The sequence below is a fragment of the Calonectris borealis genome, chromosome 1 (genome assembly GCF_964195595.1).
Source record: "Calonectris borealis chromosome 1, bCalBor7.hap1.2, whole genome shotgun sequence".
In the NCBI taxonomy this organism is placed as follows: Eukaryota; Metazoa; Chordata; class Aves; order Procellariiformes; family Procellariidae; genus Calonectris; species Calonectris borealis.
In genome coordinates, this window is record NC_134312.1 from 192,344,367 (window position 1) to 192,488,545 (window position 144,179).

The 144,179-nt window shown below is 39.5% G+C and overlaps 1 protein-coding gene across 6 annotated transcripts; it reads right to left on the reverse strand.

The window, feature by feature from the left end:
• Nucleotides 1–5,787: 5,787 nt before the first annotated feature.
• Nucleotides 5,788–76,208, reverse strand: UFM1 (ubiquitin fold modifier 1). Of its 6 annotated transcripts, XM_075139742.1 has the most exons (7): nt 76,124–76,208; nt 75,983–76,039; nt 75,522–75,579; nt 70,694–70,733; nt 70,233–70,265; nt 54,301–54,400; nt 47,246–51,455 (listed from the first exon to the last, which is right to left on the reverse strand). In XM_075139742.1, coding segments are annotated over exons 1-6 (255 nt in total). In that variant the 5' UTR covers nt 76,126–76,208; the 3' UTR covers nt 47,246–51,455; nt 54,301–54,335. The 6 variants fall into 6 exon arrangements, with proteins under 6 accessions (XP_074995844.1, XP_074995840.1, XP_074995839.1 ...); XM_075139743.1 differs by lacking the exons at nt 47,246–51,455; nt 54,301–54,400 and adding an exon at nt 5,788–7,679; XM_075139739.1 differs by lacking the exons at nt 47,246–51,455; nt 54,301–54,400 and adding an exon at nt 31,081–31,194.
• Nucleotides 76,209–144,179: the final 67,971 nt, after the last annotated feature.

Genomic DNA, 144,179 nt, shown 5'->3' on the forward strand with positions numbered 1-144,179 from the left:
ATATGCTCCTTTGGTCTTTTGAAAGTCCCTGATTCTTGCTGATAATTTGTCAAGGTCAGCATAGGCAAAGATGCCTTTTTATTTTTACTGAGAGATTAATATTTCCTGTCCCTGAGAAAAGAATTAAAGTTAGGGATTTTTGTTTTTCCAAGACAAACTATATTTAGCTTTAATCCATCCTCTTGGGGGAAAATGCAAAATGTTTTTTTTTTTTTTGTAAGCCCATGAAAATTCTACTTGTCACTAGTTTTGTCAGCAGTGAGAATTTACTCAGCTGTGGTTAGAAAGATAAATGAAACCAATTTCTTCCTTAGTACATAACATACACGAATTAAAGATCAGCCTGTGGTAATGGATATTAAGCAAACAATATGCATAATTATAATTGCGTTGTAATGATTAGTAAAAGAAAATGCACTCATAATGAAGTACTTATCATTTAAAAATGACTGAATTTAACAAGAATTTTAATTCCACTACTGGCAATCGAAATTGAGAAGACTGATATCTGTCAGAACTGGCTGATATATTCACCATCATTGCAGAAAGGAAGTCAAATGACATATTGCGAGGCTGTGGCAAACAAGTGCATAATTAGGAAAGATAGATGTCTCAAACATTGTTTTTATGTATTTGTGTCTTATAAAGATTAATATGTGATTGATTATTTGCTGTTTAAAATTAAAATGAACACAAAACAATGACAGTTCAGATTTCTGCATTGTCAACTTAGGAGTGGGTCTAATTACTACTGAAGTTAAGTGGTGAAGACATTTACTGAGTGAACTGAGAGATGAATGTATGCCTTTTAAGGAATGGTTTGAGCTGTTGTACATCTCTCCTAAGATACCAAGCTTAGCACAGACAGTAATTTCCATAACAATTTCTCTTTCAGAGAAAAATGTGAATCCTTCTTGTCCTTTTTTATTTAAGAGAAAATGACCAGCACTATGAATGAGCATATATAATCCACATTAAAAATGAATGAAAATGTTAATTTTCCAAAGAAAAAGATAATAAAAATTCTTAAGCGGTGTGTTATGACTTTGAAAATCACTGATACATTTCAAGTAAAAATCTATGAAAATCAATTTCTCTTTGAACTGAATAGAAAGTGTGGGGGTTTTTAAATAAAAATGGAATTGTTAGAGATCACAAATCCTTATCTAAATATATATGTGGTTGTACGAGCTTGTAAAAGAAATATGTTTTGAATGCTATCTGAAAGAGCTTTCCTGTGTTCTTCCCTAGAACCGTATATTTTCAGGCAAAATTATTGGTTTTGTAGATTAAGGAAAACAAAACAAAAGTGTCCGTGACAGGGAGATAGAGACAACAGCATATGCCGTCTTTTTGGTTCTGACTCACAGCATCACAAGGAGGCAGACTCTGCAAACATTTTAAAATGGAGTGAGCCTATAGCAAAACTTTACCAACCCCTCTGTATAACAAGACTCTCAATCTCAGAAAAAGCAGGGAGACCTGAACGCAAGACTGATTTCCCACCTTGTAAAAATCCCTGTTTATAGAAATGGGATTGTTAATATCTATCAAGACACAGTTCACAGAGACAACTTTAGTCTGTCTGTCTCAGGGGGAGGATTGTAAAAGAGTTGGGAGTTAATATGTGACAGAGGATAAACTAGTTTTAAATTACATTCAGTACTGGTTTAAAACATATAAGAAGTCCTATAATTATTTACTTTGCTCTTAAATGGTGACCATAGTAAATGATCCCACTGAACATCTGCTAGAACAGGAGTAAGCATCTCTATACCAAACTAAAATAAAACTGATCACTGGTTCCTCTTCACTTTCTTCCAGCCTAAAAGTATATCACAGTCTAACCAGTCATCACATCTTGCACTGTGCTCTTCTGCATCTCCTTTTCATGTCTCTTTTTACTGTTTTCAATTTTTTTACGCTGCAAGCCATCTTCTGCAAGGGCAGTCGTGCTTGAACCTTGGGGAGAAGAGGGACATGTCCCTCTGCTATGTGCCATCTCTGCTGAGAAGCATGTTGACCTCTATATCTATGGCACTAAAAGACAAAAATGCCCTTTTAAGTTTGTTTTCTGTGCTTCCCCTCAGGAGTCTGAGTTGGGTTTTTTGCCTTTCCTGGAAAACAAAGAAGTTTGGGTGCCTGATGGGGGCCTTCTTCCTCCCTAGTGCCCTGACTAGAGCACAAGTATGCACTCACATGAGATATTGGGTCTCACATCATCCCTCATTATGGGTCAAATCCCACAATTCACTTTGTCTTTGACAGAGCGCAGTGTACTCTGTTAACTGTTTGTCATCTGAAGGCTGGACAAGGTCAGGGTACTTGAAGCTGGGGAAGCCCCTTCTTCATGGTGGGGAGCAGACCAGCCAACTTTGTGAAATAAAATATTGTTTAAGAGTTCAAATAAAACAGGAGAGAAAAATGAAGTTTGAAATTAACTGCAAGTAAACATTTATTCTTACCAGCTCTAATAAGACCAGCTGTAATAATACTGAGTGATACTCAGGTCCTGTCTGGCCCACACAGACTGGATTTGATTCTCTCACTCCAGGTCCACAAAAATATATGTTAACCACTAATACAGAAAATGTTTATGAATTATCTCAGCAGAGATGAAAACGAGCATAGCTCTATTGCAGCAGGGCTGTGCTGGGTCATATTAGTTACAGTCCTAGCTGACAATAGCATATCATATGCAATACAGTATTCAAATTCAATTAGATACATTGGATTTGACCTTAAAGTAATTAAATAATTTACATATTTGAAGGAGAGAAAAAAAAACAAAGAGAAAAATATAGGTCTCTACTTATTATTGGTTTCTAACTCTATTAATTACTGAGGCTAAAGTGCTTAAGAAAAATGCATGTTGGAAATCTTTCCCAAACTGGATTACACTTAATTCAAGTAAACACAGTGATCGTCAAAGGCACTGCAATTACAGTGGGCGAAACACATTCAAAACTACACTGTATTGTAATATCAATGTCTAATTGAGTACGATTCTAAGTATTGCTTGTTGCCTATGGTTCTACTAAGGCCCTCTAAGTGCTTAAGCGTGACGAACGTTAATCCTATCGTTATTCGGCAAAACAATTGCATTTGCAGTAATATAGATGCTAACGGAGAGGGGCTGTTCTCTGAAGTCTGAATGGTCCCACAGAACCAGTCTTGAAATGTATTCAAAAGAATCATGCGAAACCTGAAAGCTGGGCATGACCTCACTGAGACCACTTGTAAATTCACCAGGATGAACTGGGATTTCATAGTCTGGCCTTTTGTGTCTGAATATTCCCTATTCCCATTTCCCTCTATCAGGGAAAGATAAGGAAAGTACTAGGATGAATTAGATCAGTGGTCTGCCTCTGTAACATACACATTTCAACAATCCTCAGCCCTCCAGAAAAAGGAAATGTTTGTTACAGCAAACCTTCTTTTTCATCGCTTAGAGCATCTGTTGTGAAAACCACTTGTCATTATACAGAAATTAACAGAGCATTTGGAATGAAACAATTCATTCTTTCTCTTGACATTCTCCTTCTGACGTTCACAGCAATATGACTTTTGGCTACTACTAAAAATATTCTCTTTTTTTATGCCTTCGATGTAAATAATAATCCACATGTCATTTCTGCATTTAATATTTTAAGAACTTGGTTTCAGAAACTTGTATCTTGGAATGTATTTAATTTGAGGACTAGTCTAGACCGGTCTGAAGGAAACTTTGATTTTTCATGTGAACAGAAGTTTCAAGTCTTTTAAACAACATGACCATTTCATGTGCACAGTCACTACCAGAGCAGGCCAACAGAGTGCGCTCATGTACTGTGAAAGCTAAAGCTGTGTATCGTTAAAAGATGTTCTTTGTAGCTGAAGTTGTTCGTCCTCCTTAAAAATAATTGACTGTAAAAGCTCCATTCCCTGTCAAGTTTTACAATGACATATAATATCTTCAGAAGAAACAAGCATCATCTTACATAATTAAGAGGAAGAGAGGGAATTCTAGATGAGAACAGTAGGAGTAAAACATTCATATAGAAAGTCAGGATTTAACAGCAATAGCACAGGGGTCCACCAAGTTTTTTCTGTGTTAGTGAAAGTTTTGAACTATGCCCTGGTGAGTAACTCCACAGCCAGCTTGTGCATAGCACTATATTTGTAGGGAAGCGATCTGGCATGAGGCTGGAGGGACTGTAGGGGTCTTAGGGAACGGCAGAGCTGAAAGGGGATCTCCTGCTGGGGGACACTTGCAAAAAGTTCTGCTGGATAAATGTTGTGATGTTCAGATACGCAGAAGTTGTTGTAGCATTGATCATTTTTTGCCAATAAAAACTGTATATGTGTAAAAGTGGGATGGATCCCCAAAGACCACAGCCAATATTCAGCATTGGAGATAGCACAAGAACTGGGTGCAAATGTATAGCCTTCCTTGTAATCAATCTTCTTCTGACAAAGTTGGAGCCATTTCACATCATTAAAAAATCCCATTCTGTTTATAGAAACACTTCAAAATCCTGACAATGAAATCTGTCTTTAAATAAAAATCATAAAGATCTTGCTCAATATAGGCAGGAATACGGCATGTTTTGATGTGATGCATCATACACCTGGATCCACGAGGCCTGAATATTTTATACAGGAAAATGCAGACACAGGTATTTGAAAGCCAATGTTACACAGCAGGGAAGAGGGACCCTGCAGTAGTAAAGGTCACAGAATTTGGACTTTCTTTGCTACCTCAGTTGTCTAGTGTGAAATTATAACTGAGACCAACAAACAGGATACCATTGGATGGCAAATTAATTCACATTTTCAAAGTTTGGTGCCTTAGCCCACAGCAAATGCAAGGGGCTTAGATGAATCTGAAGTGCATGAAAGAGCTCAGAGAGCTGATTTTGTGAAGTGCTGTTGCACAGTTACTCCCTCAGGGAAGTAATTTATTCTGAGCCTCAAAGCCCAAACTCTAAAATAAGAGTATTACTGTTGTTCTGAAGGTTGTCAATGGATAAAGTTCATTACTGATTAAAATTAGCAGTCATGATATTACTGTCATTAATATTGTAATGATACCTACTTAGTTACCTAGATGAACGCTATCTACTTCATAGTACCACAGCAGTACTGTTTAAGAAAACCACATTTGAGAGGAATTGGGTACCTAGATCTGAAAAGGTAATCCCAAAATCTCCGCAGCTGGCAGCTGCTCAGTTCTGCCTAAAACATAGACAGACCCGTTCTGTTTCACCTGAAAAATCCCCAAAGACCTAAATCTAAGTGTTCCTGCAAAAGCATTCTGCATACCAAGCTCCTGCCAATGCTCTCTTGCAATGTGACTGCACTGTGCTACCTCCGTACAGGTGAGGTCTTTCTCTCTCTGGCAAAATGCTTGCAGCATTCTGGGACCCCTCTCGTGCACATACCATGTAAGGCTCAAACTTGAGGATTAGCCTGCTTTGCCTTTCTCTTCTTTTCCACAGTCACAATCTTTCTTCCCTGCTCTAGGCTTTAGGTCACTTTACTGCATTTCAATTTGGTAAAACTGAGCAATTTATAAGAACTGAAAATGATACTCAAGAGTTTAGAAATGTATTTTAGTGCAAGGACTAGAGATCTTGCAAGATCTTACTACCTGATATGGTTAATTTTGGAATCCATCAGCATTAAAAACAAATTCCTGCTATTAATATTACTATTCTGCATCAATTATAATCAAATATCTTTAGACATTCCTTGCTATAAATCAGAGAAGATGTCTGGTGCAGTATTAGCATAAATATCTTTGCAAAGAAAAAATTAAAGTCTGTTAAAAGTGGAAGATTTCGTCAAACTTTATTTGAGAATCCCCCATCGTTCCCATATTAGTATGATTATAAGAATGTAGTGGACGGGATACATTCCTCAGTTTGTGAGTCTTCAATTCTTTGTCAGCACAGCTTCCAATTCAGCTTACATTCTTAAAATGAACAGTGATTTTATATGTCTTGGTGTTTGCCTAGTTTTAGATGTCTTTGAAAAGCAGGCCACTTAGAAACTGCCTATTGCCTCCCTTTGGAAAAAACAGTTCAAAAAACGAAAAGACATTGCAAAAAGCTCATGACTTGCGAGGATGTAGACCTTTCACTATTATATTTCATTCAAGTCTCATTCTCAGTGATGAGGAAATTCTTTCATATTTTGAACTAAGGCTTAAAAACTATATGGGAGCTGATTTGCTAGAAGAATTAATGGTCTCCTGTACCTATGCACACATTTAGGGATGAAATGAAAATAAATAAACTCCATGAAGCACAATTTCCTGGGATCCACATCTTGAGGTTGCATTCCTGTGTGGCTTCCCTAACAACAGGATCTCAGCATATGCCACGTTCATGCAGTCTGATGTTTAATTTCCCCAGTTGTCTTTTTTCTTCTTTATGACTTCTGCGTTTAAGCTTGTGTAGACTTAACAAATGGGAAAAAACTGTGTAACAGTAACATTCAGTTAGTCATAAGCTTTTGATACATGGAAGCATCTTTAGTTCTATAACCAGACAGGGACTGAGTTGGCATGTTAGCATTGTTGTCACTGCTGGACAAAAAACAATAGCTGGAACAGTTTCTGCTGCAACAGGTTATGTCTCAAGGATCAATTTGTAATGCAGGCTGCAAACCTGCCTGATTTATGAAGCAGCTGCTATGTTCAGAAGCAGATCCTGTCAGACGCGTACTGTGAAAAAAAGAGCAGATTATGCCCTTTAGACCAACAATCAAGTACGAAACTCTCCAGTTTCTCACCAGAAATGACGATGATGTGAGGGAAGGAGAGGCCATTTGCTTTCATTGGTCTCACAAATGACAGCTCATATTTAGACATCTGGGACAATTGTTTCCAAAATTAAGACACTCAAAATAGCACTTGTTTGCCTAAAATCAGCTCTTTCTTCAATATTTCGTTCAATACTGGCGGTATTTCTGATATTCTTAGTTCAGATGGTGAGAAAATTCAGTTCTCAACAAAATGTTCCAAAGTTATTACTGCCAAAAAAAAGTTTAGAATTCATTTTCAGGCAAATTTAAAGAAAAATATGGCATGAAGCTGAAAATGAATACAAGAAATTGTAGCTACAAGGGATGGGTTCTGCAAAGACACAGGATACAGAAAAATGCAAGAGGGACTTATTTTCCCACTGAAGGTCAAATAAAACTGAACTGAACTAAGAGAAAATAGGTCTGCAGAGAGCTTGGCAAACATGCAGGAAGTATCTTTGTGCCTGTAAGATCATGCAAAATATATCAAAGGACAACAATTACTCCCTGAGAGAGATGGGCAGTCTGAATTGGTAGTAATTATTGATTAAGAATCTCAGTCTTACTAATCAGTAATTAGTAAGGCTTTGGAAATCATAAAATGTACAGTATCTTCTTTTATCTAATTGTACTAAAAATGATTAGATCCAATTCTCTGAGCACTGCAGAAGTTCTCATCTGCACAAGTTGTACAGGCAGGTTCTACTTAAAATGAGATAAACTGAAAAGCTTTTTAATTTCAATTTCCTTTTGCAAAGGCTGGTTGCCAAAAAGCTCTTCTCACTATTGCTCAGTCATTGGTGGGCAATTTGTTCCAGGCTCTTCTATCTTCTGTGGAAGGAATCTTCATGCCAGCTGTTTCCGTAGCCAGTTTTAAATCTTCCCCATTTCTGTGGGGAAAAAAAAAAAAAAGAAAAAAAAAAGATAGCAAGAAATGCTTTCTTTCAGTCCAAAGGCCCATATAATTCTCTGAGGCACAGAAGATCCCACATGTTCAGGATGGGCAAACATGTTAGAAGATGCATGACAGTCTCTCCCAATGTAGTAGTCATATCTTCCCTGTGACTGAATTATGCACTTGTGGGTCTGCATAAACAGAAGAGAGACAGAGTGGAGAGATAACCTCTTATTTCACACTTTTTCAATATCTAGGACTCAGAATGCATAAATACCATAAGGTACTGTTGCTGTCCTCATTAGTATCTCTGCCTGCAAAGTTAAGTATTTGAGGAGGTGGCTACTAGCCAGTCTTGCCAGAATTCTGGACCAAACTTTCTGTCCATATTGGAGATCTAGCGGGGTTACTGAGACATGTCTTTATTTGTGATGATGAATACAGAAATGTACGTTACCAGTTTCATGGGATACTGAAAAATTGCCCCCACCAGATATGGATCGCTTCTTCACCACCAGCCCTTGAAAAGAATCAACATTAGGGTCTTGGCTAGACACTACCCTGTCCTCCCAGTCTCAGTCATACGGCACTGCTGTACCAGCCGTTGGGGTAGACCTTGTCTCCCACACTTGGCTGGTAAGTGCCTTTGAATGCTCACAAAAAGTACAAAACCAACCGAGACCTATGAGCCCCGCTCCCCGTCAGTATGGCCAGCAGGTCTCTCTGATGACAGTGAGCAAAAATAGCCTGGCCAACAGCGCAGCAGCAATTTTAACTGCATAAAAATATTTTAGCAGAAGTTCATAAAAATATATAGAATGCATCCCAGTCACACTCAGGAAATTGAACTAAAGGAGCAGAAAAATAATCAACAACTACTGTGAGATAGCACAGCCTGCAGCCCCCCTGGATCCTGACTCCCCCTGCCCCTGTCTGAGAAATGCTGCTTCACCCTGCGGCTCCACTGGCCACGACGGCTGGTTCAGCCCAGAGCAAGAGCCAAGCGAGGTTCCTAGCACAGCTTAAATCACCTTCCCAAATGCAGTGTGGATAAGCCTGCAGTGGTGTCAGGGCCCTGAGGGCACCACCAGCCATCCCCAGGGCTGCCCCCACCCTGCCCATGGCCCAGCACCCCACGTCAGCCCCCCGGGGCCATCAGCCCTTGCCACGGCGATGCCACACCAGGGCCAGTCTCCAGCTCCCCACAGCCCTGCCCTGCCCAGTCATGGGCCCCAATGGGCCAGGCCCACCTGCAAGCCCAGGTCCCAGCCCGGCCTCATCCCCAGGGAGGTGCCCGATGCCTGGGGCTGCCCCCAGTGCCCCCCAGCCTGCCCTGCTCCTGGCTGGGGCAGTGGGACAGGCCCTGGCTGCCAGGCCCTGCCCTGCCGCCTCCCATGGGGAACCGCCAGCCCTTGCTGTGCCTTGCAACCAGGCTGGACCCTCCTTGCCCGGCAGAGTCTGCTCAGGCTGCCCCGTGAGTCCTGGCCTCCCGAAACACCCGCACACCCTGGGATGGCACAGAACAGGGCAGGCGACATAAATCTTATGCTTTGTGCTATAAAAGTGCCACTTGGGTGAGCTGCAGCACACCTCTCATATTGTATGAGATGTTCTGAGCAAAATGCATGCACATAAGTAGCCATAGCTTCGGGACACAGGAGCGCCAGCTGGGACCCAGAGGAGACCCAAAGCCAAGTCCTTTGTAGAGCAGGCATGGCCATTCTATTCCAGAAGGGGCACAGCCATCCCTGGCTCTTATGCCCAGTAATCCTTTATTAAAGTGGATTAATTAATTTTTCCTCATGGATGCAGCCATAAAGTCTGGGGTCCTACTCCTTCCCTTAGCTTTGGATGTTGCATTCAGCAGGTGGGCAGACCAGGGCCCTCCTCTCCTAACGCTGTGTGAGCAGTCAGCAAGGACACACCGAGATCCTTGTCAGGGGCCACCATAAGTATTTGGCAGGAGGAGGTAAAACGCCAGCTGCTCCTCTCCAGGGCCTGCAGAAACCTCCCTCCCTGCAGCAAAAGGGAGCATGCGAGATGGAGATATGTGGCCCAAGCTGCACTTCACCAGACAAGGACAAAAAGCACAATTCAGATTTAAATACTCCTTAGGAACTCTGCTCTGCATTTGGTAGACAGGCACAATTCTTCAGCTGGTTGGTAACAAGGTATGCCTGAGCAATGCATAAGCAGTGGTCCAAAATAGCTGTGTTGCTTTGCTCTGCCATTATCCAATTCTGCAGCCCAGGCCTGATATCTATTTTCTACCCTCCCAGGTGCTGATAGTTTCTGAACTCTGAACCGGTATTTGCTGGGGCAGAGCGAATGCCTGTGGTTTTGTGTTCAGGCTCAATGCCCAGCACAAATCTCTAATCACATTAAATCCTGCTACTCTCTCTGCAGAGAAACTCAGACACTAGCAACACATTCAATGGCCCTCCTTTTATTCAGCAGCATTGCTATGCCCGCAATCTCATCAATAACAACATTAAAGCCCATTTATATGCACAGCTGGACACTCTGAAAAACTGATTGGGTCTAATAGTCAACAGATGAGCACTCCAATCATTTAACACTATTAGATATTAGAGCCCATTGTTTTTTTTAATCCATAAAACAACCTTTCCTGTGATCAAACCTCATCTCTTTACAGAATATACATTTTACACTAATACTGTTCCTTGGGAGAAAAAAAGAGAGCCTTTTTTTTTTTTTACTTATGTAGGCAGAGTCCCATTTCCTGAGACTGAATCGTTGCTGACACAGAGGACAGCCGAAGTATAGGTGGTCAAGACCAATGTTGGTTTATGTTGTAAAGCATTTAGAATAACATCATACAAGACCAGAGAAACCAATTAACTTATGGGAAGAACATGTTCCTAGGTGCACGGTACAACAGGTGATCATTTTGGTGATGAAGAACAAAAAAAATGGAGTGATGTAAGTTTACTTTAAAAGTAGAGAAATGGGAAAAAGCAATTATATGAAAAAGCCAATAAGGAACAAACCAACCAACCAACCAACCAGTGATGTTAAAAAACAAGTAAAATTGCACTTTGTGCAGCACTGTCTTTGTGTCATTCTGGCATCCAAAGGTCCCAGTCAGAATCAGACTCTGCCATCCTGCAGAAGGATACGCCTTTTGGGAGACTTAAATTCAATGTGTTTTGAGGAATTAGAATATACCAATCTGCTGAAAACCATACTTACATAGCAGTCTGCTTAGACTGTGTTCACTGCAGATCAAAATCTCTGACAACATTCAAGTGTAACTAACAGTAATCATAACGAAGGACCAGGACAGGTTGCACTGGAGTGTTATCAGACAGTCAAATGACTCAGAAAGAAATTTCTGAAATGTTTTGGAAACCTTAGAGTTTTCACTGTAACGATTGTATTCACTAGCAAGAATACAGAAATATTTTATATAATGAACTGACAGTTGCATTTCTTTGGCCATAAAAAAATCCTTTAGAGATAGACAGACAGACAGATACACAAAGAGGTAGATAATGTTGAGTGATGCAAGTGTGAACTGTAGTCAGCAACTGGTGTTCAGATGTAATCTGTCAGCATCCAGAACATGAATACTGTAAAGATATTTCTTTGAAGAGTTTCTAAATGCTTCCAACCGCAGTTATATAAAATACACAGTAAAGAAAAAGTATGTTAAGAGACCTAGCAAATATCATGCTGAACGAGTCTGTTTAAAGATTCTTGATGGCATTAGGAAACAATACCTGTAGAAGGCAGCTGTTTGTCAGTATGCCAGCTTCATCACTGTGTAGTATCACAGGCTGTCGCTTACCTGCATGTAAACCATATAGCCCAACGTGCGGAACTGGAAATAATGATCTCAATTTCTTAATATTTTACAGCCACTTCAAACACATATAAATGACTATTCAAGCTGCAAGACAGAAGAGAAACAGGCCCAGATTCTGTTGTATAAATAAAATATCTAATGCGTCAGATTGACTTTTACATTTCTGTAACTTCACCATAGCTGGGGGGCTTTTTGTTACCTGTTAAAGTAGAAATTTGCTCCATATGTGTGATAGATGGTACATCTATAGGAAGGCAGAAAAGATGTATTTACTTTTAGTATCATCATAACAGCTTGGAATATTATCATTTGTTGTATACATTAGTTTAACAGAATATACTGACTGTATAAATACTAGATCGCATTTCATAGCTTTAGATGTTACAGATTTTTCAGCATCTTGTCAGAAATGGAGTCTAGCAAGTTAAACAGTATAATAAAAATTTAATCCATATGTGGAACTTCTATAAACTATGCTCCAATAGTTTTTATACATTAGAAGTACTTTGCTTCAGCTTTCTCGTCTTCCCCATATCATACTTCTTCTTTTTCTCATGCAGTTCCACAGAGTTATAATAAAGATTAAATTTATCATTTATTTTAAAGTCAGATTTGAGCTTTATATTCTAACATAATAAAAGAGAATTTTACAGTACTTAAGATTTAGTAATACTCTGTTATACTTTGATGGCTAAGCCCCTTCCCCCCAACCTGTCACAGACATAAATAATGAAACGTTCCCATGGTGATTTTCACTGGAATCATATGTAATGTCTAATTTCAATCAGAAGCTATTAAATATTTGCCAAGAGAAACTGGGTAACTGATTTTCTAAAGGTGCAATATTTTGTAAAGAAAATAGTATAAATCTACCATACTTTCTATTCAAGAGTATAATCGTATTGCTTTAAATTAAACAAGACATCATTTTATTAAAAAAAAACAAAATGTAAATATCTGTAATAAGGAAAAGAATCTGGAGGTCCAGGAGATCAGACACAACTTTGCATGTGATGTAATCACAAATAATATACATTTCCAAATATTTCATCATGCAGCACTTTGAATTTCTGTATAAGGTTTCACTTTGAAGCATTTCCCCTCCTCTAATGTAATTTTAAGTGAAATTTGCAAGAGTTTTGTCCCTAATTTGTATTAGGATGTGATTTTGAGCATTGGTGAAAACTGCGGCCTTACGATTCACCAGCATAAAAAAGCATAGTTTCCCTGAAATCAAGGTTAAATAACGTCAGCGGATGTTCTGAGCAGTTGTTTTCATTCTTAGCATTGACAAGGTACTGGGATTTCAGGCAGTGAAGGGGAAAACAAAGTGTCAAGTACGGGTAGCTGGGATAAACAGTAACTATGGGATAAATATTTGAAGTGCAGTCATGAGAAGGAGAGGAAGTATCTTCCTTGCACAGTGCTGCAACCAAGAGCAAAAAGAAAAATTCAGAAAATACAGTTTAAAAAAAAATATAGGAAAAATAACCTGTCAGATCTTGAAGGACATGGAAAACAGTCAATAGATATCTTTTCACCTCATGGTTTTAAAATTAATTTTGATAAATAATGAGATTAGAAAATGTACTCTAAGAAAATATTGAGGCTATAAGGCACATTTTTTGACTTAAGAGATTGTGTTCTTCCAGTGTCTGTGAATGATGTCCCATCTCCTTTGAAGTCAAGGGCAAACCACCTACTAAGGTCAAGAATTCACCCCATATTCTAGGATTTAAAACACTAATCTGCAGAATTGCTAGAAAACCTACTTCTGAAACCTTTTAATTTGATATAGAAAAAATCTATGATAACTAAATCCCTTTGTCTTTATGAAAACTGACTCTCCTAACTGAAATCCCACTGTTTTGTTTCAATGCCCTTACACACACATACACACACTTAAACACTTTTTCTTTCAAAAGCCTAGCAGATTGTATATGTATTCTTAGGTGATTCAGCCTATATGGGCCATACGTAAGACTTTTACCTTAAAACAGGCTTCAAATGAAATGTCACTGGCTTTATCAAATGCAAATAGATCCATATTCCATAAAGGTTGTCATGGTTCTCCACTTATTTGGAGGGAAAACTGCAACAAAAGCACTAGGTTTATGAGTAGTACTGGAGTAACACTGAGTGTGACAAAGCCCAGACCATCTCTTACAAAAATCCAGACTTTTTTGCTTTTGTGTCAGCAGTCTTGATGTCAGGCAGCCACCTGGTGAGGGGACGGTGCTTGTGTTGGGATGTCACAGCCTTAGCACTGCCTGACAGTGAGAGAAAGGTGAATGTGCGATCCCCAAGGTGTGGGTGACAGAAGACACACAGACACTCATCTCACACCTTTTTTTCTGGCATGCTGGGGAAGTTTCTGAGAATGGGCAGCTTTTCCCGGCATTATCCCAGAGTGTACGTGCTCTCACCTTCTCCCCAAAAGGATAAAGTCCCAAATATTGGCTTCCTTTTTCATAGACCCTACAGCACATTAAATTTTGCTGGTTTTCCTCAAAGTACAGAACAAGTTAGGGTAGTTTTATTTGCTGGGGTCCTCGCATCCAAACAAAACAGAACATGTATAAGAACGGAGCAGCAGAGAACACACTGAATATTTTTTTTCATGGAAACCAGGGGTCTGTGAAGGACATACTTATGTATTGCTTTGATTTGTCCTGATTATGACAGCCTGCAGGAAGAAAGTGCCAAGATACAAACAATTCTGCCTATACAGGACAGAAAGACAGTGTAATACTTTTGCTTCCAAGATGAAAAGGGTGCGTCAGACCTGGCAGTTACCATGAGATAGTGGCAGGTAAGGCCTTGCCTTTCTGTAATTTATCTGGCCGTGATCCTTTAGCTGACGAAGCACTGATCAGATTACTACCCATGCCTCCAATCTGGCACTCAAGGAATGCAGCTGCAAAATCTGAGAAGAGCTCATTCCCAGCAAATACCACCCAGATAGGCCAAAACCGATTATGGCTGACAGATATTAATGCACTTTAGCATGAAAGAAGTTTTACTGGTGTACGATTATGTAATGCATAATATATGCCCAAACATATGTCCATGGACCAGTCCTGATGTATTTCAGTTTGGGCAAAAACCTGTATTTGTTTGAATTAAATAATAAAAGGGTTTTTAAACCTTTATGAAAATCACAGAGAATGCCAAACAGATGGAACTGAAAGTCCTTCTTTGTTCACAGCACATTCAGGATAAATTCTATCAATTTTGCAAAATTCACAGAGTCTTTTACTGTTATCTGAGATGATACAGCTGACCCAAGTATCTCATACATTTTCTGTGCTGTGGCATAAGAAATGTGCGTAACATACTTTCCATGAGCCCTGGTTTAAGGAAGCAAATTGCTTGACCATCAATACAAGGTATCAATCTATTAGTAAAAAAATACTACTACTAAAATGTTAAAAAAAATTGAGGATGTTAAGATGAAGGCAATTTCAACCTAATATTAGGAAATCCCTCCCAGTAAATTCCCCTGAATTTAGTAAGAGCAACAGAAAACATCTGATTGCTAGCAGTTCACCTAACTTGTAAGGGAATTAAAATTTGTAACTAGGATCTTACATGCCGCTATGTAAAAACACATATTCTACAGCAGTGTTATTCTTACTAATACAGGTAAGATTTTAAAAAAAAAAAAAAAAAAAAAAAAAAAAAGAATGTCTATGCATATGATTCTATTATGGAAAGATCTAGGTACTCATCAGTTTTCGTTGTCAGGTACCATATTCAATGATTTTTCTATGATGTGCTGTACTGCAGAATGCTAATGGCCGTTGTCATTGTCCAGTTGCTGGATATGGTGTTAAGGATGTCCAGGAGATTAAAAAATTTATCTGTGACAGACAACTGAAGTGTCACAGGGTGGTCCTGCACATTAAGCTAAGTGGAATAAAGTGTCTCTCATTTTTGTTTCCATTTATCCCTCAGACTGCATAAAATACCTAGTGGAGGAATTGCCAAGTAAGAAATCATGATGTGATCATGAAATAGATTTTTAAAAGAAGTATTTTAATTATGATTTAAACTATTGCAGTCCAAGGCTAGAGGGAAACACTGCTGTATGACGTTACTATTGCCACATTGTGGTATGCTGTTGGTTGAATACAGATTTGATTTGCTAATATCTTATTGTATATGTTGCTATTAGTGCAAATGTAACAACTAGCCTACTTTTGGGGAGAGAAAGTTTAGTCTTATGGTCATGAGTGTGCTATGCTACTCTGCTGCAAGGCCAAAAAGCAGCCCTGTTAGTTGTACAGGCAAAGCTAAAAATAAGGACTTTGGGTGCAACTAACACCTGAATTACGGTATCAGAGAGCTTTTGAGGTGACCCTTGCAGCTATGCTGTGTTGCTGCAGGAACACAGGCAAACACAATTTGGCATGGCTGGCAGATAAAAGCATGCAAAATAGGCAGAAGGGGAACAATACCTCTTATCTCAGCCTTGTAGGAAATAGCGGGGGTCCTGTATTTTTCTAAAGGTGTTTTCTTGGCTGCAGGACAGTAGGGAAAAAAATAGATATGCATAAAAAGTATTTATTAATTCAGATTTATGTAGTATTCCCTCACCAGAAGAACTTTATAAATATGAATTATTTAAAACTTGATGGCCTAATGAAAAGTGAGGGAATTCTCTGTGGTCTCCATAGGAGCATTACCAGACTCGCCAGGGAATGGGCACTCCATTGTCCTGTGCTGGTTTTGGCTGGATAGAGTTAATTTTCTTCATAGTAGCTTGTATTGGGGCTATGTTTTGGATTTGTGATTAAAACAGTGTTGATAACACAGGGATATTTTAGTTACTGCTGAGCAGTGCTTACACAGAGTCAAGGCCTTTTCTGCTCCTCACCCCACCCCACCAGCAAGCAGGCTGGGGATGCACAAGAAGCTGGGAGGGGACACAGCTGGGACAGCTGACCCCAACTGACCAAAGGGATATTCCATACCATGTGACGTCATGCTCAGCACATAAAGCTGGGGGAAGAAGAAGGAAGGGGGGGACGTTTGGAGTGATGGCGTTTGTCTTCCCAAGTGACCATTACGGGTGATGGAGCCCTGCTTTCCTGGAAATGGCTGAACACCTGCCTGCCGATGGGAAGTAGTGAATGAATTCCTTGTTTTGCTTTGCTTGTGTGCGCGGCTTTTGCTTTACCTGTTAAACTGTCTTTATCTCAACCCATGAGTTTTCTCACTTTTACCCTTCCGATTCTCTCCCCCATCCCACTGGGGGGGAGTGAGCGAGCGGCTGTGTGGGGCTTAGTTGCTGGATGGGGTTAAACCACGACAACTCCAGAAACAACGGCAATGGTTTACAGAGGGGTACATTGGGGTGGTGAGTATCACTTGCAATAGTAGTGGGTAAGTGCTTACCTACAGCTAATTTGATCAATGAGAGTCTTACTGGGCCAAGGCCCAAAAAGGAACATAACGCCAGTCCCCTCTCAGGGCATGCAAACATGAGACAACAAAGCTTCACATCATCTTGGGGAAGGCCGTGTGTGAGGCACCGGTGCCTTCCTCGACAGGGATGCCATGTGGACATCTCCCCAGAGGGCAGGGAGACTTCAGTCACAGTACACTGCTCTCCTATTTATCAGCAGAAAAATGCAATTCTTCCTCCTCTTTTCTCTGGCATGTTTGAAATCACTCTACTCTTCTAGTTCAGAGCTGATCTCCTAACATTTTCTGTCCTCTGTCTTTTAATGGGGAAACTTTAGCCAGTTTTTCAAATATTTTTGCCCCTATTAATGCTTATGTCCCCTGAATGACAGCAAATGAGAACCTTAGTCCTGTAATGCCACGGTACAAAGCTAAACAGATCTCTTTGTGTCTTGGAGAGGGTTATTATGTTCACTAGAGAGGCTTTTGTGTTTGAAACAACAGTGACTGCAGTTTGGAAATTGGTTTTCCACCCCAAGGATAATTTAGGAAGTGCTAGTGCAGTCATTGAAACCCTGGTCTGTATTACAGGAATACTCTTAAATATCACCCTTTTCACAAGGTTCAAAAGTGCATTTCAGCTGACTTGTAATGAGCCTTTGCCGCTTGTCCTAAGCCGTGTTTTATATTCCTACAGTAATTTTAACAGTACGAAGGTACAGAGCAGCAGAAACTTGGCTGTCTCCTGAACTATATTCCTGTGATCTGACAGATCTTTCAATCTATTGATTTCACAAGCCACAAGGACTATTTCAGTGAGAGTACATGTTTTCATTTTACCTCCTATCTAAAGTCTCTACAGATCTTCCCAAATATAAATGTGACAACCTAAGTGGGTGGAGCCAAAAAGATTCTGTAAAATCCATTTTTCATTTTAAAAGTATATATAGCATATTAAAAGATAGTATATTACTACAAGAGGGCAATAGGTCCTTTCCTTTAACGACAAGATTTTAAACTGAAGAGAGAAAGTAACAATGCTGCTCTTGAGGTGTAACACAAGAAGCATATTTAGATTTCAAGCTAGATCCTCTGCTAATATAAAGCAGAGTGATTTCCGTGAAGGCAGTGGAGTTCTGCAGATTTATGCCTGCTAAGGGTCTGTCTGAGAGCGGCAAGTGACTGAAGAGACAGCCATCTCTCAGTAAAAAGAAAATGTGAGGATCAAAAAGCATCTTATATGTATTCAAGAGGGATTGCTCAAAAGTAAAAGGGCAATAATAAACACCCAGTACTGTAAACAGGGAAGAATGATGCAATCCAAAGAGAGGAAGAAGAAAAAAATTACAGTCAATCAGAAGTTGCAGAGAAAAGATGATAAGGGCAGCAAAATGTCAAGCTGGGCTGAAGCCAGCTGAACGATACAACAAGAATTATAATGTAACCCGCTTATAAAGCAAGGAAAAATTACAATAGTGAGAATAAACTCACTAATTGAAGCCTGTTGTGTGAGGCTTAAATACCTCATGTTCAATTTTGAGACCCACTTTGTCCTCAGACGAAGTTGCTTTGAACAACTCTTTTGTCAGGGCCAATTTTTACTGCAGTTGATTGACATTTGTAGTTAGTCTGAAGTACTGCACTTGATAAAAATGGTTTTCCATAGGAATAATTTTTTCTTCTTTCTGTAATGTTCTACTTCTGTAGAGTTTTTCAATTTAAGACCATTGAGAAAATACTCCATGGAAGTTAATAGTTTTCTGTTTTTTTCCCAGTGAGGACTCTGAAGCTTTTTACATTTTATTTTACACTTAACCCAATAGGTACCTATACCTATAAAATCCAAGGAAAGACAGAAAGAAAAAAAAAAGAGTTTTTAAATGAAACAAGAAATGAGAAAAGAAACATTTTTTCCGGAATCAACCCTTAGCATGGAGTACAGAGCTCAAGACAAGAAGGTATTGGTACCATTTTGTGTATTGTAGAACTTACTACTTGCTAGTTTTGCTTAAATCATTAGCAATAATCATTGGCAGAAAAAGTGAATTACTCAGATGAGCTCGCAGTCTGATGTGTAGGTAAATGCCAGATACTGGACTGGACCTAAAATGTCTCAGCTTAAATAGCATACATGTCAACATAGAAGCCTTGAGCCAAAGTGACATAATTTCTCTCACCTTTGAAGAATAAAGCTATAAAGTCCTAATGTCAGGCCTTTGCTGACATCATACCAAATGCAAGACTTGTCAAAATTAATAATTGTGTCTATCACCATTTTTCCAAGGGTAAGAGGGTTTACAGTGCAGCCTGTGTATCACAGACCAGACATGGTTTGGGCGGGCTTAGATACAGTGACTCCTGTTGTGGTCCTCTTCTTTGCCCCACGGTTACGAAGGGACTAATTTTCTTATTCCAGCTCACTGTCTTTGTATTTATCACACTTCATATTTTGAAAAGTGGAGTGAAAATCCTCCTTGATTCCTGCTTTCCCCTCTTTGAAAGACTGATTACAAACTCAGCTCTCCAAGGGTTCTCCTTGTCATCGCTCTCGCAGTTTCTGTCTTCCCCCTTGGCTCTGATTCTTTGACATACTCAGAAGTCAGCCTGTTATTTTTATATGTTGCTGTATACCGGACTGAAACCTCCGTGCCATGACCGTTACCAATCCATTTCACTGGCTTTGCTATTTTTATCTTCTAGGCCAGTTGCTCTTCTTTTGGGTTTTGTTTAATATTGTGAACACTACGGGAGTATGTATAAAGGGCATGGATGGTAGATACACTTAAATACAGCACAAGAAATTGTAGCCTGTGTAAACATTGCAGTTCTGACCTGGGCTCTCAGCCTCAGAGCTTTCATGTATATATATATATGCTTTTAATTAGTCCTTGAAAATGAGAAGACTGACTGAGAGGGATTTGTTGTAGTCCTGATCCTCAGAGAACACAGACAGAATCTGCTGTTCCTATGGAACTGGCCTGAACACAAAAGTATTTTATTAGATCTTTGTCTTATAAACCAGCATTGGTGTCAGATCCTACATTTTAATCCAATATTAGATTGTGAATTACAATGACTAATGAATTTTATTTTTGCAAGTTTTGAGTGAAATCTGAATATTCCAAGTTTTATTGTGTTTCTTTTTGAATGCAAGAAAAGATGTTTTTTTTCTAAGAGTTTTCTAAAAGAGTTTTCTAAAAGATCTATCTCATACTTCCTCATTCAGTTGGTGCAAGGAAAAACATAGTTATGTATATGTAACTTGAGCTGGTGCATAGCATATACATGGAATATGCTGGATAATTTAAGTGCACTCTTTTCAAAGTTAGATAAAATATGGTTAGCTGGAGAGTTTCTTTGTAATACTGCACCTATTATCTGTCCTGACACACCATATTTATTTCAGTTTGTTAAATCAACCTATTTCATCATGTCTGGATTCCTTCCACTGCATGTGCACTCTGACGAGGGACCTGGGAAATCCTGTGTCTTTCAGATAGCAATCTTTCGGGGAAGCTAACTTTGCAATCCATGGAAAAATATACCTTTTTAGGGGAGTTATAAGCTGCAGATTTTCATGCCATTGGTTTAAACCCACAGAATATTTTTTTTTCTTGTTTATGCCTTCTTTTTATTTTATATAACTCTACTGAACTAGTGAAGTAACATGACCATCAAACTCGAGCCAAGCAGCACAGAATAAAACTTGCAAAATCTGTATTTGGATGAGGCTAGTTAAAAAAGCCTTTAAAGTTTCATGCAAAGCTGGAACCAGCCCTGGGAAAACCCGGGCAGATGGTACTTACTTACTGAAACCATCTCTGCAGCCATATACTAGAGCTGGCTGGGAAACTTGAAATGCAAAGCCGTTGAAAATAAAATTCATCCCAGGGATGTATCCATCACAGTGAAAGATAACTATTCTGCACGAGATTGGTCAAGTGGGACACTGTGATGGGAAGTTAGAGACTCAGCGTAAAATCCCCCTACCTGAATTTGGAGTAAAGGTTTAATCTTTTCACTTCCATATTCCATATGAATAACCAACCCTAGAGGTTGCCAACCGCCGTTAGGGAGGTCCCAGTGCTTCTGCCTCCTCCTACTTTCCTCTAACCCCTGCCAGAGTCTCCTCCTTCGTCCCATGCTGCTCTCCCACATGGAGCTCCCTGCACTCTCCGGTAAGCCTGCCGCCATGCCTTGCTCAAGCCATGGCACTGCCTCGCGCTGCTGTTCTCACATCCCAAGCTCTGCTTCCTCTCAGTGCTGCCTCCTCACCTTCCTCTATCTCTGCCACTTTTGCACCTCCCTGGGCTACAGTGTGGGCCACCAGTGCTGCCTTCTCACAGGAACCCTGGCTTTGGCTGGGGGTAGAACTAAGGACCCTGGCAAAGCTGGGGAAGCTGAGCTTTGCTCCTTATCTCCCCTTCATCACTTGTGTGAGTCCTTAGCAGCGTGTGATCCACAGGTTGGCAAACAGTGTTCTAATCAGCAGCACATCAAAAGTATCTTTCTCTTTCTCTCTCTGAAGCGAAAACAAATGCCGAAGCTGTTTATGTCAGGAGGAAGATGAGGGGAATGGACTCCACTCAAGTTTCAGGTTTAATTCCATTGACAGTGAAATGCAGAACTGACACATCTAACTCCAGGCAGTCAGTGGCATCAATCTCTGCAGAACCAAAGCCTCCACATTTTCAACAGGTTTTTCCATGAACTTTCTGCTATGTAATATTTAAAGGGGTATCTGGACAGGTATTCACTTTTGCTAAACCAAAGCACAGTGCTGCCGTTAATAACACACACACACACAGAGAAGGCAAAAATAAGAGGTTATTCTGAGTCTGCAAACTGAGAAAGTTCAGGATTTTTTTCGTGCTTCCAACTTGATAGCTGGATGGTTCCTAGTCTTAATTGAGCTATTCAGACAAGGATTGGTGAAATTAAGGAACTGAAGACTTTAAATATGGAAAAAAAATCTCACATGATATAAATGGATACTGTCTGGTGATATCCAGAATGTTACAACAGTTTACATTTAATCTAGGTAGATCTTTCCCTGGAATAATAACAATTAGATGGTGTGTCAGTAGCAACACTCACAAAGCTCAAGGAGGGAAGGTGAAACAATATGAGAATCATTTGTTTGTCTCTCCTCTGATGTTAATTCTCTTAACTAACATTACCAAGTTACATACACTTGGTAAAGGGAGAACTACAAAAAGAAAACAAAGCAGCATTGAGATGTATAACTGCCTCTTGCCCTGGTCATTTTAAAGATTTTCATTGCGTAAGTCAGAACTACTCCATCAGTATAAGAAGAATACATAATAATATTTAAAACTATCTAACATAAATGGATAACTCTATAAGACCTTATCAAGTTTGCTTTTGCTCAGTATTTAACAGTATCTCAGTCATCAGAAGTTTGGCCTGCTGATCCATGGGTCACACAAAACAAATCTGCATTTTAAAAAAAAATCCCTATTTTTAATACTGCATACTAAGAGGAAGAAAACAATTACATTGCATTTGGGAATAGGAAGTAGTCATTTTTTTCTTTCTAGTCAAAAATTGACATTGAGCAGGAAAGAAAGAGCACTTCATAAAAGAGTCTGTAAGTAAAGAGAACTACACTTTTTAAACCAAATCTGATATTGTGGGAAAGACTTGATTTTTGAGAGTCTTTTAGCATTCCTTCCTATTATTCCTTAAAGGTTGTACTGGAGACAAATTCCTGCACAGCTTAGTATATGTATAATATAATTCCTGCAGGGAAAGTGTCTGAACCTCATCTCACCTTTACTCTAGCTGAAGAGTTGGCTTATCACTCTTCCTGTGCAATGCTCTGCTGGTCTTAGGAAGAAATGAAATGCTGTTGGCATGAAGATTTATAAGAAAATTCAGTAATCACTGTGGATAATCACGCTGTTCATGCAGCCTTGAGCATTTGAAGTCTCTTGCTCTCTCTTGCTCACCAATATTTTATTTTCTCGTTCAGTATTATTCATAGAATAGAATTATTCATCATTATTTTCTAACCTTCAGACTTAAGTTTTTTGTTACTCTGTAGCACAGCACATTATTCTCTGTGGATTTTATGTTCTTGCCCCAGTCTCACCATACTATTCTGTTTTACTTATTAAATGTAACTCTTCCATTATTATATTTATAAGTCATCTTGGGCAACTATGGCTATTTTTGTGTGTTTGTTATTTTCCATCTCATGCATGTTTAATTACCGTAACAGCAAGGGTATCTTTTAAATATTTTTAGCAGACACATAGCACACTTGGCTTAAATTGGACAGTTGTTTATAAATCATTATGGGAATGGCGCCTTGAGAAACATTCTCCTCATAGCACATTTATTTGTTTTTGTTTTTGGTTTAGAGTAAAAGGGAACTTTTTAAATTGGGCCATGTTTGCCCATCTTTGCACAGAGATGAATTTCACTGAATTGAAGGAGAGCCCGTGGCAGGTCTGGGCCCCACCGATGCTCTTGGAAAAGATCTGAATTGGAACACAGATTGTGCATGGGTCTGCGCATCTCTCTCCCCATCAATAAGCCAAGGTATGCCTTTTAGCAGCAACTGTGAAATCCTCACCCAGACAAACCAGGCACTGAAAAGTGAATGGAGCTCAAAGGTCTCTCTTGCCTTCTCCCTCAGCCACAATAGGGTTTTATTTTATTATTTTTCCTACTCTGAAATAGAAGTGGCTTTGTTTCCCTTAACCACAGTGGACCACCATGCACCACCATGGACCATCATGGACATGTATTGGTCAGAGCCACTCCATAACAACATTGTAGGCACAATCAGTGAATCCAGTTTTGCTACCAGTGTGGAGTAGCAGCTGTCTGAAATGAGCATTTCACAGCCTGACCCTCTCTTACTGGGCACTTACGTGCATTGTCTGCTTGTAATAAGATGCTATTATTCTCACTATAATTCTGCACTACATTTCAGTTTGTGTTCTGCAAAACAGACCAACTATTTTTGTTCAAACCTAGTTCTAACCATTGTGACTCAAAATGAAGTCTTGTTTAAAAGAACAATGGTTGAGCTGTAGCCACAGATCACCGGTCGTACCTTTTTAAAAAGTCAGAGAAAAAGCTTAAAAAATTCAACCTCAGATTGAGTTGTTAATCATGAATACAGGAGGTTGTTTTAGAAAGAAGAGGTTTGCTAATGCAAACAGCATGAAAGACCAGCATGAATGCCATGTGAACAGCAGCAAACTCAAATTAATTGAATGTAATATTCTGGGTTGATGCAGTTATTTATAGACTTCAGATCCATTTAAATTCAATGAGAAATGCAGATTTAGAGAGGCAGAGAATTCCAAAGTTGTCATTTACGACTGAGATTAAATGATGGAGAAATTATATGTGCGTGATAAAGCTACATGTGGGCCTAATTTGTGTCAATATGGATGCACATCAGTAATTGTTTGCATGCAGCCAGGAAAATATAAGCTGTTATGGCAGAGCTAAGTATTGCTATTATGAAAATGAATGAGGAGCTGGACAATACACTGAAATAGAATTCTGAAAAACAAAGTGGAAAATTCACCATTTTTGAAAGCTTTAAAAATATATACATTAGGATTTTTTCTTCTATTAATTTTATTAATTTCGATGTTTGGCAACCAGTTATTAAAGCTTGCTATACAGACCCATCATTCCAATTCAATCTCATCAGCTAGTAATGACCAGATCTTACCTTTTCCTTTCGGTTGATACAAATTTCTTTAGGTTAACACAGAGAGCAAAGCATAGTGTAAAATGCAAGACTTGCTTAATATGCCCATGAAGGCTGGGAAACACTGTTTTTGCTAAATGTGTTTTACCTTAAAATTTGTTATGCAAACATGCCAAAGACATATTCCTTGTCTAGGGACTGGAATTAAGACAGACCACATCTGTCCTATTTTAACAAACACATTCCCTTCTACCCCCCAATCCCTTTTCTTTTTTATTGCTAAAACTGCATATCTAAATTGAGCCTACATATCCTGTAATTTAGGAAGGAATCTTGCTTTGTTATCACTAAATGCAGATTCTGCAACTGAAGTTGAGGTCTTGCTTCTGCAGAATATTTAAGTATCTGGTTAGCAATGAAATGTCATTAAATTGCACTGAAGCCAGTACAAGAGGACTTGGGACAAGCCAGTAAGTGGGGTTGAATATTCACTAGTATGCCTTTAAATTTGCTTCTAAGTCTATGATGATATAGAGAAGTAGCATTTTCTTTAGTGCCTTGCAGTGAGCTCAATTTTAAGATTGAGAGCTAATTTTAAAAATAAATTCTCCACGATCTCTTAGTTAAATTCTACTCTTTTCGCACTGGAGCAGGAAGCAGTATTTTATTTAGGCACGCTTTACTTGTATGCTGTGTAAGATAAATGAGGATGACCAGGGAGAGATACAGTCTAAGACTGTGACCTCAGGACATTACATGGGAGGACACAGCAGGCTGGCTGTTGACGGGAAGGTTCTTCTGGGAAATCTTAGCCAAAGTAATTGTTACATTAAAAAATAAAAAATAAAAATTGGGGGTTTAGGCTTATGAAGATTCACAGACTTCAAGTAAAAAACCCAACCATAGACTTCGTGTTCCTCTTAGCCTTTCCAAACATGGGTCTTTAGTATATTCACACTTTGTGTGATGAGGAGCTATGGACACTTCCCAAAGCCCATAACATCCCCAACAACACTGCCAGAGGGAAGGCCCGAGGTCCTCAGATATCTCTTATTTAGCAGTTTGGTATAAATCCCTATTGACTAAGAATTTTAGTATATCTGGTCTGTATTAACAACAAAGATGTAAATGATCCCCAAACCAGGTTGTAAAAATCTCTATTTCACCTGCTTCTGCTAATGATCCACATCTCTTCCCTATCAAGCTGAAGAAACATCTTTCAGCAAAACCCTCCGTTAGCACAAGGATACACAGACTTTTGGGCACATAGTCAAGGAAGGCTCCCATACCTGGGAGCTTATCTTTTCTTCCTATTGTGTTAAGTTTTAAAAAGATATTGCAGCTCCTGCTAAACCTTGCCTTAGGCAAATATCAGTAAAGCCCCTCTGGAAAGACAGGTGAGAACAAGGAAAGGGAAGGGAGTGACAGTACTTTGGAGTGACAGTGCTTCACAAGGGTGGTTGTAGAGGTTCCAGATGTTCAGTTCTGACACATGTACCCGATGCCTTTGCTTTTGCACATTTTTTTCTGAACATATTATTATCTTATTCAAAAGAGGATACACCATACCTTCTAAGTAGAAACTACAAGTACATTTTGTCTGTGCTTTTCTTCTCTCTGTCTTGCCTGCAGCACAGCCTGCGTGGCACAGCCAGCAGTGTCCTGCAGAACCCCAATGTGCAGGAATATCTCTTCTAACTCCTGATTCTTCTGCACAGCCCTAGGAAATCTCAGTGGTTGTGATATTTAGAACAGTAATGGAGTTCTAATTTCTTAAGATTAATCAAGGAGTGCAATTTGGGGAACTATGAAGTCATTTTTTTTAAGCACCCTGTTTCCCTGACTTCTAGTAACCTGTAGTCCAAAACACTGAGGGGAGGATGATGTTTTGATGAACTGAGCTGAGTGTTTTTCCTAAAACTGCTGGATGGAGTGCAAGTGCCTGAAATTCCAAGGTGGGGATTAAAGCAGCCTCTTTGAAAAGTGGTAGGGGAGGTTTCAGCCCTGAGTTTTCATCTTCCTGAAGCCATTAGGGTTGTAAATATGTAATTTACGGCAGGAGCTGACTGAAGAGTGTAAGAACATTGAGCACCTTGAAGATAGATGACTGTGCACATAAACAATGCCTGGGCTCTGGCGCAGCGCAGAGCAGCACTGCATACACTTCCAAAAATAATGAAGAAATCACTTGTTTATTCAGGAAACCTATACCCCATAGAAGCCAAGCAGACATGGCTTGTAAACTGCAGGGAGAGTATCTCCATGGCACTTCTTAAAAAAACACCTCTATAATTTTCTGTTTATAGAACAGTAAATTCTGATGAGATTTAAAATGAAAGACTTTTTTCCTACCTACTTGTAGATTGGGCTGTGCCAATCTGTAGAAGTACAGTTGGAGATCAATTATCTGTTAAAGAACATTTGAGGCCAATGATGCCCAAAGATCCATACTGACCTTCACTGCATATAGAAATATACCCACTAAAGAACTTCTTATTCCAAGGATTGCAATTTTTTTTTTTGCAGTATACATGAGCAGTTATTTGTAAGAAACACTGAATTCCACATCAGCTGCCACACTCTGTAGTCAAAAGATTTTACAATAATTAAGTAGCACATTTGTAGTATGTGAGTTGAGCAAACCAAGCAGGCACCCCAAGGAGAAAACAGCATCTCAAACCAATAATTTAACTACCTGACCATCTTTTCTTCGAAGATGATTGCTGGGTGAAAATCAAAATCTTCTGCAGTACCTCATAGTTGGCATCCAAACTCAAAATTTCCAATTGTTTTGTAGCCCACAGCCAAATACTGATCTCTTTGATCATTGTAGAGTAATAATTGAGTAGAACAGCATCTGGTCCAAAGAATTTTAGTGGACTTTAGATCTTACCCTAAAATTGTGTGAAAGTTACTGAATCTAAATGAAAACAAATGGTAAGGCTCTGACACCACGCTAAGGAATGATTACACCAGGGAAGTATTTGTGGTTTTGGTTTTTTTTTCTCTTTAAACACTGCAGTGTTCTGGGAGATTTCAGAGTTCGCTGGAGTAATGTTTCTTTTTCTCCATCAGCTGCATTTGTAATTCTGTTGTTTCTCTGAGCCAAAACAGGCAGCCAAGCTTGCTCTTGTTACTATTATTGTAACAACAATACAAAAGTTAGGGCATTTTTCAAAATGAAGCCCATTGGAAATAATCCATTTTTGCAAGCAGAGAATGATAAGAACAGGATCAGGCTGGGTGCAACCATGTAGTCGATTCACAGTCCTTAGAAAGCTCCCAGAATATGCAGCAGTTGTCAATTAACTTCTTTCTTAGAAGTCAGTCAGTCTTCTTTTAGCGTATGGTTAATAAACAGAGTGGCCTGATTAAAAAACTTTAAACTAACAACTAGAACCCCTGGTATACCCACCATCTCCAGTAAACAGATTAATGTGACCCAAAGTCCCTTTGCTGATACCTTTCTATGTATTGAAGACAGTGCTGTGTTCAGAAAAATGCACAGTATTTCTTCTTGATTCAGAACACAATTTTATGAAAACTGAATTTAAATTTCTAAGTACATGCCTACAGACGCAGGCATCTGTCAAGTTTTTCAAAAACATCCAGATACTTATGCACATCTTTTGAATATCTTGCCCCAAGTTTTTTTTTGTGATCCAATTTTTTGGTTTTGGTTTTTTTTTTTTTTTTTTTTTTTTTTTTAGGATCCTACCCACTCTGACACTCCTCAGGGAACCAAAGATGCTAAGTCTAAAGCAGACATGTCAGGATTAAAGGTGAAGTGAAAGGACCATCATGCACAATATTATAGTCACAGAACAACTGAGTATGGGTTGTTTAAAAGAAATACAAGTTCTGAGATGGTCTTTTTGAATCTTCAGCTGATGCAAGTTACAATTTATTAATATGGAGTGGGTTAGTGAATTTTCTGTTCTAGAGGACAGGGATTTTTGAGAAATCAACATTTGAAAACACTTCTTTTCCAAGGAAGAAAAAATTCTTTTTAAATGTCCAGAGTAATTTTTTTTTCAAACCTCAAAAACACTCTTAACCTTTCAAAGTTCTCTCTCTCTCTCTCCTCATTCCCACTTCTTCTTTCCAGAAAAAAAGGAAGAAAAACTTGAAGTAGCTCAGAATTTAATACCAGCATCTTTAGGGTTACAATTCTATATAGCATATTAGAAACAGCTATTGAGAAAAAGGGCAAGTTATGGTTACTGCGTTGAGTTAGGTTTTCCTGATACCTTCACTGACTTGTGGACTGTGAAAATAATGCTAGCTTCAGCTGACAGAATAATGGGAACTCTTTAAACAGGGAAGCAGGCAGATAATGAGAAGAGTGACTGTCGAAGACCTGTGTGCACCTTCAACAAGTCCCTCGAGGAATATGGGAATTAAATACTTTGTTATAAAGCATTTTGGTTTTCATTTAATTGACATACTATCTATTGCTCTGATTCAACACTGCACTTGGCTACTTTCTTTGTGTTTTCACTGAGATCAATAAAACAACAAATGTGCTTGAAGTTCATGAATCTCAGCAATGCTGAATTGCCTTCTGTTCTACAAGGAGCCCACCACAACTCAGAATTCAGTGCCTGCACGATGAAGCCTGAGTCTGAGTCTGATGAATTATGAGTCTGAGACCTAGACATTTGTGAAGCAAGAAGACAGACAGCTGAATATCTTCAAAGTCAAGGAACAAACCATGCAACCAAATGAGTGGATCGTACATTGGGGGATGGGGCTAGTAGAGCTAATAGAAGACTCTGTGAAATGCCAGTATATGGAAATGCCTAAGAGCTCTTGGTGTGAATAACCAAAAAATGGGAACATGTGCTCCTTACAGAGAAGTCATATTTTGAAGATCAATCACCAACATTTTTCAGTTTGGCTATTTAAAGATGTATAAAACAGTTATAGTGGCATATTATACCTGATAAATTACTTCTCATTTCATTTGGCTTCCATGAGGCATCTGTCAAACCTCTCAGGCATCTGAGAAAATCTGGGAATTATCTCACTAAGTGTGCTCGAATAAGCCTCTTTATAATGCAAAGGAATAAACTATCTTTAAGCTCAGATTGTGTAACTTTCAGAATTTATCTATGCAATGTCAGGAAAAAGATGCCACCCCTCTCCCTGTCAGAGAAAATTATTATTTTTTAATAAAATCTATCCACTTATTTCATATAAATGCATTCAGCTTAATGTTAGAAACACCAGAAGTACAACAACAGATCAGTCCAGAATTCTGTCTCAGGTCAGGTATCCAAACCTACTTCTGAGAAAAAGTCCCCTTAAATGTTAGTAAATCAGATATGGTTTTGTGCTGGACTAAAAAAGGATGAATCATATAGGAATGACAAAGGCCATATTACATTGCTTTTCCAGAAGTCATTAAAAGTACCACATTGCTTTGGTTTTTTCCCAAGGAAATAGTGTATGTGCAGTCATGCTATGTAACTGTCTACTGGTCTCCAACCAATAATTCCCGAAATTGTTGGCTAATTTCAGCCAAATTTGAGCACTATGAAGGGTGGTATGGGGCATAGAGTTCACATGTTTCATGAGATAAACAGAGGAGTAGAAGACAAAGACTTTGCTTGCTGAAGAAAGCCTGCAAGTGTCAGATCAGCTACGTTATTAGACATCAGATACCTCAGGAAAGAGACCTTGCGACTCACACAGTGCCAGGAGTAGGTTTGCTTGGAATTTGTGTTTAATTGGGTATTGTCTATTACAACCCAGGTCACAAAAACTCAGGAAACCAAGCTTCAGTCTCCCTGCCCAGAGGACTTTTTTTTCCCCTCTGTATCTGTCCTCCTTTGAAGATGCACACTTTCTTACACATTTTAGAAGCCCAGGCCTTTGTAACTAAGGTTTTCTAAATATACAATTATAATGGAAAATCTGTGTTTGCAAGGTTCAAAACTGGTCTCACCTCATTGGTTTTTTTGCAAACAGATTATATTCCTTTGGCAGATAATTGTATACCAACAGATTTAAGACTGAAGACCTGTACTTGATTTAGTTATCTCTGTATAAAGCTGTGCAATGAGTTGTTAACAGTGGCAAATGGCTTATTAGTTACTTCATGCAGGTGAGTGAGAGGTTATTACTTGCCCAGATGTTTGTGCACATTTCCTTAAAATTTTCATCAAAAAAATATAAAAGAATAACTGCTGTAGCTCTTATGCAAAGATCTCTGTTCCAGAGCAAGGCTGCAGTGGGATTATGTGGCAGAAGGAATCTCTAGAGACACTGTGACTGACTCACACTAGCAGTGGCTGAAAAGACTGCATATTTCCCTCTGAATGCAAGAATTTAATTCAGATTAATAAGAAATGTAGATGCATTTTTTTGGGAGAATTTCTATGCAAGCAGAGATACTGTCTCAATACAGCTGTCAAAGTTTTAAATTTTATTATCTGTGCAGCATTTTACCGACAACAGAAATCCCCCCAAATCAGTTCTTTTCCTCTCTGTTACTTATTCCTGCCTCCAAAATGTCTTTTGAAGGTAATGCCCATTCTTCTCTCTCTGCCTTTAATGTTGCATCCTTATCTGGGAACATAAGCCTTTCTTCAGATATTTTAAATTGTTTGTCCTGAGAATAGAATCACCCCCAAACACACTGCCCAAACAAGTAGCTGTAACTTTAGTAGCAGTAACTTAAATAATTTTATTATTTCCAGTTCATTTTAGACATATTGAGGTCAGTTCTTATTGATCATGTGCTTTGCAGACATTCTTGCATTCAATAGGGATATGAACAAAGTTAAATTCATCATCATCCTGAAAATGTATTAAGTGATTCTGACATTTATGTGAGGAAAGTTGTCCCTTTTCTGCAGTAAAACCTTTAGGACCGATTTAAATATTATCATAAAGGAAAGTAGAAACCATAGAAATCATAGAATCATTTAGGTTGGAAAAGACCTTTAAGATCAACGAGTCCAACCATAAACCTAACACTGCCAAGTCCACCACTAAACCATGTCCCTAAACGCCACATCTACACCTCTTTTAAATAACTCCAGGGATGGTGACTCAACCACTTCCCTGGGCAGCCTGTTGCAGTGTTTGATAACCCTTTTGGTGAAGAAATTTTTCCTAATGTCCAATCTAAAGCTCCCCTGGCGCAACTTGAGGCCATTTCCTCTTGTCCTATCGCTAGTTACTTGGGAGAAGAGACCAACCCCCACCTCGCTACAACCTCCTTTCAGGTAGCTGTAAAGAGCACCTGATAAGGTCTCCCCTGAGAGTAATTTCAGTTCAATGTTCTTGCCTGGGTTTTTCAGCCACTCACTTCTTCCCCTACTAGTGAAACCAAATAGCTTTAAGCTTTAAAAGATGGGGACAACCGGAAAAAAACCCCAGATATCAGAACATGTCAGAGCAGAGGCCTTGGAATATAAGCCGCATTTAGACTTGTAGCAAAGTGCAGATGTGGAGAGGGGAGTCAATGTGGCTTCTAAGCCACTTCGACACCTTATTAAACCTCAGCTGTTAAATGTCTCAGGGTAATCTTTGACGCTCGATCCTGCTTCTTCCTAATACAGTTTAGCTGGTGGTAGAGTCCTATATAGGTCTATCTACACCAATTACTTGTTAATCAATTAAGCTTCACATTTGTCCCATCCAGACCTTTTTACTGTGAATCAGCCCCCTTCCAAATGCAGGAAGGATTTTGGCATTAGTAATTCTCTGCCCCCTTCTACCTGCCAGCAGATCTCCCATGCGGAAGCAGAGGGATAAAATATGGACAAATACATATCACACATTGCAAGAAAACAAAGAGAGATTAACTATGTACAAGTACATATCACACACATCTTTGTGTAAGAAAACAAATGCACAGGAGGAAAAAAAAATGTAAAGAGCCTGTAATGTTCTGGCAGAGCAGTGATTCACCACTGGGAAACTGTGCTACTTGCAGGAATCCTCACCCACTGGAAGCAAGAGGCAGACCAGCGTGGTGGGAAGCTCAGGAGGGCTTGGGGAGGGAAGCACAATGGGCAGGCACTGGCTCGCTGCTTGGATATGTCCCAAGCGCTGCACTAAGAAAAGTGGGAGGAAGGAAGGGGGAAAACCATCTCCCCTCCTGACCGGCTTAGGTGTGAACAGCCAGGCTACCAGCAATGCTGCAATGGACCTGCTTCCACTGCTGCTGTGATTGCTGCCTGGAGGCTGGAAATCAAACATTGCAATCGATTTTTAGGCCAGCTTGAGACCTTTGCCTGCAAGGATATGGCATTTTAAGGAAGGATGTGAAGTCTGACAGAAAGTCAGGCTACCTGGATTTATGTAACCTATAAATTATAGCAGTTTCCTTCATGCATGGCCTGGGATCTTGTCTCCAAAATGCCTCTCTTCCTCATCCAGTCTGTGTCTCCATGACATTTTGTAAGCCATATATGAGTATGAGACCTTTGAAAGTTTCTCGTGCAGCTGTCTCCTATAATGTCTAGTAATTCTTGTCCTCAGCTAAACAGATACCATAAATACTGCTTTAATCCTTTTACTCAGAAACGGTGAAAATACCACCTTTTACCCTACTTATGATTGGGAATAGAGACCTCATCCAAGATCTGCAAAGCTCTGCAGTTTCAGTTCACAGAAATTTATGACACAATTTCCTTTTATTTCAAACTGTATGGATATGTAGACAGGAATCTTAGAACATTCAAAATTTCAAAGTAAAACTCAGCTTCACGTATGTCCCTTTTAAACCCATTTAAAACCCCTGTTTAAATCTCCACCTTTTACTTTAAAAAGCAGGAGAGTAGTCTAAAAAAATAAACAAAGTTTTGACATAACAAAAACTTTATACATGTGCTTAACTATACAGAGAGCATTTAATCTCAATTTCAGTGGAATGCACCGTGGTGTGTAAAGATATACATAAATCTGCAGGCCTGGGGGTTGTTTAAATTTCAGCTTTGTAGGAAAACCGTAAAATAGGTAATTTCTATGAGTCACAAACTTTTTGAAGCTCTTTTCAGATGAAGGGAGTGGGTTTTGTGTGTGTATATGGGGGGGAGCTCTGTAAAGAACAGGTAGAATTATTATTACCAATATGCTTGTAGGAGGCAGGGTCAATTATCTTTGGGGTATACAGGGGTTTTATTTTCCTTACCCCTGCTAACACCACTTGCTGCAGTGTCTGGTCACGTAATGGCAGAGAAGTTGCATCGTTACAGAGCCGTCACATGCTTTTCATAGCTTGCAGACCTGGCAAACCAGTGTGGGTCATTGCAAGTAGTTTGTTCCTTGACCCAGAATCATATGGAAGTGCAGTTTTTCATATGATGTTCGTTTAAGAGAAATGCCCAAAAGCTATTTTTATCGGTTGAAGACAAATTTGATCTGAATGTGAACTGGAATGTTAACGCCAAGTACCTTTCAATTTTTGTGAGGATCTGGATTTGATGTCATTTGGGGCATTGACATGAGACAAATTTGTCAAAGGCTTGTAAGGCTCAACCCAGTTTAAGAATACCTAAAACTGTGCTATTAAAATTAAACATGGACTGTTTAGCAAGCTTGTCCTTTCTTTAATAAATGCAGGCCACTGACTTCTTAGGGGCAACCTCTCTCAGCATATATCAAGCAATAGCTTGCTTCAGGACTCCTTTTTTTACTCCTTCTCTGTACTTGGCCTGTTTTCAAGTGCCTGGACCTCTCCCTCTCAGGCTCCACTGTCAGATATCTCTGATTACTGCCAGAAACTTGTGGCTCACTTTATTTTAACAAGGTAATTTTATTTTGCAGTCACTGATGTTTTTCTTGACCTTTCCTTCTTTCCTTAGGATGGATTAACATGTTGCTCTACAAAAAAAAGAGTGAATGGAAGATGGATACAAGTAACTGTAAAGTGTGTAATGCGTCATATGATTTATTCAGCACGGTGCACATTCAAAATTAATTATACCTAACAAACAACTAAGGCTAAGGGGTTCATGTGTGGGACTGAAGCTAACAGATATAAAAGCAATGGTTTCTCAATGACCTGAAATTTTAGTACAATAACTTATTTGAGAGTAAGACCTAACCCCACCACAAGGAACAAAGTTGAATGCCATTAATTTGAAGAAATTATGCCTTTGGCTGCTTTTTCTGGAACGTTTTTGTCAGAGTGCCATTATATCACTATTTTCTTTCTGAAGTGGGCCTGCATTTATTTTTATCTGCTATTCATGTGGGGTTTATATGGAAAGATTCAATATGAACTGATTGACATCATTAAGCCCCTTTTGTATATAGGATACCAGTACATCCTGAATATTTGTGATTGAAAGTACTCACTATCCTGAACAAAATTCAGTTAATAATTTATGTGGGTGTACACAATGATTCCAATTAGCTACATTGGACTTTTCTAAATCCAGCCTACAAGTCATGAATGTAGTGTTTTACATGACATATAGGAAGGATGGGCCAAAAACATTACTACCGCAAGTGAAATAACACGTTTCTTCAGAGCTGCAAGCAGTTCTAACAGACTCGGTAAGATTTAAAGATGTATCTATCTCAGCAATGGTTAATTTGTGTGCTGTTTGCTAAAGACCACTGTAAAATAGTGAAGAGAAATACTTCTTAAAGTAGGCAGCCTAAACTGTTATACTGCTGGACTGAGAAAAGCCAGCTGTACCTACTTTGTAAACTATAGTGACTTAGACTACATGAGACCAACCAACAAGATTTAAGTTAATACAAAGATAGCATTCTTTGCTTACAGGCTGTGACAAGCACCCCTGGCTCCTAGATTCACAGTCCACTCTCCAGCTTGCGTAGGTTAGTGGAGCCAACGAAGTCAGCAGAGGTTGCTGAAGACCTGATGTTTTGTCTCCAGCCAACTTGACCTACAGCTGACAAGCCTGGGAAATTTTACCCACCTGCAACACTGTAAATTCATGGCATGAAATAGAGCACAATAAACCCAAAACAAATGGAGAGAGAAAAGTTGGGGGTGAATTTAAATATTTGAGCCCAGATAATACCTTATATATATCTTAAATATGTGTCTCAGCTGAACGCTAGATGCATCTGTGCTCTGCTTCGATGTTCCTATGAGGCTACAAGTCTGTTCAGAACTGCCCCATCTAAGCACCTCAGTCCTAGCTCACTTTCAAACCAAACCCTCCTTGTTTATTTAATGTCTTAATCCACCAGATGATTTCCAAAGACTCTTTACATGGAGAGACAGGATCAAGGTCTGGAGTGAAAATGGCAGCAGACTCTTTTTCTTTTAAAACTGATGGAAGACATAAAACTCATCATTTATATCACAGCCCTGACCCAAGCAGTGGGATACTTGAGATGAAATCATAATTTAATTCATAAATTCACAACTATCCTTTTGAACTTCAAAATAAATGAAAGGTAGCTTGAGTTGCACCCTAATGGCTTAGCACTCACCTGGGAGAGAAAAGCACCAGATTTTGTTTTTCTGATCACTTCATATATTACAAATTATAGCACAACCACATTATTAAAAAACAGAGAATAAGTGGTAAGTTCCATGCTCACAAGTTTGTACATGTGCTTGAACTAAGAGGAAAAACCAAAACCAACCAAACAAAAAAGCCTCAACCAGCAATGTTCTTGAACTTCCATTTACCAGAGGTTTAACCAAATGGGAAACAAACACCCTGTCCTGTGAGGACAGACTGTATTCCCCCAAAGAATTGCCCACTCATTTGGACAACACAGAGGAGATGATCCAGTCTGCATGAGTACTAAAGAGAGGGACCCCTTTTTCTCTCTTTGTCTCTTACTAAAACCGTGTCCTAAGATCATGTAAAATTCCTGCATGTCACCATATGAAAACAGAGGCTTCATACTAAGTAGAGTCTATTGTCTTAGCAGCTGAAACTGCAGAACAAAAAAACCCCAACCCCCACATCAAAAGGACAAGATTAGAATCACAAAGCCGAGTATTCAAAAGCAGGGAAGTGACAGAATGAAGACTGCCAGAATTTTCTTTTTAATGATTTTGTAAGTATATGACTGCATAGTATCGAAAGGTCACCAGCCTTCATTTCTTGCACAAGAGTGAATAGTTACTATAGTCAAATCAGTGAGTAGTTATGCTTATTTTCTTCTTATTTTTGTGTAGATAGCTCCATGTCCTAATACATTATGAAAACTTCAGAGCAGTAAGAGGTAATACTAACCTCAGTTTTATGGCTCTGGAACTAAGGTATGAAGACAATGAGATGCAATGTTTTCACTAATTTTGAATGATAATTTGGAAATAATTAGAAGCTCATTTTCAGAGCATATGAGCTTGTACGACACATTATATATGCGACATGATTTCATTTGCAGTTGCCATTGACTTACTCTATCTGAAATCAGACTCACAGAGTTAGTGTCTCACATTAGATATACAGAAAATTAGAAACATGCAGTTTGTAGTTTTCCATTAAAAGTTTAGGTGAAATGACTTGCCCAGAACTTCTCGTGCACATTATGGAAAAGCCAGGGATGATACCACATTTCAAGGGTAGCACCAGGAAGGCCTGGTTAATGCTGGGAGTAATTAAGCTAGAGGATGAATCCTTTGGAGATTTAACTACTAAAATCAGTTTCTCTTAATCAGGTATGAACTGTGATTTTCAAACACCCAGTTGGGCAAAAAAATAATCTTCATGAACGACATATATCAAAGTTTTCTGGTCACATTTTCATTTTATGCACATAATGTGTGAATTTATGTTAATTATACACAGAAAAAGCTGCATCCAACAGAAAAGATTGGCCAAAAATTTTCTTTTTTCTTAAGGAGGGAAACTCCTTTCCCATTACTTTTCTAATACTGAAAGTAACCTATAAAATAATGTGTTTTGTTACATAAAGTAGAAATGGCCTTTCTCTTTATTTTTTTTTTTTTTAATGACTGTGTTGCATTTACTAATTCCCATCTCAAGATAGGAAGCTGGAATCCTTCGTGACAAAGCACACGTGAGAGATACAGAAAGAAAATGCGCACTGAACTGGACACTTCTGGCCTCCTTATGTTGTTCCCATTTTATACTGTTGCAGCTGCACTTGATTTCAATATGGAGCTGTTCCATGCTGACATATATGCAAGTAAGAGGAGAACTGGGCTCCTTCTCCATGGTTTCATTCTGTGCTGCCAGAAAATAATGGATGTGAACATCAGAAGCACATTAACTGTAAAAGTCAGTTTACCGAGAAAATATTAAATAATTTAAAAATCAAGACTTCTTTTGTCACAACAAAACAGCTGCTAGTGTAGTCAGATCACTCACGCAGGCCTGATGGAGTGCATGTGCTATCTGGTAACGGTAAACGTATTATTAATGAATACAACTTGCCTGAGTACATAATAGCTGTCACCTTATATTTAATCTGTGTCATCGGTAGACAGAAACACACACTGCTTTTGAAACAGCTAATTCAGGTTAGCTATCACTATGGAAAACTGTAGTCAAGGCAAAAGAAAATCAATTTTACCTCCATGTTGATAAACGTAGTAAAGCTTAAACTCTTCCCTGTTATGCTCCCACAGCTCCTTGACCAGCCAGTGATGCAGAACTACCCAGTGTGCTAGTTTCATCTCCAGACTAATGGTAATTCAAAAGCACCTGCTACATATCTTGGTTTAGCTCAAAGAAATGATCTTTTGTCTTGGTCCTGAAAGAACATCAGGAAATCATGTATATGTTGACTGAATTCCTGACACATCACATTTTCTTCCAACGCGCTGAAGTTTCCCTAAAGGCATCTCATTCTAGTCCTGGTGGGAACGTGCCTTGTTAGCAACAAAGATCTTAGATGTTTACCGTGTAGATGACTATATCTGAGCTAGTCACTACAAAGTCCTTCTATAATTAAGGAAAATAAAAATGCGCTTCCATAAGTGTCAATTTTTTCCTCCACTGACAAAGGTAACCTAGGGAAAATAACTCAGATGTTATATGTTGTAGATGGCTGAAGTTAGAGAAGATGAATCCCACCCAAGTGATGAAATTGTAAACGCTCATTTGTATCTGACAAAAGCTTTTTTTTCCAATTACCTGAAAAACACAGGAAAGGATTTACTCTGTTAATAAGGTTATCAAAGATGAGAAAAAGACCATTAAAAGTCAGCTCTAGATTTAATGAGCGTACAACTTTCTCTTATTTTCCCTACACATATGTATGGAAAATAAAATGGGCAAATTAATTTATCATTTCAACCATGAACTTCGTTCCTAATACTAAAAGAGATAATAGCATTTTATTACGCTGATGACTCCCAGTTGTTACATAATCTTGCAGACGGTGTCTACCTGGACAGTATTATGACATAAATTCAATCTTGAAAGCAGTGACGTCCTCCTTCATTTTCTCAAAATATCTGAGACTTCTGGTCATTTGGGTTTGAAGGTACAGAATATTGCCAGAACTTTCTAAAACTAAGATTTCTGTTGGTATAGCCCTGAGCTCTGACTGCAGATACACTGGTCATCAAGCTTCTCATGTACCACCTTTCTTAGTACATTCTTCTGGTGCATTCGTATAACTAAAGGTGGATACCCACAATTTAAGCACAGTGTCTATATGGGAGCACCTACTGTAATCAATGGAGATCTAGGGCAGAATTTAATTACATAAGCATAGGCATCTGGCATCATTTGAGGTGCTACAAGGTATTTTATCAAGCTTTCAGCTGCAAAAGGGCTTCTATACTCTTAAACATCTAACTCATAAAGTCAACAGAGCTCAGAAAGTGACTAAACTCATCTTAAAGTGACCTATATTTAGTGAGCTGACATGCTCCCCAGGCTGCTACAGGCACAAATATTCGACAGGGAGCTAAGCCAGATCTGGGTAATGGGTAAGAGGAGGCTGAGGTACAATCTGCAGTGGTATGGCTCACCACTGGAGCCACTAACCGTAAAGCCAAATTCCAGGCTTTCACATTAGTAGTTTTTCATTGACATCTGAGTTAGGCATATGATGCACTTAGGGCTAAGTTAAACTACCAGTGGTGTAGATGTGTAATGTAACAGCTTGTGATTTGAGTCAGTAGACAGATGAATAAATCAAAACACCTGCTGTCTCTGGCAGCCAGATACTAGCTATGTGTACCATCACTGGATAAAACGGTGATTATGTTACCAAAGTTAAGATCTTAGAACAGCGGAAAGGTTAAAAGCTTTCAGATTCCTCTGAAAAAACCCTAGTCCTCTGCTTAGCAATGAAATGATAGAACTAATGGTAAGATGAAGCAGGATAAAGTAACAAAGAAATCATATCTTGTAACATAACTATGTTTGATAGATGAAAATAAATGTATGAAAAGAAAAGCCTTACTGAATTCTGTGGATTTTTGGACTAATAACTATTAAGATTTCAGGGTTTTTTTTTCTACTAGCTGCTGTTTTGTTGCATAATATAAATAAAATCAGCTTTTAAATTCCATTCTTCTTTTTGTGTTGGCACAGAACAAAAAATAGGTTGTAGGATGTGGTGTGGAAATGCTTTGGGGAATGAGGCAAAATGATGGAAAATGAAGTTAGTTTGGTAGCAATACCTATACTATGCAGTAAAATCATTCTCTGCTTAAGAGAGACCCAGCTGTTCCATGTCTAAGATCTGAACCTTATAGATTGGTGTCACCAAAAAAAAAAAATTAAGAAGAAATGGTGACTAGAATAACTCTATAGAACTTACTTATAATTCTTCCTGTCTCATCTAGAAATATAGTCATGACAGTAACCAAGATCATACTTATTATGGACATTATGGTCTATGGAACCATAAAGGGGTCTTTCCATCTCATTTCTGATATCCTGAGAAGTACAAGGAAACCTCTGTAAGCATGTATTCACCTTAGTACCCCCAAGCCCCAGAGTGGTCGGAGGAAACAGAAATGGATTTGGCACAAAAGCAAGGATACGCGTTCCTTTGTCTCATCTTAGCATTAGTATGAAAATGCTTCTCATCTGTGGGATTTAAGCCAAGCTTTGGAAAAGGTTGCCTCTGAGCCCAGCTGAGGAGTTCTATAGCCATAGCTCATTATGAGCCACAGAGCTTTTTCTTTTTCCCATGTGCACACTGCCTCCTCTTCTGTGGTTGGTACGCTTGTATGATACTTTTATCACACTTCAGAAATATCACTTCTGCTGTCATTATCTTATTTCTGATGTTTCTATTGAACTAAAAGTATAAAATAAGGAGTCCCAAATTATATAAACTAAAGCAGAAACCAAGTAATTCTGAATCACTAGAAGTGACTGCAGAAGAAAGTCTAAATAACATTTCCTTGAAATTAGGTCTATCAGTCTATGGAACAATCTCCCAGAATAAATGATTAAAGTTTCCTCTCTTGGAACGTTTAATACCAGGTTAGGTGAAACCTCAAAATCCTGTAAAACCAATCCAACATTTGCAGAAGAATGAAACTGGTAATTTGGCAAGTCTCCTCCTCTATACAAGTAAACACTGATCCTTGGTCTAACCCTTCAATGTTGAGTGCTTCTTTTATTACTTGGATTTTACTCTGGCCACTTATATATTGCTTTTGTTTTACTTATGGCTAGATATATCCTGATTTTTTTAAAGCAGACTGTGTTGATCATCATTCACTCTTTTCCTCCAATATCTAAAGCCTTCTGCAGTTCCCATTTGCAACTGCTTGAACTTCAGTCTTCATTCTGAACAGTAAGTGGTTTCATAATCAGACTCTGACTTTTCATTTTAAGGTTTACGATAATTAATTTTAAGGGGAACTTGACTCTCCTTATTTTTTCCTCTCAGGAGTAAATAATGCAAGAACAATTATTGGTAACATGACAGCAGCTCTGACAGCTTGTTCCAAAAGGTGTGCTTTATAGCTGAATATAAGATAGTGGTTATGTACACAATTCTTACCTACTGATCTCAAAGCACTTTAAAAAGAAAATATAATTTCCATACTATGTTTTAAAATACCCACTTATTTTTCCTCTTGCTTCTAACACATTTCTGCTTCTTTAAGCAAATGTTTGTCCAATTCTGACCTCCATATCTCCTCTGATTCATAGGTAAGGAACATTTTCTTTTCTGAGGGCACAGGTATGCCTCCCAGATATTTTTGGAAAGACTCATATTAACATACATCATTGTAAAACTGCTCCAAGGAGACCATTGCACAGGATGTAGCATTTCCCCTAGATGTCCCTAGAACATCACTTTCCCCATCCTCAGCACACTTGCATTGCAGTACCTAGACAGTTTGCAACACCTTACAGGTTTACCTTTAAATTTAATTCCCAGGATTTGATCCAGAGTTACCCCACATCCCCTGAAGACACAGGAAAACACCCCCAACCTCAGGCTCCTCCAACAGCAGATGCAACCCTCTGGAAAGCCTGCAGCTCTCTCAGTTGCTCCATCCCTCTGCCTGGTACCTGAGTAAAGGAAAGCAAGAAGAGATGATGGAGAAGGGGGAAGGCAGAGCAAGGAGGGCAGAATGGCCAGTGTGGGCTAGAGGGGCCATGGCATGCAGGATGGAAAAGGGTGGGAGCTGGAGCAGGACCAGTAGAGAAAGGAGGAAGAAGAGAAGATGATGACGGAGGAGCTATGAACAGCTGTGAATAATTTCACAGGACTAGCTAACCAGGTAAATAACTCCCCTCTTCATTTGTTCTTCAATAATTACAATATGAATTGTTCCCTTCAAGGATTTTTTTCTTATTCTTTTGGCCTCCTTCTGGGAGATTCAACTGATCTATCTTGTTTTTAATTTCTGTAGTAAAGCCTAGCAGTGACACTTCTATCATTTTAGTGATTTACTAATATTATATGTGAATATAAACCGCCTGGGTGTCAATTCTCCCTACAGCTGTTTTTCAATAACACAGAATTTCTCTTCTTTTTATCATATTCTTTCAATAATAGTGAAAAATGTTTCTCTTCCATTCACTCATCTCTCACCTCTCTCCCAATATATATAAATAAATAAATCACCCTTCAAAATATAAATAGAACCTCTCAACAAAGCAGAATCCAAGAAAACCGTAATATTTTGGATAGCTTTTAAGGCCTGTAAACCATCACTTCTCACACAGAAGTGTCTTCAAATAGCTGGCTTGCACTTTCCAAGTGTTTTACTAAAAATGTGAGCTGGTACAAGAGAAGAGGTTTTAGCAACTTGCAGTGCTTAATGTTATCTGTAAAGTATTTTGAACCATCTTCAGCCCTTTCCAACCTGTCTTTCTCTTGACAAGACATGTCGAGCCAAGGCACAAGTAGAGAGAACACTTAGCAGAAACACATGGACATAAAATGCAATATTTATAAGGACCTATAAAACCTAACACAGGACCTTGGATCAAAAATAACTTTCCTGTTTCAGGCCCTCAGACCATGGAGGGGAAAACATGTACCTTGTGGTGATGTACGGTGGAGACCAGTGCCTGTTTACACCGCAGTTTCTGCTCTCCCCATCTGGAGACCTCTTCCTCTGCTGTGGTGCCATTTAAAACATGAAACACCCATTGCCTATAGCACTGAAGACCATAGGGATACCTTCTTCGCTAATAGCTGAAATAGCGTATTTTTGGCTAAAATGATTGATGTCTTGAAGAGAGGTGCATGGGCACAGCTGGGAAGGTTTTGGCAGCAGGAGGCTGCAGGGGATGGCCATGAACAGCCCTGGGCCGATCACAGCCGCTTCTAGCCAGCTCCGAAACTGCTGTGAGCAGCTTGTCACACCCCAAAACTGCAGCTGTTGCAGGAGCACAGGGTGCCTCTGCGCAAACATGTTAAAGAAAGGGCATCAGCTGCTGGGAGGAGAAGAAATGGAGGGGACACATAAGGAGCACAGAGGAGATGTGGAAAGAGACATTGTTGGGGACATGGCTGAAGGTGTGCTCATGGAAAGAGGTGCTCCGTGCCAGAGGAGGTATGGGAGTCCACTTGCTCTGAGGGGACGGTGGTTGTGGCAACACATGCCAGGCAGGGACACCCCCGAGGGGCTGCAGCCCTTGGGCAACCCACGCAAAGGTGGTGAAATTCCCAAAGAGAATGCAGCATATGGAGGAACCCATGTCAAAGCAGAGGAAAACAAATAAGAAACAAGAAGTGGCAACAGGATACTGTTATGCACATGATCCCAACCTCCTGTGCTGCCTGTCACTTCATCAAAGGGATTGAGAGGGTCTGGGTGAAACCTGCTGCAAAAATAAGGGCAGTTGAGACTGGAAAGAGGAGGGAGAAAAAGACTTGCCAGTAATTCTTGCCAGCAACAAGAGGAGAACAGGTAAGGACAGTAAAGAATGTAAAGAAAGCAGGAAAAAAATAAGTGTCACAGAACAGTTGCATTAAACTCTTGATCTTCTGTTGAAACCCCTTGTTTCTTCTTTCTTTTCTGAGGCATCACAGCATCACAGAGTGGTATTGTCCGAAGAGCAGCAAGGACTAGAAAGGACTGAAGTTTTGACTCCAGCATAAATGAGTTCTTACCTGAACATCATATCAGCTTCCATGTATGTCACTATGCAGATAGATAAACTCCAAACATATAATACTAGATACTATAGTATCAGCATGGGTGTTTGGTATACTGGATAGAACAAAACCATAAATTTCATCTCTCCCTTTTGAGATGACTTGCATGGAGGGAAGAAATAGTAACCATGGATGGGAAGATATGATGATATCCCTATTCCCAAATACTTTATTAATTCTAGAAACAAATGTCATAACAAAAAGAAGAAGAGAAAAGAAAATGGGCACCACTGACATGAGTCATTTGGGGGACTAAAACCAAATAAGGTATTAAAATTTTAGGTAAATGTTTCAATATAGTACGTGTCTTGGATGTTACATTGAGGATTGTCCAGTTCAGGTACAGCAATGAAGACAAACAGTCTGTGGAGACACACACGTAGCCTAAAAGAATAAAAACTTCTATGAGTGACATAAACCCAAGACATTTCCCAAGACCTTGGACTGTTGCAGAGGGCAAGAAATTGGGGAGCGTACGGTTGGGAATTGCGGTTGTTGCTTTGAAGCTCTAGAGCTACTGAGAGAGAGAAAAGAAGAATTCTCTGAATCTGCCGTGACTTCTAACCTGCATTTCCCTCTAACCAGATTTGCATTCCTTTTTCTTTCCTGATTGAAGAAATACATCAGGTAGAAACACATCGGTGCTGCTCCTACAAATATCACAGTACAAAAAGAACGTAGGTATGTGGCTGATTTTAGTTTTGTGATTAACTAGACTTTCTTTCCAAAGAAAATTGAAGCAGGATATTAGAAGTATGATGTTATTCCTCTAGTTTATTGCCAAGCAGTCTGTGTGCAATATAAAACCCAATTGTGTGAGGAATCATATTTCATAGAATCATAGAATCATAGAATCATTAAGGTTGGAAAAGACCTCTAAGATCATCAAGTCCAACCGTCAACCCAACACCACCATGCCCACTAAACCATGTCCCTAAGCGCCTCATCTACACGTCTTTTAAATACTCCCAGGGATGGTGACTCAACCACTTCCCTGGGCAGCCTGTTCCAAGGCCTGACCACTCTTTCAGTAAAGAAATTTTTCCTAATGTCCAGTCTAAACCTCCCTTGGCGCAACTTGAGGCCATTTCCTCTTGTCCTATCACTTGTTACTTGGGAGAAGAGACCAACACCCACCTCACTACAACCTCCTTTCAGGTAGTTGTAGAGCGTGATAAGGTCTCCCCTCAGCCTCCTCTTCTCCAGGCTAAACAAACATAGTTCCCTCAGCCGCTCCTCGTAAGGCTTGTGCTCCAGGCCCTTCACCAGCTTCGTTGCCCTTCTCTGGACATGCTCCAGCATCTCAATGTCTTTCTTGTAGTGAGGGGCCCAAAACTGAACACAGTATTCGAGGTGCGGCCTCACCAGTGCCGAGTACAGGGGCACGATCACCTCCCTACTCCTGCTGGCCACGCTATTTCTGATACAGGCCAGGATGCCATTGGCCACCTTGGCCACCTGGGCACACTGCCGGCTCATGTTCAGCTGGCTGTCAACCAGCACCCCCAGGTCCTTTTCCTCTGGGCAGCTTTCCAGTCACTCTTCCCCAAGCCTGTAGCGTTGCATGGGGTTGTTGTGGCCAAAGTGCAGGACCCGGCACTTGGCCTTGTTGAACCTCATACAGTTGGCCTCGGCCCATCGATCCAGCCTGTCCAGATCCCTCTGCAGAGCCTTCCTACCCTCGAGCAGATCAACACTCCCTCCCAACTTGGTGTCGTCTGCAAACTTACTGAGGGAGCACTCGATCCCCTCATCCAGATCTTTGATATTTAACTACAACGATCAAGAAACATCCTCCATTTTAGAAGCAGTGCATCAAAACAGACTGCAGAAAGTGGGAGACTCTACTCCTTCTTGTGTGACTATTATGCAAGCACTAACTCGTAATGATTTCCCAGCTCCGGGCCATAACACGAAGAACACCAAAACCAAAACACAAGAATTATTCTTGATTTTCCCCCTAATCATACAATTAGGTCACAACAGGAAATACATAGTCTTGTGCATGATCAGCTCTATGTTCTAGAAATTACAGCCCTCATACTGGGTACGAGAGTAGAGTAGCTAGTTTGGGACTGGTCTGTTGGTGTTCTGGATCAAAATATCAGTGTGTGTGAGACTGTCTGTACTCTTTCTTTCCCAGAAACGTTGCATTTCTCGTTGTTGAACTTCATGAGGTTCCTGTCAGCCCACTTCTCCAGCCTGTTGAGGACTCTATGGATGGCAGCACGACCCTCTGACGTATCAGCCACTCCTCCCAGTTTGATGTTGTCTGCAACCTTGCTGAGAGTACGGTCTGTCCCATCATCCAGATCATTAATGAAGATGTTAAACATGACTGGACCCAGTATTGACCCCTGGGGTACAGCACTAGTCACTGGCCTCCAACTAGACTTCATGCCACCGATCACCACCCTCTGGGCATGGCCGTTCAGCCAGTTTTCAATCCAGCCCACTGTCTGCTCATCCAGCCCGTACTTCATCAGCTTCTCTATTAGGATCTTACAGGAGACAGTGTAGAAAGCCTTGCTGAAATCAGGGTAGACAATATCCACTGCTCTCTCCCCATCTACCAAGCCAGTCTCTTCACTGTGGAAGGTTATCAGGACTTCACAGACCCTAAAACTAAATGGAAGTTTTCTTTGCCCACTGTTACTGTTTTGGCACATTTGAAAAGCATCAGAGCCACTGAAAAACTAAAAAGAACTAAAAACAACACAAATCAAATGCTGGATCATTTTGAAAGAAAGATTTGTAAATATTTTAAACACTAATTAAAAAATATGACCAGCATAACAAATCTAGTTGGATCTGGATTCATAATTAATTATGGTACTTTCTGAACTGACTAGATATCCACCAGGAAATTAATTGAACTAATATTTACAATGAAACAATACACTGTATAACATTTGGAATTACTGTAGTGCTATATTAGAAATAGTAAAGATGCATTGATTTAAATCCCTTACTGTTAATAGCTTAAATTACAAATCTGCAGCCTGACCTAAGAATTATGTTGTCAATAGGATTCTATAGCAGTGTAAACTAATTTAAGTATGAAATTTTTTTCAAAAACTGAAAAAAAAAGGTAATATTTGACAGAAGTGTCAGCCTGCGGAGTAGACGTGATCCTGTGCAGATTTTGTCAGGGAGCAGCGAGGGCCAGCGGCTGCCTAAGGGATGGGGAGCCGGGAGCTGGGGAGGGCTCCCCGGGGGCCGCAGGGCAGGGCCTGGCAGCCAGGGCCCGTCCCACCGCCCCAGCCAGGAGCAGGGCAGGCCCCAGCCCTGAGCATCGGGCACCTCCCTGGGGATGGGCCAAGGCCAGGCCGGGATGTGGGCCTGTGGGTGGGCCCAGCTCAGCGGGGCCCATGGCCGGGCAAGGCTGTGGGGAGCTGGAGACCTGCGGCATCGCCAGGGCAGGGACTGATGGCCCCGGGGGGCTGACACGGGGTCCTGGGCCATGGGCAGGGTGGAAGGAGCCCCAGGAGGACCGGGCAGGGACAGGCAGGGCTGGCAGTGCCTCAGGACCCTGACAGATTTTGTGATGCACGCAATCCTAAATCACAAATGAAATTCCGTTTTGTGAAGGGATTGCTCATGGGAGTAAGGCATAAAAATTTATGGGGTAGGAACTGGACTTTAAAAGCAACAATCCAGAAATATTAGCTCCCTAAAGATTCCCTAGTCTTTAACATGCAAGGTACATACTTCCACGCGCGCCACAGGGACAGGACAACCCCTTCTTTGATGATGGACAACAGGGGACGTGCAGCATACAGAAACTTGGGACAAAGCTATACTGGCAAACACTGAGCCTCAAGCAAACTTTTATGAAACTTTAAGGACAAGAAGAACATTTTAAGGTTTCATCCTGAGGAGTTTCTTTTCAAAAAATATTTTTTGTCTGGAAGCTTGAAGCATCCTATCATCTCCACTGCATACACACAGGACATTTTATCTGCATTAAGTTAGTCAAAATATAATGTTTGAGGTGAATGTAGTAAAGTCAAAGTAGGGAATGCCAGAAGTAAGACTGCTTATGCAATCTCTGTTTCTGCTCGCACATGCATTATGAGATAGCTTTTACAGGAAGGGAAACCATTTCCCTCACATATGTCTGTTTCATTTACTGCATGGGTGAGAGATCCAGATTACTGAAAGTCATCTTCAAATTGGGATGGGAATTCAGACATAAACATACTCGCTCTGTCCCAGTTACAAGAAAGCATTTTATTAACAAGCCAAACATTTACAGCAGTTGCAGATAATGGGCAGGACTGAGTACAGATGTCAACAGGTTCCTTCTGAATCTTCAGCAATTATGTTGGTTTGAGCATTTATTCAGAAACATGGGAAAGCATCATCTTGCGTTCTTACTGCCACATTCCCAACTGCGGTGGACAGAGACCTCCAGCATCAGCATCCCTGCTTCTCTGTTTTTACAGACAGTCATATTCCATTTTCCACTTCATAAATGATCTGACTCTATCTTTAAATTACAGAGGTACTTTCTTGTCACTTCTTTCAGAGGTGTAGTGGATGGTATCCATTGCAGTTACGTCTTTCCAGCTGAATATTATGTTCCCTTAAACGCTGACTGGGAAACTGTAACCTGGAAGGAGGGGAAGCTTGCACCTTCCCAGGACACCTACTGCTTGGGTAGAGGGAGACGGTCTGGGGTGGGAGAGGCAAGAGCTGGCAGACTGCAGTGAGGAGGAGGAAGATGCCAGGTCAGCCCCAGAAGGGAATAAAAAGCCTCCCTGAAACCAGAGGGATGGAGCAGAGATTTTTGCAACTTAGAATATCATTGAGCTGGCTGGAAACAAGAACCTGCCTCACTATGATAGAGCAGACAAGCAAGACAATTTTGTACAAAGCCTTTTTTATTTTTCGTTAGTTTACTTAGTGTCTTTGTATTTTCAATATTTCAAAAATAAACTATTCTAGTTTATAAAAATAAATTATTCTAGCCTTTTGAGTTTAAAAGCTTTTCAGTCTTACTTGGGAAGCTCCCAGTACAAGAAGGTCCAGGCAGATCTATCCGAGAGCTCCAGCTACATTGGTTCCTGTCTCACATGGTTGTCCCATACCTTCTCATTCCACTAAAGATTAGAAGCCGCCTTCTAAATTCTAACCTACATGTATTCATGGCAACTTTTTATCCATTTGTTCTTGTACCAATACTGACTTTTAGCTTAAATAGCTCATTTCCTCCTTAGTGTTTGTTGCTTTCATACATTTATGAAAAGAAATTATATCCACTCTTAGCCTTCATTTTGCAAGAATGAATAAGCCCAGCTTTTAACATTTCTGTTCATAAAACAAACTAGCCATTTCCCTTACCAAGTTGTCTTTACATTCTTCCCATTAAGATTAATCTTCTACAATTGCCAAAACCTGCAGTTGTAGGGAGTGTTCTCAGGTAAGGTCTCCGCAGTGCCCTGTATTAATTCTAGATTATCAGATGCTACATGCTAGATGACATTTGTTTTCTCATATGACGGTCCATGATCCAGGTGTTTTGTGATGGACTGCTAAATTCATGTCTTAATTTAGTCAAAAAAGGTGGGATTCACATTCCCAAAGTGGAGATACTTGTACATGAACTACTCATTCAGGCCCACTCTGTTGACAATGGAGAAGAATCATTCCTATTCCTCACTCCTATTCCTCATCCTAAACCTTTGCCATCCTGGATGATGTCCCATCACAAACAGAGGACTTGCTTTTTCCTTGCTTTCTTTATTTTTGTCTGGATTCCACTATACATCTGGGACAGACTGATCTGTTTAGAGCAGTTCCTCAGAAGGGAAGGATAGCAGGGAGGTCTCATGGCCTGCATGAATGCATCACGTAACGTAACGTACGTGACAGAAGTTTGCCATCGCTTATCTTATGGATTATCACACAGCAGACATACAAGATGAGGCCTTGGTCAAACAATGATGCCACCCTGTTGCCCATGGATGCTGGCAGAGAGCTCCGTCCACAGTTTTAAGAAAACTCTTTTCCATGTTTAATGTTTCTGCCAGCAAGAGTCCGTAGCGAGCCCTGTGCTTTCAACAACTTCAGGAATTAATTTCTGTAAGCAGGAATTTATTCTGGATTTCTAGATAGAAATAAAATTTCCCAGGCAGCTGTAACTAATAACAACATACAGTATCAGAAAGTTTTGCTAGTCCTTACATACACATAGCATGTAATTCTTGCTATGTCTGTCTTGCTTAGAACTGTTATTTTACATAATGCCAAAATGTAAAATTTATGTTTTTAAGAGACAAATGAAAGAGTAGAGGTATACTGAGTTTGTAGCCATTTAAGGCATTTTCCTTCACAGAAAGCAACAGCATGAAGCATTCGTTTAAACTCTCACCTGCCCTCTGCTACATGAAGAACTGTACTCAGAAAGCAGGCTTAATAAATCAATAAAGTTTGATTAATTAAATTCTTCTGTCTTGCTTTTTCTTAGGAACATAGTGAATGAACTTTTATCCCCTTCTGGAGTCACAGATCTGTATAAATAAATCCTAATACTTCCAGAGGAATAAAGTAAGTTCTTCCTCAACTACTTTCCATCTTACAATAACATGCCATACCTTCCATACACATGAGTGCAGACACACCAGTTTTCGTCATTTGAAGCATTTCGTTCTGTGGGGTGATTTTATTGGGTTTTTTTTTCCCCTATCATGAGATTTAAAGAAAAAGGTCTTTCCACTTCATCAATTTCATGCTTTTTCTGATGGAAAAAAAAAAAAATCAGAACAAAAACTGCTCCCAAATCTTACCTTAAAAATGTAGGAAGTGCTCACTGAGGAATTAGAAACGGAATATTACTGTAGTCTTGTTGATTGATGTACATATTGCACTAGAAAGGCAATTTATATCGGCTTCATACATACACTGTTCTGTTTGGTTTCCAACCTGTATATAAATTACATCTATGCTTCCATTATTGCAGGCTCTCCTACTTGATATTATTACCTACTTTCTACAATTATATCTCCTGATATAACAAGTTCCTAGGGCTCCCACTACTGGCAATAGACATTTTGCCAAATAGACATTTGCAATAGACATTTTGCCAAAATAAGCTAGTTCTCGTTTCTAGAACAAAAGTGTCTGGCTGTAGCTCAGTTGAGTCCTTGAAGGGAAACATGCCAAGAAAGAACAGAGCAAATCTTCCAGTGTTATCACATCTTTGGAGTCAGAGAGCCCTTATATCACATTTACCCATTTTCTGGGGAAGTACATATTTTCTTAGGGGTGGGGGGAAGTTTTACAGTCCTTCCTCTGTGACGTGCAGCAGGGATCTGCATTGGGAATATCAGAGGTGAAAGGAACAGAGTTGGAAAAGAATCGGCTCTAATGACTCCTTCTCTCTCTTTCCTTATCCCACCTTACGCATGTTAGTTTATGCATGAGACAAGGGTGGGTATTCCAAGTGCGGCAGATGGAAAGCAACCATAACTAAAGAGAAGACTTGTTTATTAATTCACTTTCCTGTAAGCTGGATCAAAATGTTAAGCTAGCATTTCTTAGTGGCAGAACATTTAATTGCTAGGGAGTTTCCTGCAACAAATCAGTCACTCTCAGTTTGAGCTGGTCAGCCACAAAGCTAAAAGTTAACACTGTCTCAGGTTGCTCTCCACAATCCACTATTCAACAAACTACACAGCTTTGCAAAGTGTTTTGTTTAACAATAACGTAAGTGTGTTGCAAAGTGGCAAGATCCCACATTGTAAGAATCCAGCAATTTGTGCACCCCTGCAAGGCGCACACTGGATGAAATGCATGGGCTGTACCCTCCAACAATACAAATCCTATATTAGCTTCCACAGTTTTGAAGGGAAGGCAGATTTGCACTGTATTTGAAGTGGGATGGTGCCAATCTACTAGATTTTGCTCCTCTTATTCAAGATCAGTGGAACTTTACTCAGCAGTTAGTAGATGGAGATGCTAATTAGCAGGAGGAAAGGTAGTATATGGGGCTGGGGGCACAGAAGCAAGAATGTCAGGAGTTCATGCACACATGTTCAGAGATACCAGTATCCTATTTCAAGACATGCAGACACCTGGAAGATGAGCCCCCTTGTATTTTCACCACCTCCTTTTTCCTAGATCAGCTCACTTTACCCAGCCCATGTCCCATCTACAATCAGTCAAAAACATTCATCTGAGCCTCTCTCCATCCTTGGAAGAAGGCAGTTCTGTGCATCTCCCAAGAAAAGCACCTCAGCACTTGAGAAGAGCTTTTTTTATAGCCTCCATTAACAAAAAATCCTATGTTACTTAACTGAGTAAAGACTATTTTTTACCTGAACTAATTCTCCAACTAACATAATTTTTATAGTCTCTTACTGTAGTTAGGCTTATTTTGAAATGCCTGAAACATTTTCTCATGCTGTGTTTATTGTGTTTTCATCACTCTGCATGAGAGCTGGCCATACTGATTATCAGCTGCTGTAGTTAGCAAGGAAATAATGGTGTATGGTGGATTTATAGGATAATGGGATTAAAGTATGAACTATTCCAGAACAACAACAAAAAAAAAACAACCACAAAAAACCAAACAAACAAAAAAAAAGAAGATAACCAGACCAAAAAGTTAAAAACAAGGAATCAAAAGAAAACTATATAGGAAAAATAAGGCACAAAAGCAGTTTATGGTTTGCTGAAAGTCACTCAAAGTAGCTTTGGCTTGCCAGTTTATGGCTTGCTCAAAGTAGCTCACAAGCAGAATTCTCTAATTCTTGAATCACCCGAGCATTAGTGCTCTGGCCAAGAGAGACTACTATTCCTTTGTCTCCCTGTCAGCTATCTGCAGCACTCTTGGTCTATACCATATAAATGCCTGATCCAAAGCTCACCCAGCTCAACGGAAGAGTCTGTCCTTGGACTTTTATAAGCAGTAAACAGCTGTAGCTGAATATGTATCTATTTTTCAGAAAAATAAAGTACACTTCATTATGGATGTGAAAATAACCTGTGTTTAGAAGAATACACATTTCCCAAACCTCTGGTGTAAGATGAGCAGTGGGTAATCAATGACCTGAAACAATAGGATTCTCAAGAAAGCAAGCAGTAAACCATCCTGCAAGGGGATGGAAAGCTCACTTTGGGTTAAGCTGTTTGCCAGATGCACAAAGGGAAGCTTTCCTACCTCACTTTCCTAACTCACACACTGCCTTTCACTTCTGAATCTTTTGAGTAACACAAACTTGGTTCTACTGAAGTAATGTAAATAATATAAAAAACCAGCAAGCATTAAAGGAACAGGACAAAGCTAATTTCATGATGGGGTTGTCCAGATGGATATACTATGTTTCCAGAATACTGGAGCCTGTTTTCTGCATGCCAGATTTTTTTCTTTTTCTTTTTTGATGTGGAGGAGACTTTTCCAGCTATATACATTAACATTCCAGCACCTCCTCACACACCAAATTAGCCCTGGGCCTAGGAAGAGAAAAAAAATACAGTCAAGGCATCAGCTAGACTGGGGATCAAGAAAGCAAAACAGGCAGGAGGGTTGTTCAGCAATTCAGAACAAGCCAGCAACACAGACCACTTTAATTGTGCTACATGAAATAACAGAAATGAAGACTGTGGAAAGGTCTCAGGAAAAGAAGAAGGGAAAAATGGAATTCAAAGAGCTGGGATGGAACAAGGCTTGAGCTAATGATAGACAATCTGAATCAGATTAAAACGAAGGAAGAAGGAAATTATAAAAAGGTAGATGGGAAGAGAATTCTGGATAAAAAAAGAAGAATGAAGTGTGAAAATGGCAGACTTACCTAAAGTGAAAAAAGCACCTCAGCGAAGAAAGATTAACATCTTTAAATGTATGATGCAAGAAATTAATTGAATGGACAGAGCTATTTATAAGATTGCAAACTAATTTATTGCCTGAATACCTCTGACAGGAGTTTAATTAAAGCAGAATCTACAGGGTTTTTTTCAGCTTAGTTTCAAACAGCTTTTTAAGCTGCCTAACTTTATGACCATTAATACTGTGGGTAGCTAGGAAGCTAATAAAACCAATCTGCAGAGAACAGGAAGCATCATCTCCCACATCTGCGCTGTTCATTAGATGCGTTAAGGGCGTTTTCTGTGAAGGCTGTTTTCTGTAAAAGCCTCCCTGACTGGAATCCATCTTACCTGGCTTAGTAGTCCACTTAGCCTAAATTTATTGATTAGGCTTCTCCTATACTCTGTTGAAATAGGAGCCTGCGGACAGTCATTGGTCCCATCAGTTGTTCTGATGGGAAAAGAGGAAGAAGAAGCAGGCTTAATTTTCACAAACTAAAATGGAGTTTGGGAAAAACTTTCTAAATATAAGTGTAGTAAAACACTGGACTAGAAAACCTCCAGAGACTGCAGCATCTTGTTTACCAGTACTTTAAAAGAAGAACATGCTTGCAAAACACTTTCTAGTACAGTTAAAACTTATTTTTGCCTTATTCTTTAACTATTGCAGGACCAATAGTTAAACCAGATCAATTGTATTCAGCCTTTTTCAGTTTTAGATCCCTAACAGTTTTCCAGAACAGTTGTAGATCCCTTTAGAAATTCCACATGTCGATTGCATGTAATTCATGCAAGCCTGTTGACAACAAAAATAGTTGAAGAATTATTGTATTAAAAAAGTTACAATTCTTTGTACTTACAGTCTTCTGCATTAAATCAAACAGAATGGTGCTGACACTGTTTTTGGCAATCAAAATGAAGCAGAGTCAGTGCATTTCAGTTGCAGATCTTCCCTATCCACTTCTAACAATATTTCATTTTTCAATACTAAAAGTTCACATGAACTTAGATGGATGATCATACATACTGTTGATACCGTAACTACTTATTTGTCACCACAGAGTTGTTGTTCTTTCTTTTTATGGACAGAATTGATGTTTCAATCCACCATCATTGGATAGTGGAAGTAATTATTTGTCTTCATTTAGTTTTACACTGGAACATGAATTGCAGTACAATGCATAAGATTTAGTATGCAATGATATACCTTGCTCATATCAGGGAGGCATTACTAAAACTAATACTTGAGCACTAATAAGCAGGAATTTATTTTGCATTTAGCATCATCAAATGTCAAATCTTCAGACAAAAGCTGTCAAGGGTTTCATTAAAATAATTTCCACTAACTAGACAAAGCCTGAGTTAAAACACCTTTACAAACATCTTGATTTTGTAATTAACACTGGAAACTGTTACAGCCTTTCCTTGCCATTCTAATTTGAGGTCATCAAGTAATGCAAGCATATCACAGCAGCAATTTAATAAAGCTTTGTTTTCCAGGGGATCTCACTGTCCAAACTGAAAATAAAATTTGCATTTAAGGCACAATATGAAAAAATGAATGCATACTTTACTTTGACAGCTGCCACTTTCAGTATAAAGTGGTAAAGCTACAGGTTTTCTTCTCATTTTATTTCACAGAGCTAAAAATAACTGATAACTTCAACTATTTTTAGAGTAGGGCCCAAGACACTTTATGTAGAATCACAGAATAGAATCATTTAGGTTGGAAAAGACCTTTAAGATCATCGAGTCCAACTGTAAAACGTATTTGCTATGTTTCCTTAGCTGTGAGGGCTTCCCAGTGTAAACTGCATTACTTTAATAATTTAGAGAAAAGATAGTCTACACTACTTTGATGACAAAAGACATGTTGTCCCCTATGGAAGCATCACTGATATCAGACAGATGACCATTCTGAATGGTCAGAACTGAAAGAAGTAAAGAGTGTTTTTTTAGAGATGCCTGGAGACCAATCGCCTCTTCAGTTCATATTTGGAGGTGTTTGGAATCAGGGCAATGGAATAACCACAGAGCAGTGGTCACCCATGAAAGTTTAGAGAGAAGGTTGTAGCGAGGTGGGTCTTGGTCTCTTCTCCCAAGTAACAAGCGATAGGATGAGAGGGAATGGCCTCAAGTTGCGCCAGGGGAGGTTTAGATTGGGTATTAGGAAAATTTTCTTTACTGAAAGAGTGGTCAGGCCTTGGAACAGGCTGCCCAGGGAAGTGGTTGAGTCACCATCCCTGGAAGTATTTAAAAGACGTGTAGATGTGGCACTCAGGGACACAGGTTAGTGGGCATGGTGGTGTTGGGTTGGCGGTTGGACTCAATGATCTTAGAGGTCTTTTCCAACCTTAATGATTCTGTTCTAACTGCAACAAAGAAATGAGATGTCAAGTCTCATCAGTCCCCACAACACTCAAGTGCTCTCATTTTTAAGATCCTCTAGAGATTTTTTTTTAACCCCCCATAAACTTTTTCTGTGCCTGCAGATTTTTCTGGTATTATAAGTTCTTCTGGCATTTCAGTAGGACAGAAGAAATTTAAGTCACCAGCTAATTCACAAAAGCACATGGTTAAAATCGCTTTCCTCTGTCATTTGCAGATGTTTAAGTAAGGTGCATAAATCTTCAGCAATCTCTGACCGTAAAGGTTGAAAATCAATGGAAGATCTCCATCCTAAGTTTCTATGGCCACAAGATTACAAATAAAAATGAAATGGGTAAGCTTCAGACCAGCTTTTAAACAACAGATTCCTGGACCTGAGGCCACGTGGTACTGACTGTCCTGCAATCCCCCTCTGGAACTGGTCTGTCTTGGAGAGTTGGAGTTGTCCAAAACAGAGCCATGAAATAAGAATAATCAGTACCTGAGCTCACTCTGGCCCCTTTTACTTTATACTATGGACGTATTCACTGGGAGCATTATTTAGTCAAAAAGTGGGAAATAAATGAATCTGACATAAATAATTGGGCCATTTTGATTTCATTGTCACCCATAATGGATAACATTGACTACTGTACAGTTGGCAAGACGTGCTGTGCCGTTGTTCATGTACGAATAATCTGCTCTGCATGGGTGGTGCTTATTGACATTGAGTGCCTGTACGATCTTTCACTATTCATGCTGGGGGTAAAGACGCCTAGCTGCTGGTATTGTTAGCCAGTATTATTTGTATCCTACTCAAGAGCCCATAGCAATAGAACAGAACCCTGCCACAAGCTAATGGGTCTCTACTGCTAAATCACTACTGCTAACTGGAAACGTCAATGTAAAAATGAATTGAAAGATGTTAATTTTTCAAGCAACATGGATCCTCTGACAGCATTTTATTACAGCAATGCTATTTACATTCCCTCCCCCGCCCACGTGAGGAAAATGTGGTTTAGAAAGCTACTGCAATAAACATTAGCTGATTAGCTACATCCAACATTGTCTTTTTGTTTTCAATTTAAACATAAAAAATGTAATTTACAAAATGGCTGATATTAACATCATAATGAACACACATGCCTTTATATTTCATCTATCAAACTCCAAACTTCTCACGCAACTGTCACAGCATCACAGCTTCTACACAACAGTAGAGGATACTAAGATTTTGACTGTTCCCTCTGGTCAAACTTTTACTGCCACTCCAGCAGGAGGTCAAAGACTGTAATCCTTTATAGGTATTCTGAGAAAGTACAGGTGTGCAGAGAGCAAAAAGCGGTCAAGTAGGAAGAGCTGTGGCTCTGCCATGTCTCCACTATCTGGGCAGATACCTAAGGTAAAGAAAGATGTAGTTCCTTCTCTATCAAGAAAAAGTTGGGCAGAGGGATTAAGGAAAGAAATGGCCAGGGACTAGCTTAGGTTGGAAAGGACCTCTGGGATTTATCTGGTTCAAGCCCCATTCAGACCTGGGCCAGCCTCAGTTACATCAGTTCTCAGGGCCTTGTCCAATCATCTTTTGAGTATCACCGAAGATGGAGACTCCACAGCCTCTCTTAGCAACCAGTTCCAGTGTCCAAGCACTCTATGAATACTTCTTTCCTTATAATTAATCAGAAATTTCCATGCTGCAGTCTACGTCCGCTGCTTTCACTGTCCACTTCTAACTCAATTTTGTCTTCATCTTCTATACAACCACCCCTTAGATGTTTGAAAGATTCTCCCTTACCTTTCTCTGCTTCAGGCTGAATAAAGCCAGCTCCATCACTCCCTCCTCCTAGGTTACGTGCTTCAGTTCCCTCACTATCCTGATAGTCTTCTACTGGACTTGCTCCAGTTTGCCAATGCCCTTCTTTTGTACTGTAAGCCCTCCAAAACTCAGCTAACTGTGAAGACCTCACTCTGATGCTGCCGGTTTGGAGTCAGGGCATTCACCCTACCTCTTAGGAGTCTGGCTGCCTGGGCTCATCTATGATATTAAGATGAAGATCCAATTTTCTCCTTATCCTGAAGATCAACCTCTCTCTCATTTCTCAGGAGAATACTGAAAACAGTAGGCTACATGCTATCCTGACTTGAGGGCAGTCTGCACGGGTTACATAGGCAACTGTAAAGAAAGGTGTGTACCACCAGAGAGAAAATGAGCAAGCACAGATACATATCAGCATTTGGAGCTCTCTCTCTGGATTTGCCTTAGGCGGCCAGTGTTCTTCTCCCGCTAGTCATGACCTCTTCCTTGTTTTAACTGCTGCCTGTTGGATGTACAATACAGACACCGTTCCCAGAACAAGGGCTGGAATCCCTCTCTGTCTGGTTCTAGGCACTGGGTTGGCAACCCAGACATCATTCTGGATTCCCTCCTTATCATGCAAGAAGCCACATACAGCACAGAAAAAATTACTTTCATAAGGAATTCCCAAGTTTAGCAAAAAAACCCCACGAGTCAAATTTGAAGTATGAATCTGGTCCCATATGCAAAACCGTCTAATTGTTAGGACCAGTCCCTTCCCCTGCAACAGCAGTCCCCTTCCTTTCAGCAGCATTCTTCCTGTGATATGGTTCTCTGTCATGCGTATTAGAGCAGCAGGCCACATTTTCTAGATTTTATTTTAATGCTTTCTAAAGAATTACTAATTAAAGTGTTGGTAACTTACTAGCAGGCAACATCCAAAGGTGTCTCAATAGCCTCCACAGAGGGGAACCTCACTTTTCTGGAAGTCACTAACCTGAACAGGTCAGTACAATGCTGACGGCTTCTACTGAAATTGTAGCAGCTGTAAGAATATGTGCTTAACATAACTATGCGACAGTAATAGTAACCTAAACAGTCAGGTAAAAGCAATGGATTTGGGGCAAGAAATTACCACACTTACGTGACAAAGCTTTGAAACAGCTCTTTTGCCTAGTTCTACACAATAAAAATGTCAAGAAATAGAAAACTAAATTAGCAGCAGACACATCTGAGTGGCTACAAGAACCATTTAAGCCACTCTTGAACAGCAGCCTGCTGATGGTTATTTGCTTAGTTTGCACAGTTAGTACTGTAAGATTGCAGAATTCTCGCTATTCATTCCCCAAGACAGACAGAGAACAACCTCACTGCTTTTTTGGCTTGTAATAATTGGCTAATAGTCGATGATATTTTGAAACAGCCTTTAAAAATTATTCTGTGCCAGGACATAAAATCAAGTCTACATTATCAGAAGATATGACAACCGCTTAATGACTACACCTTTGATCTCGTTTTGGCAAGTGAGCAGGAAATGGTACTGCACTTCTATTTACCATACTGCAAAGGTTTCTTTTGCAGACAAACAGAGGCAAATTATTGGGAAAAATACCAACAACTCTGTATGCAATTAATTTGAATTCAAAATAACTAACATTTGCTTCTTTCTTGAATCCTGTAATCAGACCTGGAGTCCTATAATAAAAAAAATACCCGGGAAACAAACCTGTATCTTTCAGAGCAGCATCCAAGAAGAACTGATATATTTGCTGAAACCAGTAGGTAATTCTAATAGCTATTTCAGGAAAATAAGTTGGTCAGCATGGTGCCTGTGAAAATCGTAAGAGCCTGATCATACCACTTTTACCTGGGTGAGAAATCCCTCCACACAAACAGTAGTTCCAAAGTAACTTGTGTAAGAGTGAGATGCATGATGGAGCCCTTAAGATCAGACTTGACTTTAGCTTTGCCTTGAACAAAAGGCAGGACAACAACTTTGTTGCCCGAAGAGAATCACAAAGACTCCATCTATGTATGGAATTATTATTCTTTGTAGTTTTGTAGTTTCTCCGTATTTAAAGAAGGCTGCCATTATTACTGGCATTCATCAGCCACAACTTACCACTCCATAATCCACTGCAGCTCACTTATTCTGGTCAACTAGTAAAGGTAACAAGGTCCTGCTTCCTCAGGGAAGGAATTAGAGAACTGCACAGGTCAGTTACTTACACAGGCATATATATTTAAAGTCTGCATAAACCCAGCTTGATCCAGAAGAAGCATTTCTATTTCTATACTCTACAGAAGTCATAGCAGTAAGTTTGGCCCATAGTAAAAACTAACAGCACTTTGGCAAAGCCAGCATGCAATCTAAAGTATTACGAACTACTTCAGAAAAAACAGACATGAAAAGCAGTTCAAAGTAATGCCTGATGCTTACAAAGCATCAGGAGCATGAATCAGTACTAATACCAAACTATTTCTGATCATCCATAGCAAGAATGTTCCCTAGGTATGGATGATATGCTTCAGATACATATTTCCCTCATGTTTACTGCCTTATAAACAGCCCACAGCTCTTTAGTTGAATTTCTAAGATGTTTATGATGGCAAACAGAATAGCCCCCATCTACTGAAATCTTATGGCTTTTGCTATGAGAAGACATACAGCGTGAGCCTGGAATTGCAAAATGACCATGTACCACAATAGGTAAGACAAAGCATATTCTCCAATTTTTTTTTTTTTTAACTTTTCATCAGACAGCAATGAATCTTTATCACAGCCAGGTCTTCTGAAGATAAAGACGTTACGCTTTTCAGCTGGCACTTCACCTTTCAGGCAGAATTCCACAGGGACAAATCCTGAACCTTTTTTAATGCCCAGACTGTCCCAGACTTATTTCTTGTCAAGTCTCATAAGCAGTGAAAGGGATTGTGGATAGTGATCTTCCCACTCCCACTACACAAAGATTACTTTCAAGGTCTATAAATAGAACTTGATTATAGGACAAACTTGATCTATTGTTCAAAATCAAAGAGTGATTTTCTCCATTAAAATGATCAAAAGCCTCTGAGGTTGGTATAGTTCTTGCACACAACATCTAGTATTTCTCATCAGTGAGAAGACACTGACAGTTCCCACACATAGCCTCAGGATTTTCTTCACAGTAATAAACAGGAACGCCTGCACCTGGACCTTCTATTAGTGGCTATTTGTATGCATTCCAAACTCTAAAATCTGCTTTCCAGGAACATTTAACCTCTTCAGGGAGATAAAGGAGACCAATTCTATACTCTGAAAAAATGTAGTAGTGGAATCTTTTGGTTTTTTCTTCAGTACACATATTTTCTTCTTTGTTTGTGGACACGTATTGGGTTTGCATGGCAACGTTTTGGTAGCAGGGGGGCTACAGGGGTGGCTTCTGTGAGAAGCTGCCAGAAGCTTCCCCCATGTCTGACAGAGCCAATGCCAGCCGGCTCCAAGATGGACCTGCTGCTGGCCAAGGCCGAGCCCGTCAGCAACAGTGGTAATGCCTCTGTGATCACGTATTTAAGAAGGGGAAAAAAAACTGCAGGAGAGAGAAGTGAGAAAATGTGAGAGAAACAAGTCTGCAGGCACCAAGGTCAGTGAAGAAGGAGGGGGAAGAGCATGAGGAGGAAGGAGCAGCAGAGACAACGCGTGATGAACTGACTGCAACTGCCATTCCCCGTCCCCCTGCGCCGCTGGGGGGAGGAGGTAGAGAAAATTGGGAGAGAAGCTGAGCCTGGGAAGAAGGGAGGGGTGAGAGGAAGGTGTTTTAGGATTTGGTTTTGTTTCTCATTACTCTACTCTGATTTGATTGGCAATAAATTAAATTAATTTCCCCGAGACGAGTCTGTTTTGCCCGTGACAGTAATCACTGAGTGATCTCCCTGTCCTTATCTCGACCCACGAGCCTTTCATTGCATTCTTCTCTCCCCTGTCCAGCCGAGCAGGGAGAGTGATAGGGCAGCTTTGGTGGGCACTGGTGTCAGAACTAATTTTAACCTGACAAAGCTTTCCGTAAAGAACAACAAGCCTTCCCCACACTCCAACCAAGGCTGCTAAACCTGCTGTAAAAAGAAAAAAAAAAAAAGATGCATTCAACTAATTATATCACATAAAAAAGCAGGTTTGTTTTCATGCAAACAAGTTCTTGTAATTTTGGTTTTGAACAAGTCCCTGGGAGCTGTGTATCATGTGCTAAACATCGAGATCAAACAACAGCGAGTAGGTAGTACAATGCTATAACATGTAATATTGACAGGAGAGGGAAGTGCCTGTCGGGGAAGGTATTCACAAAGGTTAACATTAGCTCCTGCAGGCTAATGCCTCAATGGCTTTCCCTCGTCAGTGAAGGGAGAAAGGCTCCTCCACAGGGCGATTCAGAACTGAAGATTCATTTAGCTACTCTGAATCTCTCTCTGGAGGAACCTCACTTCCATTAACTTCAGAAACAGGCTGCAGAGATTAGCCTCAAAAAGATCATGCTAGCCTTTGTGAATACTCCCTGGTATTCACCGTCCATCAGTAGGAACAGTGGCTGAAATTCACTACTGAGATGTATAGCTGGATATACTGTATTTAAATCTGAACACTATGTATTGCACATGGACTGAATTTTACCCAGCTGGAGCTTAGCTCTCCTGCCAGAATCACTGAAACACAGTCTCCACAGGGCTACTAGAATAACTGCAGGATTTAGTTTCTTCCACTGCCCTATTAAAGTGCTCCATTTGACGGCCACCCGCATGCTGCCATACAAAGGACTGCTGGGCCCCCAGCACCATCAGAATCCACTAACAGTCTGCAGTCGTACTGGCACAGCTCCTTCTCTTGCTCCGACTGCTCACTGTATCAGTGGAGCAGCAGCAGGAGCTGGGTTTTCACCATCAACCTAAACACAAAGAAGAAAAATTCTCAACTTTTGAGACCTGCTGTCAACAATTTTTACGGTTATTATTTAGTAGCAACAAGAGATGAAAATGGTCTTTTAATCTCAAACACAGAATAAAGCTGGATTTTGTGGCTTGGGAACACAAGGAAGAAAGCCACAGCACTGACAGACTACTATCGGGGCCATTTCCCAAGTCTTCCAGTTCTTCTATACTTCATCAGATCATTGTGCTCTCCTCCCTGAAAAATTTCCATGATATCTTCAAATTCTATCAAATAATAGATTTGAGAAAAGTAAGACTTCTATAATATTGTATAAAACAAAAGAATGATTACCGCTCTTTAAAAGTTTTGGTGGGACTTTTCACATCAATGCTTTATGATTCTGCCAAAATTTCTCTTCACAGAGTATCTTTGTAATATAAACCAGCCATCCTTTTACAAATATAAAATACAGAAGAAAAGACCCTTTAAATTGACTTCAGCAAAGGCGTGACAAAGTCAGTCACAAACAACAGAAGTCTTTCATTTAACATCAGTCAAGTTATAACCAGAGCCAAAGACAATACAAACTCCAGGTAGAGCTGATTTCCAAAGTATGCCTTAAAGTATAGTTAGACAAACTAGTACTAGTCTGACAGTACAGCACTCTTTTCACAATCTTATGACGACTCCCAAGCCCTAGCAAGTGTGGTTCTAAACTTAAATTTTTCCTATACAACCATATCAAACATGACTTGGACATAACAAAATGAACTTGTACACCTCAAATCAACTTGCAAACATCTGCAAGTACATTTTACTACTGAAATCAAGCCTCTTTACCACACGGAAAAGCTATGCTCAGATTTGAGACACCATATTGAGACAAAGGTGTAAGGAATACAGAAAGTACTATAAAGACCAGTTATTGTTACAAATCAACAGATCCTGTTACGTAAACTACTTGCAATGCAGTATGTCAAACGTACTTTATGCTATCTGTGTTACTACCTAAGTAACAGTGTAAGAAATGTTAGCCCCCATCCGAAATTATTTTTACATAACCCTCCTTTACATAAACACCAAAGCATCTTAGTTTCAAAATGCATTTAACCATGATGGCCTTTCAAAAACTATATTGCACCTTTAGACAGGGGAAAACAAAAGGTTCCTGTTTGTTATACTCCAGTATCAGGTGGTTTTTCAGGTATTCAGTCAAGAGATTTGCAGACAAAAATTACAAGCAATTAATTTTGCTCATCCTAATTATATTGTGGCATTAGATTAATAGAAACTATGCACTCTGCCCTTTAAAGGCAGTGGTCTGTAGAATTCTGCATACTAAGAATTTTTTGGCTTGAAATGCATCTCAAAGCATGTTGACTAGAAGGTTAAAGGGCAGAGTTTTTAATTATTGTCAAAATCTAATCATGAATACGAGAGAGGAACAAAGTTTGCACTTTTTTCATATAATTGTTTATTAAAATAAAGGAAAATCCAGATTTTTACAATGTTTATAGTCAAGTATCACTTTCAGAAGAGTTCTCTATATACTCAATTTACACCCACTCAGAAGAGCACTTTGTACTTCTGCACTATCTGACACATCTGAACATCCTTCTAGAGCACGATTATTGCACAGGACAGTTGTATTTGTGACAATACTCATTTAACCAAGCACTACATTGCCAATTGTTCTTTCCGTTAAACTCAGTGGGACAGAAAAAATGCAACACGGTAAGATTTTGCCAGATATATTAAATCACAAAGTAGATTACCAGTTCAAGAAAAGCAGCAATTTCTCTAATTAAAATACACAACTGATAGTTTACCCCTGGCAATTTATAAACAAGAAGCATATAATCTGAACGCAAACATTTCAGTGAATTCTACGCTGTTTCCCATGTAACACGCGGTAACAAAACAAGACTTTTAGAAAGAACTAGTATTAGTTTACTGAAAAAGGAATGACATATTTGACCAGTACCTACACATTCCCAAATTATGCTGCAATCCTTGTCAGCTGATGGCACTTCATGTGAGGAGATTAGGTCTCAAATTCTCTGAAACTGTATTTTTTGTAACTTCACAATATATCAAATGAAGTTTTAACACACAGAAACCTCTGTTTTCTTCTTTACCTAAAATATTTGCAGCAATTAAATCTTACAATTACTTTGGAACATTTGGCAGTTATTTACTTATTTGAGTAATAAACCCCTGAAATTTCCCTTCCATTTGAGCTTAATATTTGAACTATGTGAAAACTGTTCCTCTAAACATGGAAGTAAATTTAGGAAAAAAATAAAGGGAAAAAAAAAAAAAGTAAAAGTTTTAGCACTCAGGAGGAACAATTTCTTTGTAGCAAAATCATAACAAAGTTCTCCCTTCCACAAAGTAGGTTAAACAATATCCAATATTTTAAATATCTATTGATTGTGGCTGTGTGTTTACCCTTGTGGTGTCAGTAACACCTATAGAGAAATCCATCTTTCTTTCACGAACATAACATGGAATCAGCCCATTCTTCTACTAGTCAAGGAAGAACCTGTGCATGAGTTAATATATTTTAACAAGAAAATGAAACCTTATTTTTGTTTAAAAAAAAATAAAATCCTAGGAAGTCATTTTTGCTAGCTTTAAAAAAGGCCAATTCATTAGTTGCATTTTGGAGTTCCAAAATAAATAGATCTTTACTGCATAGCAATGTCACTTATTCCAAAGCTTTCAGTAGATGTTAAGAACTCCCAACTCGATCTCTGGGAATAATCCGTAGATCTGAACCATGCTTTAGAAATACATTTCCTAAACAAACAAACAAAACAGAATGTGTTATCAACCAACCAAATAAAACATTACCTAAACAAGCATAAACTTTTAAAGGATAATAATGTTAGGTCAGTGTTTAACAATTTTGTAGTAATTCCTCTAATATACCAGAAATGTATTTTTTATGTTTCCATAGAATTTCATCTTATCCCTCTTACTCCAAAGAGCTCTTATTTTTAAATAGAAATACCAGACCCAAAGTCATCTAATAAGACTTGCAAGCTATCACCTTTCAAACTTTGCAGTTCCATACTTGAATGTCTGATTTCACTTATATGCCATCATAATTTCAGGACCAGGAAATTAAGTTTTACTTCTCCATAATTATTTTTTTATCTTGAGGTCATTCATGCATATACTTATTTTTAATTCTCTCCTTGGTTCAGTATTTATCTGCTTCTAACTTCAGAACCTCAACTGTACTTTTCTTTCAGGAAGGCTCTCCACATATCCAAGCATAAGTCAGTCTCATTTTAGCATAAAAAAATCTTGACCTTCATATTTATTACTGTATAGTCTTAATCACGATAGTCTTTTCAAGAGGACATAGTATGAAAATTAGAAGTTTCTAATACTCAGACGTCCAGAATATTTTCTGCATGTATTCAGGATTGTCATTCAGGTTGCTGTTTTCTTCTATTAAATGTAACATTTGAAAATGAAACCACATTGCTAAAAGTGATGCATTATTTAATTACTATATTGAACTTTTTTTTTAAACTTCATACTACTACTACATGAAACAGACTATATGAAATTCTACAATATCAGGTTTTAATAATGTCTACCTATTCTTATTCACCTTTGCGTTGACTTGTAAAAACAGAATAACTGTATTTCTCTCCCAAGCACCCCATGGATATAGAGTGCTCTCATAAAAAAATCAAGATATTTAACATTTGTTCAGGTTATTAGCATATTGGAACAGAGCTACCCTTCTTCAAACTTCACTCTTCTGGCACATGAATCAGGATCGAGACCATTCTACTTATTCAACATAACAAGTATTAGAAAATCAATTCAAAAGAATGTGTTATCAGAAGACGTTCTGTTTTTAGAGATCTGTCAAGACCACATACTAAAGAGATCTACAAAATCCACTGAACACAAATCTGTCACACCAGCAAACCAGAGAACTAAGCTTACCAATCTAGATAAAAAGTATCCATATTACAATGGCTGTCATAAAACTCTAAAATTTTAAAACAGGCCACAGCTGCATCTCATGCAGACAGCATTAACCCCACCTCTCAGTCTGCTTCCATCATTAATATCACAGCATCTTATTAAAGTTATGGCATACTATTCCCTGAACTATCGAGGATTTAAAATTGATATCAATGCAGGAATTAAGTACTAAGCCTAGCTTTTTCAGCTTTCATTTCCCCTCCTCCATGGAATCACGTAGGGAGAATGAAAGTCATACTTGAGGAGTACTTTTATTCAGAAAGGTGGGGAAATAGTGGAACAGTACAAAACCTCTGAAATCCCCAAGGATTACTAAGATTTTATTCCTAGATCATCTTATTTTGGGAAGTTTTTGAAGACTAAAGTAACTGTTCAATCTACAGGAACTTTAATATATGCAAAAAAAAAAAAGGAAAAAAAGAAAGGAAAAAAAAAAAGTACATTTCACCCTACCAAGTTTCTGAGATTATCAATTTATCAATTAATAAGGCTGAACATAAAGTTATATCTAAATTATATATGTTTATTTGTAAACTGAGGAGGGAGTTTGGTCTGGGTCTTGGGTTTGGTGTAAGTCATTTTTTGGTTGGGGTTTTTTGGGGAGAAGAATTGTTTTTTGGGTTGTTTTTTTTCCCCCCAGTTTAAGGGCAACATCACACAGCATTGTCAGGGCAATGGTACCTTCTTTGTTAAAAAAAAAAAATCCATGTGCAATCCATGTGCCTAATGTTACATTTGCAGATAAGATTAAGACTGTGATAAAAACATTTTGCATCTAGATGCTTTTGATTTACCTAATCCTCAATTATGAGATGCTGTCTTATACTACTACTGAATAATTCCTCAACATTTATAAGAACTTAGGAGAGGTAAAGCAAATCAATTGGATACGTGAATTCAATACGCACAGCTGCAAGCATGATGAACTACCATATGGATGTTTTCATTCAGGAATCAAGTAGTCCTAAATACATTTACTTTGCAGGATTAAGCTACAACTAATTTGAGCTACATAATACAAAATGAAAGTATAGTTTTGAGGAAGAGAATCAGCCTAAGTATACCCTAACTTAAGCAACTGACTTTTGCCTGTTTTGCCTAAGTATTCTTGAGTGGAAATGTGAAAATGCGGCTTTACACGTGGGTGACGATCTAGTAGCTAAACTAAATTACTAGTTTTATTATCTGTTTTTAATACACTCAGCCATGGGATCACGATGAGCACAGCATCAGCTGAGGAGTCTGCCTGAGGCAGTACACCTGTCAAACCATAATCCAGGTGTCCCAAGGCAAGCCCAGGAAGGATGGAAACCTCCAGTGGAGCAGAAAGCCGAACGCTCACTTGATCTTCATTTTCAAATGTTGTTGATGCAATCGCGGACCTTAGAAATGGGTCACTACACTTAAATGGTTCCTTTTACAACTCCGAGGAATTCCTCAAACTAATGTCAAGCAACTGCTCTTCTAACCATCAGATACTACTATGGGCTCTGCAAGGATATACTTTATACTATTTATCTTGCATAGCTAAGTATGCTGATAACATCTTGCTTTCTTATTGCCTCTTTAGATCTGAAAAAAAATGGTGTGGTATCTTCAATAACAACTGGCAGACACAGAATGAGACCTGGCAGAGATTTCATACAAAAAAAACAGAAGCAAGTCTCCATCAACCGTTCATCACATTTGCAAGCAGGAGTAAAATTATATTCACAGTTTTCACTGGATGACTGTGTTTCACAAGCCATAAAGCCATTTTTATTATTTCGTAGTATCATAGAATCGTTTAGGTTGGAAAAGACCTTTAAGATCATCAAGTCCAACTGTTAACCTAACGCTGCCAAGTCCACCACTAAACCGTGTCCCTAAGTACCACATCTACACATCTTTTAAACACCTCCAGGGATGGCTACTCAACCACTTCCCTGGGCAGCCTGTTCCAAGGCTTGACAAGCCTTTCGGTGAAGAAATTTTTCCTAATATCCAATCTAAACCTCCCCTGGTGCAACTTGAGACTGCTTCCTTTTGTCCTATTGCTTGTTACTTGGGACAAGAGACCAACACCCACCTCGCTACCTCCTTTCAGGTAGTTGTAGAGCACGATAAGGTCTCCCCTCAGCCTCCTTTTCTCCGGGCTAAACAACCACAGTTCCCTCAGCCGCTCCTCACAGGACTTGTTCTCTAGACCTTTCACCAGCTTCGTTGCCCTTCTCTGGACACGCTCCAGCACCTCAATGTCCTTCTTGTAGTGAGGGGCCCAAAACTGAACACAGGATTCGAGGTGCGGCCTCACCAGTGCCAAGTACAGGGGCACGATCACCTCCCTGCTCCTGCTGGCCACACTATTTCTGATACAGGCCAAGATGCTATTGGCCTTCTTGGCTACCTGGGCACACTGCCGGCTCATATTCATAGTAGAAAGTTATGAACATTTCTTCCCTAAGAAGATACTGCAACTCCACCATAACTCTCGTCTCAAATAGATCGAGATTAGATTACTGTCATAATTGCCATATTAATTTAAAGTTATAGCGTTCCAAGCAGAAGTCCATGAAGCATGCTTCCAGACAACAGACCATTATTAGTACAATTCAACATCTGTACTACATTTCCATGTATTTCAGGAGGTGATGGGGAAAAACTTTACACTTTTCTGTGACAGAGAGAAACTCTTGTCTCATAGCAAGCCTCCACAGTTGAAATCAGAGATTTCTCACCTGGAATCCCTTGGTGAGATGAAGAGGGCTATCGGCAAGAAGACCCTCTCTTCTTGAAAACATGCTTCCCACAACACCTAGAGTTCCTCCTCTAAAGCTGAGTATTATTTTTTAAACATATGTCATCAGAAGTGCTGCTGAAGTAGCAAATACTACTAGACTAGGTATAGTGAGGAAAAAATACAGCTATTACTTGTTATTTCAGTAACATGTAATACAGTACTGCTCTTTTAATCTGCACACTAAATAGCTAAACCCCGAAGATCAGAAGTGCCTCATTTTTTCACAGACCTAAATAAACAAATGTTGAACAATAGTTCTGTGTATTTAACTTTTACACACTACAATGACCGTAGTTTCCAACTACTGGGTAATGCTTCTCCCATTTAAGAAATCAAAACTTAAAATATAGATCAACCCCAAGTGCTATGCATTAGTTTAGAAGAAAAATAACTGAGGTTTTTAATACTGGGCTTCATAAATAATAACTTACCTGCTGTCTGTGCAGGGTTTATTCCTATTCCATCTAGAAAAGGAAAGAAAAAAAAAAAGAGAGAAAAAAAGAGGAAAAGGTGAAACAGACATAATACAATTTACTACACTAAACTTACAGCTCAAAAAATATAATATACCAACAAAATGTAATTATTACATCAGGTCTTCCAGCAGCTATTTCCTATCATCAAAACTAGTCCTATCATAGGAGCTAACAAGAAACCTTCAGCACGGAAAATCCATGCTATATGTTAGGACAAAACCAAATTAATAATAGTAGTGGTTTAAAACCTTCACCCCATGCATAAACTATTTAAATAAAGCTGCGATATTATTAAATTCAGTTTGCAGTCTGTAGAGGTTGTGAAAGAAAATACACTTTTGCTTTTATCAATAGCCCTTCACTGAAACAACAATATAAAAACTATTAAAATATATATATATAAACTGTATTCTTACCATTTGTTATAATGGCACTTGTTGCTGCAGGAACTTTGAACTAAAGAAATTAAGACATAAAGGAAGTAAGACTAAAGGAAAAGGACAAAATAACATAAGAGACGTAGTTAAAGCAGAAAATATATAGGGGATATTCAAAGCAATTATAATTTTAGCTGGTTCATGTAAAAAAAATTATGAGAAAATATTCCCCTCAGATTTATGCTATATTTATAGACATAGCAAAATAAAGGTTTAAAGTCAAAGTTGATCAGACACCTCAATACAGAATGCGAAATTTGCAGTACTAAACAACTAATTAAATCCAATTATTATTATTCATTAGATAAAATATAAAAGTTAAGCATCTGCAAAGTTAAGAAATATTAGTTCTTACTAAAGAAAGGAATACCTAAAACATGTATGGAAATGAACTTCTAAGAAGCATACTTGTTATGTCTAACAGGAGTTAAACAAGAATTAGCTTGAGCTAATCTTGACTAATTTTGACCAATTTTCTAGCCTTCTCCCTGGCTCTATTGGGACCTTTCCAACTGCACTGCTCCAAGAGAAGAGTTCACTCCAGGATTTGCTTACAGAAGGAAGCACTAACAGCACTGCATCAGATCTGGCTCCCTCCTCAGGTTTCTGACACCAGCCTAATCAGGCTTTGTACCCTCTGTCACCACCATGTGTCTCCATGGTACCCCCCCTCCATGGACATCATACACGGTCAGTTTTACAATATGAAAAGCCCTACTCAGGGTTGCATTGCATACAGGCTTCAAACTATTTCAGAAGATCTGAACTGAGATGGGGAAGCCAAAAATACTTATTTCTCAGGGCTAGAGGGAGCCAGGCAGGGCCAGGGAAAAATCCTGCACTATCTAAATATGGTTGGACCACACAGGACAGAAAGGGTAGGGTGGGTGCAAGTCAATCGGTGCTACTTGGTTGGTCTGAGGACCAAAGTTTGCTCCTTGGGCTTCCTTTACTTATCACAATGAACAACCCCTAAGGTAAAAGATTGGCGTCTCAGCAATGAGCAAGTATCAGTGAAACCTCACAAAGCGCTTCATCCTCCTCTCTATATTGCATAAGAAAAAGAGCAGCTAACTATGAATGCTAACAGCGCGTGCTTCCCTGGAAGAACTGCAAAGCTCTCCCATTTGCTGAACAAGTCAATTCAGCCATGCCTTTCAATGGCATTCACTACTTGTGCTTTCCTCAAGCAAAGAAGTTCTGTATTAAGTAGATAAACCCTGGCTTGCTTTGAAACCAAATTGGGTAACATCCAGCCCCAAACTCACGCTCTTTAAAGAAAGAGATTGTTTGCTTTAAAAACTTTATAAATTGATAACTGAGGCTGCCACAAAACTTATTTTCTCCAATGCCAGGAAATACATTTGTCATTACCTACAGTCAAACTATAAGGAAAAGATGACAATCATATACCAACAATTATATCACAGAATCATAGAATAGTTTGGGTTGGAAGGGACCTTTAAAGGTCATCTAGTCCAAACCCCCTGCCGTGGCAGGGACATCTTCAACTAGATCAGATTGCTCAGAGCCCCATCCAACCTGACCTTGAATGTTTCCAGGGATGGGGCATCTACCACCTCTCTGGGCAACCTGTGCCAGTGTTTCACCACCCTCATTGTAAAAAATTTCTTCCTTATATCTATTCTAAATCTACCCTCTTTTAGTTTAAAACCATTCCCCCTTGTCCTGTCACAACAGGCCCTGCTAAAAAGTTTGTCGCCGTCTTTCTTATAAGCCCCATATAAGTACTGATAGGCTGCAATAATTCCTTTCTGCAATATCCCTTTTTCACTTTTTACAATGATGACAAAAATCCTTTAAAGTAATAAGCTCAACTCCTTTTTGCGCAATGAATAGCAGGTGAGTGCATTAAACCATAGTATTTTAGCACCAATCTATCAAGAGTAACATTAGATTAACAAAAGAATAGTTTCAAAAATATACATGTTTATGAAAGAATAAAATTTAACTTTATTTAATGGAAATGGATGACTATTTTAGTAATAATTCCACAAATGCAAGAAAGGTTTTTTGTAAGTATTGTGCATATGTACACCTGAGAGATGTACCAAGTAGCTCTAACAGATGAAGGAAAAAACCCAATAGATACCACACATTGTAAAAGGGAACATTAACACTGTCACAATTTTGGAAAGAATATAAATAGATAAAAACCAAAGAGAGTAGTGTTTCCAATACTCTACATTTCAATCTACATTTTTATATATAGCCTGTAAGACAAACAGAGAAAGTAAAAAATAAGGAGAGAGTTAAACTTGCATTATTCAAATTATCACTGTCAAATGTATATATGGGGCAGGGCTGACACTGCTACAAATGATTGAGACTTCCTGAGACCTCCACATTTAATGATCCAGTTTTTCACTTCCAGCTCTGCCAATCGTGAATTGTGTACAATGAACTTTCATGTTATGTGATGTGCTAGAGATGACAGAAAAAAATCTGTTATATACGTCTGTTATTTCCAAGGAAAAAAAAAAGGAGGAACACATCTCGTTTTGTGCAATGAAAGTAATTCAGAAAACTATAATCTTTGACAAAGCACTGTGACTGAAATGTAATATGTAAGACAACCATTTTACATCATGGCTAGAGTTCTACTGTAGGGGAAATTCTGGTTATGATTTGGCCAAACCTTAAGACTCTGAGAAACAACTCAGTAGAAACTCGCTAAGGCTAAACAGCTGAAACTTAAATCCTTCTCTATCCCAAGAGCTTTAATCTCTGAGGAGATAATGCATTTCCCCAGGAGACCAACTAACATCTTTGTCCAAAATCCAGGGCTACGGTTTGATCTTTTACTTATATGTTTCACACAAGGTACTGTGAAATGTTTCATACAAGGTACTGGTACCTGAATCACAATACACAGCATAAGTTAATGTTAAGCTATGCAGTTCAAGGAACAAAAAACATTTATATAAGAAAAAAATTCTCTCTCATTCTTTTCAACGCCAGTTCACAACGGACCAAAGGAGCTTCATTCCTGGGAAAGAGTCTAGCAGTCTTTTTTGCTGTCTGTTTACAAGCTTTTAGTTCTGCCTGGTCTCAGAGATGTAAAAAGCTTCAGTAACACATCAGCAATGACAACTAAAACCAGTGCCATATTCTGAAAAATCAACCATACGTTCATGTTATTAATTTCTATTCAACGCTGAAACAGGCTAATACAAAAATGCTTCACACTGTTTTGGAGGAGAATTAATAAAGTATTCCTTGTATTTTCTATTTTCTTTAAAAGAAAATGTTTATTGTATAGGCATTTAATGGAATTACTCTAGCGAGCATTAACAACACTGGGCTCTTTTACATTCCATCACACATTTTCAATCTTTCTTGTGAGCCTCCAAAACACATCTACAATTACACTATAAAACTGTGCTGATCCAGAGTGGTCTGAGCTCAAACAGCAAAACTCTCATGGATGCTCAAATAAAAGAATGGTTTGCTAAATGTGAATATTTAAGTAATTAATTCTTCTCTAAATCCATTTCACAGAGGACCCTATCACCAACTAACACTGTGGTTCCACGAGTAGGTAAAGTTAACAGGTTTGATGGCAACCCTCCCACCAGAAGTGGCCCCTCACTCCTGGTGTCTCCAACTCCTCAGTCCCACTCCAATCTTTCCTGGTCCCTCATACTAGTCTGTTAGACTTTTCAGTCTAGGTCTCTATGTATGGGTTGTGTGGGCACAGCTGCCTTAGTTCAGATTAAAAATAATTGGGAAAAAAACATAGTAAAAAAAAGCCATTAAATCAGCAAATATCTTTAACAGCATTTATTATTCTGTATATTGTTCTGTTCAAGCAAAGTTACAACAAACAATCAATCCACAACCTCCACCCACAAGCTGTGTTTCCACTAAGAACTTCTGTCACATAGTGGTATAACACTAACAACATAAGGAGACTCAAGACACGTAGTCCATTATCTTCCTAATTATTTATTTTACTACAATTACAATGCTTGAACAAATGAAATTTTCAATAACCCAAAATTTCCCAAGTTTTCCTAAAAAGACAGAAGGGGAATTGCAAGAACAGACGCTCAGCTGAATCTGTTTGCCGACTAGATGAAAAAAGGCATCATGCTTTTGAGCATTTTATTTTACTGTTTACACCCAGATGAACACCTCTTAATCTCTGTACACTTAATCTGAAACAAACAGGATGCATCTCTTCAAATACATTATATAGGCAATTTAGGCACCTATTGGTTTTGGATTCCATGTGAAAGATCAAACACCCAGACGCCAAAGAACACATTATCCAAGTCTTATTCACTTAGATCTGTTTTCTGAATCTAACCCACATGGCTAATTTTAATACCTTCTATAATCAAAAACTGTATGTCTTCCAACGTCAGAGATTACTGGAACTGAATGTGAGAAAAGTTTAAGAATTTCGTGAATAATTATAAAGAATTTTCTGGATATTCTACATAAGCAATTTAAAATATTAAATATTTAATAGCAGTATCTTTTAATTATGTTCACTCTCATAAATTTTTAATACTGATACAAAATGGTTTAATTTAATTGCAAAGAAGAACAGGAAGTGTGTCAATACCTGCTGCTGATGTGTAAATTGTGTGAGAATTGCTAAGTTTAGGATTCTGAAAGTTTTGACAGGCCCACACTGACACCAGTAAAGCTTGTGTCCATGCGTACCTAACAAGAGCATTCTTTGTGCCAAATTAACCATTGCGTTTTACAATTAAAAAGCCTTTGCTTTCAGGAATGTTCAAAAAGTTAAAAAACAACGTCATCGCTTTCTACTTACTTCTTCTGCAGCAAACTTCAAGACAGCTGTGAAAGGTGTACTTTCAGGCACACTTAACCTGAAATTACAATGAAAGTAAATACGTGACTTCTAAGACAAACTGAAAAGCAACTTTATTTGCTATTAGACTACTAACTAATGCTTCACTTTTACCAACGGTAATACTCTTGCCAAAGATGTGCGTGTACTAATTTAAGGTCTAAATCAAAGCCTAAAAGGATACGCACGGCAGCAGAACAAAGCAGAAGAGCCCTGACAGGTGAATTAACAGCACAAAACTGCCTCTCGTTTCACACGGAGGAAGAAAATTGCCCTTTCCACTCGTGCCAAAGCCCTGTCAAGGTGACCGTCAAAAGCCACGCGGCTCAGGACCGCGTACGTTTTGCGCTGCCGCCGGTTTTCACGGCCTCCTCGCGTCACGCGGCGGCACGGCCCCGGCCCCGGCCCGCCACACCACTCACACTTTGTAGGGCAGCCGCGGGTCCGAGGTGAGCGTCACTTTAAAGGTGACCTTCGACCTGGGGAGAGCGAGGAGAAAGCACCGGGTTAGGGCTGGGGGGAGGGAGTGGGGGCCGCGGGGCCCGGGCCGCTCGCTCACTCACATGATGCTCCCCAGCGCCGCCGCCGCTCCCCACCGACACGTCAACCGCTGCCCGGCGCCCGAGGGGGCCTTCGCTGCCCCTTCCACTTCCTGAGCTGGCCGCGGCGCGCCTGACCGCAAAGGAAAACAAAAAATGTCCTGCCGACAGCTACGGGGGAGGGAGCGGGGGCGTTCTGTCTCGGTGTCCGACTGGCGCGGGGAGGGGAGGGGCGGAGGGGTGATGAGGTGCCCCGGAGGGCGGCGGTGAGGATTTCTAATGAGGCAGTAGCTCTGGCTGTTCCGCGGCGGAGGTAGGACCCAGGTGCTGGGACCCCAGCGTTTCCGTAGGCGTCGTGGAGTGACGTCCGCGCGGCCCCGGGGGGGAAGCGGAGGGACCGCGCCGGGCCGGACGGGACCGAGGGCCTGGCGGGTGGCGTGCCCCGGGCCGGGCACGGCTGAGGGACGTGGCGGGTGGCGGCCTGCGCGCCTCGCACCGGGCCGGCGGGGTCGGGGGTGTGGGGCCGTTAAACAAAGATGAATCCCCCTTCTTCTGAACAGCTGAACAAAGCACTTTGTTGAATTCGCTTTAATTAGGGTCTCGTTAGGGTTAAGGTAGAAGAAATGCCAACAAAGGGACTGCTGGATTTAATGTGCTTATAGATAACTGCGGGTGTATGTGTGTGTATATATTTTTGTATATATGTGTGTGTGTGTGTACATGTATGCAAACGTATACGGTAATGCAGGGGTGGGGACGGTTCATCGTTGGGTTTGGTTACCAGAGGTTTCGCGTCCGCGTGTCGCTCTCAAACCGTAACGTTCCGCGGGTGCTTGCTGAAGTTATGCAGGGGAAGACGGATGCAAGTATGCACCGATTCCCATCCCCTTAATATTTAAAATCATTCACATCTTCCTTGCGATGGGTGAGCTAGGGTTGGAGTTTTGTTTGGATAGTGACGGATACCTTTATGGCAGAAAACCAGCAGTTTCCAGTTTTGTTTGTCTGGCAAATTTCGTTTAAAGGCTAAATAAGGTTGCATGGACATGTGAAGAAATTTTTGTCTTTAATGCTTGTTCATCTGTTAATGCAGGTGATGACCATGTTTCCAACTCCGGGCATGTCAGTATTACCATTGTAGAAAATATTTTGCCAAACTGCTTTCATATTTTCTCCAGTCTGCACCATCTGCAGGAAGGACAGCTTTCACTGTGGACTGAGACACTTGTTTTCGCACACTGCTTGCCAGACTGGTCATGCCAAAGCACTTTGTTGAATTCACTTTAATTGGGGTCTCATTAGGGTTAAGGTAGAAGAAATTCCAAACAAAAGGCAATTGACACATTGGAGTCACTAATTTCTTACCTAAGGATTGGCTCAGTGCCCGGATACGAAATTCAGCTTTTCACCCTTTTGTTGCTCTTATTTGAACTTAGGCAAAAACTGAAAAAAAATCTAAAAAGAACAAGGAGAAGAAATTCACTAGCAGCTTGTACAACGGCATTAGTATTTGCCTGTGTCTCCTGCATTTACCTTTATGGTATTGTGTCTGCTTTTCACAACTGTATCACATTGGTGGCTCATGCTTATTTTGTAATGTTAGTGATCTCATGGCTTTTTCATCCCCCTGCTTCTAAGAGATCACACCTTAAGTTAGAAATAATTAATAGTCATTTCTGAGCATGTAACCTTGTATTTTGTGTAGCTGAATGTTACCCCGTATTTATTCTTGCCCTCTTCAAAATCTGTTATTTTTGTGTGTTGTTATGTCTTTGAATTATACAACTCTGTGTCATTTGCAGTTTTCATTCATGCATTGCTGTTTCCTGTGCCAAGGCCATTAATGCAGATGTGAAATAAAAGACTGATCCTTTTAGTACTTCATTTCTTGCCTTTCACTCTAAGGGCTTCCCCTCTGAGGAAATAAGCGCACCCAAATCTTCATGCTGTTGAAGCTGGACTGCTTTTAGTACCCAAATTTACTTGGTTAAATGTGGATTGAGCATATGTGTGCTATAATGCTGCTGAGAACAGCCTAAATCCAGGCTGGGGTAGTCCTGTGTTCTGGCCACGTGGATTGAGCAGCGCTAATCCCCATGAAAAAGGAGAGGTCCTGGTAGGTACATCCCCTTAACTCTCCTTTGGCTCAGAGTGGTGGGGTGTCTCTCGGCTCTCCCTCTGATCCAGGTCAAGCTCATCAGTGGTAACGCTGTGACTCTTCCCAGTAGGTAGAGGCACCTCCTCGGCTGCAGAGTCCTGCTGTGTCAGCAGGAGTCAGCTGCTTTTCTCAGATAGAGTCTGCTCCTGCTTGCTCTGGTGGATCTTTCTGTAGGAAATTCAGCCTTCCAGAAAGGAAGTAATAGCACTGCATGATCTCTAGGTTGTTTTTCTTGCAGAACCTGAAAATTTGACTTTGTGCACCTTTCTTTGCCAAAGTTTCTGTACTCCAAGGCTACGAGCTGCAGCATTGGGCTAGATTGACTGCTCTGTCTGAGCACATTGGCTGTAGTTGGGTTGCCCTGACTTTTTACTCCCCAACAATTACAGATTCTTTGTTTTCTCATCTTTTTAAAATGGAAATAGTGGTGTAACATACAACATAAATTTAACCTGTATAAACTAGCCTGTTGGTACCTACCAGTGAGAAAACTTCAACCTCCTTTAAACAGGGAGTTTCCACCTTCGTGAGCCTGTAGCCCGTGTGAGACAAAAGCAGTTTTCTATTACGTACTGTCACTGGGTTTCTGTGTAAAATACAGGCATACATAGGATTTTTAAAAAACATTATTAAGCCAAAGATAGAAGAAGATTATAACAATTCAGGAATGCAATGCAAAGTTAATAATCAGACAACTCAGCACACCTTCATAATCTTCCTTCAACAAAATAATAATTAAAAACTTATTACAGTTCTCTAGTGTCACAAATATTTTACAAAAATCAGTTGTCAAAATGAGAAGATTGCATGCAAATGTCATTAGTCATATGGAAATCATAATGGTAGGCCTCTAGACTTCAGAAATTTTATTATATGTGCGTATTAGTACAGGTAACTGTATACCAAACCAAGGATTAGTTCTCTGAAGCATCAGCACTGGATGTATTTGTCAGCTATAGATAGTGTTCCTTTTTCCACATATGAAGGTCTGGTGGTTTGGTAGGAGGTTTTCTTCAATTGTTCTGAAAAACTTATTACTAAGAAATCTTTAAATCAAAAGGATAATCAGCATTATACAGGAAAAAATGTCTGGAAGAAGAAAAAGTGGGTCTTCTTTCTTCTATCTGACATTTTTGTTATGGAATTTGATTTAAGTAGTAACACCATTATATAGATTTACTGTGTCCTATTTTCCAGAATTTACTTGAAATCACTTTACTTTTGAATGATTTTCCAGGTGAATAATTTTCCAGGTGTCCTATTCATCTTTAAAAGCAATTTGATTTCTATATCTTTTGTCATGATGACAATGATGACATTTTTGTTAGTCATATCGGTGCTGATGTCATATTTTGTTTTTATCTGCGGGAAACGTTTTTGAAGTAGTTTCTGTATGATTCATATCCATCATAATTATGTTTTAATTGGGCACTAAGAAACAAAATACCCTCTTTTGATTTGAGAGTGTCTAACAAACGGTAGTTCTTCAAATCTGGAAGGCGCCCATCCCTCTGGTGAGGGAAGGAAAACATTTTTGGGGGAAGGTATAGACATAAAGAAAGTGTGTCCAGATGTACAGATCAACCTTTTCCCACAATTGCTAAATGTATCAAAATCCTTTTTGCTTGTACAGACAGCAAACACAGTTAGCTTAGGGTTTTATAGAATATTTTATTAACTATGTTTTGGTGAATCATGAAAAGATTGCATTTTGTCAGCTAGTCACCAGTCTCAGGAAAAACGTCTACCTTTATTACCTGCCTGCTGCAAGCAGCGAATTCCATGACCTGAGCATGCTGCTCTGAGATGGCCCAATATGTATTTTCATCTAATTATGCAGATTCTTTTGTCCAGTAAGCTTTCCTGTGCGTCGATTTCCTTGTGTCCATCATCAGGCTGTGCAGTTCTATCCTTTATTTTTACTACCATTATATACTACAGTGGGTTAGCTTGCTCCTGCAGATAAAATCACCTTGTTTACAAGATGATTCAGAGAATCGGACAATACACACAGATGTGTTGCAGACTCCTATAGTGAAACAAGAGTGTACAGAGGCATAAATTCGGGCTAAGAATGTTTTTATTGTGGTATCCTTTTCTTCTGTCGAGCATAAATACAATTCCAACCGAGGTGCTTTTCCAATACTAACCAGGATAGTTTTCTTATGTTCTGTTTCATGTCTTAAGCAGGTTGTGCTTTACGTGCAGAATTAAATCGTAACTAAGTCCATGAAAATTCCATGAGAGACCAAAATTTCATCCTTTATGTGCAGCCATGATAAAAAAAAAACCAGCAAGAGTCCTGATTAAGCTCCTACCGCAATTTAATTATTCATAAAGCGCCTAGCCTGTTAAATTTTTTTAATGAGGGGTACTTTTTTTCTTACTTTAAATAAATGAGGTTATTCTAGTGACTTCACAGTTAACATTTAACTAAAAAAACAGCACAGATTCCTGCTGAAGTGAAGCAAGAAATTAAGCCAAATTATGTTTCCATTTTTGAATGTAAAGACTGGCAAAGAGAAGGAGGTTAAAGAAGAAATTAATTTCAGGTCCAGGAAATTGTGATTCCGACAAGCTTAGTACAAGATGTCAACTGTGATATCCCTCACAGTTCTCTAAACAGGTCATCTTGTATATATTTTCTTTATTCAGTCATTTGTTATGAAGATACCTCTCATATTTTTCCTCCTCTCCTTTTTGTTCTCTTTGATGGCAAGCCCAGAAAAGAGTTTATATAGTCTGCAAGTATTACTGCAAGAGGACAGTTTTCACTGACAGAGAGGTGAGGTTACACAGATCCCTAGTGTTTGAAGGAATTAGAAGAGAGATTTACTGAGATGGTGGTACATCTCTGTGGAAATGAGAGAGATGTGAAAACCTACAGTGTGTTTGCAAAGTCTGGGCTTTTAAATTGCTGAAGCTTTGTTTGGCAAAAAGATAAACATGACCTTTAATTTTCTTCATCTAGAACAGGCCTTTCTAACCTGCTGTGGTTCGGGACACCAGCCTTCAAATCTTGACTCTGTTTATCAGGCTTTGCCTTCTAATTTCTTTGGGTACAAAGCCAAGAATTTTGCTGCATGTTGCCTTCCTGTGGGCTTCTTAATGGATCAGAGTTTTAGCTGGAATGTTCTGACCTGGGAAATATGCCTCCTCGTCCAGCGCTTGCTGTAGCACAATGCTGAAGATTTGTCTGAACATTTAAGATGCTTTTGCGTTAGACGTGGTGAGAAACTTCTTGTTCCTGGACCATTACCCATAAAGCAAAATTAATTCTAGTAAGTGCAAAATTATACTGGCACAAGGGATTTTTAAGCCTTAAAGTGTAACGCTGTTAGAAATAATCAACAAGCAGAGAACAGAAAATGACCCTCAAATAGCAGATGAAGACTTGAGCTGTGTTGTGCCAAATGAGTTTCTGAGTAATGGTAATTCCTTTCAGTAACTTTTTGTTTGCTTTCCATTGCAGGGTTTTGGGTTTTTTTATATAGAGTATTATCTCGTTAGGATATCTTTATGCCATCTCCTAAATGCTCCTGTTTAGCAAGACTTAAGAAAATATATGAATACCTTTAAGTCGTTTGATTGCAATAAATTTTAACTACAGATCCAACACTACCAACAGAAGGGGTAGGGTTCAGCAGACCAAATGCTGGTGCCAACTTGGTAAATATCTATACTTAAGCTAGTTCCCTTGGGCTCCCTTTATATGCAAAGCAAAGAAGGTACTTCTAGTGCACAATTTGTATCATTCTGAAGTAGATATCTGAAAAGATGAGCTGTTCCCTCAAAGTGCTTGTTTCTTCCCAGATCGACAATAGGGAGACTGACTAGGCTTACTAGCTCTCATATTGACGTCTACTTTATACAAACAATAGGGTTTGGTGAGGTGAATCCCACCTCGTGTTCATGCCCCTATGCTGTTCTGGAACTTCATAATCCAGAGACCCTGTTCCATTGTTCCTCTCATATAACTTTTGGCACCTAGTTGAACTGAACTCAATTTTATATGGTTCTCTCATTAGAATATGGGGAGAAACGGGTACCTTCAGGTTGTAACTCACCCAATGTATGAATTGCTCTTTCGAGTTTTTCTTATTTTTGTAGGTCCAAAAAAATTACTTCTGGGACCTTCGCTTTATACAGTATTCTTAAAGTTAAAATACCACAAAGCATAACAGATTATATCAATCTTTAATAAAAAAAAAATCTCAGTTAACAATCATGCCATGTAAGAAAGTAAGATCAAATTAAGATCTGGAAGAAGAAGAAAGTGCAAATAGGATTGCAGTGGATAAATACAGTAGTGGTTACCATTCTCATGCAAGAGCAAAAGAAGAACTACATTTCACATTTCAGGAGCAACATCAGTTGAGGCTAATGTGGTGTCTTCACGGAAGAGGGCATCTTCCATCTATCAAAAGCTTGCATAATTAAACCCTTAAGGTTTTCCTGCTATGAAAAGAGAATAAAACCAAAAAAATTGTTTTAGCGATGATTTAAATATTCACTTCGATGTCTGTCCTTCATGCCCTCTATCCTGCAGTCCTCATACTGGCATCAGTTGTCTTACCCTGTGGGGTCAGTTTGGGCTATTATACCTTTAACTTTAGCAGATAATTCTCTTTTTCTGAAAACTCAGTTGCACCTATTCCCTTCAGCAATTGCTTTGGGAACTCCCAGGATAAATCAGGATTATGTACGTTAGAAGGGCAGAGTGATATACAGAGAATATAAGACAGTAGTAAACGGTAGCGTAGAACTGAATAAAAGAAATTAAATGGAAAAAAGGTAAAAGGAAGGTTGAGTAGATTCATTGGAAAGAAGACATCACAGCATCACAGAATGGTTGAGGTGGGAAGGGACCTCTGGAGGTCATCTGGTCCAACCGCCCTGCTCAAGCAGTGCCACCTAGAGCAGGTGGCCCAGCACCATGTGCAGATGGCTTCTGAGTATCTCCAAGGATGGAGACTCCACCACCTCCATGGGCAACCTGTGCCAGTGCTCGGTCACCTTCACAGTGAAAAAGCGTTTCCTGATACTCAGGAGGAACCTCCGGTGTTTCAGTTTGTTCCCATTGCTTCTTGTCCTAGTTCAATACACTAATTCAAAGGAAATGAGCTGTACAGGAAAGTAATGACAGAAAAAGGAAATACAAAGTAGATTGGAAAAAAAATGGAGAAAATTTGTGGGTATCACCTGTCTACCGTCCAGATGAGCAGAACCAAAATGGTAAAACCACAAAGATTGTTAATGAAATAGGTAATTGAAACTACATACGATGGGAAAATGAAACGGGGAAGTATGAGATAACATCAAACACATTGTTAACTTGCAAAATCTACCCAAAACTCCAATGACAGGAAAAAAATTACCTGAATTTACATTTTTTCGTAGTTTCATTCTTGATTACGTGTGTACTATCTCCATTTGTAGTCTGGCAAAAAAACTTACGGCACCATGCTATTGGGTATTTTTCTTCCTCTTCTATATCAAATTGAAGTTTTTTATCCTGTATAATTCCAGCTCTATTTCCATTTTCTCTTTGCTTTCTAGTTTCTTTTGCTGATCCCTACCTTATTTGCACTCTGTGCATATTTTTCCTCTTATCTCTCTGCCTTCCCCATGCTGTGCTCCCTGTACTCAATCGTGTTGTTTGTATTGCACAAATTACCAGTTCTTCACCAGTTCTCACCTTCCATCTGTTTTTTCCTTAATATATAAGCCAAGAGATGGCTGCTGCAAGATTGTTATGTAACCTTGAATTCATAGTATTATCTATTACATTAAAATATTTAAAATGTGCTGTTTGTTGTAGATAGTGAGCTCCTGGGTCTGGTTTGTTTTCCCATACAGAGTAATTGGTGATACAGATTCAGTCAATGTATTCCAAGTGAATCACTTGTATGGAGGAGCAAATGTAAATGTTGCATAAAAAGAGGATTAGTGTCTGTCCTCTGTAATATACCACGTTCAACCTACTGTAAAAACAGCAGATTTCCCAACACAGAAGACCTACTCTAAAAATTAAAAAATACCACATGGAAGAAACAGAACCTATACGTTACATAATAAAATATATCATTAACAAGTTTCCTTATTTTTTGTATGATGCCCAATGGAGCATGTTGTTTTTGCAGGAACTTCAGAAACTAAAATGGTAATGCGACATTCGTTATGACATAATAACAAGTTGTAACAGGAATCATATTCTTACAGAATTGAGCATTCAGAAGTTAGTAAGTTCCAAAATCAGAATAGTATAAGTAAACTAACAACTAAAGACAAATCCCCTCACAAATCAATTAAACTAGTTTGTTAGACTTAATGCTCCTACTAGATCTGTACCATAGCTTTTAATCTGTATTCTCTCTATCTATATCACAAATAAGCTGATAATCTTCAATAAAGCTATTGTGGAAAAACTTCTGTAAAGGAATAAATGTTGTTAGTTCAAGGAAATACTGTCTACTCAAAAGTTCCTACAACTTTTCATTTTTATAGGAAATTATTGTTTTAGATGATTTAGAGGATTTGGGAAGTTTTGAGGTTTTTTAAATTTTATTTTATTTTTTATTTCTAATTAAAAGTATTCATCTTGAAAGGGAGAATGTCACAGAGATATTAGTTAAGCTTAGGTTTTTGAGGAGTATTCGTAGATAGTAAGTGAAGTCCATGCTATATTCTGCAGATTCAGATTAGCCCCAAACCCCAAGATCAGGTAAGAATGCATTTGCTCTATTTTGCCTGTTGTTTTCTTGCACAGTCTGTGCTGAATTAGTGCATGAGATAGAACATTTTTTTTTTCAGGTAAAACGCCTATTGACTTCCTAGACAGGAAGAAGAGTGTGGAAACTAATGTTCTTCTGAAGTAGAACTTCCCATGATTGTGTTTGTTCAGTGACTTGTCGCCGCATACAAAATGGTCCTGCTTGCTATTGATATTTTGCCAGACTAAACTAGTCTTTTTCGCTTCAAAGAGATTCTTATTAACTGTGTTTCAAAGCCCATGAAGGTATGTTTTATCAAGTACTCTATCGGCACTGTGGAAGTGGATTTTCTATGAAACACAATTGACTTCTTGAGTCAATTATTCTGTTAAAGCTGCTTGTATGGTTTTCAGAACATGAATGTTATAGGAAAGAGGTAATCTTGCAATTTTCTGGCATGCTGAAGGTTTTTATCTTGTTACCTACATTATTGTTTACAGAATTGCAGAGTAGTTCAGGCTGGAAGGCACCTCGAGATCATCTACTTTACCTCTCCTCCTCAAAGCAGGGTCACCTACAGCTGGTTGCCCAGGACCTTGTGCAGTTAGGTTTTGAATATCTGCAAGGATGAAGACTCCACAACCTCTCTGGGCAACCTATGCCAGTGTTTGACTACCTTCACAGTAAGAAAGCTTCTTCTTACATTTAAATGGAATTTCTTGTATTTCAGTTTGTACCCATTGCCTCTTGTCTTGTCACTGAGCACTACTGAGGAGAGCCTGGCTCTGTCCTCTTTACTCTCCCTGTCAAGTTTTTTATAGATGTTGTTAAGATCTTCCTGATCCTTTTCTTCTGCAGGCTGAACAGTCCCAACTCGTATGTCAGATGCTCCAGTCTCTAAATCATCTTAGCGGTACTTGCTCCAATGTGTCCATGTCTTTCTTGCACTGGGGAGCCTAGAACTGGACCCAGCAAACAAGGTCTATCTCATCAGTGCTGAGTGGAGGGGAAGGATCACCTCCTTCAACCTGCTGGCAACGCTCTTAATGTAGCCCAGGAGGCAGTTCGTCTTCTTTGCTACAAGGGCACATTGATGGCTCATGGTCAGCTTGTTGTCTGCCAGGTCCCCGAGTCCTTTTCTGCAAAACTGCTTTCCAGCCAGTCACTCCAGGCCTGTACTGGTGCATGAATAAGCAGGATCAGAGTTTATATCCTGGAATGATGTGAAGAAAAATGGATTAAACATTGAATTGTGTTGCAGATGTTATCTCTAGAGGAACAAAATACTCAGAGTATTTTGCTGGCTGAAGGCAGCAGTAAAATCCACTCCCTTAGTCTTCTCTTCTTATGCCTGGATAAACCCACGTTACCAAGCCTTTCTTTGTATGTTGTGTGTTCCAGCTCCCTTATCTTGATGGCCCCAAAGTGGGCTTGCCCAATTTCTCAAAATCTTCCTTGTATTAGGGATCCCAAAACTGCACAGAATACTCTGGATGCAGTCTCAGGTGCTAAATACAGAAGAATCACTTCCCTTAGCCTGTTGACCTCACTCCTTCTAATGCAGCCAAATAATGCACATGACCTTCGTTGCTCAACTTTTTTGCACAACTGATCTCCCCAACCAGTTTTGTTGCCTGATGTTATTCCATCCCAGGCACAGGACTGTATTTGCCCTTGTTGAACTTTGTGCCCATTTCTCCAGCCTTGATGCCCCTCAGAACAGCAGCCCTGCCCTTGAGCATACTGATTTTGCTGTTTTCCACAGGCTTCTTCATGGTGCATTCTGTCTCTTTATTCAGGTTTTTAATAAAGATATCTTCCCCAGTAGCGACCCCCAAGGAGCACCACTACCAGCTGGACTTCATACCATTGATCACAACCCTTTAAGTGCAGCAGTCCAGCTAATTTTCCACCTGCATTAGATTCCACCTATTGAAACCATATCACCACTTTGCTTAAAGGATACTATGGGAGACCATCCTGAAAACTACAGTAAAGGGAGGGTAAATGACATCCACTGCTTTCCCATCAGCTGCATAGCTGATCGTCTCATCATGGAAAGCTATCAAGTTGCTCAAGCAGAGTTTGACCTTTGTACATCCATGCTGATTGTTCCCAGTCACCTCCAGTCCATCATATGCCCTAGATAAAGAATCCAGGAGGAATTGCTCCATAATCTTCCCAGGGACTGATGTGAGAATGGCTGGTTTGTAGTTCCTCAGAGCCTCCTTGTTATCCTTCCTGAAGATCGGTCTGATGTTTGTGTTTTACCAGTCATCAGGAACTTCCCACGATTGCCACAACCTTTCAAAGATCTTATAGTGTAGTCTTGCAGTGGCACTGGCCAGTTCCCTCAGCACCACCTTTATCTCAGAATTTGTTTATTAAAAAACAAATATTCGTCTTAGAGAGTATGATTAGTATACATATTTCTGCTTCTCTCTCGCTCCCTGGTTTCGGCTGGGATAGCGTTAATTTTCTTCCTAGTAGCTGGTATAGTGCTGTGTTTTGGATTTAGTATGAGAATAATGTTATAACACACTGATGTTTTAGTTGTTGCTAAGTAGTGCTTACACTGCTCAAGGACTTTTCAGCTTCCCATGCTCTGCCAGGTGCACAAGAAGCTGGGAGGGAGCATAACCAGGACAGCTGACCCAAACTGGCCAAAGGGATATTCCATACCATATGATGTCATGCTCACTATATAAACTGGGGGGAGTTGGCTGGGGTTCAGCAATCGCTGCTTGGGGACTGGCTGGGCATCGGTTGGTGGGTGGAGAGTGGTTGCATCACCTGTTTTTTTTTCCCCTGGGTTTTGTTCCTGTCTCTCTCTCTCTCATTGTTTTACTTTTTATTACAATTTATTATTATTACTTTTATTTTTATTATTATTTTATTTTATTTCAAGTATTAAACTCTTTTTATCTCAACCCACAAATTTTCTTACTTTTGCTCTTCTGATTCTCTCCCCCATCCCACCGGGAGGGGGAAGGGTGAGTGAGCGGCTGTGTGGTGCTTAGTTGCCGACTGGGGTTAGACCATGACACATATATATAAAGAAAGAGAGAAATGTATAGGTTAATATTTATGTAGAGAAATTCCAAGCCAGTGGTAAGAGAATAGAAGAGAATAGAGCTTAGATTCCTGAACTTTTTGAAGGCAAAGGGAGTTTTGCAATTTACTTTAATGGATCCAAAATTTCACTCACAGTATTTATGACTTTATAAAATTTGGAACATAACCTGCCTTTGAATCAAGTGTAGAAATTTCTTTGAAACTAGTTCTAAAGTTTTAGAGAGAAAAATTAATATGAATTGGAATTGTAATTAAAAAAAAAATAAAAGTGAAAAGTTAGAGCATTCACAGTTTTTTCTATAAACTCTTGTCAGATTCTATAAAAAAATGGAGCGTGACCTTCATGAAAATTCATTTCCATTTTTTGATTGACAGCAGATCTTTATACTTTATATTGGGTCAAATTTAACCCATTCATGTGGCTCCATTCATACAAATTCTGTACATAGGATCCCCTTCTAACCAAGAATGTATATTTTGTACGTAGCAGGCAAGAAGCTGACCAAAAGAGATGATGTCTGTGAAAGTGAAGTTTCTCCGGGGAGTGGCTTAGTGGTTGCAAGCATTTTATTTGGCCAGACTTATGCAGTCAGAAGTGTACAAAGAGTCCGTTCAGATGATAAAATTATATGCACACATTAAAGAATATAAACACATTTAAACACTAAACTAGTTGTTTTAAGAAAGAGAAAATCAGCCATTTTAGGGCAGTTTTTAAATGTGAGTCTACACTTAAACTGCCTTATTCGAGACAAAGAGATTGCAGTAAATAGTGTCCAGCAGATGCAACAGGGAGTCAAATGAGATGTGAATGTCTTCACTGCCTCAGTATGATGAAGATCAGTGTGATAGACAGTGGAAGTGGAAGATCAAGCAAATTGGTGGAAAATTTAATTAAGGGACATACAATTTTCTCACTGGTCTGTAATGACAGTTGGTAGAGCCAAAGACAGTCGCAGGAGGAGAAAATTCATTTGGTTAATACTCAAGCCAGATCCTACTAAGTTTCCACAAAAAAAAAAGAAAAACATTTTCTAAATATATACCTCACTAGTCACATTTACTGAACTATAAGACATGCTTCTACAAACCCTTAGAAAAAGGAAAGGATTAGTTTTGATCCACGTGAAATAGTGAATTCAGCTAAAAAGACATAGAAATTATTATGCTTGAGCAACTAGGCTCTTCATCCAGTCTGTTTAACAGAAACTGAAAATGAACACATCCTACTTTTAATATTTGCAAATTTGTTAGTTGGGGAGAGTTATTTTTGCTGTTGGCAACAGTTCAGTTTTGGGGTTTTTTTTAAACTTCAGTTCTGCAACACATATTTAGAACCAATTTGTTAACATTTGCTTTGCTTGTTCAAATAATGCTTGTTTTACCCCATATTAATGCTTGCCTGATCTACCCAGGGAATTTTTTTCACCCTGTACCCCTCTATCATAAAAACTAATAGCAATGATGTGACTTTCTCCTCAACTTTTCTTTAGGAAGCAATAGATCCTGCTTTGTTACCTAACATGGAGGAACTAGGCAAGGAGAATGAGGCAAAGAGCCTTTTAGCGCGGAGTAGTACGGCATGTGCCATCTTCATGCCATCGCATGTCTGCATCGACTTCCCTCCTGTGGATCTCAAGTATGTCTGGTCAGTCAGTCTGAAACCCCTGCTGAAGATCCTGCTTGGAAAGCAAAATTTCTTAGCTATGGTGTGTCTTACAGAAGTGGCTCCAGACCTTTTCCAGAGTCTCAAAGAATTCCTCAGAGTGGTCCAGCATACACATTCTTTCTCACTGTGAAAAGGGTGTGAAAACCACCGAAGCATCTGATTTTGCTACGCTGTCCTTTGTTCATGTAATTAGATCATTGCAGGGCAGTGGCATTTGGGTAGGACAGGATTCAGTTTCCTAAAAGTATTTTTGCCAGAGCCATTTGAAACACTCTTTGTTGATCTAAGCCAACTACATGGGGCTGGCAACTGTGACACACTTCAGAGAGATTTGCACCCTTCTTGTTTCTCAGTGTGATACCCAGGGTACCCAACGGCAGGTAAAATGGCCCTAACTGCCAGCACTGCGCATCTGAATCCTGTATCTAGTGGTTGGACAGCTGAATCACTCTTTAGGCTTTGGCATACAGTCTGCGTCTCTGCAGAGTACAACGGCTTAACCACCTAGGTTTAGGTGGTCGTAACCTCTGACTGAATCCCATTCTGGATGCCTAGACTCCCATTAGAGAAAAGACAACTCTTCTAAAATGTTTGCCTTAAGATAAGTTACATCCTTAAAATGTCTGTTTCTCATTACTTGCTATTGAGGGACGCTACATGTGGGTTTCTGTGTCTGATTTCTGTGTGTTCCACCCCATTTGTGTTTGGTGGCTCAGCAGTATAGCTTAATAATGCAGACTGGTTTTGGCGTAGAAAGTATTGAATCTTGTTGTCAAATTCTCCTTGCATGACACATAACATTAATTGTCTTCCAAATAATGAGTAAAAGAGAGTCTGTCATAACCTACCTGCATGTTTTGTAGATTGAAAAGCATTCCAATTATTTTTGGTAATGGTTTGCTATTATTACTTATCATACCTTAATTATGGCTACTTATATTGCCTTTCCAGTTTCTGTCTCTCCAGTCATATTTTGCGTGTATTATTCTTCCCTGGGTATTATTGATATTGTACAGCATAATAATAAAGTAAATGTGGATGTTCCAGTAAAACAGCCCTTCCCTCTAGCTAAAGAGGTCTGAAAAAGAAGTAAAGAAGAATAGAAATTGAAAATTGAAGTGTCCTTGCTCAAACGCCAAACATTAAGAACATGAATCTTCACTGTTAAATTTCTAGATCCAGAGAACTGGATTTAAGATACCTTCATTTAAAAACTAAAACCAGCTTAATAATCTAGAAGAGTGTGAGAGGAGTAAATTTCCCAGCTTTTCTTGTTCTTTATAAGACAATGTTAAATATCTAGATGTAAATACATACTCCAGTTTTATTTAGGATTTGTAAGTTTCTTAATGGATTCTGTTATAGATATATAGCTGCTGTAGTTTTTATTCAGTTTAGAAATTCTACTCGGAAGTAAAAGCTTTTCTTTCTTTTTAGCACTAAGTACTTACATTCTCTGGTTGGAAAGCCTGAGAAAGCTATTATTTCTCATTAACTTGATTTTATATGAAACCAAATTATATTAATCACCCTGCAGATATTCTCAGCATGTGGAAAAGTAATTAAAATAGGTATGTAGCTTGTGATATGAAGTTTATTCACAGGTTTTGATTTAGCAACTTTGCCAGTAGTCAAAGGAGCAGAACATTGGTATGAAGCTGAAGAAGAAAACGCTGGGTGAAGAAACACATCCTACTCTATTAGAAATGGAAAACAAGTAAGAGTGAAGACAGAAAACACAGATTTGTGTTTGGGCCTGATTAATTTCCCTAGCCCATTTCCAAGACCAATCTTCCCCCACCTGCCAGTACTAAGGATCGTTTAACCAATACATGTTTAAACACTCAGACCATTTAAATTGGTTAGCATAACAAGTTTTTGGCATAATTCTGATTGAAAGCTATGTATTTTTCTTTCCTTAAAATTTCTAATGGAAAACAGTATCTTACCTAAAATTAGAACAAAACAGATTTATCATAGAATCATTGCAAAAGACCTCTAAGATCATCGAGTCCGACCGTCAACCCAACACCACCATGCCCACTAAACCATGTCCCTAAGTGCCTCATCTACACGTCTTTTAAATACTTCCAGGGATGGTGACTCAACCACTTCCCTGGGCAGCCTCTTCCAAGGCTTGACCACTCTTTCAGTAAAGAAATTTCTCCTAATGTCCAATCTGAACCTGCCTTGGCGCAACTTGAGGCATTTCCTCTCGTCCTATCGCTTGTTACTTGGGAGAAGAGACCAACACCCACCTTGCTACAACCTCCTTTCAGGTAGTTGTAGAGCGCGATGAGGTCTCCCCTCAGCCTTCTCCAGACTAAACAGTCCCAGTTCCCTCAGCTGCTCCTCGTAAGACCTATTATCATGCATAATGCCCTATATCTGCTATGGAAATGGAAAAGGCTGATCCAGAACGTTGTATAGGAGTGGAAAATGATACAGTGCAATTATTCATTAAGAAAATACGCAAAACCCCACAACACTGAGTATTTTAAAAGTGTAATCAGGCTTTTTGTTGTAAGCTACAGTGGTGAACATGTAACAAAGGAGCTCTGCTGCTACCTTTTCTTTCTGTAGATGGATTTGGAAAAGTCTCTCCCTCTCCCGGGGCCTCATTTCACTGGCTGCTTTCCCAAGGACTCACTGACCTTGGTGAGAATGTGATGCAATATTTCTGTAACTGCAAAGGAATGGGACATCAGGTTGTTGGAGCCACACACACATGGTTTATTTTACTGTTGACATCTAAAGTAGCTAAGAACCTAACTCTAAAGATCAAACCAAAAATTCTGATTTACAATGAGAGATTGAAAGGCGTACATGTAAAATACTCTAATGGTCTCTGTCTGAAAATCAGCAGCCTCAGTCAATGCTGTCAGGAGTGACAAAGTGGTCTTCACGAAAAACTGGATGCTCTAATGGTAACACAACTGGAAGTGTCAGAGATGCAAATTCCATTTTATTGCACCAGCAAAGGTAGGCTGAACACAGATGGGAAAAACATGTAATCTGGCTGTGACTTTTTCCTGATCGTGCTAGCAACAAAGAAACCCAAGAGATGTTTGGACCATGGATCGTAACAGCCTTCTCTTCTACATATTTCCTTGAATTGTCAAATATCTCTATCTTGTACAAACTGCAGATAATAGGCAGTAGCTTTTGCCTGTGTCACAAGTTTTTGGAAATTTGGGTATGGACAACCCAGGTAAGAAGCAAGAAAGCAAAAAAGCAACTAATCAAAGCTTAGTTGTTACAAGGATGTGACCAGACCTGCCTCCTCTTTCACTGCATCTTGAATTGTAAGAGAGAAAAACATTTTGAGTATCCATAGAAGCCCTTAGATGATAAGAACATTTTCCTCAACCTTGTTTTCTTGTTTCATTTACAAATGCGTGGCATCTCTGCCTTGTCTGTCCCATTTGATCTCACTGAGGCTCCCCACAGTCACGGGCTGCTTCCTTCATGACCCGCTGCTTGGCCTTTGATAAATCCGGTAGCAGTTCCTTTTTTTTTTTTGCACACAGAAAGTTAGATAGCTGTGTCTTTTTTGCATTGACAACTTATTGATCAAGAAAATGTCAAAACAGAGAGCAAGATATGACATTTTAGTACAAAAAATTCAATAATCCTTTTTGTGATATTTCCCTGAGCTAGGGAATATTAATACGGAATGAAAGTGGAGGACAGAGACTGAGATATGGCAGTGGAGTATAGCAAATCCACAGGAAGAGCTTAGTTTTACTGAAATTCATTTATTTTATATCTGCAGTCATTCTAAGAAAAGTCACCTAAGGAATAAAATCGACACCAACACCATAGCTGCTCATTATGAATCAGAAAATTACTCTGAGCTGAGACTTAGATTTGTTCTAAAAGTCTGAGACTGGCAATCCTGAAAGTGGTAGTTTTGTATGGCCTTTTAAAAATCATTTCTTTTTTAATGGCAGAGAAATTTGAAACACCTATGAATTAAACTGCTTACTCCAGTTTGACAGAGAAAGCGTGTGACCAAATATCAGCTGCCCTGCTCTTGAGTGGGGTTCTGTGACGTGAAGACAAAAGGAGAGCTTGCCTGCAGATCCAGCCAGGCACGTGCAGAGCTGGCGAAGGCACAGAACCCTGCAGCCTCCGCGTTTGGCGACTCTGCGGATTACTTTTGGATAGCGAAGCATCTCCCTCATTGAACCTCTTAAAGTTGGAGTTGTCTAGCTAATTAGTTCTGATGAGGGCCTCCAGGGGCTGTTCCAATGTATTAAAAGTCAGAAAAGACCTTCCCAGCTTTTGTCCCATTGCCTTATTTTAACCTAGATGCTTTAAGCATAGGTAGTTCCAAGGAAAACTCTGGGCTGAATGGTACATCGTTCTCTGCAGAGCTTTTTGAAAAAGATCTCTAACATTTGCAAATTGCAGAGACTGCTTGCTCATTTTTGATTTCTTCATTCCCACTGGCAGTACTGAATTTGTTAGGTTGAATGAAAAGCCTAATTTTTTTGTAGTGGCTTATATTTTCCAAGTTACTTGCATAACCAGGAGTATGATTTCTTTCAAAAGTGCAGCAACACATTTATTTGTTTATATATATTGTTGTGACTGATTAGAAATGCATATTAATTAATTTAACTGCATTTAAGTCCTGCATTCCTGTTGAAATATTTGTTTAAATATAAGTGAAGAAAATTCAGAGGTCATTCAAATTAGAAATGTTATTTATTCATCATCTGAGTAGCAATTAACAGGATTAGGAGCAGAGAACAAAGGTAGGCTATTACCATAATGAAATTAAAATGACCTTATTCATTTTGGTGATACCACACCTGAAGTTACATGTAAGATGCTACATTTTGAAACTAGTTGTGCTGGACAATACAAAATCCATCTTTTTGGTAGCTATTTTTGAATGTAGAAAGTCAAACTTTCTGCTAGAACATGTTATGCTGGTTGCAAGGTTTCACACTGCTATCATATGTTTGTTTCCTTAAGTTGACGAGTATTATCAAATCAGGCTGAGTGTGTCCTGAATGATCAGTTATGACACAAATTATAGTTTTGTTGCATTGTGGAGAGTGTACGTAAACAGAGTGTCTCTGCAATGCAATGTAACTGTAATTTGTATTACAACCACTTTCTCTTAGGTATTTCAATTTCACAAATTATTTTACATGAAAAGTCACATTCCTAGTAGGAATATGCGTGAACACTGTTCTTCTATTATTTTTCTCGTTCACATGATGATTTTGCCACTGGAACTCTGTTTTCAAATTGTGTACTATTACAAAAACGTTACAATGAAAACTCTTCTATTTGGCGCCCTATCCACCAAAGCACCTCTTCCATTAGCATCCTCTTAGTTTCACCTCTCCAATATCTCCTCTTATATCAAAAAGGCAAAATATAAATTAAACTAGTCCAAATCCTTCTTGAACATATAAACTCTGAGATATGGTTTCTCCCATTCTGTTTCTTCTCTCTCTTTTCTGAGTTTTACATTTTGAAATGCATAGCTCATCACAAAGATTTGAATATTGCCATCAAGCACTTCATTTTTTCTGTGGACACACATGGGCCACTCACTCATCATATCCAAGTATTTCAATATAAAAGTATATCCCATTCTTAAAGTCATGAGACAACTGTTACTTAGAACATTTTTTGGAAATTTGGGAAGGAAGAACCATTAAACCAATTTTATAGAAAGGGAAGAAGGAAGTGTTGGGGCTGTATGAGCAATAGTATAGCCAGCAGATTGAGAGGAATGATCATTTACCTCTGTTCAACATGTGTGAGATGGCAGTATTTTGCTTTTGGGCTCCCTAGAACAAGAAAAATACTGACCACTGGAGCAAATCCAACGGAGAGCTGCCAAGATGGTTGGGGGCTGGAGTACTGGATGTGCAAGGAGAGGCTGAGAAAACTGGGTTTGTTCAGCCATGAGGTGAGAAGGTGAAAGGGAGACCTTGTTGCTTCCTACAACTACCTAATGGTAAGGTATAGGGGAGGTGGACCCAGACTTCTCAGAAGAGCATGGCTACAGGACAGGAGGCAATAGCCACAAGTTGCAACATGAGAAATTCTGACTAGATACTAGAAAAAAAGAATTCACTATGCGGGTGATTGAACACTGGCACAGATTATCCAGAGAGGCTGAGAAATCTTCATCGTTGGAGATGCTCAAAACTCACTGGGGCAAGGCCCTGGGCTCTCTGAGCTAGTTGACCCTGCTCTGAGTGGCCTGCATACCAAATGAACCTCCAGGGTCTTTTCCAACTTCAGTTGTTCTGTGATTCTGTGGAGTGACTTATCCAAGGCAAAGCTAAACCTGTCAGCTTTTCTTCACTGGCTTGTCTGCCCTATCTTTTTTGGTTTTGTTTTTGTTTTTACAGACTAGTCAAAATAACATACCTAAAATTTATACACAACTCTTGTGCTTTTTTCCAGCCTGAAATTCAAGCTTCTTGTCTTCATTGTTAAACATCTCCAAGGTATTATCCTGTTTATATCATCGTCTCTGTCAAGAATTAATGTGTCCCGTTCTCTCTGGCCTAATCCACTAGATTTATCCCACATAAAGTACAACTAAAAAAAATTAAATCTCTCTGTTCAAAGGAACCAAAAGCTGTTTCTTTTATTTCAGAGAAAGCCTTTGATCTAATGAACTGAACTCTTTGAAGAAGTTTGCATAGGGCAAAAACCTCCAAGTGTGATTGGAATAGTTTTGTTTTATTGTAGATGAACGAGTCATCATGAAGAAATGACAACAGAGAGACCCACAGAGCTTGGTTTTAACAACTGGTGTTAACAACATAAGGAACCAGCTATGGTAGTAATAGAATAGGAGTATTTTCTAGATGAATATCACAATGAATGAATATTCAATGAATATTCACATGAATCTTTTCTAAAAATCAAGAAAATCCAAAATTAGTAAAATGCAAGATTCATTGTCATAATTTCACAATGTTGCATATAATAATATAAAATACCATAGAACATATTATGCAGACTGGAATTACATCTGAGTGGCAGAAGGGAATAAAAAACTTGGGGAATAGAGTGAATAAGGAAGAAAATAAAATTGCCTGTGCAGCAAAATGGGTTCTTCAGATTCCGTCTGGCTTCCTGGAAACTACCGCAGTAAAGAACATAGACTAAGGGAGAGCAGCTTGGGTGCGTGTGTTTCAGAAGACATATCTTAGCAACCATGATTTTTAGGGGAGAAACATTAGACTGAATCACAGGAGCAGTGAGTTTTGAGTACTCAAAAGACTTTTTTTACAACAGAAGATTTAAATCACTTGTTTCAAAAAGCCAGACCATAGCGGGAAAGTTTGTGAAGGACTGAGTCAGTAAAAACAAAAAGTGTTTTGTTAAAATGTCATCTTCCAAAACATGCTGCTGAAGGTAGGATGGGCGAACCTATTAACACCTGAGGGAACGCATCCAAAGTCATATTTCAAGGGACAGCAAATTTCCTCCCTTGCCTGTTAATCTTGCTGTGTTACTGGGACCGGGGAAGACACTTAGCCCCTCTGAGTATATTGTATGGGGAATATTGCTTATCTAACAGGCACTAGAGTTGTCTATCCAAGTGAAAGTGAAAATTTGTGAGGTAGCTAGCTTTAAGAGTAAGAATAACAACATCCAGAATGATTGTTTTAAAATTGCTGATTATACTGCACTAAAGCTTGCATATAAATGTAATAATTTTATATCAGGAACCTGGTTTGGTTTGGTTTGGTTTGGTTTGGTTTGGTTTTCTTGAAGATCATTGCATTAAAAGTATTTTATGGGAAAAAAAGAGCAGGGGAATGATCAATCATATGTTAGTGGGGGGAAAGTAGCCCTAATGTTCAAATGATAGCTGGGATTTCAGCAGACCTCTCTGTAACAGCTTGGCATATTGAAAAATCCTGCTAGGTTCCCTGTAGTACTACAAATCATAATCAGAAAGCTCACATATATATATGGTTCATCCTAGCACGCTGAACTAAGTTACTGAATTTCATCGGAGAGTACAGCACTCTTCCCATGTCAAACCTTGAAAATAATTTCACCAACTCATTTTTTTCCCCCATTTTAATTATTATCCTTTTTTTTTACAGTCCTGTATGGAATCACTGACAGTGTGTCGGTGTCTTTACTTAAGTGATTTAATGTCCAGCTTTCCTGTGCTGTTAAACACGATAGTGGAATTTCAAACAGCAATTAATTACTCAGCATCTAAAGTATGTGCAAGTAGAGTGTGGTTTAGTAAGCTACTTTTAGTGGTCAGTTCAATATCTACCCTATATACAGATATTCAGGCTCAAAACCTTTCAACTACATTTTATTTCTTTGCAAGAGATTGTGGGGAGAAGAAGAGAGGGCAGTTGAATAAGACGTTATCTACCATTTCATATCTGTCCGGGATTTGCTTTCTTGAACCTCGTAAAGATACTGCTTCCAGTCTTTTGAAAATTGCCACCTCCCAAGTTCCAGGATTGTCAGCCGATTTATTGAAACCATTCTGGCACGCCGTTGTTCACAAACCTGCAATGCCTCTCATAATGAAATGTATCTTTTTACACTATAGTGTGGCTCCTCCAACTCTGTGATTTTGCAATGGGAGAATACTTCGGGGCAAATAATCTGGCAGATCTCAGGAAGGAGGTCAGTGCCTGGATAGCGTTCTGCGTTAGATCCTTTTCTGTCACAATAGTTTTGCACTTTTTCAAATCTGATCACAGGTCCCCAGTACCTAGCAGCCCTTTGAAAAAGCTTGCATTTAGAAAGGAGTATGTCCAGGACACAGTCAGGCAGTTTCTTCATTAAGCAGTTCTCTGAGAAGAATAAATTACTGAAGGCAGCAACAGCCTCACTGAGAAGCATTTTAGTGATGATCAGTTTTAACCAAGTTTTGGAAGACAAATACAGTGCTTGTCAATCTGTTTAAAGAGCTGCCCAGGGAGAGGTTTAGAGTGGGTGTTTGTGAGAATTTAGTTTCTGTTTTCACAAGTAAATGCTGTAGATCCTGGACACAAAGTCGCAACAATGAGAAATAAATAGGTACATTATACTTGAAATTATTAGGTTGAAGGTTCCACATCACTTAGAAAATAATAATTTTATTTAATGGGCATATTACTGAAGATACCTAAAGATTGTTTTATCCTACAGTTACTGCTTTGATCATTGGCATATATGAACATTGAAAGTGTCAAACGTTAATCTTTCTGCTTTTTTCCAGACAGATCTTACAGGCCATCTCAAGGTGTAGTCAGGATAAAATCTTGAGAAGGGATTTCCAAATTTCTTAGACAGCCTTTTAAGGATATATACTCTCTGTAGTTTATATCTTCAGCTACCTCCTCAGGAAAGACCCCTCAGGAGCATTGGGGCTGAGCTGACTTAGAAGAACTTGCACAGAAATGATAAAGTATCGTGTGGCTGCTTTGGAAGAAATGATTTCCCTCTGCAATAGGTCCGGCAGCTGACCTGGGGTGGCTGTATGCATTTGGACTGGTGCGTTAGTCCTCCAGAAAAGGATTTCTGTGTCTTTCTCTGTATTTCGCTGGCATTTCAATGCTGCCTTTTCCCTCCTCAGTTTCCTCAGAAATCCTCCTGACTTGCAGGAGGTTTTGCTTTTTCCTGCATCTCTGCTGAGAAACACGAGCAAACTGAAGAGAGGAAGATTTGTTCTTCTGCACTTTCAGACTTCTGGGGAGGCTGTAGATTATTATTTATCTTTCTACCAGGAAGGCCAGAAAAGGGCCCAGACTCTTTCAGGCTTCTGTGTGCAGCCAGCTGGGTGATGCAGGCTCTCTGGGCAGCAAAGGGTGGTAGGTGTAAGAGGTGGGAGAAGGGCGGTGGTTGGGTTGAGTAGGTTGGGCTGTTTCACAGCTAGAGCCACAGCTGTTTCCAACAGGAGAGCACTCTAAATGCATTAGTGAGCCATTTGGTTCAGAGAGAATAAAAGATGTGAAGAAATGGAAAGAGAAAAACCACACCCCCTTCTTTCACATTTGAACACACTGGATTTTCAATATAATCCATTAACCTAAACATAGCCTTTCATTAGAGCCCTCGGGAGACTGGAATATTTTTGGCAATGTACTGTTATGAAAAATACAAGTAAAAAATCCCACATAACTGCCCCCTCTCCAGCAATTGAAGGGGTCATAGGGAAATTCAAATCTTTCCTCTGAGCATACTGAGAAGGGTGTGAAATTACATGCACATCAGATATGTTTCACTCCACATTTACATGATTTTTGTGAAGAAATAAAAAAATCACCCATAATTTACCTTAATTTGTCTACTTAATAGTCGGTACATAGGGCATACACAAAGTCTTTTAAATACGTGTAATTAGGAAAAAAAATACTTATAGTTGGGAGAAATAATGCGGTTTTAGTTTGGCAGATAGTTGGAAGAATAGACAGCATTAAACACTGTTTGAACCGGTAAATTCTTCTGATTTATCACAAAACTATTCCATTAGTTTCATTGAAGGCATCTGGGGTGTAGTACAAGAACTTGCTGGTCATTCTAGTTGACATGGTAGCACATTATTTTCCAGTTTCAGCCTGAGTCACTGCTATGATGCTCTAGGTCATTTGCCTTAGTGTCTTTTAAAGGACCTTCAAGATGCCCATTTTATTACCTTAGCTACTATCTTCTTAACTCTTGTCTGGAATGACATCAAAGGTGCTTGTGATTAACCGAGTGACAAACAGTACCATCAATATTGTACCAAGCAATGTATTAAACAGTTTTTGAAATACAAAGTTCTAATGTCTCTGACCAAAACCTCTTTGAAAAGTGGAGAATAATCTTTCCTGCATTTTTGCTAGACTTTTTTTAATGTCAGCATTATCCCAGAGACGCTTTAAAATTAAGAAATTGTATTAAATATCTCTATTCCCATTTCTGCGCATTAATCAGAGCAAAGAAGAAAGCATAATAATCCTGCTGGAGTTTAGTTTTTACAAAATACTCCCTTCCCGATACCTGTTTGAAGGCCATACAGTTCACTTGGAGGTGGTGCTGCAAATTTGTGGAGGAAGTAAAACTGGAAACATTTTCAATTTTACATGTAATAGGTGCGATTTTGCCTCTGCTGAAATCATTCTGATCATTCTTGTGGAACCTGGATTTTCATACAGTCAATACTTTTTAAATTTAATACTGAGATCTTGCATTGCTTAACATGTAAACTATGTATGTTCAATGTTTTACCAGCAGATTATGTTTGAGGACTAATTGCAGAGGAGCTATACAAATATAATAAAAGAGATCTGAGTTACATTAGAACACTGGTACTGTAATTATGGTTTTAAACTACTATATTCAAAGCTTTATTTTTGCTTGAATAAACACATTTTCCTCTATGGCCATTGGTTAAGAATGACACTTTCTAACTGTTTCAGCTCTGAAGTGTGTTTTGGCCACATTTAAAGAAATCCATGGTGAAAATATGCTGGGAGGAAGCCTCAGACAGAAGTATGTGCTATTTTTTACATTTGGTTATTTGTTGTAGCTAACAGATGCTGTACAAATGTATTATCAGCAGTTATATCTTGTTGCAGCAATATTTTATCCTTCTTTCTAATAGCTATTTTTGTAACTTCCAACAGTTCTTTGTGAGTTCAGAATTTCTAGTATCAGCTGCTGGATAAGAAAATGTCATTGATTTTCCACACGGTGGCATGTAAGAATCAGTCTGGCTGTATTTTAATTAATATAATTCAGTTAATATACACTTTGTATATGTCAAATGCATGTCCATACTCAATGAAGAAGGAATACGTTCATAGGACAGAGTATACTGTGACTGGCTATTTAAATACAGCATAGCAAGTGATGCTCTATCATTAGCTAAATTATAGAGTTGACTACTAATGTATAATTTACAGAATAACTTATCAAAATAAAATCTAACCTAAGCACCTCACATGTATCATGAAATGAGATTAAAACCTGATTCACAGAAAGAAATTCTGTGGAATTGTCCGGTTACTTTAGGAGAAATTATTTATTCATTATTCTTTATTATTTATTCATGCTTACATTTTATGAAAGACAAAGATCAATATATGTTTCTTTAATGTAGATAAATCATTTTAAAGCAGGCATTTAGTTATTATTAAAAGCTCTTCATACAATCATTCAATTTGTGAGTTACTGAGCAGTTTCTGTTCAAGAGAACTTCCTACTCAAAAGAAGAAATAGTTCTGACCTAAGTTGCCATCCAAGCACAAACTAGTCGTGCTTTTGCAGATCTAATAGTGTTCAGCTAATGATTGGTTTCTTCCAGTGCTGCAGATCTCCACATTCTCTAAATTTCCTAGTACTGCAGTAAATCAACAAAATAAGATCTGCTAAACTACCACCAAAAAGTTGCTACTATAGTATTTTTTCGATCTTATTTAGAACTGAGTGGATAAGAAATCTGAGAAACTCTGTGCTTGTAACAGATTTTCAGCAAAAGAGCCTTTTGGCATCCGAAAAACTAGGCACTGATCAGAACTGGACGATCTCCTGCAACTTGAATGGGGTTCATCCTGGGCTCTGTCACGGTGACAGTTAGCTGTTTGAATCTGTAAAGCTGTTTGCATTATTCCAGGGACACAAAATCAGGTATAAATTTGATATTGTTGGTTGGTAAGGAGCATCTCATGTTCCGCCATCTCCAGGAAAGCGGAGCTCCATCACATGTAACGGTTACTTCGGATGACAAATGCCATCACTGCAAACGTCCCCCACTTCCTTCCTCTTTCCCTCAGCCTTTATTGCTGAGCGTGACATCCTATCGTATGGGATATCCCCTCGGTCAGCCAAGGCCAGCCACCCCAGCTGTGCCCCCCCACAACCTCCCGTGCCCCCAGCCCACCCGCCGGCAGGGCAGCGCAAGAATCAGAAAATGCCCCGATGCTGTGCAGGCGCTGCTCGGCAACAGCTGAAGCATCCCCCTGCCATCAACACTGCCCTCATCACGAATCCAAAGCATAGCCCTATATAAGGCACCACAAAGAAATCTAACTCCATCCCAGCCGAGACCAGAAGATAATCCCAGCTTTCAAAATGCGCTTTTGAGAGCTGCAGACAGCCCAAGGTGGTTCAACACGGTGCCTTCTTTCAACAGTCTCTGCTTACTGTTGTAAGCCCCAATGTCAGAAGGAAATTAAATGATTTGAAGCCATCTCCTGGTTTTCATATAGTCCAGCTTTGGTCCCTGAGACTCAAAGACCTCCTTATTCATCCTAGAAGGTTGGTGACAAAGAAAAACCTTCACATTTAGGCTCTTTCCTGAGATCCTTAACAATGTGCTGAAGTTTATTTTTTAAGATTGAAAACTTCGGAATATTGCAGTACACTTGCAGATCAAGAAAATTGGAGGAAAAGTCATTGTCAAAGTTTGTATCTCAGCTGAAAAATTTATGCAATATTTTAACAGTTGATTGCAATGCGATTTATTGAACAGTTTATTAACAATTAATTGCAATCTATGCAGTTTATGCAAGAAACATAGGTCAACATAGGTTGAAAACTTCATTATTATATATTTCACATATGCGAACATGTCCAAAAATAAAGAACAGGATACAAATACTACAGGCAAAAACATCTCACCAATTTGACTTCAGCTTCAAAGCCCAGTCAGGCATCTTGTATTAGATTCATTGGCAAATAGTAAACAAAGTCGGTCTCGTTTCTCTTTTGTGTTATGTCCACTATTCCAGTTTCCCATTAAAAAAAAAAAAGAAAAAAAGGCTTGTCCTGCCCCCGTGTTGCTGTTTGGCGTGCAGTCGAAGCCAGAGAAGATGGCTGAGAACTTCTTAAGCCACGTTTGGTAGCAAGGAAGACATACCAGGGAACTGTTCTCTAAAGTAGCCTCACCTCTGGTACAGCCCATTACTTTTGCCTCTCATTTTATCTTTTTGCATCTTTTGTATAAAGTAAAAGTCATGCTTTTCAGCCTCCTGAGACATTTGCCCATCTGGATCTGCAGAGGGAAAACAACTGCCTTTAGTACCTGCCTCTCACAGTCTCTCTCTCTGGACCCAGGGTGACAGATAACTCATTTTATTCATGGCAGTTGGAGAAAAAGATATGTTCACTTTGTGGAGAATGATCTCATTCTTCCTACAAATACGCAAATTTTGTGGCCAGATACACAAATTTTTCATGAATACAATATTAACCAACTTTAGAGACATTTCTTATTTTTAAATTTGAGGAACAAAGCAATCCATACGGTGATCAATACAGTGATCAATAAACTATGGGCCCAGACGAATCATACCAAGAAAGAAAATGGCATTTTAACCAGACTGCAAACACCGTATGTAAGACATGTAATTTTGCAATTACTCTGCAGCGGATCTCTGCCTCTTTCTACAAATGTGAAATACAATCTAGCTGTACATAGCAATGTTCTCAAGTCCATATCAAAGACATATAATTTTTTGCCATCCGTTCCCTGAAAAATATCTTGCCTTTTTAATTTTATTACTCAGGAAGATTGTTTTCCCATGGGTGGTGGAAAAGCAACATCATTTTAAGTGAGCAGGGGCTATCTATAATCATATCTATGCCAAACGTGGCTTAGCAAAATATGTACAAGGGATTGAGAAGGAAGAAAATAAGCAACATGCCTTTGGTAACCAAATTCTAAATTCAGAGTCATTATGATAAGTAACAGAGATAATTAGCATTGTGTCTGAAACACTTAGGAAACATTCTTAACCCAGGAGAATGTTAATACTGAAATGTTGAACTTGATCCTTGATCTGAGATTGATCATTTCTGGAATTGATCATCACTGAAATTAATCCTTCATCAACTAAAAATCTTAGAAAGCCACAGAGATGTCTCTGTACTTGAGGTCCTGAAGGAAAGGACTTTCGAAGTTTGCTGTTGGCATTTTCCCCACGTTTTGATACAGCAAAAAGTAACGTTGGAAGTTCCCACATGCTGCCATTTTTGGAAATGAACTTTTCAGGCAATGCAGAAAAGAAGATGGAAGATGACAGAGGAGTAAACAAGCAATTAAGAACTATAATGGGTTCAAGCATGGTGCACAGAGTCCTACGTTCACATGCAGCAATGGTGAAGAATATCCTGAATACTGCAGTTACTGGTCGGCCAGTGTTAGTGATCTGGAGACACTTGACTTCTTACCCAAGCAAATCATATTGACAGCTGAAGGACTGTTAGCGTAATTGGTGGCAGAAGGATTTATAATTTTATGCCTGAGATGACTGATGCTTGCCACTTTTCACTGAAATTGCTCTCTTAAACTGTGACACAGAATTTGAGCATTCGTTCATTTTTTGTCTGAAACAACTGCAGCTCTAACCCCTCCGCTGTGCCCACTTGCACTTCTGGAGGTGAGGAGTTACTGGATTTCATCCCCTCACAGAAGACTACTTTTTTTTTTTTTTTTAATTAAGGAACCAGCTCATTCACTATCTGTCCCAAGACATTTGCAACTTTAAAAGCCAATCTAAGAACTGTCAGGGGTTGTGGATTTAACCCCATATTTCCTCCCTTTCTCTGTGCATGACAGACTGAAGCTGAGGCAGCAGAACTGCGTGATACTGCAAAGCATGAACAGGCTGTTTTTAAAACTCTTTCTCCATAGTATGCCAGACACTGCATGTGCCTCCTTGGAACGTTTTTACAACAATAACCATGCACCCTCCTTCAAGCAAGGGAACAGTTACTTTCCTGCTACTATTGCTGAAACAACTGCAAACAATTGCAGCCCCAAAAGGGTTGGCTAATGTGCAAAGCAGATCACTATCTTTCTGGAAAATTGTATTTATCAGTAATTATGTAATTAAGCCAACCATCTGAAGTTCTTAGACCTCTGGAGTTGCTGTTCATCATACATTTTATAACTGTATCAACATGGCTTTTCAATCTATATGAAGGATTTCCATCCATGTAGTGATTATTCCAATGACATTCCAGAAAGAATTATACTACAAAACATGAAAGTGTAGAAGTCTAGTTAATAAATTCCCTCAAAATCTTACAACATACTTACGGTACCATCAAAATATTTGAAATAATATTATCCATTTATACGCTGAGAGAGAAATCCAAGATTGCAGTTTAATTGACTATTTGTAATTGAATAGACATACAGTGTGCTGAATAAAATTCAGGTGACAAAAATTTAAGTGACTAAAAAAGTTTTTCAATTTTCTGTCTCCATGGAAAAAGGAAAACTCTATTCTTAATAAAGTTGTCATTCAGTGGATTTATAATAAGAATGTAAACAAGCTGACTATTTTGTACTTCATTATTGCTACTGGCATGGCCCCAAAGCAGGTCAAATATTGTTGACATACTCCCCTGAGTTTGTTCATCAAACAAGCTGACTTGTTTCTTCTGCTTTGGAGAGACAGATACAGGCAGACTGAAATGTAACTCCCATTTTAAGCCTCAAGCATAGTAAGTTTAAATGTTTGTGATGTCAAATAATTATGTTACTGCTAACCCACCAAGACATTAGTAGAAAAGTGAGATTTCAGAAAAATCAATTTTGTTTCTCTCTGCCGTTTCAGTATTGTTAGTCCTATTAGTTAGATTAACTGTTTTTAAAGACCCCTAAGCCCATACCTGAGGAAATACTCCCAAAATCAGATTTTCCTTTCTTGATGTGAAAAAAGACAAAGTTAGAATGTTTATTCTTAGTGAGATAGCCTTCTGTTGACATACAGCATGTTTTTAAACAAGCCGTAGTTTTCTGTCTTCACATTGCTAGTGGCTTGCCTCTGTGGTCCACCTCAAAATATATTCACCTTTCTTTCACATTTCATAACGCTTCAGCAAGAAGCTGGAAGAGGAATTCTGACACCAATTCTTCTGGTGCATTTGCTACATCTGATATTTGAATTTTATTTTCCTCTCTAACACCAAGATACTAGAAGGGAGGTCAGTTTGTGAGGTCCATCCATATCTTCTTTCATTCTCACTGTGTCACCCTGAAAACACTTGCTTGGATTTAACTAAATCTAACACTAAAATATGGATTTTAGTACAATTGTACTGGGTTAAACCACATTCTTGGATTTATGAATTCATGGCCCTGGTCATTCTGACCAGGAAATTATATTAAAATGCTGTCTGCCTTGATATCAGGGATCTAAAGCTGGTTGGTCTCTCCTGCAATAACTTAATCTATACAATGTTAAAGCTTTAAACTGGGCTGATTTTAAGATACTCTGTCTTTGATATCGATTAAATAGTTTCTAGTAGTTCCCAGTCATGTATTTACTGAGTACGCTTATTGAGTTTTTAATGTTCAGTGTGTTCCTAATGGCAAAGGCTGTAAAACTCATATACTGATCCAAACCTTATTTTGGTGGACCGGCTATGGGGATTACTAGAGGTACAGCTATTTTTTTTCCAACCAGTACTACAAAATCAACAAAACAGAAATTCTCCACTTCAGTAACTGCACATTTGTGCCTTATGTTGGTAAACTCAATTTTATTTTTCTTAGCTTTGTACACATTCACATGGTGGTCAGTGGAAGTAACCTGTCATGTCATTCTTTACATTTTGTCTAGAGGAAAATGCATATATAAGAAAAAGGAGATTCTCAGAATAAAGGGTTCAGACTAAAGCGGTTTTTTTTCAGATTGTCTCTTTATCGTATCTTTATCTGGGTCCCTATAAATCCTCAAATACTGAGCTCTCCTCTGCTGCTTGTTAAAACCTTTGACTTCAGTGAGTATTTTCACTCAAACTTGGTATGGCATCCATCTCATCCAATCATGTCTACAGACTAGAGGCCAACATCTGAGCTACCACCTCAAACTCCAATTATTGTCAAAGGAGAATAACAATTTTCTAGGCTAAATCTGGCCTGTTTCAGAAGGTCATATTAGAAAGAAATAAGCTATGCCATTACAAAGCTTATTCTCTCCCTTGACTATAAAAAGGATCCTTGATGATATCTCAGATGTGGAGGTCTACAGGATGGTCTCATCCTTTGTGTTAATAACCTACAGCTATGCCTTTAGTGTTTAAAGGAGAATTTGGCAAAGTCTTTGGGAACTGTAGACCATTGACTTACCTGGCACTTATACTTGATGAGTTCATTATTTATTTCTGGGCCAAAGTGAAATGTCTCAACAATGTGCTGCAAAAGCCCCATAGCAGATGCTTCATCAGAGGTGCTACAGCTTGCTGGCCTAGACTGTCTCCTGGACAGAGCTCTCATGCGTATCAGTGCTCTGAAGCTGAACAGCTTCAGTGGGTTTTGTCTTGCCTAAATGTAGATGCTATGTCTGAACCAGGTATTCTTCTTGTCAGAGGAGAAAAAGTAGGCATTTTCAGGACATGATTCATCAGATCTAGTTAAGTGTCTACCTTAGGATGAGACAAATTCCCCAGAGATGCCTGTATCTCTCCACATGTAAAAGGTATCTCACTAAGTAGTTCAGCTGTAAAGGAAGTCCTACGTTTCAGATGTCTGTAGGCAGGTGAGATGAATCCTTCTTCTGTAATCTACGCAATACAGTGAGACAGATATCATCTTGACCTTAGTTTCATTGAAATTCTATTTACCTGAGCCTTTGCCTCATTCTTTTACTACATCTTTTCTTTGCCTTATATATAGCCTATGAGTCTTGACTCCCTGACATTGCCTCCTCCAGGATACCCAGCTCCTGTGTCACGAGTCATATAAGAACTATAATCCCTCTACAGAGACTTTTGCAGTGTTCTCTTCCATATGACAGTTAAAGGTTAACTCATCGAAACCTCACCTCAAAGATGCAGTCATTTGAAAGAAGCAGTAATATGTGGTAATGTCTTTTCTTTATGAATCCTCCACTTACTGACTGTGGGGAGGCTACTGACTGCACAGGCATCCTTGGACATTGTCTGCAAGCCTTAATCTTAAATTCAGACAAGCCATAAAAAGGTACTTACTCCGTTAATGAGATGCTGTCTATGACAGTGTAAGCTTTTGAAACGACTCTACAATCCCCTTGCTGGACAGCCTGAGGCAGATTCATTGCCTTGGTTACTGGTAAGAAAGGAACATGAAAGGTGACTCTTCATTGAAAATGTTCAGCAAGTATAAAAAAACCTCTGAATTGTTACAGGTGTTTTACTTTAGTGCATAATCTTTTAAAATACATCATGGACAATCAATTATAAGATCCATATTGTTACTACCAGTTCTAAACAGAGATCTGACAAATTTGGAACTGGCAATATATTTGGATTTAATAGTACCCAAATCTCAGTGTGGTACATGTGGGGGACACACCTCTCACAAGTAAGTTGAATCTTTTGCATTGTATGATCTCAATTTTTTTTTTAAAGGAGAAGCAGCCACCTGATAATATGTATTTGCACTGAGTCTCTAAGTAGTGCATCTAAGAATTTCTAGACCAGATACTCTTGATCATTTCTAAGCTCACATATTATTCCTCACCATTCCTGTTCTTCAGCTGAAAGCTTTGAAAATAAATCAATCATAAAAGCGTAGGTATGGTTTATTTCTCAGTGACAATTACTCTAGATATGCAAGTAAGATACTTATTTTTGAGCTTACCAATAACTTCAGTTATGGCAAATATTCATTAGTGCTAAACATACCAATGTTGTAGTATTTTTCTTTGATTTAATGTATTAAAACTAAGCTATTAGTTTTCTGTGCAATCCATTTCAAATGACGCTGACTGTCTTTCTTTAAAGCCAAATAGCCTTGAACAGCACATTTTAGAAATTCCATCACGACAAGAAAGATGTGATCAGTACTCGGGTAATTACATTTCTTAAAAGCTTTTCCATTCCAGTATCAATTAGGAATATTGTGGCTTTCTTCCACTATCTCATAACGCTTATCCAGAAGGTGGTTTGTCTTTTTAATGCTTTCTGCTGTAGAGTTGTGTATTGATGATTACATTCCTGTCGTGGTTTTACCCCAGCCACGACTAAGCACCACACAGTGCTGGCTCATTCCTCCTCGCCCCCTCCCCCTGTAAGCACTGCTCAAGAATAACAAAAACATCTCTATATTATCAACACTATTTTCGGCACAAATTCAAAATATAGCCCCATACTAGCTACTCTGAAGAAAACTAACTCTATCCCAACCAAAACCAGCACATTCTCCACTCCTTATTCCATACTATTTACGTCATACTCAGGTACTACAGTATCCAATACAACCTCATTAATCACCATCACCCTTCCCATCCTTTGATATAATACACAGGTATAATTTCCTTAGTCTATGGACCACCCCTGTGAAATGTCTTTAAAATGTCTACAAATGTCCACTGAGTTCATTTAATCCATGACTTTGGGCTCCATCTGTTATGGTGGTCACTCAGGTCAGGAGAGGTGGTGTGTTGTGTGGAGTTACTGGGCAGCAAAGCCAGCTCAGGTCGGGTCACTGCTGCACTTGCACTGCTTCTTGTAAGGCTTCTCATTGCTTCAGGTGGTTCCTGCTATAGTAATTCCTATAACACACAACTCAGATCATGGGTTACAACAATTTAAAGGTATTTCCATTACCGTCTCCACCCCTGGTCCCTTTGGACCAGAGCATAAGGTTTAACATTGCAATGAACTCCTCCCCTTGCCCCTGCTCCGTCTTGGACTTACCCGCAGGCTGCAGTCCCTTAGGGGTGTACCTGCTCCAAGTGGAGTCTTATCTATGAGCCACAGGCTCTTAGGAGTATACCTGCTGCGGCATAGACTTATCCACAGCCACAGTGGCTTTGAGGTGCACCTGTTCCAGCATGACCTCTTCCATGGGCCACAATGCCTTCAGAGATATACCTGCTCCAGCGTGGCCTTGCCCACAGCCACAGTACCTTCAGAAGTAAACCTGCTCCAACATGGCCTTACCCATGGCTGCAGTCCCTCCAGGGTTGTATCTGCTCTGTTGAGGGCGTATCCATGGCCACACGCTTTGAGGTGCTCCAGAATGACACAGCCACTGATGCTTCAAGGTGTACCTGCTGCACCATGGACTTATCCTTGGGCCACAATCCCTTCAGAGGTATACCTGCTGTGGCACAGGCATAACCATGGCCACAGATGCTTTGAGATGTACCTGCTCTGGCATGGACTTATCCACGGCCACAGACGCCTCAGGGTGTCCTGCTCCTGCAGGTCACAGTCCCTTCCACTTGAGTTCACACTGGAGTTCCAGCCTGCCCAGCGCAGCAGCACAGAAACGGCAGCGATGCCCTGGCCGTCTGCCAGCCCAGGCGCATCCCCATTGCTGTTCTCGGGCTGTTCCCAGGCGCAGCACAGTAAGATGATCAGCAGTGCAGCAGTGCAGCAAGCAGCGAGAGCAAAAAGCAGCCACTAACGAGCACTAGACTCTAACATACAGTAAGGCAAGCAACCCCCATGGCAAGCACAGGAGTCTGCCAATTAATAGCTGAACAACAATAACAACTATAAATTTGATCTAGCACATTCCAATCAAACCTATCATTATCTTGAACCCTTTGAGCCCTCCGTTGAGTGCCAAAAAGGACTGTGATGGCTTAACCCCAGCAGGCAACGAGGCGCCACCTGGCCGCTTGCACGCTCCCCCCTGGTGAGATGGGGGAGAGAATCGGAAGGGTAAAAGTGAGAAAACTCGTGGGTTGAGATCAAGACAGTTTAATAGGTAAAGCAAAAGCCACAAATGCAAGCAAAGCAAAACAAGGAATTCATTCACTACTTCCCATCGGCAGGCAGGTGTTCAGCCATCTCTGGGAAAGCAGGGCTCCATCACCCATAATGGTCACTTGGGAGACAAATGCCATCACTCCAAATGTCCCCCTTCCTTCTTCTTCCCCTAGCTTTATACACTGAGCATGACATCATACGGTATGGAATATCCCTTTGGTCAGTTGGGGCCAGCCGTCTCCCCTCCCAGCTTCTTGTGCACCCCCAGCCTACTCGCTGGTGGGGTGGAGTGAGAAGCAGAAGAGGCCTTGATTCTGTGTAAGCACTGCTCAGTAGTAACGAAAACATCCCTGTGTGATCAACACTGTTTCCAGCACAAATCCAAAACATAGCCCCATACCAGCTACTGTGAAGACAATGAACTCTATCCCAGCCAAAACCCACACAATTCCTGAGTGATTAAGTTCTAAGAGTTATCTGGACTCCCTCGAATACTTGAAAACATGCATAGTAAAATACTTGTTGAAGTGTGGAGACTGTGATACATTATACCTCTCATCTCCCTGGCATTTGTAATTTTCAAAGGTTAAATTTCTAATTTGTGAACTTTGTAAAATCCATTTTTGTAAATAAACAAAGGACTAATATGCAAATATATGCATTTCCAGAGTCAGCTACTATTGTCAACAGAGAAAGCTGAATTGCCTGCCATAGAAATTGGATCATTGAAACACTAATATATAAGAAACACTAATATGTATGCAAGCACCTGCATGGGTCATAAATCCTGAATCTTTGTGAAGGTGAAGCTCTGTGGAAAACTTTATCCTTAGATGAGGCAGCTTTGGAACAATGTCTGATTAGAATCATAGAATCATAGAATCATACAGGTTGGAAAAGACCTCTAAGATCATCGTGTCCAACCGTCAACCCAACACCACCATGCCCTCTACACCATGTCCCTAAGGGCCTCATCTACACATCTTTTAAATACCTCCAGGGATGGTGACTCCACCACTTCCCTGGGCAGCCTGTTCCAAGGCCTGACCACTCTTTCAGTAAAGAAATTTCTCCTAATGTTCAATCTAAACCTCCCTTGGTGCAACTTGAGGCCATTTCCTCTTGTCCTCGCTAGTTACTTGGGAGAAGAGACCAACACCCACCTCGCTACAACCTCCTTTCAGGTAGTTGTAGAGCGCGATGAGGTCTCCCCTCAGCCTCCTCTTCTCCAGGCTAAACAACCCCAGTTCCCTCAGCCGCTCCTCATAAGGCTTGTGCTCCAGGCCCTTCACCAGCTTCGTTGCCCTCCTCTGGACACGCTCCAGCACCTCCATGTCCTTCTTGTAGTGAGGGGCCCAAAACTGAACACAGGATTCGAGGTGCGGCCTCACCAGTGCCGAGTACAGGGGCACGATCACCTCCCTGCTCCTGCTGGCCACCCTATTTCTGATACAGGCCAGGATGCCGTTGGCCTTCTTGGCCACCTGAGCACACTGCCGGCTCATGTTCAGCCGGCTGTCAATCAGCACCCCCAGGTCCTTTTCCTCTGGGCAGCTTTCCAGCCACTCTTCCCCAAGCCTGTAGCGTTGCCTGGGGTTGTTGTGGCCGAAGTGCAGGACCCGGCACTTGGCCTTGTTGAACCTCATACAGTTGGCCTTGGCCCATCGATCCAGCCTGTCCAGGTCCCTCTGCAGAGCCTTCCTACCCTCGAGCAGATCAACACTCCCGCCCAACTTGGTGTCGTCTGCAAACTTACTGAGGGAGCACTCGATCCCCTCGTCCAGATCGTTAATAAAGATATTGAACAAGATCGGCCCCAAAACTGAGCCCTGGGGAACACCGCTCGTGACCGGCCGCCAACTGGATTTAACTCCGTTGACCACAACTCTCTGGGCTCGGCCGTCCAGCCAGTTTTTTACCCAGCGAAGAGTGCACCTGTCTAGGCCGTGAGCCGCCAGCTTCTCTAGGAGAATGCTGTGGGAGACAGGGTCAAAGGCTTTACTGAAGTCCAGGCAGACCACATCCACTGCCTTTCCCTCATCCACTAGGCGGGTCACCTGGTCATAGAAGGAGATCAGGTTGGTCAAGCAGGACCTGCCTTCCATGAACCCATGCTGGCTGGGCCTGATCCCCTGGTTGTCCCGGATATGGCTCGTGAGCACCCTCAAAACCAACCGCTCCATGATCTTCCCTGGCACCGAGGTCAGGCTGACCGGTCTGTAGTTCCCCGGATCCTCCCTCCGGCCCTTCTTGTAGATGGGAGTCACATTGGCGAGCCTCCAGTCATCCGGGACCTCCCCAGTTAACCAGGACTGCTGGTAAATGATGGAGAGCGGCTCGGCAAGCTCCTCCGCCAGCTCCCTCAGTACCCTCGGGTGGATCCCATCCGGCCCCATAGACTTGTGAACGTCCAGGTGGCATAGCAGGTCATTAACTTCATCCTCTTGAATTATGGGGGGTTTATCCTGCTCGTCGTCCATGTCTTCCAGCTCAGGGGGCTGAGTACCCTGAGGATAACCACTCTGACTACTAAAGACTGAGGCAAAGAAGGCGTTGAGTACCTCAGCCTTTTCCTCGTCCTTGGTGGCAACGTTCCCCCCCGCATCCAATAGAGGATGGAGATTCTCCTTGGCTCTCCTTTTGTCATTAACATACTTATAAAAGCATTTTTTGTTGTCTCTCACGACAGTGGCCAGGTTGAGTTCTAGCCGGGCTTTTGCCTTTCTAATTTCCTCTCTGCACGGCCTAACGCGATCCCTGTACTCTTCTTGAGTTGCCTGCCCCTTTTTCCACAAGTGATAAACTCTCCTTTTTTTCCTGAGTCCCAGCCAGAGCTCCCCGTTCAGCCAGGCCGGTCGCCTTCCCCACCCGTTCTTCTTGCGGCACATGGGGACAGCCCGCTCCTGCGCCTTTAAGACTTCCTTCTTGAAGAATGTCCAGCCTTCCTGGACCCCTTTGCCCTTCAGGACTGTCTCCCAAGGGACCCTCTCGACCAGTGTCCTGAGCAGGCCAAAGTCCGCCCGCCGGAAGTCCATGGTAGCGGTTTTGCTGGCCCCCCTCTTTACTTCACCAAGTATCGAAAATTCTACCATTTCATGGTCGCTAAGCCCAAGCCGGCCTCCAACCACCGCATCTCCCACCAGTCCTTCTCTGTTCGTGAACAGCAGGTCAAGCGAGGCACCTCCCCTGGTGGGTTCGCTTACCAGCTGTGCCAGGAAGTTATCCTCCACACACTCCAGGAACCTCCTCGACTGTTTCCTCTCTGCCGTGTGGTATTTCCAGCAGACATCCGGAAAGTTGAAGTCCCCCACGAGAACAAGGGCTAGCGACTGGGAGACTCCTGCCAGCCTCTGGTAGAATATTTCATCTGCCTCCTCGTCCTGGCTAGGTGGTCTATAACAGACCCCCAGCAGGATATCTGCCTTGTTGGCCTTCCCCCTCATCCTTACCCACAAGCACTCGACCTCATCATCACTACCATCGAGCTCTAGACAGTCGAAGCACTCCCTAACATACAGGGCTACTCCACCGCCTCTCCTTCCTCGCCTGTCCTTTCTGAAGAGCTTATAGCCATCCATTGCAGCACTCCAATCGTGACACTCATCCCACCATGTTTCCGTGATGGCGACTAAGTCATAGCTACCCCGCTGCACAATGGCTTCCAGCTCCTCCTGTTTGCTACCAAAAGTCATCAGGTCTGCATTCATGATGGAGAACCCCAAAGCAGGCCCAGACACGCTGGTATGTTGCACAGAATATGTACACCTTTTGTAAAGCACATGAAATGGCAATAGCAGGATTTTGACTTTCAAAGGTACTGTTTACTCAGTCTTGTCCTTTTGCAAGGACACATGTTGCCTCTGTGACCCATACACTCCCAGATCTCTCTGTTCTTAGCTGATTTATAGTGGTAGTTCAATAGAATAGTTCAAAATAGTAACCTCTGATGTGTGGACCAAGCACTACCAACATCAGGAGCAGAGCCTTGGGTGTACAGCCTTGCTATACTAGTAACACCTCTAATTTTCAAAATTAGTAACAGTGTTGGTTTGTAGATCAATTATGCATTTTTACAGGGCCGTTATAATGTTTCAGGAGATAAAGGCATCTAAAACAGCTGCCCCTACCCAGCAGGTCAACTGTCATTGAAGCAGGGGTGAACACTTATGATGTAATCACTCAGTTAAGCAACAACCAAGGATTTGTAGAGGTATGAACTGTGACAACGGGACACCATTCCTGATTTTTAGCAGCAATCCTTCCAGAATGTGAGAGGGACATAAGGAGGACAAACTATAAGAATACATTGAGAATTAAGACATTAATAGAAAAGCTATGGAGGCCTCTTGCAACAGGATCAAAAGGTCAGACTGATGGAGAAATGATGGAGATGTGAGGCAGCCAACCCTCCTTATCTGTAATACCTCCAGATAAGCTTATCAGGAAAAGCTATTATACTTTAAATTAGCAGTGATTTATCAGAGCAGGAGCATGATTTCACATATTCTTTGGCTTTTTGGAGCTGAATATTATTTCTTTATTAGTTTTCAACCATATATTTAAGTAGGTCATTAGTTATTACCTATTTATTTTATGCCAGTTCAGAATAAATAACTACTACATTTCACTGATGGAACTGTATGCTTCAAATACTTTAGAGTTAGATACATGAAAGTACTTAATTATTTGGGGAAGTAAATTATCCATGTCTAATCGAAATGTCAAACTGTCCTGGATAAAATGGATCACACTTGTGATTGATCTAATTTTTTTAAATACACTGCTGTGTTTAAAGGTGTAAATCCTATCTTTTTTACTGTCTGCGTATGTATATACACTCAGCCTTTGCTGAGAGGCAGGTCTAGCGTTTGGTGAGTTGGTGTTGATCAGAAGCCTAGGCTGAAGCCTAACACACTTGCTATTGACACTGTTCAAAACGTGAGCCCAGGTTCAAATACTCCCTCTGTCAGAGTTTAAAACTTGTAGTCCCTACTGTGAGCTGAGCTTGGCAGCTGAGTCTACCTGGGTTTGACATGTAAAGCAAAATCCAGTGCAGTAGCCAAAGGCTACTTTACATCATACACCCATGTTTTGGGACTTGTAAGGCTGTTTTGACTGTGAATTTTCTCAGCTCTCCTGCTAACATGTTTAAAGGTAATTCCTGTTTCTCAGCCTTCTCCTCACTCACCTACCATCTCACAAGCTGTGAAATGCTTACTCAAGTGCTAAAATATGAATACAAATTTGACATAATTAAGTTAAACTTAGAGCAATTGTTTTTCACATACACTTTGCTTAGAATTTGTTTCTTGCGCGTGAAGCCTGAAGATAGGTCTTGCTTGCCTGAAAGCTAGTCTGTTTATCTGCTGATATAACTCGGTGTAATAAAGGACACCATTTTTCCCTTCAACACATATACTACTTACTTAAGAGCAACTCCGGAGAGTTTTATTTGAAGTGTTAGCAAGTAGCTGAATATTATCAGTCACATGGTTCCCCGTGGCTGTGAAACAGGTGATGAAAATTAGTATTTAACCGACTCCTCTCAAAGACTAGCTAGAAGGTTTGCTAGTTGCCCTTACCCTGCTCTTACTGCTTGTGGTGGGGCTGTCTGCGTGGTGGCCTGTCCTCTGAACTCAGAGAGCTGTCTACGGCACAGCAGGTAGCTGAAGGGCACAGACTGGCAACGCAAATGAACAGCACCTTAAGAGCTCTCTTCTCTTTCTGTTGGTTAGAAATCAAGCCTTCTCTTAGTAGCAGAGATGTAAACATATATGTTAGCAATATCTGAAATTAAGTGAGGTGAATCACACCCAGCTAAACCGTCGTTGTGTCACCTCTTCACTTTCTCTTGTAACAACCTAAAAAGGGACAAAGTGTCCCTAAAAGCAAAGGCCAGTTCAGGTGAGGTGTGCTATACAGTTATGGCAATCAACAGGAGAGTCAAAGTTGTTCACTTACTGATAACAAAAACACAAGATGCATGTAGTAACCGTCATTTCTCATTCCTTTACAAGTCTAGTCATGCAGTTATTCAATAATTTCTGATCTGAACAGATTTGTTTTGTGTCAAAAGTCTTGGACAGTCTGCTGCCAGTTTTGTTGTTCATAATAGAATCATAGAATCATTAAGGTTGGAAAAGACCTCTAAGATCATCGAGTCCAACCAGTCAACCCAACACCACCATGCCCGCTAAACCATGGCCTCATCTACACGTCTTTTAAATACTTCCAGGGATGGGGAACTTCAACCACTTCCCTGGGCAGCCTGTTCCAGTGCTTGACCACTCTTTCAGTAAAGAAATTTTTCCTAATGTCCAATCTAAACCTCCCCTGGTGCAACTTGAGGCCATTTCCTCTTGTGCTAGTGCTTGTTACTTGCGAGAAGAGACCAACACCCATCTCACTACAACCTCCTTTCAGGTAGTTGTAGAGCGCGATATTACATCTATAGAGCAGCATTTTGTGTTCTTCAGCTTTTAAAAAGAGGCAATTGCAAGATGCATTACCTTAGAGTAAATGGCAGATCTGGTTTTCTTTATATTTAAACATGATGAGCTCTTTTTATACTAATGTGAAAAAATACGTGATTTCATGGATATTTTGACAGTGCCCATCAGTTTATTTCAGAAGGCTGAAGAAGCTTTTGATCTTGTCTGAAAATTAATGAACTATTGAACAGAAAAAGAAGCAAGCAAGAAAAAAAACACCTGATTTTTACTCTGCAAACAGAATTTCCCATAAAGAAAAATAGGTACATGGGGTGAATAGATAAAGCAGATTTATTTCTCTACCAGAGAATTCAAAGCCAATGAATATGATGGGAAACACAGAACTATACAACAAATGGAGCGCAGATGAACTCAGGAAAAGGGGGCTGGGACCAGCTTTGCTGCATCGAAGATTATAATGCGAAATTGCACATTTGTTTAGCAATACCATAGTCATCTTCCACATAATCACTCTGTTTTTTTCCATGTGGTCTTAATAACTCGTCTGATCTTCTGGTAGCTACCAGGCATAGCCTCAGAATAACACAAAACATGGTCTCTGTTTTATCTTGAAGGAACAACATGTCAAAGGTATAACTTCTTGGTCTTTTGCTGAACACATTATAGAGGATTCCTTTTCTTCCAAAAGATTTTGGATGAAGACTACTGTATATATATAGTGTGTTCCATGTTTTCAAAACCAAATCTGACTTTTTAAAAAACCTCAGAAAAACTCAGGTCAATCCTTGCTTTCATGTTCTGATGAAATGTCAAAAGTTAGCTCATGCAATTGGCTGAGCCAGAGCTGACTATTTTCTGCAGCAAAGGCATACAAAGCAGGGCAGGACTAATTTCAGACCTGGCAGCCTTTCTTTTCTCCATTAACATGAATCAGGTCAACTGGAGAAGTGTTTGGGGCTTAATTAGACTACTCGTGGACTTTCAGTTTTAAATGTGAAGCAGCCTGTTGAGCTGGAACCATTTTGTGCCTCACTGAAGTCTTTCAATTTAGCACTTAGATTACATCGGCATTGTACGCTTAACTCTAATTTTTACTCAGACTTTGCCCAATACTGTTCTTCCTCTGTCTTTCACCCAGGAAAAAATCTGACACAGATTTTGGAGCTCTCTAAACCTAGTTGCTAAGGTAAACGCCCTTCAAATCAGGCCTTCTCCTGGGAGAGGACACTGGGAAGCATCACTCAGTTCCTGTAGTCTTTTAGTGTCTTTCTCACCCTGCCCTCTGAAGGGATGAATAAGGTGTCATGTGCTGGCTATAGCTATCTGGAAGAAAACCTTGTCTATCTCAGTTCTTGCCTATTCCTGTGCTACCTATGCAGGTAAGCTGTAGGTCAGTAGTACATCCAGATGCCAGAGGGATGTTACCCAGGGACAATCTACTTCTAGGTACCACTACAGCTTGAATTGTTCAACACCAATCCAAATCTTGGATTTTAACTTAAATGGCAACATCGTAAGATTTCTTACTCTGGTGGCATAGTCCCGGTAGTCAAAGAATATAAGGAAGATGTAACTTTTTGGGTGATGATACTATCAGACTAGATAATAGTTAAGAAAAACTCCAAACAAAATGTTTGTGTGTCCAAACCCTATCTGTTTTTACCAGACATCCTCATTATTACCTCAATATTAAAAAATATTCTGTCTCTCTGCAACTTTTAGGAAATATACATGTTTGATACCTTGTCAGTGACATCAGTGCGACAGCAAAAAGAACATTGACAAATGTGACATTCCCCTCTTGTAGGACCAAATGATCTTTAAAAGATCTCAGGATAAATAAAATGACTGACAATTGTAAGATACATATTGAGTTGATGACATGCAGAATCTCCCAAACTCAAATGAAAGAAAAGCAGAGGAAAAGAAGATCAAACAACGATTGTATTCAAGGAGAAGTACTCATAACTTTGAGACAGATAATTCTATCTTAATTTTGCAAGAGATTTTTTTTTCCCCTGAGTTGTATACAGAACACTTTCTAGAACTCATATTTTCTCCTGTGCATCATTAGTTATCTTCATTTATATACAGCAAGAATATTGAGACCTACAAGAGACACTCAGGTCAAAAAAAGGGCAGGCTTAAGCATTTACTTCCTGTCAAAAGCACTTATATTTATGACGAAATCTTAGAATTTTGAAAAGAAGGATCCATACATAGTACAGCCCTGGGGTACAAAGTGCTTATGCATTGCCTTCATATGCTAGTCTTGTGTGTATTGGCTTTATTTAATTGCACCCTAAGAGTTCCACAGAAAAAAAATACCTTTTAAAATACATTAAACAAGACACACGTACCATCTGTAAGATACCAGGCATGTTAGGAACATGTGGATCTATTATAAGAAAGGAAATAAGTCTGCTTTGATAGTTTTCAGCATTGTTCAACACTGGATCTTTCAGGGGAACAACATTCACTTGCCTAACAACAATTGTACTAAGTAGGTCAGCTAAGCAGACCCCTGTGTCTCACAGCGGCATCAGTTTCTGCCCCGAAGTACTTAAGAAGATCTTTGGAAACAAGACACAATGTGGAAGAAACAAGAAGATGGAAAGGGAGAAGAAAGTTATAACAGGCAACCCAGAGGCAGCGTGATTAAGCCGTGCCACTTCAAAGGGTTGAAAGACTGGTTAAATTGCAAAACCAAAAACTGTGAAAGGTGAGGTGGGGTTATCCTGAATTCAGGGAAGGTGCTTGTTTAGCCAGACTTCCTTTCTGTGTTGAGGGCATCACCTCAGGGGGTTTGTAGCCTGCCCTGGTCTGCGTGAGGGTGGAATCGTAGTCCAGCAGTAACACTGGATCCCCACTACCAATCATTTTGCATCTTGGGAATCGGTGGCAGCCTTCTTCTGACAAAGTGTTATTTCTTTAGCAATTAGAAGACTGCAATAGTGGCGAAAGAAAAGTTTAACAATAAACAATCTTTTCCAGTGTTTTGACATGCTATCTTGGAAAATAAATACTGAGCAACTGTATGTGGGAAATAGGTCAACAGAATGGAAAAAAGGCAGTCGCCCTGTTCTGAAGATGTGTGACGTGTGGGCCTTGCATTGGGAAGAAAAGCGACAGATGAGACAGCTATATATGTAAGTCTCATGACAATGTTCAAATAACGATACGCACGGCATGGCAGCTCATGAAGGTGTGTTATGGTAGGCCTGTTCCTCATATTCCAGGGTGAATTTAATTTCCCTCAGGCAAAACGGTTTTCATGCTTTCTTGTGCTATACCTTTGAACATCTTTGCTGCATAGGATGCTGTGGCTGTAAGCCAACTCTGATACCTACACAGTCCTTCAAAAAGATGATCGTGCACAGAACAAGGAGCTTCTGCTTTGTTTCTGACTAAAACTACTGAAATCGTCTTCCTCCCACCCCAATAAATGCACCAGTTAACCTTTCTTTATAAAATCACAAACCAGCTTTGGCAAGCATTATCTTAGCAAGGAAAACTACTCTTAAATCTTTTTGGTATTTTCACATTTCATATCACTAAGGTAATTTTTAATATTAACTTTTAAAAAATGTATTTGCAGAGACGACTTTATATAAAATATTTATGTCAAGAATTTAGTTATTTCTAAGGTATAATGACTAGAAATTGCCATGCTAAACTTATATGAATCTGCCATTATGAAATTATGTCAGATATATATTCAATCAAATTATTTTTTAAAAACTTGATTCTTTCAAATTACTTTAAGTTTCAGGTTGTACTTTTTTATTGACATATTGATACATATAACTATTTTCTAGGTCATACTTGGTTTTGTCTGACTATAAAGCAAAATCATTTCCTGTTAAAAAGTGCATAACATTGAGAAAAAAAAAAACAATTCTGTATGTTACTACATCTTTCTACTCAATGTGTTTCCAATTATACTGACGCATCTGATTTAATGATGATATCTCAAAGCAGCATTTGGGATAAAGAGGTCATCAAGGCCTGCAATGAACAAACAAACTGAGAACGCATCCCTGCTAATCCACATCATTACTGGGAGGACAGTGCCACCTCTGAAGAATTAGGCCCCAAGGTCACTTTGAGTTCAAGTGGACACTCCCTGCAAGACCAAGGATCCTCATACAGTGAGAAACTGATACCCAAAAAGAGGGTCAGGAACAGTATGCAAGCTTCAAAAGAAGTATTTCTTTTCATATGTAATTCTTCATGGAACCATTTTTGGTGGATTTTTCACTTTTAGAAATTACGGGATATTCTCCAGCTAGAAACGCATGTCTTGTGGGAGATTCCCTATAACTTAGATATTGTGAGGACCTTAATCTCCTCGATTCTTCAACCCGCACACATTGTTTCCAATGCACAAGCCTTGTGATTCAGGCAGAAGTATGACTTACAAATATGCAACAATTATAATGGCATGGGCCATTATTTTAGAGCATTGCTTTTTACAATTCTTCAGGTTTTTGGAGGTCTTTTCTTAGAAAAGAAAGACAGCTTAGATTAAACTGCCACTGAGGTGACTTAAATCATAATTAAACATTAAGGCATACTCATCATATTCCAAAATTCAGTGGAGGAGGAAAGTGCACACCAGCAGTTACAGGTCCAGCTGTGTAGATGATGCATAAAACTGTACCTCTTTAGCGCATGACACTTTTTGTAGAATTGCTTTTCAAAGGAGACAAATGAATTACACCCAGTTTACTTCAAACCACAAAATACCATTAGCTATCACAATCAGACATTACTACAGCCCTTACTTCAAGAAAAATCCAGGTTGGCAGCCATTTAGTCTTCCCACATACTGCCAATGATTCTGAAAGCATCCTGTCTGGATTGTTTTAGACTGCGCTTTACATAGACCTGGACTGTTTCAGTCATGGCTGGGAACAGAATTGGTCATTCAGAAGTGGTATTGTATAGCTTACAGTTACAACACAGATAAACTTTTAAGTTCTAACAAACAAATGAAAACATTGCAATTTATAGACCCCAAGGATTTTGTTTTCTTTTATAAAATATGCATATCATTTTCCAGTAGTGTGTTGCATAAAGGATGGACTTCATGTTCATAAAATACATTTTGAGAGGCAGTTATCTCTTTTTCCAGTAACATTGTGGGGAGCCTCTCTCCCTGGAATTTCCCTGTGCAAGATTTGGAAATAAATACAGAGAGATAGAGATAAATAAAGATAAATAGACATAAATAGAGATAAATAGATATAAATAGAGAGAATGTCTGGGTGGTCTGGTCTCAAACTGAACACAAGTTTCTAGGCATAAAGGAAAAAAAAACAGGGAAGTCTAAGTTAAATACTAAACCTTATGGAAGTATAAAAGGTTGTATTAATCTCTTTTAAAGCAGTATTTCCTCAAGCAATTTTCCCTGAAGGCATTAATGCAGAAAGGGAGAAAATGGAGAAAAGGTTAAAGGAAAGCTTCTGCAACCTTCCACATTCTGAAAAAGATGCCTATGCTTAGATGTTAAATCATTTAGATTTCAGTAATACCGAATTTTCCATAGGTGAACGTCAGTGGCAGTTCATAGGTTAAACAAAAGCCTCAGAGACCTCATGCTCAATGGTGGCCACCTGGATTCCAGATCAAATTTAGAAGTTGAACAAAAGCCCCAGTCTGCAACAACAGACCTTTGGCATTAGGGAAACAAACTTTCCCTTCTAAAATATGATGGTGGTGATGATGATGATGATGATGATGATGATTACTAGAGAAACACTTGCAGGGTGACATGAAAAAAAGCAGAACCCCCCCCTGTATTTTGGTGGAGTCCTGCTGAAAGAAACTTGGATCTGTGTGTGAAGGAACTATCTACTCTTGCTTTATTCTCACCAAAATATCTGGAAAACACAACTTTGTACAATATTTATGAGCAAACAGAACTACATCAAAGACATACCTAACCTATCACCAGATATTCCTACAAACACAAACAAACCGCAAGACTCAACACTTTGACTATCTGCTAGGTGACAAGGGTGTAATAACATAAAGAAAAATAAGGAAGAGTTTTGATGTATAATCAACCCACCTAATTTCTAATTTAAATTATTAGAGTAGGAGTAGATTCACACTTGGCTCCAGTGTTAGTCAAAAATGTGAGATACCTCCAGAACAAGACTCATATCAGCAATTAAATGTGGCTCTACAGGGAATCTAGAGCAAATATGGGGGAATCTAGAGAAAATTCAAGTCATTATGGAATACAGAAATAAATGGGAAGAATCCAGACCACAATGTTTTTAAGAAAACACATAAACCCCGTTCACTTACCAAGGGAAATAATAGAAGGCATTCTTATTTCATAAAAAGATAAGCTTCTTTGGCTGGAATGATCATTTCAAATTGCACAGAACTTAATATTTCAGAGGTATCTTTTCTAAATTTTTTTCAAACACAGTTGACTATTGTTCTGTTGTGCTCTGATAATTAAAGATTTTCTGAGAGAACAACTGGTTACTTGCCCCAGTGCATTATGAGTTCGGTTTTAAGTCTTGACCACTTTGCTGAATGGAATTTAAAAAAATGTATTTTCTAACAGTTCTAATAACTTTGTTAGGGAGCAAGTGGGAGTCTCAATCAGTACTCTTGCTTAGGAGTAATTTTTAGACTTCATATGAGTCCATTCATCCATAAAATAAAAGAAAATAACATAAAATTACTTCATAATTTGGCATCAACAAGCAATCTCCACGTATAATGAAATTTGGAGAATTCTTCTGGCTAATGTATTTAGCAAATGTTGGGAAAAAATCCTCTTCAAATTTAAGCTTTAAGTCATGTAATTGCCTATTATTACTATAATATCTTTTCCCCTTTTTTGTTTTCTTGTGCAAGAATATTCAAGTGGTATTTCCAGTTCTATTGCTGTCTCAGTGGCATCATTAAGAACAGATTTCAAAGATTTTTCTTTCTCTGTTTTTGAAGTATGTCGTCCTCTGCATAAGAAACCAATTGGAGGCAGATAGTCCTGTTAGGTAGTACCCAATGACAAAATTAATTTAAAAAAAACTCATCCAAAACCACAATGTCTGGTTTTGGGATTGCATTTCATCTAATACTGTGGCATTGCTGGATGTTCTGTGACAGGATATCAAATTTAATGACCATTTAATGTCCTCTGGATCCTGGCTTCCTTGAATCCTGACTGTCTCTCGGAACACCTTGATTGCAAAGGGGGAGCTTTATGCCAGACAGAGCTGGAGCAGCTGGGCTCGTTCAGAAGGCAGCCCACCCAGGGAAACTATTCAGAAGGGCTTTTAGGGAGAGTGGAAGTTCACATCCAAGAAGACAGCTTAAAAACTTTCTTGCTTAAGGAATTTCTTAACTAGAGCACCAGGTCCCAGTCCTGGCTGAAATTTACCAAAACCTGTCCCCCACATAAGGTTTCTCGATATAAGGTTACCAAGGGACAGACTTTTATGTGGCTGAATCTGTATCCTATAGAAGTTCCACTTTCATCTGTTATTATTATAATTCTCTGCTCCTAAAATGCATCTCAGTCCATTTTTTCCAGTGATACTTGCCATCATATAGTAGTTTTTCTCCTCATAATGAATTTCAGAAAGCACCTTTGGTGTCATAGAAACCTGTTCCTGTAAGATTTGCCAGAGATAACTTGAACTTTTCCTGAAATAGCATCACACCGAAGTTTCAAAACCAAAAAATGAAGCTTAGCAATTGCTTAGCAAATTGTACTTGTCATCTCCTCAAGGTGGAAGATGCTACAGAAAGCAGTGCTTTTTTTCTCCCTAAAGCTTTCTTTTTCCAGGTCAGCTATAAATATTCTTCAGCATCAATATTGAAAGGTTGTTCTTGTGCTGTCTTTTAAAGTCTTAGTTGTGCTTTGAAACATATACCTGCAAAAGTGGCAAAGGAGCAGAAAATATCCTTTTTCATCCCTGCCCAAATATATGCAGGTGAATGGGGACAAGCAGTTATTTCCTTATCATTTTTACTTTATTCAAAGGGGAAATGCTCCTAGGAACATAATCTGTGACAGTTTTTTTATCTTGTTGCACCACAGTCTCCCCCCCGTTCATTGCTGTAGTCTTTATTTCTACCTTGTTTCCTGTAATATCTCCCATTTCCATTTGTGTGTCCCTTACTTCTTCTTTCCTTTTATATGATATTTCCACAATACCATATAAAGATTAAATCTGATTAAAACTGTTTGAAGCAGAGCAACATGGTGTTGGAATAATTAGGCAGTTAAGTTTAGCGAGAAGAGTCCCTCTCTTACAAGTCCTCAGAGACACCATCCGTTGATTATATACAAACATGGGAATATAAATTAGAAAGATTGGTTCACCTAATGCCTGAAACTTGCCTCAGATGCAAGTTTGAAGTTTGAATTATGAAGAGATTTTTGCAATCTAGGATAACTAATAAGATTTATATTTGCATAGGAATAAGTGTTTCAAGAATGAAATGGAGTCACATAAGAATAAAAGATACTGCTAAGTTAGGTGTACACAAATGCTTTTGAACAACTTATTAGCAAAGACTTTGAACATGCTTGAAATGAAGCTCATTTCTTTCACTTAATACTTAGTATAGAATTTGATAGGTAGAGTTAATAAAACTGCCATGGATCTGTTTGATTTTTTTTTTTAATTATTATTACTGAAAAATAATTTCAGGGAGCTTAGCCTTGCCCTTTAACAGAATCCTCATGTTTGCATCCTGCAAAACTTAGGAGTTCTGCATGCAAGTGTGAGGCAAGATTGGTTTCTGTGTACTTGTTACAAACCTCAGTAACGATAATAAGAAGCGTAACTTCAGTGTCTTTGGTCCGGAGGTCCCTGAAGATGCAGTGAAGAGCTCAGTGAGTGTTCGCCCATTGGGAAGTTCCAGTTACCCCCTTGGAGTCTCAGCCCCACTGACATCCCAGTGGCTCCCTGGTTTGCTAATGTTTTCTCTTCCATTGTCTCTCTTACCCTACACCTCTTCTGCTGCCTGTCCCCTATTTTTCCACTTTTGCTGTACTGTCTTCCCTTTTCTTGCCTGGTCTGTTGGAGTGCCCATGTGCATTGATCAGCTGGGTGGGTAGTCAGGAAAACAGCGTGTGCTGCTCTCTTCTGGCCAGATCACCAAATAAAACTGTTCCATTACTCAGACATAGTGCAGTGATTTAAAGATAACTGCTAGATTTTAATTTTTTTTTTTTTTTTTACATTTAGAAATTTGAGGTTTCAGGCCATCGGCAGTAGGTTTGAGTTGCTGTTAATGGCAAGAAGAAGCACTTTTCATTAGTGAGTTACATTCACTGGTTGATTGTACATGAATCTCTCCCCACGTTACACACCGCTCTGTTGACCAAGAAAGAAGTTCCTACTTCTGTAGCTGTGCTAACAATGGTCTCCTAAACATCCCATCAGCCTCAGGCTTTGCTTTTCTTTTTCTTTGTCTTGTTGCCTATTTTCACTCCTTTATGCATATTTTTATCTAGAGGAACTTTAGAGGGAAATAAAGGGAACATTTTCTTAAATATGCTTGGAATCTCCTTGTCTGCTCTCATTTTCACTGCAGATGTGAAAGCTAACAATGAATATACCAAGATTATGACAATTACATGTTATAAAACAAACCTTAAAAAAAATGCTTTAATTCTGTTCTGTAAACCAGTAGGCAGACCCAGAAACTTTCCTGCTCCTGTACCAGCATGCTGCGTGTCTGTTATACAATGTACTGTGTGCAGTCAGGGGAGTGACAATGACGGATGCCTTGAAAATTTGATGAAATTCCAGTCAATATTTTAAACAGCTGTTTACTGATTCAGTGGAATTTAATCTACCTCAAGAAGTGATATGATAACAAACTACTTTTCTATTTAAAAGAAGCCAGGTCTGTTTTAGAGAAAGTAGATGAGAAATTCCTATCAAAAAGATTTAATATGTACTTGGTATTACAGAGAGGTCTGGACTAAACCGGAAAAATAGTAAGATCTGGCAAAAGACATTTATGTGACAAAGCTAAAGAAATGAAAACATCTGGTGTTGCTTTCTGAAGCTAAACAATGCAGCATGAAGACATTAGTAGCTTTCTGTCCTCTTTTGAGAGAACTGAATCTCTCTAACCAACTTCCTAGTTCCTCCCAACTTATCTTTTGTACATCTTACATGAGGCAGACTTTTATTTCTATTTGATTTTCAGCTCTGAATTGAATACTCAAATAATATAGGAACATACAAATTTCTGTATTAAATCACCCTCTAGGTTTGTGTGCACCCTCAGTAAGTTTGCAGATGACACCAAGCTGGGTGGGAGTGTTGATCTGCTTGAGGGTAGGAAGGCTCTGCAGAGGGACCTGGACAGGCTGGATCGATGGGCCAAGGCCAACTGTATGAGGTTCAACAAGGCCAAGTGCCGGGTCCTGCACTTCGGCCACAACAACCCCATGCAACGCTACAGGCTTGGGGAAGAGTGGCTGGAAAGCTGCCCAGAGGAAAAGGACCTGGGGATGTGTTGTGGTTTAACCTGGCAGGCAACCAAACACCACACAGCTGCTCACTCACTCCCCCCTCCTCCCCCCCCCAGTGGTATAGGGGAGATAATCAGAGAAAAGAAAAGTAAATTTCGTGGATTGAGACAAAGACAGTTTAATAGAACAGAAAAGGAAGGGCGGGAATAATAATAGTAATGGTAGAATATACAAAATGAGTGATGCATAATGCAATTGCTCACCACCTGATGATCTATATCCAAAAAAAACGATTGCTACTTCCTGGATCACACCCCCTATTTACATACTGAGCATGATGTCATATGGTATGGAATACCCGTTGGCCAGTTGGTTTAGCTGTCCTGGCTATGCTCCCTCCCAGCTTCTTGTGCACCTGGCAGAGCATGGGAAGCTGAAAAGTCCTTGACTATAAACTACTTAGCAACAACTAAAAACATCAGTGTGTTATCAACATTCTTCTCATACTAAATCCAAAACACAGCACTAGGAAGAAATTTAACTCTATCCCAGCTGAAACCAGGACAGGGTGTTAGTCAACAGCCAGCTGAACATGAGCCAGCAGTGTGCCCGAGTAGCCAAGAAGGCCAACAGCATCCTGGCCTGTATCAGAAATAGTGTGGCCAGCAGGAGCAGGGAGGTGATCGTGCCCCTGTACTCGGCACCGGTGAGGCTGCACCTCGAATACTGTGTTCAGTTTTGGGCCCCTCACTACAAGAAGGACATTGAGGTGCTGGAGCTTGACCAAAGAAGACCAATGAAGCTGGTGAAGGGTCTAGAGCACAAGTCTTGTGAGGAGCGGCTGAGGGAAACTGGGGTTGTTTAGTCTGGAGAAGAGGAGGCTGAGGGGAGACCTCATCACGCTCTACAACTACCTGAAACGAGGTTGTAGCGAGGTGGGTGTTGGTCTCTTCTCCCAAGGAACAAGCAATAGGACAAGAGGAAATGGCCTCAAGTTGCACCAGGGGAGGTTTAGATTGGATATTCGGAAAAATTTCTTCACCAAAAGGCTTGTCAAGCCTTGGAACAGGCTGCCCAGGGAAGCGGTTGAGTCACCATCCCTGGAAGTATTAAAAGACGTGTGGATGTGGTGCTTAGGGGCATGGCTTAATGGTGGACTTGGCAGTGTTAGGTTAGCAGTTGGACTTGATGATCTTAAAGGTCTTTTTCCAACCTAAATGATTCTATGATTCTGTTGGCTGTATTGGATTGTGATCTGTGAAAAATGCTTCATAGAAATGTGTAAAATATTTTAAAACAAGCAACTAAACCAGGAGAGGAGAGGAGAGGAGAGGAGAGGAGAGGAGAGGAGAGGAGAGGAGAGGAGAGGAGAGGAGAGGAGAGGGAAGGGAAGGGGAAAGGGAAAGGAAAAGGGAAAGGGAAAGGGAAAAGGAAAGGGAAAGGGAAAGGGAAAAAGAAAGGGAAAGGGAAAGGGAAGGGGAAAGGGAAGGGGAAAGGGAAAAGGAAAGGGAAAGAGAAAGAGAAAGAGAAAGAAAGAGAAAGAGAAAGAGAAAGAGAAAGAGAAAGAGAAAGAGAAAGAGAAAGAGAAAGAGAAAGAGAACGAGAAAGAGAACGGGAAAGAGAAAGGGAAAGAGAAAGGGAAAGAGAAAGGAAAGGGAAAGGGAAAGGGATAGGGAAAGGGAAAGGGAAAGGGAAAGGGAAAGGGAAAGGAAAGGGAAAGGGAAAGGGAAAGGGAAAGGGAAAGGGAAAGGGAAAGGGAAAGGGAAAGGGAAAGGGAAAGGGAAAGGGAAAGGGAAGGAAGCTAATTTAACAAATACAGTTTGGTTTTTTTTTCAGAATTTTCTGCTGAAGCACTAGGACAATTGCTAGTTACAGCCTCCATTCTTGTTCTGCTTTGTAATTTCAAAATATATTTTTGAAAATCTCTTGTATGTTAAGAAGGCAACAAACCCACAAATTTTCCTCTCCTCACAACATGAAATGAATATTAACAGGGTCTTGGATGACCAAATCATGATTAATTCAAGATGAAAAAGTGAGAGAAATCCTATCATAGGGGTGACTGCCTCTTAATATTCCTTTTTATATATATTTTTATTATTAATTAAGAGAAAAATCATATATATTTGTAACAATTTAGAAAGTGTTGTAATATTTTTCCTCACTTTTATTGTTTCTTTTGCTAGGAATGAGGGGGAGCAAACCTTTAGGTACTATACAGGTGAAAGACTCATTTTAACCATCAAAAGGTGTGTTTAGCATATCCTAATTATCTGTTCGCCGTTTTTATTCAATTTTTATTCAGTGATCAGAGACATGCATAGAGGTAAGCTGCCAAATGTAAAAGCAAGTATCTAAAATAGGTAGGTTGAACTGTCCTGTGGAGATGTTCATGTCTATCTATGGAGACCAGAGAATAAGACTAGAAAACTAGCAATGATAATACACCATTTTGGGGGTAGTTTTCCCATAATGCTCAAATTAATCTCAGAACTTCTGTGTCAAAGCTTACTGGTTATCTTGGATACTATACATATTTGCTCTGGTTTTATACTTTTATTTGGCTGCTCTTGGATAAAGAATAGTGAGAAAAAAGGACATTTGTGTGACCCAGTTTAGTCATTCTTATGTTCTTATATACTCTAAAAATGACGCAGAAGTTCCACATGTAGATCTTTGGCAGAATCCCATGAATATTATATGAGAAAATAGGACTAGATGGGAAAAGGCAGATTATACAAACCAACAACTACCAATAACCATAGTATAGATGTTTAGTCCAGGTTTATCTAGTATGTGCTTTCCAAAAACCACACAGATATCATACCACAGCATGATTCCTAGCTTCTATAATAATTGTAAACTCTATAATTATAAACTTCTATAATAATCGTAACCAAAAGCTATCATATGTTGCAGGAACAGTGAACAGTCATCACCAATATCCCACAATATTGCTATAGGTCAAATTAGTTGAATGTGCAGAAGTAGATAAAAAAATCTGAAAATGTTTTTGACAATTTGAATTTCAATTAAACATATTTTCATACAGCTTAGTAAACAACCCTGGAGTTAATATCTTTACAATTAAGTCTTTTATGTCACATTAAATAATTTAATGATAGTAAGGTTGACCTGCTTTGTTTAATCCTAGCTAATTACCATTCTTTAGATATCTGCTACGGCAACTGTGTCTGATGAGAATTTTTTTTTCTTCTGTTTACTTAAATAAAGTGATGACAAATTTCCCGTCCTCATTGCCCTACTGCATTGCAGCAGTGTCAGCTTGATAGTACATTCAAAGATCGCAGTTATGCCTTTGATTTCTACCCCTATTCATGGACCATTTTCCCTGTGCTGGCTGATCACTGCTTTGTGTCGTATCCTTCATTTTTTAATAAAGTCTATTCCTGTCCGCAAACATCACAGATAAATAGTTGATAAGAATAGGTGGATGCTACTTGAAATGTTTTTTACAGGAGCTCTAAATCAATATAGTCTCTAGAAATACTTGGTTCCTCTCTAAGTTAGCTAGGTAGATTTCTATAATAATAAGGGTGACGTCATCTCTGTGTGCAAAGTATTGAAGAAACCAGGAAACCACATCACACAAAGCTGGAATCACTTGCTACTTTAGGATATTTTAGACAAAATGTGTTTCACCTAAATGCATTTGGACATTAGAAAGGTGGACTATAGCTCATACTGTTGGAAGAGATGTTGTGTACTAAACCGTAAGGAATCTGAGAAAGATCCAAGGCCTATAGCTGTGTGTAGCAAGTAGAGTGGTGTGGTGGTGTGTTCCCCCGCTTCTCCTGGGCTGCTCGTTGATCTCAGAAATTCCCATGAAACCTCAGCCTTGGTGTACTGAGTCTGGCAGTTGAGCGCTCCTTGACCATACCAGAAACTGCATGGCTGAGGCTGGGAAGGTACTCCCACTGCCTTGTCCCAGGCCATCTTATCTGAGTTGTAGCTCAATTGTAACAACACTGAAACCTTCAGAATTTTAGTCACTACCGCCTCGGACTGTGGCCAGGATGGAAATTTACAGATGACTAAAGTCAATCATCTTGCGACCCTATAAACAGCGGTCCCAAGTGAGACCCTTTGAGCTCCCCTGGACCACAGTGGACTGCACCCAGAATCTCCTTCTGAGATGAATGCTCCTCAGAGTTTGCAAACTCTTGAGTTTGTGATATTCAGAGGACCGTCACCGGCTGGCACGGGACCTGGGCTGCAATACTCCTTGAGGCTCAACCCTTGGCCCGTTGAGAAATGCCAAGACATTTTACATGAGTATTTCACGGAACTCAAGGGGGATTTTTAACAGGTATATCTTTGCATATTTATCCATCTTTGCATCCATGTGTGTGTGTGTGTGAATTGATGGAAGTACCTGCTAGCAAATATAGTCTGCTAAAATCTTATGATCTATCTTAAGATTGTGAATGAACCTTTGACTGCTGCTAAACACATATAATCCCTTAGACATATACTGTTGACCAAGTCTGGGACTAGGGATAGATCTAGCCGGGTCTACTCTGAACCTCGTGACTCAATGGGAGGGTCTCCCTTAATCTTTTCGTCCTCGGCCTCTATATAAATCATCCCAACTCAATTCTAACACGATACCCTGGTTTTGGCTGGGATAGAGTTAATTTTATTGCTAATAGCTGGTACAGTGCTGTGTTTTGGATTTAGTATGAGAATAATGTTGATAACACGCTGATGTTTTAGTTGTTGCTAAATAGTGTTTACACTAGCCAAGGACTTTTCAGCTTCCCATGCTCTTTTCCTTTGTATGCTTCATCCGTGTAGTAAGTGACAGAGTTAACCTTGCCATCGAACTCTGTTAAGTCGCACTTTTATAAATTTCTGTTAAAATCACTTTCTGCTAATACCTTCGACAGTGATTCTTTGAGTGGCCTCTAAACCACTCATTCGCGACAAGTGAACCAATGGAACTGGATCTATAAAATGATAGAGCTGATGCTGAGGATCTGGCATCCACACTATATATATTTAGGTTTTTCTATTTGGTTTGGGTTTTTTTCCTGCCTTCAAACTAGCTCTAACCTTGTCCCACGGACTGTGTCCATTTGTGCCTGAGATGCATTAGGTGCGCTCCTAGAATTGCTTCCAGTTGCTTCCAAATGCTTCCATCTTCCAGGTTTCATCTGAAAGGAATCCCAGTCAGGCACTCCATGACCACACTATGATGCAGATCGAAGTGTAGTAAATGGGGGAAAAACGGGAGATTCACTTCAAAGGTACACTCCTGATCTGAATTAACACACTAATATGGAAAAAAGAGAGATTAATATGTACTTACAAAGGATTAATGAGTAGGAGAGGGGAAGTGTACACTGTATTTGTAAGTGCAATACTGGAATACTGTATTTAGTTCTGGTGTACACATGTTTACAAGGCTATTCATAAAACAGAGGATACACAAGAAAATGAATCAATGAAAGCAAATAAGCTCTTATCAGAGCTTAATCTGGTCAAGTTATTAAAGAAAACAATTAAAATTAACCTAATTACAGGTATAAGTAACTTCACAGAGAAAAATACTGGCTATTAACTAATACGTTACTCTAGTGAAGAGAGAATAATCCTACAGCTAAGGCCTAGATAGAAGTTGAATGTAAATGAATTTGAATTATATAGAGAGCAATACATCCATAAAAATGATTAAGCATTAAAACAAATTACATATGGAAGTAGTGAATTCTGCATCTTTTAATACCTTCCAGGCTATGCTTTCCTGGCAGACATAATTTTGTCAGATATGAGTTACTGGGCTCATTATGGGACCAAATGAATTAAATTACATAATGTGATGTACTCGGGATCAAATTAGGTGATATGATAGTCCACTCTCTGAAGACTCTCTGTATTTTATACCTCTTTATTGAATAGGATTTATTTATTGTGTTTCCTTGAATAATGTTACCCTCATAGACTTATGGGTGATTTGAATATGAAATTGTTTACATTTTACACTGTTCTGGTCTGTGAGTATAAAGCTGTCAAACTCTTGGATACTTCTCATATTGTTATGCTTATTATTACATGCCTTGTCTGCTAAGCAAGTTGCAGCTGTGTTTAACAAGATGAAAGTATTTGTACTAGTCTTATCCACAACATTTGAAAGAATATGGAGACAAAAACTGCCCATGGTAGAAGAGCAAAATTTCTCCCATATCCTGTTTAGAGAAGTACAGTTTTGATAGCAACTGCATGTAATATTAATATGTGTCTTATTGTCATAAGTGGAGCTGACCAGTTCTCAATCTTTACTTCAGCTATCCTTATGTTATTGCTTTTAAGTGAGATTTCTGTTTTAAATCACCATTGCCTAAATACATGCTGGGGCATCGGCCTTTTGACAGTCCAGGTTGGGGTCGTGATGAATTGTGCCAAGTCTTCCATTTTACACTTCAGAGGTTTCTCTCACTCGAAATCATGGTACACGGAAGCCGAGGAAGCAGGAGCTGGTGAGCTCTTGAGTCTTGCTTTATGGCAAAGCTGAGATACACTCTGAGCGTATATTTTCCTGGGACCTCAAAGAGTATTTCAAGTATGAAATATGGGTGTAATCAGAAAAATGGAGGCCACTATCATCTGACCATTAATTCTGCAACTGTACAAAATTACTGCAGATCAGACATGAGCACAAACCTGCATTCTTACCCAATTGGCTGGAGTTCAGACCACTGTTATGCTTTTATGCTTGCTTTGTACTAGCTGCAAAAAAGCAGAGGATACCTGGTCCTGGCATCCAGGTTAAGTTTCTCGATCACTGTTTTCTGAACAAATTTGAGTGAGTAGACACAGATTTTATGAATGAGGACTTTGTGTCATGTGACTTTAATGTTTCTTTTTCCATTTTGTGTTAGGAACTTTAAAATGGAATCTGTTGTACGGTGAAACTGGAGATTGCAATTGAGATTCAGTGAAGGATTTCTATAATGGATTTAGGTGAAAGTTGGTTACCTGCATCCATAATGTTAGTTCTGACAATTTCAGCTAAGTTTGGAATTGCCTAGATGTCTCAAAGGCCTTATATATTTGTTAATTGATTGATGTTTACTTTTTCACTTGCCAGTTGCTTACAAGTGTTTCTTCCACCTTTCCAGAATTGCCCTAATCTTGAAGTAGCTCAATGCTTGGTTGCCTCCCCTAGATGAAACATATGTACAGTCCAAATAGTCAGAGAAAACTATTAAATCCTGTCTTGGTTCTGAATCACATTATAGAATTATAGTAAAATAATATTTTAATTCAATATATATTTTTAAACTCGATTTGGTATTTCGTTCCCTGTTGGATTCTGCAGATTTCTAGCATTATTTACAAGTTTCTTATTATGATTTTGTGGAATCCTATTGTTTATAGTTTCCATTCCATTTTTTTCTCCCTGCATAATATTAGGTTGAGACCAGTGAAACTTAAATATTCTTTCTTTACTATTTTTCTAGAGGTACTAGAATAAATCAAACATTTTAAAATGAGACCGGCTCTTATTAAGTATATGGAGAAATGGGTAGTTAAGAAATGCACTTTCAAATAAAGAAGAACCAGGTTTTGAATTTGTTAGCATTTTAATAGAGTTTTGAAACCATGGGTCAGGAAAACGTCTCTGTTGATCAAGTGAATAGATAATACCCTTTAAATCTTGCTTTCCCTCAGGATACTAAAAGGACAAACCTCATTATCTCCTGAATTTTTTTTTACACTAATTCAGCATATTTTTCCTTAAATAGGTGCTTCCTTCTGCTTAGGACTTGCAGCTCATATTCATCCCTTGAGGTAGCATCTGAAGCTTTTTTTTTCCCCCTATTTTGATAAGAATCAGAGTGGACAGCAAGAGGTTTTAGTCTTTAAAATGCATGTGGAGATGAAGCAATGCCTTCCTTGTCTACAAAAGTTCATTTGTTAGAGAAATCACTGAGCCTATTAGAGACCCGAGTTCTCTCCTCTGCTTGAGAGTTTTCGGAATCATATCAGCTGTCAGAGTGCCTTAAATGTCAGGCTAATAACAGAGAAAGTGAACGAGAGCACATGGGTTCTGAAGGCGCTTACCACTGCACCGCACATGCATGCTCCTAGCTCTTTTCTCCTTTTGTCTCCCCCAATGTCTCTCTATTCAACAGAAAGAATTGAGACCTGGTCTCCACCTTGGAACAGCTGACAGCCTGGTACTCTGGGCGCTTAACAGAGCTACAACATGCTCTCCTACAAAAATATTTGCTTCAATATTTTTTCTGTTATTTATATAAATGCGATTAGGATGTTATACTTAGCAAAGTAGTGTAATGGAAGAGGTGTCTGTCCAAAGTAACCATTGCAAGAATAGTTTCCTTTCATGCAAGTTGAATGTAGAGCATTTCATTACAATTTCTTCAATTTGTACTTTAGACAGTATTGGACCTGATTCTGTAGTTTTCAGAGCTGCTAAGACTGCTTTTCCTTGACTGAATCAGCAAGTTTTCAAAAAATTACTGTAATTAATTATTTTATTCAGAATCTAGCAATTACCTATTTTAAGGGGCTGCTCCTGCTTTCTGTGCAGTTATCTCCTCTTTGTTTAAAGCTACTTCAGGAAACTGAAGTAGGAACCAGATCCAGGAAAACTCTTGAGCATAATCAGTATATCTGTCTGTAGTTTCACCTGTGCTTAAATTCCCTCACTATATTGGGTCCTAATTTCTTTATTGGGTTATTGAATTCTACAGCTAGATCCTTGTCAAGAGTTGCCTTATTCTACATTTATCAACATCTTTCTGTTGATTTTGATTCCCTTCTCACTGAAAACAATTACCTGTTTGTTAGGTCTGAATTGATTAATCTGTTCTCACCTGTAGATCTCCAGATAATTTTCTAGGGAGAAGTTAACAGAAGAAAAGAGGTAAATTAGTTTCTTCATTACATTTCCCATCCATTTGTTTTAATATGTTAAATATAGCATAATTTTTAAGTATTGACCATCATTACTCACCAGATAGAACAGTTCCTCTACTCAGAGAAACAACAATCTGCTAACATTTTTCAAAGAGAGTTTAACTTTCACTTACTTCTTTGAGAGTATTTCTCTGAAGTTGAGCTAAATAATTTTATTACTATTCAACTTTTATGTTACATTTTTTCTTCATTCATCTGAGACAACATATGTGCAGTGAACCTTCAGGAATTCCTCCACCCAGCTGTCTCTGAGAAATGCTGGTTTTAAGAAGCACCTCTGAGATTCATTCAAGCACGTAAATTCAATTTAAAAAAAGAGACCTTTTTGTCCCTAATCAAGTAGTGCAGCCATGAATATTGTTACAGAAGGTACATATATTAGATAGATAGGGTTAGATAGTCTTTGGGTCCTAGTTTAATAGGAAGTATTTGATTCCTGGTTCCAGAAATGTGTCATCTGAACATAGAAAATTAAGCACTTCAGTGCAGTGCAAACCAGCCAACTGCACATGCTGAAGAAAAAAGTCTGTGTGAAATCTTGCCAGTCTCTCGGATAAAGTGGCCAAAATATCTTTGTAAGGTCTGATCTTATATAAGACTAATTTTTGAAAAATAGTTAGAAATTTTAAAAAACGTATCTGAGAATGTACCTGTTCAATGGAGAATGTGGGATTTTCTAAGGGCTTGCAAGCATTTCTGTTTGAACCAATGTTTTATGATATTTTTATCAGAAATCTAAGGGGAAAACTCACCAGGCATTTTATAGAAAATTAGAGAAATTAATTTGGCTTTCAGGGCTCCTAATAATTAGGTAGTATAATGTGAAGTCCAAACATTTTTCATGGTCTATTTAGCTTTTTGGGAATTGGGTTAAACATTGATTTGATTGTGGTCGAGAAGCTCTACACAGTCAGGCAATCTTTATACAGCCTTATACAAAGTCTTTGATTTCCAATGGCTGGAAACATACTGGAAAATCTAAAAGGAACATGTGTTAGAAAGCACGGCTGGCTGTTGGAATAACAGGGTTGGGGCTGAGCATTTATCTCATGGAGATGAAATTACCATTTTTATGTACTATCCAGAAGAGTAAAAGAGAAACAGAAAAGGTCACCCATGTCCAGCCCATTGAGAAACCTTCCAAGACCATCCTGCCTTCTGAGAAGTGGCACTAAGAACATACTGGGCAGGGGAGTGGGGAGACAGCAGATATCAGTCATCTCAGGAGAGCCTACAGCAGCTTAGGAACCTGCCTAAATTAGACTTAAGTCTTATTTAAGCTACGCATGAATTCCTTAGCCCACTTGTTCAGTTCAAACAGTTCAAAACGAAGTGTTATGTCTTATGCCCTCCTTGGCTGAGTCAAAAGGGTACAGTATGTGCTTTATGTAAACCCTCAATTCATGTTTCTATGTGGTCTAGACTAAGAGGTCCTTGCTTGCCCATGGGTACTGTACTGTGCAAGCAATGTGCTATGGGCAGCATCACTCTTATTGCTTCATGTCAGCAGCCAGCAGCCACTCTCATGTTCGTTGGAGGGCTTTGTAGGCAGCACGGTAACCCTTGAGCCATGCACTGAAGATTGGTGTCATAGACGGATTCTGTAAATTTCTATGCAAGAATGGCTGAGTGATTTGTCCTTCTCCACAAGTCAGACTGGGTAATCAAAGTGGTTTTTTCTGCCCTCATGTGTATTCATCCTCTTAGCTGTCTTTAAAAAGAAAAATGTCAGGCATTTATTTCCGATCAGATCTCCAACATGAAAAATAAAGCAGTTTGCTGACATTTCAGCATTTATAAATAGGTAATGTGTTATAAAAATTGATGAGGCAATGAAGGACTTATTCCACATATTAACCAATCCAGAAAAATGGTCAAGGATTAAAAATTGGAGAAGAGAAGCAGAGTTAAGAAACTTCCTTTAAAAGAATTGGCAAATAGAAGACAGTAAAGAATGATTAAATATTTTGTTATAATCCTTTAAGAGCATATTGAATTATCTATTAAAACAGCAACAACAACAACAAAAGCAAAAGCAAGAGCAAAACAAAAACAAAACCAATGCAGAGACTCCAGAAAATACCTCTGGAATTTGTTCTGTGTTTATACACAACATATCATCCTACCTTGTCAGATTCACCACGGAAAGTGGGGGAAGGGCAGTAGGGAGGAAGTTAGGTGCCAGCCTGGCCCAAAGGAACTGCCCCTTCTATTTTCATGGTTTAGTTCATGTCATGGGGAGCATTTATGGCACTTTATAGTTCCTCCCTTTGCCATTTATTCAAACACATTGCAACCGAGTCCAGAGTGAAGTTGTTGTCCAGGACTGAGAAACTTGATACAGACAGACAGAATAGAGAAGAATAGAGAAGAATAGAATAGAATAGTTCAATTGGAAAGGACCTACAACAATCATCTGGTCCTGACCACTAGCCTGACCACTTCAGGGCTGACCAAAAATTTAAGATGGTGAGTAGTAAGCCTTAGTGGAAGCTAAATTCCTGCCTTTTTGGGGTTTTTTGGGTATTTTGTGTACCTTTGATACTTCCTAGAACCAAAGATGTCTGCCAGTCAGCTTGAAAATGACCAAGGAAGGGGCAATTCTAGAAACTTTTGAGAACTGTTAAAAATTGTCTTCACTGGTGAGGATGACTCTTTCTCCCCTACCCATGCTTTTGCCTGGTTTAGCATCAGACTATTCCCACGCCAATATATCAACAGATGTCAGTTAAACAAAAACACTGGTTACCTAGAAAATCAACATCAGGACTGCTAGCAAAATTCTCTTTTAGTCTGCTGCTGACAGGCTCAGGCAGGGCCTTGTTCTGTCCAGCCAGAAATAACCTGTGGCAGGAACAATAACCTGCGATTATTAGATACTCTAGCTTTCAAAATAAATAGAAACCTGGCCTTATGGAAGTCAAATACAATTACCAGTGCAAATGGTAGTGATTTCAGTAGGTCAGGTTTTAATTCCTTCTCCTTCTACTTCTGACTATGTTAGAGAACTGATACGAAATGGTAAATCCGTAACGATATGTCAGACATATAAGTACTGTCAGAGGAAAAAAGTGAGTCTTTGAAAAGTTAGCTAACTTTGAAGAGTTAGATAACCACTATTCATTGACCACATAGCGATCTGTCATCTGTGTGGGTTTTAAACATGTATTTTACACAGTATTAAAATTGTGCTAGAAGGGCGTAGATGCTTAAATGTGTACAAGTTTTTCTGCAACTCTTCAGCCATTGTTTTCCTTCCAATATCTTTCTTCTGCCAGCGATGAGTTTTCTCACAATGTATTTATTTTCAAGAATCTCTATCTATCTCTCTATATAGTAATATATGTATCCATTGCTGACAATTAATATGGTGAATTGCTATTGCAATTCTGGAGCATGTCTACTATAAGATACAATGATTCAGTAATATACAAGCAGAATGTCAATTTAAAATCCATTCTTGTTTCCCGGTTTATTTTCAGCAACATAAAAAAATAACCTGCCCTCAAGATAAAGCAATATGAAAAGAACCTTAATAGATTTTCTTCAATATAAACAATTAAGAAAATTAGTTCTAAAAAGGACTGTTTTAATGGCCATGATCTGCTGCAAGTCTTTGTTGTCTGTATGTCAGTGCAGTTTGAGATGGCTTAGAAATATGGTATGTGTAAAGAAGGGTGGGTAGTCCATCAGGAGTCATGTGTCTGTGGTCACATACATATGTATGAGACTGACTCACTGTGGGGGTGTGGGGGTGTGGGGGTGTGGGGGTGTGGGGGTGTGGGGGTGTGTGCGCGCGTGTGCGTGCATGGGAGACAGACAGAGACATCTTCAGGGTACCTTAGGTGAGTGTGGGTTTGGATGCAAGATCCTGCCCCTACCCTGCTCCTAACCAAGGGCTCCTGCTGGGGAAATACTCTTCCTTTACATCACACAGTGAAGCAGGGTGATGCAGTGAGCAGAGAGCAGCAGGGCAGAGGAGGGGCTCCAGGGAGCCTGTCTGAACTGGGAAAGCAGAGACCTGTATGGGAGCGGGCGCAGGAGTGACTCCCCTTTGTCTGTGGTGCTGCCCCAGAGCTGCTCTTCGTGGCTGGTGTCCCCACCGGTGTCAGCAATGCTGAGCTGTCCCAGGCTTCACCACGGCCACTTCAGGGTGCTTGGGTGGGGACCAGAGCAGGGTGGGAAGATTGGGTTATACAGCAGTGGGTCACCTCCTGGGGTGCCTCTGGGGACAACTCCATACGCTGAAGCTACGTGAGGGTGGGCTATTCCCTCTGGTAGGTGGGCACCGCTCTTCCGTCACCTCTGAATGCAGCTGCAGCTGCGAGGGGCACATGGCGCAGCACAGGCTGTCCGTGGCCGTAGGGCACAAAGAATACTTACTTCATCTGGCTTCCAAGAAAATCCACCCTTGATTAAATCTCCTGGAATCTATTAGTGATAAGACCAGGTGCTGGTTTTGTTTATGTTATAAATGAGTATGGCTTAGAGGAATTTCGCTAAATTACTCTATAAGTGGGTTTGACTCACAATCAGCAGAGGCTGTTTAAAAATGTGGGATTATGAGATTATGTCTGGGTGTTATGAGAGGACAGGAAAAAGACATTATTCTGTCCGAGAGTGTGCCAGCACTGCAGATAGCCGTGACTAGACATGCCTGAGGAATATGCTACCACACACTGGCCTGAAATACCTGCTGCCTTTTGAGATCTGAAGAAGAAATCTTTATAATAATTACTTTCATTTTCTTTTTCGTTATTGAGGCATACAATTGTTCAAGTAGATTGGATTCAGAGCCATTTTAATGATGTACAAAAAGACTAATTAACATGCAAAATAACATCTCAGTTACTCTTTAAATTTCCTGTGTTTGCTCTGATAATATGTTGTGATATAATTATGCTGTGGATGCCAAATGGTGGGAAGAAAACTCATTCCTAAACTAATTGACATATGTCTCATTTTGTCTAATCTAGTTTTTTCTGTGTTGATGAGAAATAACAACTTTTTCTTTTACTCTCTTTCTTTCAATAATGGGATTGCTCTTGGTATGCATGCTTTGCATGCTTCTCTACAGTGTAACTTCTTTATCAGGCCAAACAAGATAATAAGACTACTTTGAGACAATAGCCAGCTACTTTATGGATCCTGGAGTCAAATTTGCATTAGGAAAATGTTATGTTTTAAGGTGCACCAAAATGAAATGGTATTAGATTTATAATTAGTTTTGAAGTAGTTTGGGAAAAGTTATTTTGACAGAGCGTTTCATTAAAGCCAGCACATTAATTCTCAAAGGGTAAATTAGAAAAAATTACATGGACTGTAACTTGGAGAATAGGTCCTAAGGAAGCTGTGAGGAAGCAGATCAATGATCAGAAGTGATTTTTAATTTGATTGTCTAATGTGGGGGTCAAAATAAATGTTTCATTTTGGGAGAGAGTTTGACAACCACATGGATGCAGAAACAGTCTGCAGTTATGAGAAGAAATTTTGTTTGCTTTTACAGCCTTAATCCTTCAAAACTGATGGAGAAATCTATTTAGTAATTTAAGTTTTTGAATTAAAGATATTAAAGATACCACATCAAAAATCTAATTATTTAAAAAAAAAAGCAAAAAGTGTTGTAAATTCTATGATGATTTGTTCTGACTTGTATGTTTATTAGCACATAGGGTAAAAATTTTCCAAAATACATGATCACAAGTTTTAGCATATTGATATTTGTTTTTTTCATCCCTTCTTCTCTATAACGGGAAGTATTCAGTTTATAATAGTTCTCATTCTGACATGTTTTACCTTTCTAAAAGTACTGTAGTATGATAAAGCTTAAGAAATGTAGTTCAGACCATTCACTTAAAGTTAGTTATGAAACTCCAGTTATGAGAAAACGTTCTTGTCTGTTCTTTGCCACTTTCAGCATCCTGATAAATGTATCTGAAGATATTTGAAAATAATCTTAAAAATGAAGCATGATGAGATTAAAATGGATTGTGGTAAAAATTATTCTTGATAAATTTCCCTGGTATGCCTGATGAACATGGGAGGACAGATAGGATTTATTGGTAATCTCACAACAGCCCAGAAAGTGTTTCCATTTTATGTATCTTAAAAGCCACAAATAGCTCTTTAAACACTTACTTTATTCTAATACTTGTCTTGTTGCCTGTGAAGGATAAAAAGTCATCGAAAGGCAAGCTGTACAGCAGAGAGGCCGTAGCATTCTTAAGCTCCAAGGAATCTCCTCACACTGTACTTGCTGAGGTTTATGGAAATTTCTAGGTCATATTTCATTGTACTTAGTACTGGTATTATTAGCATCCTAGTATTATCCACGCTAACATTATATAATCCTAATTTGATCATAGATCCAGCATTCATAAGCTGATATCTCAAACAACATACACACCAGCAAATGCTCAGCAAGAGGAGACTGTAGCTCCTCATTGCAGATGAGGATAAGGAAAGGTGACATTTTATGCATCTTTGTAAACAGTTTGTACTGTGTTCATTTCTGAAGTTCAATTTGGCAATGATGTTACCTGTCACCAAGAGCAGAATGAATTTGGTGAGAATGATGTAAAGTTGTAGCTGCTTACAAATATGCAGACCAACTTCACTCTTTCTAGATGCAAGGCCAGGAATAGAAGCAAATAAAACCTTACTTGTAACTGCTAAGTGATACCACTGCCCCTTTATGGGAGTCAAAGCAAGTGCTCTAGTCCAGTTGGTATCACTATTAAACTGTGCAGAAGACAGGTATGTGGGAAAAGGTGTAGGTGATAAAAATCTCATCTTCATGAAATGGCATCCCCCTGTTTCTTTTTCTTCCCATTGTCTAAAATGGATACAGTGGATAGTTTGCTTCCTTGTTTTATTTCTTTTTGTAGTTCCAACTAAAAGTCTATTGATGATAGGACACGTGCTAACGGA

Bases quoted from the DNA above. Each gene is read 5' to 3' on its own strand.
- UFM1 (XM_075139738.1), bottom strand. The intron at 75,580-75,982 runs GTGAGTGGTGTG...TTGTAATTTCAG, and splicing joins CCGCGGCTGCCCTACAAAGT to GTTAAGTGTGCCTGAAAGTA. The intron at 70,734-75,521 runs GTAAGTAGAAAG...TAATTTCTTTAG, and splicing joins TGAAGTTTGCTGCAGAAGAA to TTCAAAGTTCCTGCAGCAAC.